Source organism: Miniopterus schreibersii, assembly GCF_964146895.1.
Source record: "Miniopterus schreibersii genome assembly, chromosome: 1".
NCBI lineage: Eukaryota > Metazoa > Chordata > Mammalia > Chiroptera > Miniopteridae > Miniopterus > Miniopterus schreibersii.
In genome coordinates this window covers 3,998,493-4,139,729 of record NC_138101.1, presented here as the reverse complement: position 1 = coordinate 4,139,729, position 141,237 = coordinate 3,998,493, and the positions used below count along the sequence as shown (strand labels likewise).

General features: G+C 53.0%; 2 protein-coding genes across 3 annotated transcripts; both read left to right on the top strand.

Moving 5' to 3' along the window:
* Positions 1-485: 485 nt before the first annotated feature.
* On the top strand, positions 486-34,078 carry WDR1 (WD repeat domain 1). The gene is made up of 15 exons (XM_081132842.1): positions 486-595; positions 1,020-1,141; positions 9,987-10,077; positions 14,329-14,476; positions 15,558-15,738; positions 23,135-23,212; positions 23,578-23,658; positions 23,952-24,185; positions 24,979-25,068; positions 25,658-25,812; positions 27,203-27,290; positions 29,184-29,294; positions 30,266-30,439; positions 32,012-32,156; positions 33,126-34,078. Exons 1-15 carry the CDS (start codon positions 580-582, stop codon positions 33,230-33,232), a joined length of 1,821 nt encoding a protein of 606 aa, XP_080988968.1. The 5' UTR covers positions 486-579; the 3' UTR covers positions 33,233-34,078.
* Positions 34,079-68,511: 34,433 nt separating this feature from the next.
* On the top strand, positions 68,512-129,669 carry SLC2A9 (solute carrier family 2 member 9). 2 transcript variants are annotated; one of them, XM_081124148.1, is made up of 13 exons: positions 68,512-68,594; positions 71,958-72,056; positions 76,915-77,013; positions 85,776-85,936; positions 91,766-91,890; positions 95,468-95,613; positions 104,668-104,800; positions 109,182-109,369; positions 112,474-112,584; positions 114,802-114,903; positions 115,540-115,615; positions 122,056-122,183; positions 127,978-129,669. In XM_081124148.1, the coding sequence occupies exons 2-13, from the start codon at positions 71,994-71,996 to the stop codon at positions 128,230-128,232; spliced, it is 1,587 nt and encodes a 528-aa protein (XP_080980274.1). In that variant the 5' UTR covers positions 68,512-68,594; positions 71,958-71,993; the 3' UTR covers positions 128,233-129,669. The 2 variants fall into 2 exon arrangements, with proteins under 2 accessions (XP_080980274.1, XP_080980273.1); XM_081124147.1 differs by lacking the exons at positions 68,512-68,594; positions 71,958-72,056 and adding an exon at positions 74,215-74,359.
* The last annotated feature ends 11,568 nt before the right edge of the window (positions 129,670-141,237 follow it).

The window sequence follows — 141,237 nt, the reverse complement described above, 5'->3', positions numbered from 1 at the left end:
AAGCGAGAGGAAAGAGAAAGACTTCCCAGCCCCCCCCCCCACTCGACGCTGGGGCTCTCGGGGCCCCCCAAACTTCAACAGAGCCCAGCGCGGACCAGCCCGCCCTTCCTTCGTTTTCCCTCAGACCAGCCAGTTCCCACACCCGCACCCACCCGCTCCCGGGAAAATTCGGACTCCGAACGCTGCCCGCGCCGCCTTTTCAAGGGGCCCTGTGGTGACGCCACTTCCGGAGGCGGGGCGTCCGGGCGGGGCCGGCGGGGGGAGGGGCGCGGGCAGGTCCGCGCAGGCTCGCCGGGGCCGCCGCGCCGAGCCGAGCGCTTGACTATATATGGTCAAAGCTGGGGGCGAGCCGCGCGCGGGGCCGCGCTTCCGGGTTCGGCGCGTCCGCAGCGGCAGCGCGCAGGGCAGGGCGCGAGCGGACCTTGGAGCCGCGGCCTCGGACCGCCCCCTCCGCGTCCGGCACGCCCGGCGCCGCCTTTCGGTCCCTTTTCCCCGGCTCGGCCTCGGCCAGGTCTGATTCGCGGCGCGGGCGGCCCCCGAGGGTCTCGGCGAGCGCGGCGCGGTAACAAGTGGGCGAGGATGCCGTACGAGATCAGTAAGTGCCGTGGCCCGGTGTCCCCCGGGGTGGGCGCCCTCGCCCCGGGCCCCCTCGGCCGCCGCCGGGGCGTGGGCGGCTCCGCGGGTCCCCGGGCGCGGGGGAGGGGTGCGGGCGCAGGCCGGCGAGCGCCCTGCCGCCCTGGGGGGCCACCCCGGCCCGGGGACGCCCCCCCAAAGTTGGAGCGGCGGGCCGGGCCCTGTGGAGCCCCCTGCGCCCCCGAAGGGCTGGCGGGGACTGTGGACCAGGAAGTCGCGCGGTCCCCTGCGCTCCTTCAAAGTGGCGGCCGCCCCTCCCGGTGGAGGCAACAGGTGACCGGCGGAGACCGGCCCTGAGCCCCCGCTCTCCTCCCCTCCGCGCTCGGCCGGGCCGGGGGCCGGGGCGGGCCCCGCTGACCTGCGCCGCTGCGTTTGTGTCTCCGCAGAGAAGGTGTTCGCCAGCCTCCCCCAGGTGGAGAGGGGCGTCTCCAAAATCATCGGCGGCGACCCCAAGGGCAATAATTTCCTTTACACTAATGGAAAATGCGTCATCCTAAGGAACATCGATGTGAGTACCCCCTGCCCCCCGCCAGGCGCGGGTCCCGTCCCCCGCGCAGCGCTGCGCTCGGGTGAATTCTGCTTCCCCTTCCTCCCCGTTCATCTCCGGCCCAGGGGCCTGGGAGGAAGAAGACACCACGCCCCCTCAGCTTTGGGACCACACCTCAGAAGCCCAGAAAGACTGCTTCAAGTTTATCTAGCGGTGGTTCTCTTTTTTTCATGGGGAAACTGAGGCTCAGATTGGTTCAGTCCATAAGTATAAGGGCTCCGGACTTGGGGGAACGCACAGGCGAATGTCTGCTGCCTGACCCTGGGGTGGTTGGTGACTTGGGTCTCTCTGAGCCCCTGTTTCCTCATCTGTAAAATGGAGATGATGAGATGAGGCTCCCCCCACTTCCCCTGGCTGCCCTGCCCACTGAGTGAGATGAGGCCTCCCTCCAGCCCAGCATGTCTGGCACACACCCAGCACTTGGTAAATGGCACTTACGTTTAATCATTATTAACACCCAGGGTCTCCCAGTGTGGCTGAGCTCCTGCTCAGACCCAGGCCTCTGCATTCCAGCGTCATCTTCCCTCTACGAACCTGAGCCCCAGTGCAAAATCAGAAAGCGGTTAATTCCCATGAGTCACTGGCACAGGCTGGCATCCTGTCCCCAGGCTGAGAATGCTTTCAGAGCCGATTCCTGGGGAAGTCCTTGCAAATTCCTGCTGCTACTCTGTGATTATTGAAATGACCCAGGATTGCACACTGAAATCCTTCTTCTCCCTGACTCGGCTTGAATGACAATGGAGGATGGAAGCTAGAAGTGCCAGCAGGACCATTTGGGGTGGGGGTGGGGTGCTCCTGAGCTGGGCTTGGGCCTTTTAAACAGTATGTAGGTGGATGATTTTGCTTGGCAATACTTCCCAGGGGTTTCAACTTAAATTCACATCGTTGTGAATGATTATGCTCCATGGGTTGGGATTGTCACTGATCAGATGTGCTTGCCTTCAAGAACCTCACAACTGGCTAAGGGAATGAAGGGCTCTGTGAGCCTCAGCTTTCTTGTCTGTAAAAGGAAAGATCTCCATGGGGTCAGAGGTGCTCCTGCCTCTGCGCCCGTCTCTGGGGAAGCTGGCCACTGCTGTTTCTCTGCTGCAAAACGGAGCTCCTTTTGGCAATTTCTGCCCAGGATTACTGGGCACCTCAAGAGAGGGGGTGGGTGGTTGTGAATATGCTTTGAAGGTGCTAACAGCTACTCTGCTAGTTTCACAGATTCCTAGAAAGCTGATCTGGTCTCCTCAGAACTGGGGGAAGCATTGCCAAGGGCTTAGATCATAATCATCCAGAGATCTCCAGAGGGAGGGCCTGAAACTCTGAGAAAAGTTGAGATGGTCCTAAATAAATACTCATAGTTTGGCAAATAAAGTGGATGAAAGCATCTCAGGAATGCAGACCATGGACCCCTTGAGTTTGCCCCTGACTGGGCACACGTGTGTCTTGGCCTCTGCATTCACCCCCAGATGCGGACCTCACGTGAAGTACCCACTGTGTCTGGTATGGTGAACAGTTCCTATACTGCAGCACCTCTTTCAACCCCACAAAGGGCCCATTGCTCTGAAACGGCGTCTGGCTCAGTAAGGTGAAGGAGGCCACAAACTGGAGCTGGTCCCAATGCAGAAGCTGTTCACCGCCACGGACAAGCACCCCCATTGCAGGAGGCATCCCCTGACTTGGGAAACCCATGCTGCTCTTTCTTCTGAAGGTCTTTATTTTTACCACTACCCCTGAGTGTACCATTCTCCCTTGAGGATGCCTTTGCTCTCACTTCCCATCCGTAAGTTTCTGCAGGGCTGGGACAGCATGGGATGCTGCTGTGCCTGCCCATATTCTGGGTGTAAATTGGGCACGTGGGCTCTTGTTTGATTGGTGGGCTGTTGGCTGTCCCGTAAAGGTGGTACGATTGTTATTAGGGCAGAGTACTCCTGTGAAAAAGACAAAGAATCCCCATCCACATGCAGGGACCAGGATGGAAGGTGGCCAGTTAAGAGTACAGGCTCATGGTGTAGAGAAAAGATGGGAAAGAGAGGTGGGGACCAGACTGTGGAATGTCTGATTGGCATCTCTCCCTTTACATGCCTGAACCACATTTGTGTTCCCCCCGTGTCCTTCCCCCAGTACAGCAATGCAGTTCTCCAGCTGTTCAGGCCTCAAACCTTAGACTTGATTCCCCCCTTCCCTTCCACACCATGTTTAATTCCTCATGGAATCCTGTTGTCACTACATTCAAGTAATTTCAGAGTCTGACAAGTTTTCACTACTTCTCTGCTTCCACCGTCATCCAAGCCACCGTCGTGTCCCCTGGATTGCAGAAACAGAAACAACCTAGGCTGAGCTCCCTGCTTGCACCCTGGCTCCTCCAGCTTGCTCTCAGCACTGCACTGGACTGGTTACATTAGACCAAGTTGGTCCTTTGCTCTCCCGCACTGTGGCTGATAGGGCCTCGCCACCCAGCTTCAGATCACACATAACACTCCATACAAAGGCTCTAAGAGCCTGTCCTCAGTGCTCAGTCTCGTAGGGAAAACGAACTCTCAGGAACTCGAGTTCTGACTGACACGGAGGAAGCAGAGGCGCCTTTCACAGGCCACTCACCACAGGAGGCTCCAAGCACCTGCAGGCTCAGGGAAGACACCCAGAGGGTCAGTGGTGCCAGTCAGGAATCGTGTGGGTGGCGAGAAGGTTCAGAATGTTCGGGGCCTGGAGAGAATTGTGGCTGGAGCACTGGGTGTGAGGGGAACACATGGATAGGCAGGACAGCTATGCAGGGCTCTGGTGGTGGGTGTCAGGCAGCCCTCCTATAGAACCCAGCACTGGTCCAGAGGGCACCGGAACCACTGAAAAGTTATGCAGCCAATTATCCAATCTGCTTCTGTATCTGAGACTTGAAACAGGGTGACCAGTTAGGAAGCTGCTCACGGATTACACACCCGCTGAGCAAGTGCTTGTCAGCTGGTACAGCCAGTCCTTGATTCCTAATGTTTCCCCCATACATTCAGCCCCCTGCCCATGGCCTCAGTGCCCAAGATTGAAATCAGTGGTTCTCAGAGGCAGTCTGTCCCTGCCCGCCCCCCCCCCAATGGATATTTGGCAATGTCTGCGGGCATTTTTGTGCTACTGGTATCTAGTGGAGTAGAAAGGGCCCTTTTTACTTGTGAAGTCTCAATGGTGTACACGCCCAGCTTTGTGGTGGTGCAGCCCTTAGACTTGGGTTTTGAGCATTGCTCACCTGGCTTGTGGCTTACCTTTGCTTTCCAGGGCCTTACCCAGAAAAGGCTGTCACTCCACCATAGACTGAATGTGAATGTCATGCACACTCTAGACCTGTCCTGTTCTCTGGGAGCACTGACTGACCAGTCCAGCACACAGGCTTGAGCACCACCTCTGACATCTGAGCTGTTTTTCAATGGGCACATTTTGTGCCCGGCAGTGGCCAAGCACTTAGTACACTTGTCTCATTCAGTTCTGTTTCCATATCTGTGAGACTGATGTTTTCACAGGGTTGGTATGCGATGTAACTGAGTTAATTAGCAAGCACCCCTAGAAGGTTACCTGGGCTATGATGGTGCATGGTCTGCCTTCGTCTTCACAATCTTCCTGTTAATACTACTGTCTTTTTAGAGGCAAGGGCTCTGGAGTCCAGGAGATGCTGGGATTTGAACCAGCGCAGCCACCCCTAGTCTTTAGTTGTGACTCAGAAGTTCCTGGGCAGGCAGAGAGATGGGAAGGAAGAAAGGGAGGTGGCAGTGTCTTGTGTCCAGTGGGCTACTGGCATGCCCAGGGTCATGCAGGAGGCCCTCCAGGTTCCTGTTCTAAGGCTTGGTTTGCTTCATTGGGAAGAGGCTGAGCTGGGAGGCAGAAAGGAAAAGGCTTTCAGGGGTGGGAGAGATTACTGCTTGGAGGAGGTGGCCTTTGCCTGGGTGTTAAAAGATATTTAGATCTCATTGGGAATTGGATAGGAGGGAAGGCATTCCAAACCAAGGACATAAAGGAAAAATGTCACAATGACATAGTGATTTGATGGAGGAGAGAAGGGGGTGAAATGGGAAATGGTCTTTGGATCATAGGTTAGGGCTATGTTGCTCTGGGTGATAGGGAGCCCGGAAGGTTGAGCAGGGCAGTGCTCACCAGGTCCCCAGTGCCAACCCAGACTAGGTGTGAGGAGGTCTTTAGGGAACGAATGGACCATACTTGGCGCATCTTGCTGTCCTTTGAGGTAGTATGTAGGGGCTTAGTCTCTGGGTTCAGACCTGGGGTCTGGAAGAAAGGTTTGTGTGTGGCTTCTTTAGAGCCAGGTACTTGGCAGTAATTTGAACTTGGCCTTAGTCATGCTTGGACAGAGGGCCCAGATTGTTAACATGTGGGTCCAGCTAGCAATGACTGCAGTGTATTTAAGTAATTCTCCCTTCTGTGCTGCATGGAATGTTTAGAAAGCCAGGGCTCTGGAAATGCAGCCCTCCTGGACTGTCACGCTCACCTTGCCTAGTCAGTCTCGGGGGCTCCCGGCTGTCTCTGGCAGATCCGGGGGACCTTCAGCAGCTGCAGAAGTGCAGACACCCCTCCTGGGCTGTAGGCTGTGTCATGTCAGACAGCTTCAGCAGCGCATGGCCCATAGGCCTTCCCACCTCCTGGTGTGCCCATCGGGTTCTCTTGGGCCAGGAGCCGAGGGAAAAGCTGCCATGCCCTGTGACCTGGGCCATCACTTGACCTGACCTGTAAAATGCTGTGGTGACCTCTGATTCCAGCCTCAGCACCCAGACTGAGGAAGTGAAAGGACTTTGGGGGCACAGGGGTGGCTCAGGTAGACACTGCCTGGGATGCAGCACATGTAAGTAACTCTCCCTTCTGTGATACATGTTGCCATTCCTCTGGCAGGGTGGGGCTTGCAAAGGTGGTGGCAGAATTTGTTCAGTGTGCTGCTCCTGGGAGGGCCCTCTGCACAGGTGGGAGGCAAGGGCAGGCTCTGAGGGCTGGGCCCTGAAACTGTCCTCCAACAGCTCAGTGGGAGCGCCCTCACCTTGCTCTTGCAGATGGGTGATAGGGCAGCCCATGGTCCTGAGACTCATCACGACTGCTCTCACACAGTGTCTTCCTGTCGTGCCTCTAGTCCAGGCTTTTAGGGAAGTGACTGAGCGTCAGGCAGGCCCTGAGCTGGGCCCCTAGTTCAGGGGGGGGACACCTTGTGGGATGGGGTGTGAGGCCAGGGCAGCTCCTGTTCCAGCCCTGAGGTGGGCCCTGGGCATGAAGGGGCCTCGGAGCATCTGGAAAAAGTGGAGGCCATGGGGTCAGGCCCTGCAGCTCCTGAAGGAAGGATTCCAAGGAGGGAATGAGGTGATTGTAGTTGGGACCCAAAGACTACATTAGAGATCTGTTCAAAAGATACCATCGTGTTCCCAGAGGGGATGGAAAGATCTAGATGGAATCTGATCGGGCTGAAAAGAAGAGGTGGGTTTGGGAGCTGTTAGAAGACTGGGCAGGGCTGGGGAGTGGGGCAGGTGTGGGGAAGCAAGCAAGGCAACAGGAGGTTTTAGTGGCTTTGTCAGCCTCTGCCCACATCTCAGGGGCACCCGCAGGGCCTCTAGTGCCAAGGCTTCCCCTGCCTGGAGTCTGCCCTCTTGACTGAGAGCTGCTGCTGCCTGTAGTGGCACAGGAAGGAAGTCCTGGAGGAAGGGGGCCCCAGCCTCTGCAGCCCTCAGGTGGACACACTGCAGCGCAGTTCTGGAGGTCCCCTGAGGAGCGGGGAGGGGCACCCCTACAGCAGAAGTGCTCCTTGGTGCTCCCAGATTTGGCTTTCTTAAATCCCTGACTCATTTTCTGTAGTTCAGAGCCCTTCCCCCAAATCAGCTACTCACCCCAAATCCTGCTTTTGTTCCCAGAGACAGCAGGAGACGGAGGAGGGGTGGGGAGAGGTGCTGCCCCCGGGAGGCTTGGAACTGGGTGCTGGGTCCAAGTACTGGTGCCATCTGGACCCCGTTGATATGGAATTAACCTGATCTGTGGCGAGACACATTGGGGACAGGGAAGGTGCCATTTCTGCCTTTGGTATCCGGCTTCCCTGTGTGTGGAGCAAGGGGGGGTGGGGGCTGGGCTGAATGGCAGTCATGTTCAGCCTGGTGACTCCTGGCCCAGTGGTATTTGGAAGAGTGATGCCTCTTCCAGCCCAGGATTCCGGTGCTGAGCCTGGCAGGGACAACCTTGCGAGTTTCACACGCCCTGTGCTTGCGGATACCCTGCCCATTTAGGGGAAGGAATTCTTAGGACAGAACCTCTTCCCAGGGTCATCCATTCCTCCTGGGAGGCCCCTGCAGAGCCCACCCTTTAAAAGGCAGTGCAGGGAGGTGACCAAGGCACCAGGCTGTGAGTGCCGGTGTGGGTGGTAGTTGCCCTCCGGTGGCTTTCTTGGGTATAAGACCTTGGTAGGCCTAGGAATGGACACCTGAACAAGGTGGTGGTGGCCTGTGCATATACCTTTGTGGCTTCTTTGTGTAGGGACTTGTCAGTGTCAGGGCGTGAGAGTGTGAGGGCTCATCTGGGCCTGGGTGGGTTGGAATAGGCAGACATTTAATGGGTACCAGGCATCTTAGTTTTATTGAGGGGTAATTTAGATGCAAGAAACATCCCTCCATTTTAAGTGTGTACAACTTGAGTTTTGTCAACTATGCATAGTCCTGTGACCATCTTCATAGTCCATAATCATAATATAGGACATTCCAGTCATTCCCCAAAACCTCTTTCCCCCCCCTTTCAGTAAGTGGGCTCCCTTCACCCCCAGCCCCTAGCAAGAACCAGGCTGCTTCCTATCACCACAGTCTCCTTTTCTAGAATTCCTTATGAAAGGAGCCGTGAGTGTGTTTGGGATTGTCCTGTTGTTGGGAGTGTTGGTGGCTGTTCCTCTTGGCTGCGTACACGGATCAGTTGTTTCTCCACCTCCTGTTGGGAGACTTCAGATGGTTTCTAGTTTCCGGCTGTTATGGATGAGGCTCTGATCGTTCATGCCCATGACTTTTTGTGGATGTGTGTGTTTCTTTCTCTTGAGTAGATGCCTGGGAGTAGATGGCTGGTGGTTTGTATGGTAAGCCTGTGTTTAACTAAAAATAACCAGCCCAGCTCTTCTCTGTTTTAAATTCCCACCAGAAATACATGAACATTCCACTGTCCCGCCCCCCGCATGCTTGGTAACATTTGGTGAAGCTGGTCTTTTAATTTTATTGGTTCCAGTAGGTACATAGTGGTATCTCATTGTGGTTTCGATTTGCGCTTCCCAGAGGACTAGTGTGAGGCCAAGTGCCTTTTCATTTGCTTTCCACCATTCTTAGGATCTTTTTTGGATATCTGCTATCTTCTGATTTCATTAGCAAATGTTTATTCCAACATGAGTTAATTTATGGGCCACATATATTAAGTTCCTGCTTCATCACATAGTAAGTGTTGAGTCTTAGGGGTGAAAGAGGGCTATGAAACCTTTAAAAAGCGTTTATTGAGCACCTGTTATTTGCCGACTGCTGTGGTGGCTAAAGAGATAAATGCGCATGGTGGTGAGGGACCGTAGTGTGTGTCATAGCTGCCTCCGGTATGTGTGGAAAGCTTTAGAAGCACAGGATTGAGGACAGGCTGTCAGGAGGCTTCATGGAGGAGGTGGCTCTTCACTTAGCTCTGATGCATAATGTTAGCAGCCAGGGAGAGGTGTTGCTGGTCAAGGGAATAGCGTTTACAGAGACTTACAGCGTTTACAGGATTGGCAGATGGCTGGTGGTTGACAGGACTAGAATTTAGGGTGTTCTCCGGCCTCTGTCTGGTGGGATGGGGGTGGGGTGTGCAGGGATCCTGTAGCTTGGAGGCTGAGCAGAGTACAGGACTTTGATCTTGCAAGGAGATGAGGCGAAGGGAGGCTACCAGGTGGGGGGGCAGTTGGGGGTCAGGTTAGTTGCACCTGCAGCAGCCGCTTCTGGAAAGCCCTCTGGAACCTGTGTCCACAGCCTGGTCTGTGGGAAGCTGCCTCTTTTCACAGAGCACTTGGTTCATAGAAAGCTGACAGCGGGTACCAGGGATTCAATGGCTAAGTCTTTATTCCCTCCTGAAAGCAAGCGCGGCTGTGGCCACAGATTGAGAGCATCTCAGCGTGTTCCAGGTTTTCCGCAGCCTCCTGGGTGTGCATGTGTCATCTACTTTCAGGAAATATGTTAAGACTTTACTGTTGAGCAGTAAAGATGCTCCCAGTCCCAGGTGCTCTCCCTGTTCCTGCTGCAGAGTCCAGCCAGCCTTTGGTCTGTGCTATGAAAGGGGGTGGAAATCTGAGTTTCCCACTCAAGGGTTTTGACGAGAGGCTCCCAGCTACGTGCCCCACTCTATTCTCATGCCTCAAAGCCAGAGGCTCTGTTTTGGGTCCAATGTTCCCCTACTCTGTGTGGCAGCGGGGACAGGGCTGGCTATGAGCATGGGAGACTAGCTCTGACTTGAAGAATACAGCTGCAGCTTGCACAAATAGGAAAAAAATTAGGATCAGATTTTTTTAATGAAACTTCTATTTCATGTGTATATTTCACAAATACGTAGGAGAGAAAATTACTTTGACTCCTATAACCGTAGACAAAAGAAGTGTTACAATGACCTAGAATTCTATATCCAGAGAGGGGAAGGTAGTAGGTATGTAGGCAGGTGGGTATACTTCTGGGATTTTCTTTATGATGCTTTTGACTTAAGCTTTGTGGGTGTGACATTCCCCGCCCTGCCTCCCCCCAGTCCATCCATTGGGAGAGCGGAAAGTAGTTTGACTGCTCCTACGTACCTTATGTTCACTCGGCTCTCCTCCCTGCAGAACCCAGCCCTTGCTGACATCTACACGGAGCATGCCCATCAAGTGGTGGTGGCCAAGTACGCGCCCAGCGGATTCTACATCGCCTCTGGAGGTACTGTGTGCATGTGGTGTGCCCAAGGCAGCCCTTGGGAGGTCGGGGGGGGGGGGGTGACGAGACATGGGGGTGGCAGGTGGAACCAGTGTGATTAGTCTCTTGGGGCTGACAAAAAAAGTATAAGCCACTGAAAAGCCCCATTCCATTACTTTTTAGTTTGCAGCCTGCCAGCTGGTTTCAACCTCCAAGTTCAGCAGAAATATTCTTGGGAGGTTGGCCAGAGGCCTTTGTGGTGGCTGTATCATGATTACTGGAGCCTGTGTGTGAGTGTGTGTGTGTGTGTGTGTTTCTGAATCACAGCTTTGTCTTGTGTCACCTTTATCTGCTACTCTTTCCTGGTACCTAGCACAATGCCGGCCTCAGCCTCTGTCAGCGTTCATCTCATTCTTGGTCTGACCCTTTGCTCTCCGGCCGGGCTCTGTGGCTCAGTGGGCGGCTGGGCACACACCTTTCCCTTCTAGGATGCTGTCTTTATTCACCTAATCTTTTGAGGTAGATCTTTTACCATTTACAGATGAGAAAGGGAGGCACAGAAGTTACAGTGACTTACCCTAACCCCACATCCCATCCATTCACACACAAGGCAGAGTGTTTATTGTCTGTCATTCCTGTGCCCAGCCCATCTCAGGCCCCAGGGAGAGCCAAGTGGATGAGCTGGTGTGGGCCTCTGCATCCCCAGAGAGCGACAGAACGAAATTGCTGAAGGAACTAACCGACCAGTAGGGAAGGGCCAGGATTCATGCACACTAGTAACTGCTTTGCATGCATTGCCCCCACTCTGGGCATGGTGCGCTCTGCATGGACCTGTTCCTGAAGGGACAACCCCTCCTTGACTGTGCAGCCTTCCTTGAGTAACTTACCTTTCTGGGCCTGAGTTTTCCCTTCTGTAAACGGGCTGCTAGTACCTACCAGGTCGGTTTGGGAAGGGTCCAGTGTGGCGATGCATGAAAAATACCAAGGAGGGCTTTTGCCTAGTAGGCACGTGACAACAAGTGTATCATCCAAACTGGGAGGCCCCAGGGTGACAGGCGTGCTGGCTGAGGGCAGTACTATCGGCCAGGGTTGTATGTGGAGGCCTGGCCTGGAGTCTGGCATGTAGTGGGCACTTAATGATTTCTGTGTTTTGACCTACTCCAACTCCATTTGTAAAACTTGCTCTGATTTATATCCTGTGATTTATTTTAGTTGTGTGAGTTTTTTTTATTCTGGCCTTGCTTGCCAGCAAAATGGCATTTATTAAAACCCCAAGATTTGGCCCTGGTGCCTTTTAAAAGTGTGTCTTCTCAGGAGAGAAATGTGGTTGGGAGGCCCCCACTGCCTGCTTGGCATAGCTTCCCCACCCTGGTGCCTTGAGCCGAGAGCCCAGCTGCTGAATCACCGGCAAGCCCAGGCCTGCCCTGTCCCAAGTCCCCAGGCCTGCCCTGTCCTCTGTCCCCAGCAGGGTGTTCAACCACACAGTAGTCGGTCGCCTCAGATGCTAATGCAGAGTCAGTGAGAATAATCCACACAGGTGAGGGGCCAGCTTGATACTTTCTTAAAAACGCCCTCATTGAATGCAGGAACCGGGGAGAGTTGGGCTGCCCTAGCTGCCCACAGGAGCAGGTGTTTTTGGGTGGAGATCACAGTTACATCGCAGCGCAGTGGTCCTTTGCTCAGAATGAAGACAAGGAAACATTAACTGCAGAGAGGAGAGCCCTGGGCTAAATTAAATTGTGTGTGTGTGTGTGTGTGTGTGTGTGAGAGAGAGAGAGAGAGAGAGAGAGAGAGAGGAGGAGCTGAGAGAGCTCTGTGCTCTCTGGCTAATGTTACCTGGTACATACTGTGCCTGCGTAGGGTGGTGGGGGGCATCTCAGGGCCTCTGGAAACCTGCTGCTCACTCCCAGAAGGGGTGCCAGCCCTCTGCTGGATCTTTAAGTCCCTGTAAGTCTGGCTGGTTCCCATCTTCTGAATGTCTGAACCCTCCAGAAGGCCTGTTTTGGGAGGAAGCCCACGCCAGGGCCCCGGGCCCCGGGCCCCAGCCCTAAACAAGGCGGCTGTATCTGCCTTCAGGGAGCCACGATGCCACATCACGTTCCTTAGTGTGGAGCCGCCTGTCTTCAGGGCAGGTCCCATTCCCTCTTCCTAGTGGTGGCTTCCTCAGGTCACTTTGATACTGGCTGGCTGTGCCCCATGCTCAGTCCCCTGGGCACCCAGGCCATAATTCCCAGGTGACCATTAGAAAGCAGCACCGCCTACTGCATGGCGCAGGCTTTCTGGAGTCGGAGCCCCAAGCCCAGAGAAGGATATTGAGCGTTGCTAGGAAGAAGCATGGAGGAGAGCAAGCTGTGGAGCCATCATGAGTAGAGGCCTGTTCTAGTCACTGTCCCCTTGCAGTGTGGTGTATCCACACATGTGTAGACGTGTGCATATCATGTATTCTGTCCCCCTTGAGGCCCCAGGCAGGTGCTTGTCTGCTCTGCCCCCAGCACTTAGCACTGGGCTTAGCACCCTGGGCACTTCATTGTTCTCTGGTGACCATGTCAGGGCTGCCCTAGTCAGACGGGCCTGAGGGCCTGGTCTCCAGCCCTGATGTGTTTTATTCACCCCTGCCGCTTCTGGAAAGAACTTGATGAGCAAGCAGGGCTGATGGAGGAGGCCACTGGTCTGGTGGGGGAGGCAGTGGGGAAAGGACTGTACTGCCTGGAATGGAGCCTGAGCTGACAGAACCCAGGGAAGTGGGAGAGCGGGGTTCACCCTGTGTAGGAGTGGGATGCCTGGGGCTTGTGCTGTGGCTGTATCCCCACGGCTCAGTGCAGCCCCTGGGCAGCCTGCTGTGTGCCCAGTGCACACAAGAGCCCTTTCCGCACACTCTGCTCCTTCCCTGACCCTGCGGGCCTGCTGCTTCCTTTCTCTTCCCGACCAGCCAGTTAGTTCAGCAAAGGGACATAAGAAGGTCCAGGCCACCTTTGGAACATCCCTTGATGACATGCCAGGCCATCATTCTAGACTTTGCCCAGAGATGACCCAGCCCCCTGGAAGCCCCCTCAGTTAGTGACATTCACATGCAAGGCAGTGTGTCTCCTGTCTGTCCCACAGCTGGACTGGATGCCAGGCTTTCTTCATAGGTGAGGGGCCTCCTGCAGAGCCTTAGCTAATTTATGGACTAGTTACTAGTTGTGACTAAAGAGAGCCTGTGGTGTACTGAGGGCTAGTCTGAGACTTTATGCCTGTTAACTCTTAACTCTTTCATCTTTGAGATAGCGCTCTCTCTGTCCCTCTTGTTTCCCCTTTGGCGGCATGGTTTTAGGTGTTTGAGGCCTGCAGAGGCACATACAGGGTAGGACCAGGGCAGGGCCACACCTGGAGCAGGGCGCTGGCTCTCTCCTCCCTCGCCCCACCTGAACAGGACAAAAGCCGTCTCATGGAACCGCTGTAGAGTTTGTGTTAGGTGCTGAAGTGGACCTGGCATCCTGGGAACATGGCACTCGCTTACTTGCTGGGAGGGTGTGTGGGTTGGTGCTTGGGACCTGGGGACAGGCTGGTGGCAGGGAGGCAAGGGGCAGCAGATGCCTGGCACCCAGTTCTGTAGTAGTACAACTTCTTCCCACACCCACCCTGTGCGTCTCACTAAAGGCTTACACCTCAGCTGTGAGTTGTGAGATTGTGATGCGCTGTAATGAGTGAGGCTGCTGACTGCCTGAGGTGCAGCCAGGAGCTTCGAGGGAGCCGGGTCTGCAAACCCCTGTGGGGGCCACCTCGCACATCGGGCATGCACAGAACTGCACAGCTGTGTACCCGGATTCTGTTAGTAACGCAGCAGCCACGAAGAAGGGGCAGGTGTCGCTAGTGTAGTCACCTTGTGTAGATGAAGAACTTCAGTTCCCCAGTGTTGAGGAAGCTAGTTGCCCAAGGCCCATGTGCCATTTAGATCCCCTACAAGGAAAGAAAGATGGCCATGAAACAAGGCTGTGTCCCAGGGCCTGGGATTTGCCTCCCTGTGTCCCTGGGTTTCCTGCTGCCTGTGCAGACATTGTAATCGGGTGATCACAGGTGAGGGGCACAGCCCCAGCAGCGGTCCTCATGGAGGCAGCAGGCTCTGGTCAGTGAGTGGTGGGGTATTGTTTACCTACAGCACACCCCTCCTCCCAGGCCAACTTGGCCAACTGCAGGAGGCCTGTGCTCCCAGGCGGTGCTGCGTGGGCATGCCCTCTGCCCACCCAGCCCTGTACCCACGGTGACTGTGGACCTGCCACCCTACTGTGTCCACAGATGTGTCTGGGAAGTTGCGGATCTGGGACACCACGCAGAAAGAGCACCTCTTGAAGTATGAGTATCAGCCTTTCGCTGGGAAGATCAAGGACATTGCTTGGACGGAAGACAGTAAGAGGATCGCAGTGGTCGGTGAAGGAAGGGAGAAGTGAGTCTGTCGCCTCAGCTCCTCTCTGCCATGTCCCCTGTTCTGCTTCTTCCTCGGATGTCCCTGCGGGGAAGGGTGCAGTGACATCAGTGTGCCAGCTGGGACAAATGTGTGTTCAGTCCCCATAGGTGCTGGGCCTCTGGCTCCTTCAGGGTGGGCTTCAGTGACATGTAACAATGAGAGAACCCCTCAGGGTTTGTCTGGGGGCCCAGGTACCTTCTCTCTGTCTTTAGATTCCTAGACCACCTTCCATCACACCCACATTCCAGGCAGCAGGAAGCAGCAAAGAGAGAAAGTGAAAGATGTAGTTTTTACAAAGCAGTATTGGGGTCCCTCCAAGTAGCTGCCCAGGGCCATACCAACTGCAAGGGAGACTGGACATTTTCCCTAGCTGGGTATGTCACTTCAGGTCCCCTCACTAAGGAAGGTGGGGCAAGTGGATACTGGATGGGTAGGCTCTTTGTGGCTGGTGCACTCGTGGGTCTAGTGACCAGAGGGGTCCATACCACAGCCCAGGTTTCCCCGTGGGGTACACGGCTGCCTTCAAGGACTTGACCTTGGCAGGCACATATCTGTCTCCCTTACTGGGCTCTTTTTAATGTGTATGTGGTAGGTATCAATTCTTTCATAGTGTTTTAGGTCGTTCTTGTTGGTCTTAGCAATTCCTTTTTCATTTGATTGCAAATATTAACCAAAACAATACATTTCATTGAATGCCAGCTAAGAGCAAGGCATCATCTCCTCTCTAGTAGGGGATGGAAAGTGGTGTATTTCCTGGTTCTGCCCAGTAAGGAAATGAATGACACCATAACACTGGTCCTCTGGCAGGCACTTTCTAAGGCACCTTCCATGTGGGAGTCTAGGCTCTGGGCCACACAAACCTGGTCTTGATGCTTTTGACCAGTACTGGATAGAGCTGAAATCACAGTGCTTTCCATGTGTGATCTGAACGAGCATGTGTGAAGCGTGGTCAGGAGCCAGGGCTGCACTGGATGTTCAGCTGCCCATGTCTCATAATGCTTCTCAGGACTGATTTTTTTTTTTTTTTTTTTTTTCCTGTGACTCTTCTCATTGGGTAAAGGTTTGGAGCTGTCTTCCTGTGGGACAGTGGCTCTTCTGTGGGCGAGATCACGGGACACAACAAAGTCATCAACAGCGTGGACATCAAGCAGAGCAGGCCCTACCGGCTGGTGACCGGCAGCGATGATAACTGCGCCGCGTTCTTTGAGGGGCCACCATTCAAGTTCAAGTTTACAATTGGCGTAAGTGGGCTTCTCTGTAATGTAGTTTTGGTTGAACTTGGTGGTTTGTATTTGAAGCCAGTGGAGTCTAAGCCTGTTAGATACTGATGGCAGAGAGGTCACAGGAGCCCACAGTTAGTGTGTTGGCAGAAAGCAGGGTTTGTGAGGGACCATCTCACGGGGGTGGGATAGCACCCCAGTCCCCAGCCCTCATAGCCGTGTAGTAGAGTGGTGTGGATGGTTCCATTTCCAGCAGGAGGGGTCCTGCACAGGGCCGGGCTTCCTTCTGTGACGCTGTGTGTATTCTGGGGTGGGGGTAGGGAGAACCTATGAGCTATGTGAGCAGGCGAGCATCCTGGTTTTGCAGGTGCCTTATTAGCAAGGGGAGTCCAGGACTGGCATCAGTCAGCCTGCTCTCTGGTTGTGTCACCTTGAAATCTGCTGAGTCACCAAAGTAGCAGAGGAGGTGAGCCTCCAGGGGCATTCGGATTTGTCTCCAGTGCCTTCTCAGGGAAAGGTGATGGGGGCAGGGACACACTTGTAAAGTGACATACGGTGAGAAGAACTAGATGCTTTGCCTGGAGATGGGTGCTCTAACTGGCCTAGTGAAGGGTCACGGGCTTTGGGATCCCAGACCCAACTCTACACGTGGTCTTGACTGGCACTAGAGCCTGACCCTCTCTAGGCCTCACTTTTCCTGTCTGCAGTGTGGATGCGGGGGACATTGGCATCCGCATTTTAACCATGAATTTGGACTGCACAGCCTCCCACAGGTCCAGAGCTGTTCCATGTCCTGCCTCGAGGGTTAAATGAGATAAATTTCCTTAAAGAGGCTCCCTGAGGACTCCTGTTGACTTTGATGACAACGCAGTGAATCATAAACATTGGGCCAGGCATAGCTGGAAAGGAAGATGAAGCTGCCACAGCAGGTCCCCAGAGGGCAGGTTGAGCACCCTGGGCAGAATTTCCACGCACAGATCTTGGGGTTCCCTGTTGGTAGTGAGATGGTCTTTGTTCTTTCGGGGCTGCTGAGCAGGGCCTGGCTGATGCTTAAGTGGCATTGCTGTGTGGGGAGTGCACTGTCCTCCCGGCATCCTACACTTCTGGCCAGCCCCTGTGACCACTGCCTAATATGGGGGAGGGAGGAGCTTTGTCGAAGACTGGTTCATGGTCAGTGTTTTCTAAGTAGGGACAGGGACTGTGGAGTGTAGGGTGAGTCATGCTGAGTCAGATAGCAGCCTCTTGCTCTGCGCTGGCTGTTGCAGTGCAGCTGTGCCCACTCCCCGAGTCTCCACATGTTCTGTTTTGTTCCTGGGTTGTGATCTGGGCTGGGGGTGGGTGGGGTTCCTTCCCCTGCCTGGAAAGAATTGGTTCCTCTTTGCAGATGTGGATTAAACCTGGCACACAGGCTCAGTGGCGAGTGGGTGGAGCCATGATTTGAGCCCACAGTCAGCTCCAGCCTTCTCCATGTGCTCATTTGGCCAGAACATTCTTTCTCTTTCTATTCTCCTTATAGCCTGAGACCATAGCCCTCACCCAGAGGCCTCATCCCAAGACTGTTGGGTTGAAAGGTTTGCCCAGCTGGCACCTATCTCCATAGGTCCTGTGTAGGGCTCTTGGAGAGATCAGAAGGGATTGTAAACAGGAGTCGGGGACACTGGGTTTCAGCCTAGCATTGCAGCCGGCTGGCTCTGCGACTTTCAGGCTGGTCATCCCTCACCCCCCATAGCCCCCCACCAGGAAGCTGGGTGGTGATAGCCTCCTCCACTGGCCTCCTGAGCTATGAGGAGAACAGGAGAGATGTTGGTGAACAGTTGCATGCCCATGCGGAAATCTTTGGGCTTCTGTTGGCACAGGTTCTAACAGACTGAATTGGCCTAGTGTAGAAGGGATGAGAGGCACTCGTGCCCCCCCCCAACATGCCTGTTAATAAGGTGTTGACTGCTTTTGGGAGGAGCCTGAGACTTCTCTGTGAGTATCTGCCATAGGCCCTCACAACCCTGGTGTAAAGCTGAGGTGAAGGACTGGGCAGTGGGCTGCCTGTCCTTGTGGGTTCAGATCCTGCCACTTTCCTCTTGACCACGTTTAAGGCCTTAGGACAAGGGTGGGCACATGAGGAGCACAGAGAGGTTGAGTTCAACTTGCTGCCTGGAAAGGAGCGAGTTGTGTTCTGAATTTAGTCCTTGCCAAAACAGAACGGGTGCTGTGTCAACCGTGGAGAAGTGAAAGCCATTTTGTAGACAAAATGAAGTGACCAGACTTACTCTAGTCGGGCTACCTGTTGGCCTGAGTGGGGTCGGGTGCTTTTCCTTCCTGTCTTTCTGTCCAGGTTCATTGGTTTGCACCAGCTCCTCCTGCTGTGCAGGGCGAGATGTAGATTCCTGGTTCCTTCAGAGCTGAGTCATGGCTCTGCTTTAGCCAGAAGCCTGGCTCCCGCTCAGCCCTCCCACCAGCCTCAGTCGTAATTTGCCTAAGTCTGAAATGGGCGTTTAAGAGGCTACAGGGATGGGATGATGGAGGGACCTTCCACCTGAATAGGCCCCAGCACCAGCTTGTCCTCTGTCCGCCCACATTTCAGGTGCAGTGGCAACCTGGGAAGTGACTTCCCAGGATCACAGGAGACAAGCATGGATGGAGTTCTTTGGGCAGCACTATTGCCACCTCCAGCACTGGCATTCTGTAGGCAAAGGTTCTCCTTTGAAGTGCAAAGGGTGGTTTGGTTGGACCTTGCCCCTCCTGCCTCCACCACGGAGATTCCCCCCCCCCCCCAAGCGCATCCTGTGAGGGACCTCACTCAGTGTCCCCACTTGTCTTACTCCATGTGGCCTTGGGTGAGTTTCTATACCTCTGTGGCCACCTGCTTCCTCCTCTGTCAGGTGTGCAAGGTGGCTGCCTGAGATGACCGAGGATGCCCCTTTTGGCACCTCTGAGAGCTGTGTCCACATCTCAGGCCCCGGGAGTTGCGGTCAGTGGGATAGTTTGTCAAATGTAATGACTGCTTAGAATAACCAGGTGTCGGGGCCTCATTTGCCCCAGGCCTGCTTGTCCAGGCTGAGGCCGTGTGATCTGGGACTGGGAACTTCCTGCCACATCTGCCTGTGTCTGAGAGCAGATGGAGCACACCAGCGGAGGGGACACTGGGTCTTCTCTAGGTCGAGGTACACGGCTCAGCAGCCAGCTGCTCCAGGACAGGCTGTCACCTGTGCGTGGTCTTACACATCACAGCCAGCTCTAAACGGGGTGACCCACTTCCTTCTGAACGTTTGGAGGCTAGTTAACTAGAAGCCTCAGTCCTGGCTGTTAGAAGCTTTGCCTTCCTCGACAGTTAAGTAAAGTTTGCGCTCTAATCTGCAGGGTTTTCTGTGGCGGTTCTTTCCTTTTGCCTGTGTCCTTACGACAGGGCAGAAAAGGCAGAAGTTGCAGTTCTTCCTGTTGGTCACATGCTCTCTCTGACCTGCCTTGGCCTCATCCTTAGCTACCGCCTGGTGTCGGCTGGTCCTGTTTTTCAAAGGGCTGTGTGTGCATTAGTGACAGTCATGCTGGGAGGTCAGCAGGGCACGGCTCTTACCCCTGGCGGGCGGAGGGCGGAGGGCGGTTGCCTTTGGCCTCAGCCCAGCTGAGGCAGGTGAAGGATGCGGTGCTGCCTCTCCAGGTGCTGAACGGGGAGACCTCACAGAGCGAGGGGGACGCCAGGTTCGGGAGAGGCAGTAGGCTGAGGGAGGGAAGGTAGCATTCCCAGGCCAGGATTGTGGAGGCACGTGCCCTCTCCGGGCGGTGGGGGAGGTGATGGTGGGCACGGGCGTGAGCCTGTTTCTCTCCAGGAGCTCAGGACAGAGGAACAAGGCAGGTGGGCGCAGGGCTTTTCAGTACAAGGGTTAGAAGGGCAGCCATAAGAAGCTTGAGTCTTGACTCCCGAGGTGCTGCCCCAGACTGGTCCTTTTTTGTACCAGCTGTGCCTCCCTGTGGAAAGGGCTATTTTTAGCCCTCCCACTTTGGTTAATGGGCTGTTCACCATCCCTGTCTTTAAATAGGCTATTTCAGGAGCACACATCAGTCGTCTGCTCTTTGGACACTTGGCTCAAATTGCAGGAAAGGCTGACGGAGGAGTTTCTAAAGCCACTGGGCGCTTGGAGTGGCGGTGGCATTTGTGTGTCTAGTCTTCACTAAACCCAGGCCAGCAGGGCGCCTCCTGGGAGCCTGCTTTGTTCCCAGGCCTGCAGGGGCCTGGTGGCAGGGAGACAGACCACAGACACATCAGTAGGTACCATGTTTCATGGGCCACGTCCCACAGTGTCAGGGGTAGCTGAGAGCTGTGACTGAGGAGACCGGGACCAGCGCTCAGGGAAGGCCTTTCACAGGACAGGCGGCATCCTAACGGGATCACCAAGGGCGCACATGGCACCAGGAGGGCAGCCCAGGGCCTTGGCGTCATCCGCTGCCCTCCAGGAGAGCATCCTGACTTTAGTGAGCCAGGTGATGGGGGATGCTTCATTCTTGCAGGGAACCAGCAAAGTTGCAGTTTATGCCGAGCTTATCAGTGGTTCAGTGCTTCTCTGGTCCACAGCCTGTTCTTATGCCCAGTGCAGAGGTCAGTGCCCACTATAGCACCCCATTGTCTCTGAGGCCTACTCCGCTGTGGTGAGCTCTTGGCACCCAGTTCTTAGGGAAGGAGTCCTGCTCCTCCTTCCCCATCTGCCAAACCCCTTGGTCAGTCACAGGGTGCTGAGTCCCCCTGACCCAGCCCCCCCCATCCATTTTACCGGAGGAAACCCAGAACATCAGGGATGGGGGACCCATAGAGTTCAGGGATGAGAGCTAGCCCCTGGTCAGGTGTCCAGGGTTTGAACCCTGGTTTTGTTATCTAAGCTTTTTTACACCTCACCCAGAAGCAGGAGCTGTGCCTGTCCTTCTTGACCTCAGGGCTGCAGAGAGGACTGGGAGGGATGAGTGGAGGGTGCTGTCCCAGACCCTCCTACCCCTGGCTTTGAACACCACTGGCCCTGAGGGAGGACAGTGTGGGCCCTGCTGTGCAGCTGGCTCCCTGACAGCCTTGAGTGGACAGCAGAATGGTGGCAGGTGGCCCGAGCAGTTAAGGATCTGACCTTAGGTGGCTCCCTGCCAGGGGCCCCTGCCTGCCAGCCAGCTCCTGCCCGGGGCCCAGAGCTGACGCAGCGGAGAGCTCTGGACAGGAAACTGGAGATTGGCTCCTCACAGCCCGGCCTCTCGGGTCTGGTGTCTCCCGTAACACAGGTGCCTGGAGGCTCTGGGGCCCCCCTCTTGGTGGTAGGATGGTGGGTGGGTGGCATTGGATGCTGGGCAGTCGGGGGGCCTGAGAGCCCAGGTTGGAACGTTAACTAATTTTCACTTTGGTTCAGTGGGCAGGTGTTACCTGCTAGAAAATTCAGTCCTCCAACTCCACGTGCCTAGGAACTGAAGGAAACAGCACACATGCTTCAGAGCAGGGGTCAGCCTTACAGACAGGAGGAGCGGACATAGGAACCAGAAAGACAAACCCACAGCTGAGCCAGAACACAGGAGGGGCCTCAGTGTCACCCTGGTGGTATGAGTGACACCCAGTTGTGCCTCAACACTGGGAGGTGGGTTGGTGGGTGGCAAAGGGCTAGCCTTCATCACGGGTGCTGGTGATGTTCCCCTGCAGGAGGCAAGCTCTTAAGTCCCAGCAAACTTCCTGTCCCACAGGGAAGCTCCCTGACTTGGAGCAGGAGGGGCCATCACTCCTCTACCAGGAGGCAGCCAGGATTGTGCCAATCAGCAGTGATTAGTAACTAGTCAGAGACCGGGTTTTCCACCTTCATCCTCTGGGGCTGGGAGGGTCTCTGTGCCTGACCCTTGCTGTAGGACCAAGTCCTGGCCTGGCCCCTGGGAGTGGATGTGACCCCTGAGGAGGTGTCCCAGTGAGATGAACTTGCGGCTGTCTCTGGTCTTAACAGTTGAGGGAGGTGGTTTAATTGGTGATGAGTGGGAAGCCTGGCTTGCTGTACCCGAGCTCTGGACCCTGTGTCTTGCCAGAAATGGTTCAGTGTGAGGGGCTGGGAGAGTCTGGCCTAAAGCCACGGCCTGAACTGCGTGTTTCCCTGGGGTGAGCACTGTCTACAAGAGGAACCCCATGCTCACTGAATCCCTGTGTTCTGCTTACCCTCCCAGTGGACTTTGCTGGGGCGTGGCTCCTTTGATCCCTGGCTCTTGGTGCCCTCCTGGGAACCGCACACCTGATTTCTCTTTCCTGGGTGGGTTCCTTCTGTAGCAGACACAGAGTACCTGAGGGTTATTACGTGATTGTTAGCCCACGTTGGTTAGACATGGGTTACTGTCCCAGACTGCCACCTGGGCAGGTTACACAATAGGAGTTGATTCCCTCAGGTCTGGAAGCCGGGAGTCTGGGATCACAGTGTCGCAAGGCAGTGCTTCTACTGGTTCCTTCCTTGTCTCTTCCAGACTCTGCTCTCACAGGTGCTCCCTGTCTCATGGGAGTGTCACCCCGGCATCTGCCTCGATCTTCACATGGTCTTCCCTCTGTGTCTGTCCAAGTCTCTCTCTTCTAATAAAGACTAATAAGGATACCTGTCACTGGAGCAGGGTCCACCCTAGTGAACTTAACTTAGCTTTATCACATTTGCAGATAAATAACATTAAGTCAGTGCTTTACCCCGGAAGGGGCTGTGGGGGGCAGGTGATGAGCATCGAGTCTGACTGTTTATTGTGCACATTGGGTGTCTGCCGGGTGGAGGCAGTTAACCCGCACCTATAGGGGCTTAGTGCGTGATTGCAGGTAGGATGAGAGAGCGGCTGGGGCCCCTGGGAGAGGGGACAAGCCGTGTGTTCACAGCTTTGGGTTTGGGGGTTTTAGTTTTAGAGGATCATTCTGACACAAACCCTTCTTGACTGAGTAAAGGGTGAGTTCATTGACTTGTTCAGGTAAGGGACTTAGCCCTTCAGGTCATTTCTCCTTGTCACTTAAATTCTTACTCCCCATGGACATCATAACCATTGTTTAATTCCTTTATAGTACCAGTCGGTTGCCAGCCGAGCACCTGCTGTATGCTGGGCTTGGGCCGGGCCAGACCTGGGGGAGGAGGCTCACTGTCGCGGCAGGAAGCTTGAATTCAGGGCTTGAGCTTGCCCCAGGGTGGGGGTCAGGGAGGTTCTGCCTGCACAGATCAGGTAACATGGTGTAGTGAAGGGAGCCTCAGTGGGGGACGGGGCCTTCCAGGTGGAGGTGGGCCTGGCTGAGGCAGAGGCTGAACCAGCCCTTGCAGAGTCAGGAGCTGGATTGGGACATGTTCAACCTTAAACATCTTCCTGTGGGCTGTGAACTCGCATTAGTATTGGTAGCTGTGTGAGGCAGGCTTTCCCAAACCTCCTGTCATCGGGTGGATAACCATTCCCTTTCCCGCAGGACCACAGTCGCTTTGTCAACTGCGTGCGATTCTCTCCTGATGGGAACAGATTTGCTACGGCCAGCGCTGACGGCCAGGTGAGGGCTCTCCCAGGCTAGGGGGCTGGGTGGATGTGGGGGCTCATCTGATTATCCTTGGTGACTGTTCAGAACAGACAGACTCAGGAAAGCAGATCTCTGTGTGTGGAACTTAGGAATCTCCCTCCTTCCCACCTCCTGGAACACAGCTCAGTCACGGGGCTGTCACCAAAGCACAGGAGACACGGCTCTCCGTCTCCTCTTAAATGGAGCAAAACTCAGATCCATTAGCACTTTTTTAGATTAATTCTCTTTTGAGTCTTGGTTGGCAACTGATAGAGCAGGGATACAAAGGAAGGGCACAGGCAGCATGCTCACTGCTGAGAGACACTCACAGATACCCCTACATTTTCCTCTGTCGAAAGATCTACATCTATGATGGAAAGACGGGCGAGAAGGTGTGCGCCCTAGGAGGGAGCAAGGCCCACGACGGAGGCATCTACGCTGTGAGTATGGACTTGGCTTTCTGACTTTGTCTGTGGTTGTCGGGCCGTATCTGTGTTCGCATTCATCCAGCAGATTTGCAGTTAGAAGCTCCATAGTCGGGTGGCGGTGTAGAGCACCAGGGTCACATCCAGCAGGTGACATGGCCTGGACATTCGTCCCATTCCTGCCCACATCCCCCACCACTCTGGCTTTGCTTCTTCCTGCTCAGAAGTGGGGCTGTGGCCAGGCTGCTCTCTGAGGCCGCTTCCCACTGAAGTTCTCTGACACATGGCACACTGTTTTGTTTGAGTAGATCAGTTGGAGTCCTGATAGCACCCATTTGCTTTCTGCTTCTGGAGACAAAACCTCTAAAATTTGGGATGTCAACGTGAACTCTGTTGTCAACACGTTTACCATGGGTTCCAACGTTCTGGACCAGCAGCTGGGCTGCTTGTGGCAGAAGGACCACCTTCTCAGCATCTCCCTGTCCGGGTACATCAATTACCTGGACAAGAACAACCCCAGCAAACCCCTGCGGGTCATCAAGGTGAGCTGGGCCGGACGGCCTGCCTGTGGAAGGCAGAGGGAGAAAGGTGCCCCAACTAGGACAAGGAAGAGACAGGGAGGCCGACGGGAGGTGGCCCAGGGCTTTGGTAGAGGGGCAGGATGCTGCTGGCTTTTGGGGATGTCAGTTTAGCAAGGTGGGAGGCGGGGGCCCTTGCCCCTCCTGTCCTGGGGTACAGCCTCCCTCAGGGGCTCTTGGGCTGTAACACCAGAGCCCCAAAACAGTAAGTAGAGCCCATCGCCACAGACATGGACAGCCATGAGAACCTTGAGGAGGACCAGGTCGCCTTAGAAGTAGGCCTGGACATCATGCAGGATTTGAACAAGGGAAAGCGTGTGGCGAGCTCCCTGGGCATGAGGGCTGGGGGCGTGGAAGGAGATGAAATCGGAAGTGATGGAGCCTGACGCATAGAGGCCTCAAGTGCCTAGCCAGGAGTCAGCAGCAGGGAGTGATCAAAGGGGTGGGAAGACGCCATCCTGGACTCTGTGTCTGTCACCCAGGAACTCTTATTCGGGTCATCTGGTCACCCGGGCCTACCTTGGTGCCTTCGTCCACTGTCAGCCATAGTGATTTTCTCATCTCAGGAAATTTGCTTCCGGACCAGGAGCCCCTCGGGCTGACCCTGGTGCCACCCACTGCAGACCCTGCCTCTGCTAGGGCACTCAATGCATTGTCTGAAGGAGCTCTGGGTTGGGCCTATTCAGCAGAGAGTAGTTGGCAGGTCGCAGAGGTGGCTGGCATGTCCTCAGTTAACCGTGCCCTGTCTCCTCCACAGGGTCACAGCAAATCCATCCAGTGCCTGACAGTGCATAAAAACGGTGGCAAGTCCTACATCTACTCTGGGAGCCACGACGGACACATTAATATCCTTTGACTCACAGAGCTGGCTCCAGCCACTGGAAGGTGAGGTGGGAGCATCTTGCGACGGTGCCAGAGCAAGGCCAGCCACCTGTCAGCAGCCACTCTGAGCAGCCATGGCCATGACCTGCTGGGTCACTTCTACTTTGTAGCCTTGAGTGCTGCTCTCCTGAATGCAACTCTTGCCTCTCCTCACAAGCAGTCGAATTGCGGAGGCTTAGGTTTAAAAGGACTTGGACCCGCTTCATAGAGCCCTCTCATTTAAAACAGGAGAACAAGCTTACATGGCTAAAGTGCCCCATCCAAGGTCACAGCCCCTGTGACAGCAGGGCTGGAACCAGACCCCAAGCCTCCCTTCTGATCAGGGTCTTTGCTCTCTCTCTGAGACAGTCCCTAGGGACATATGTGGCAGCCCTCACCACCACCACCCCTATCCCACCCCGTGTGTGTGGCCAGGGCTGGTGACCTCCCTCCCAGTGCGTGGCCCTGCCATCCTGTCCCTCGTATGCTGTCCGGGAGGAGATTGCCCGTGGGCCCCCCAGGGGGGCACACACCCCACCCAGGAGGTCCGGCTTTTCCTTAACCATACCCCACATTACTGGGATTCCGAGACCGGGGAAAACGACTCCTTCACTGGGAAGGGCCACACAAACCAAGTGTCTAGGATGACCGTGGACGAGTCTGGGCAGCTGGTGAGCTGCAGCATGGATGACACAGTACGGTACACCAACCTCACGCTGCGGGACTACAGGTGAGCTGCCTCTCGAAGGCCCTGTGCCTGTTGAGATCACCACTCGACGGTATTTTCTCTGCTTCTTGTCCTGGGCACCCATTCTCTTGCCGGGCCCTCAGCCAGGAGCTGGGTCAGTGTCCAGGCAAGTGGCAGACACATGACCAGGTGTAGACTGCCTGGAAGCCAGGGGGCACAGATCTCACCACATCCTCTCGGCTCTGTTCCATCAGTAAGGGGAGGTCTATGGCGCCAGTGAGGCCATGAGAGACGTGCCTGGCAGGTGGCAGGTGCCCCACAGGACAGACAGGCACCAGGAGACGTGAGTGAAAGGCAGTATCATGCTCATTTTGCGCTGGTGCCATCAATTGACAGTCCTGAAGCTGGGGCAGTTGCTTTAGTAGTTACTCTGCACTTTCCTGTGCAGGGCGAGGAGGAGGGAGTCCTGTGCCTGCTCTTGAGCGGACTCCCCCAGCACCCACACCCTAGACCGGCCCTTCCTCGGCCTCACTCTGTTTAGTTGTGTAGACACCACCATCCTCCTGGAGATGGCGGACTCCTGGAGGACATCTTGGTGACCTTCACACTGGGCACCCGATCATAGGGAGCCTGTGGGCTGTGGGTGTCACTTGCTTTAACAGGACTGTGTCTGGTCAGCTAAGCCTCAGGATCAGTGCAGAAGCCGCTCCAGAACCCGGGAGTTGGGGCCCCAGTTGTCCTCTTTCTGTTGCCCCACAGTGACCCCCAGCATTGTAACCATCGGGCCATGTTGCTCCCCTGAGCCTCGGTGATAAGAGAACCCAGGGCAGAGCCACGGCCTGGTTACCTTGTCACGGGCCCATTCACTGAGCCTTTGGGACCCCATGCTTGGCCCAGTTACATGAAGTTTTCCTCAGTTTATCGTTTTCAAGAAGTTTTTGTGTGTATACAGATTTTTCTAGAATGTGTTTTCATAGCATCAGCTAAAACTAAAGAGAACACAATTTTCTCACATAAAAGTAATGGGTTGTACTTTTTAGATGAGCTGCTAAGAAGTCTGGTTATTACCTGGGGTGGGGGAGCAGAGCTCAGTTCTGTCTGCACCCAGGAAACACAGGGTCTTTGGTGGACAGGTGAGGAGACGAGGAGAAGCGGTGATGGGGTGATTGGTACTTCCACATTAAATAGGAGGAATGACTTCCTTCGTTCCTCTCCTCACCCCCTCCCCAGGCCCTGCCCTGGCTGTGATCTCTAACTTTCCCCTAGAGTCTGAGTCACCCCGCCTTGGTTAGCTGACTGCTCCTTCTCTGTAGGTTGCAGCAGCGTTTCCTCCTGAACAGCCTGAGTTGCATGGGTTTGCAGTCAATGTGTTATACCCACCCGAGCCCCCTGGAGATGAAGTAACGTGCTCTGCTCTCCTTTTCTCTGACAGCGGGCAGGGGGTCGTGAAACTGGACGTCCAACCAAAGTGCGTAGCTGTCGGCCCCGGAGGATACACAGTGGTTGTGTGCATCGGGCAGGTACGGCCGCCACAGTGTTGGCAGGCAGAGCAGACAGCTGGGCGGGGTCCGTTCTCTAAATTCCATCCCATCCCATGAACGGCAGCTCGAGCACCCCTCTTTATCGGTCTCTGTTTGCACTATTGGCCTTTACCGCATTCACTCAGCAACCCTCCAAAGTCCTGTCAGTTACACGGGGGGTTATCCGCCTTTTCCAGGTGAGGAAATGGAGGCGCAGAGAAGGCAGGTTGCTTCCCAAAGTACAGCTGGGAAAGGGCAAAGCTGGGAGTTGAACCCAGGGAGCCGGTCACATCCTGCACTCGAGTGCCAGGCCACACTGTGTGTCCAATTGCCATGACGCCTACACAGCAGGCCAGTTGTATTTTCACTCATGCTCGTGTCCCAGCCCTCTAGCGTGGGCGCTCTGTGACTCCAAGCATCTTCCTCCCCCTCTCTGAGCTTCCGTTTCCTCCTCTCTGACAGCTCCCCGGGGTGGGGGGTACGAGAAAGTACATGCCTGGTTCCCTGCATCTTTGTGAGCCCGTTTCCCAGAGGAGGAGCTTTAGCTCGGGGTGATCAGTGACTTCCCCAAGGCCATCTGATGGCACCAGGCCCGAGGGGTTTGCAGTTCCAACTCCATAGCCTGGTTCTCCTTCACTATGGTTGAGGCCCCTGCACACCTTCTCTTTTGGAATTTCTGGAATGAAGTGCCCTTGCCTGAGGCCCAAGCCTGACCCACTTGATGCAGGATTCTGCTCTTGGCAACGCCATCTGCCAGCAGACCTGGGCATCCCAGGGTGTGGATTAGAGAGGGCAGGTGTGACCAGGGCCCTGCTGGCAGGAGCGACAGGCCCTGCTAAAGACAGCTGCCATTGAGCATCCACGGCCCCTCCCGTTCTGAGAACTTAATTGCTTTGGGGAGAACAGATTCTGTGTCCTAGATAACACGACTTCCTGCCAGGCAGTTATTGCAGGCGGCCTGGGTGGTCAGGGGTACAGAGGAGTAAATGGCTTGGAGCGCCTCAGCCTAGTGAGGGCGGGACTGGAAGGCGGTGACCTTTCGGGGGGGGGGGGGTGCTTCCTTGATGAGTGGGTGCTTTCCCAGCTTCTGAACACTGGGCCTTGGCAGGTGAAATCACTGGGGGGCTTCGGGCATGTGGCAGGTACTCTCTGCACACTGTTTTCTTCTCTACAGTGGGAGGCAATCCCCCAGGGACATAACACATGCAACACTCTTTCATGTGCCTGGCTCATGCTCAGTGGACATAGCTGCTGATTTTGTTTGCTTTTATTAGGAACTTACTTGAGCCCTGATTTCTATCTTCACAGGGCCTGGGCCCCACTGTGCTCTTACCCCTGGGAGGCTGAGACTCAGAGGCAGTTTGTGAGCTGTCCCCACAGGCAGTGGTGGCTGAGGGCCCAGACACCCAGGCACTGACCTCCACCTGAGGACTCAGCCCTGTCCCCATCAGGGGGAGGAACCAAGGCTGGGGTGTGTGCAGGAGAGGTGCTCAGGGAGCCTCCAGGCTGCCTCTGTGAGCCTTGTCACTTCCAAGTGCTTTTGTCCTCTTGGCGTTGGGTGACCTGGTTCAGCAACACACGTATCGAGCTCACTATGTAACTGGAGGAACTAAAGTTCACACAGCAGCCATCTTCCCAGGAAGTTGGTGCTTGTAGTGATCATGGCAATGAAGGGTGGTGATGTGACAGTCACAGCCAGTGGTCACTGTGACCCTGTGACTAGAACCTGTTACTGTCCCGTTGACTGATGAGGGAAGAAATACAATTCAGGGTTCCAGGGCTGAGGCTGGCCTTGCATAGTCCCGCCTCCCACAAGGTCGGGAAGGAACCCATACCGGGACTGAGTGATGTGTCTGGGGCCTTTTGTGGTCTGACTGTTGCCCATGTTTCCAGATCGTCCTGCTGAAGGATCAGAGGAAGTGCTTCAGCATCGACAACCCCGGCTACGAGCCCGAGGTGGTGGCCGTGCATCCCAGTGGGGACATGGTGGCTGTCGGGGCCACGGTAAGGCCCCTGCCCTTGGGTTCTGGGCTGTGAGTGTGGGACTGCCTTGGATGAAACAGGAGGGAGGTAGGACTGGGCCCCTGGGACCCAGCATGGGGCATCTCCTGCCACCCAAGTGACAGCCTCCATGGTGACCCTCAGTCCCCAAGGGCTGCCCAGCCCCTGGAGAGGCTTGTCCTGGTTCTGTGCACGTGGCACAGAGCCCCAAGAAGGGGTGCTTGGGACCTGGGGTCCCTGCTTCAGGAGTGTAGGCTCGTCCCTGCTTGGCTCCTAAGACAGCCTCAGGCAGCTGCAGGGATACCACCTACCCGGTTGCTGCCCTCTCTTTCTTGCTCCATCCCATGTGCTCGCTCTTGCCACCCTCACCAATTCATTTTAGTGTGTGTGGAATTTCTCAGTGCCAGGCCCCGGACTTGAAATCGAGGGCTCTACCCTGAAGCGGAAGGCCTGAGGTCCATCCATCCTGGTCAGGCTCCCTAAGTGCAGGCAGAACCATCAGCAGTTGCCAGGCCCCTTCTGGGGGCTCAGGCTGATGGGAGCTGGGCAGAAGTGGGCCATGGCTATTTCTGACCCAGGGTCCCCTGGGGTTTGGGGACAGGCAGTGGGCTGAGTGGCAGGCACAAGCCCTTTGAAAGAGCAGGTGTTCCTTCCCCGAGAAGAGGTGCCTGGGCTACCCCAAGGATGGGGAGTTTGCTGGACAGAGGGAGCCAGGTGTCTGACTGGGCCTGCTGGGTGCTGGGGGCAGGGTCCAGAGCACCAGAGAGCTGACGAGTGTAGGTGTTTCTCAGCCTGGCCTGAGCCCTGCACTGGAACTTCTTGGAGTATTTGTAAAATAGGCATTCTGGAGCACCCAGACATGCAGGATCTTAATCAGGGTGCCTAGGAACCCTCACTTGACTACCTCCCCGAGTCCTCATTCATGTGTGGGGAGGTGGGGGAGTGGCTCACTGCCTTTTGTCCGTCCCCTGCAGGATGGGAATGTCCGCCTGTACTCCATCCTGGGCACCACACTGAAGGCCGAGGACAAGCTCCTGGAGGCCAAGGGCCCCGTGACGGATGTGGCGTACTCCCATGACGGCGCCTTCCTCGCAGTATGCGACGCCAGCAAGGTGGTCACAGTCTTCAGCGTTGTCGATGGCTATGCGGTGAGTGACAGTCTGTCCTGTCTGTCCCCATGCTGGGCGGTGCAGGTGGCAGGTGGGGGCCATGGCCTTTCCCTCTTGTCACCAACCACATGGGTGCATAAGAGCATAGGACTTTGCTTTTAGAGGGTGAACAGCGTGGGACAGATCCCACCAGCTAGGAGCTTATGGCCTGATTGGCGAGATACAGGTCACAATTCCCAAAAAGTTGAGCTGGGTGGCAGCAGGACTGGCTGTGAAGGTGGCAGATTGGTTCAGTTGGGCATCCTTGCTAAGACACTTCCCGGCCGTGGAGACCTACTTCTCTTCTATCAAAGGGCCTGGGCTCAATTTCTTTCTTGCCTCATTGCTGTCTAAAGTCCAATTAAAGGGGAGCACTAATTGTCCCAACACTGCCTTGCACGTGGGGATGCTGGGTGGTGGGTCCAGGAGGGAGGACACAGTTGCCAAGGCCCCTGGAAGCTCATTCTTCCCCAAGCAGAACGGGGCATGGGAAGCAGTTGACGGCACTGCACATGTAAGGGTGCAATTTCCCGTGTCAACCACATAACTGCCCTAGGCAGTGTCGTTCTGTTCCACAAACGAGGGGCTGCACTTCGGAGGCATTCAGTCCCTAGCTGGGTGAGAGGTGGGCGTGGGCAACACAGGACAGAGAAGGGTCTCCATTCCCTGGGCCCTTCCTACCACCAGCCAGCACCCACCCCCCGCACTGTATCAGTTTTGAAATTGACAGCAGAGCTGAAAGAATTTGTCAGCTAGATTTTCCCATTAACATTTTACTATCCCATTACCGATTCATTTAGTGATCTAGTTTTTGGTGCATTTAAAGTAAATTCCAGGCTATCTGTACATTTTCCCATAAATACTTCAGCTTACAAATGGTTAACTAGATTTCAGTAGTGTCTTAGTTTTATCTTTTGCTGTAAAGTTTACATGTAACAAAAAGGCACAGGTGAACAAAAGAACGTGCACCCCCCTCCCAGGAGGTACCCTTCTGCCTGGTACCACACCGATTATGTTTTAAGTGGTTTTGTTTGCGTTATAACCCTTGTTAAGACACACTAAGTAATCCACAGAGGCCGGAATAGGCAGACTGGAGAAACCACCATGGTTAAGTTGGCCATTTCTGAGAATTGAGGACAAGGTGGGAACTTTCCCATCCTGTGAGAAACCCCTGGTGAGAGCTTCCAGGCTGGGATGTGCTCTGGAAGTGGCCGCAGGCAAAGCCTGGGGCTCTCCCAGGCTGCCCCGTCCCCAGTGGAGGGAGGAGAGGATGGACCTCCTGGCACCTTCTGTCTCTGCAGTTCTCTGGTCAGGCATTTCCATCTGTCTCCTCGCCAGGCTGAGAGCTCTGAAGGTGGCCAGCACGTCCAGCACTCCCCAGGGGCCTTGGGACGGTGGCTGGTGCTTGATGCTGGGCTGCATCTCTGAGTAGCAGGGTCCTCGTGGGGTTCTTACAAGGAGGCCTCCAGTTGGGAGGCGTTGCCAGGTGCTCACTGTCACCATGAGGGTTGGTGAAAAGATGCAGTCCCCTGGCCCAGGTCCTCACCTGCCACCTTTGTTCCTTGCAACTAGGAACACAATGTATTTTATGGGCACCACGCAAAGATCGTCTGCCTGGCCTGGTCCCCCGACAACGAGCACTTTGCCTCCGGTGGCATGGACATGATGGTGTACGTCTGGACCCTGAGTGACCCTGAGACCAGAGTCAAGATCCAAGGTGACTCTCAGACCCTCCTCGGTTCCCAGGCAGTTGGCCCCAGGGCTTGTGTCCCTTCTGTCCTTTCCAGGAGGCCACCTAGTGAAGGGCGTGTCTCTTTCTCTATCAAACCTCAGGCTCTCTGGCCCGTGCTGGGCTCCCAGGGGGACCAAGAGCGCCTGGTGTGTCAGCAGGTGCTCTCCATTCACAGGCCGCTAGCTCAGTCAAGCGGCCACATGACATCTCTGTTGTCTGTTCAGGCTGCTGTAACAGTCCCATATGCTGGGTGGCTTAAAAGTAACAGAAACTAGTTGCTCACGGTTCTGGAGGCTAGAAGCCCCAGGTTGGTGCCAACGTGGCCGGGTAAGGCCTCTTCCATGTTGCAAACTTGCTGTATCCCCACGGGTGTCAGGGCTCTGCGGGGCCTCTTTCATAAGAGCGCTACTCCTGTTCATGACCTAAACTACTCATACTGGCACCTTGAGCAAAATTAAGTTTTCAACTTAGAAACTGGGGGACAAACATTCAGACCATCGCCGCCTCCCTTCCCCACCCACCCCCTTCAGTCGCACGTGCTCTGTGACAGCAGTGTCCAGAGGCACAGCATGTGAGCCAACATGGACTTTAAAGTTTCCTAGCAGCTATGTTTAAAAAGAAACATGAAGTTATTTTTAATAGTCAGTTTTATTTAACCCAACATGTTACTTCCATATGAGGCAGTAGCTTACGTCACAGGCTCTGTCATCCCCTGTGACTCACACCCAGGTGGCACCGTCCTGTGTAGGGCAGTGCCTGAGTGTCCAGTGCCAGCAGAGGGAACATCCGCTTCACCTCTGTCTCCCCAGCCCTGTTCCTTCTGCCGTGAGGGGGAGGGGATTCCTTAACAGCTATCGTGTCCAGGTCCCCGGGGCCCGCACGGCCTGCTTCCTCCGCTGAGGTGTGCAGAGGAGCAGAGGCTGAGTTTCCTTAAAAGTGTGTTTCTCTTCGCAGACGCTCACCGGCTCCACCATGTGAGCAGCCTGGCCTGGCTGGACGAGCACACGCTGGTCACCACCTCCCACGACGCCTCTGTCAAAGAGTGGACAATCAGCTACTGAGGACCCGCCTCCGGACGGACCGAATCAGGGACTAGAGTCGAACCGCAGCAGAACACGGCATTTCTGTTTCTGTACCGCCCCCTCGCCCCGCCCCCTCCGCTCGGAGGGAGGGGCCCCACTCCCAGTGGCCCTCGTCTCCGCAGGGGTTCATATCTATCCACGTCCTTCTGAAAGCTTTAGACAGTGACAGTTTGCACATGAGAAATAAAGTGAGCACTTAAACAGTGTGTGGAGCGTAACTCAGACCCACCCAGCGCAGCCCGAGTGGGAACATTCCAGAGGCAGAGCCTCAAAAGCACACAGACCCGCTCCCGAGGCTCCTGCCTTGTCCAGGGAGGTTGTGTCCCGATCCCACCTGCAGGCAGAGGCTGCCCTGGGAGAGGCCAGCACACCTGCGGTTGGCAAGGCCGGCGTTGAGTTCCGTGTGGCTGGATGTCACATCCCAAGCGTGAGCCATGCTATGTGGTCGCCTCCAGAAAGCCTCGAATCAGATGGGCACATGGGACCTTGTACTTCACTGTCGGTTTTTGTGCTTGATTTTAAAAATGGAACCATGAGGGGATTTCCAAGTTTTTTTAGGTTTTTCTTTTTTTAATGTGTCTTAACTGTTGCCTGTCATTGTTTACAAGCTTGTGGGTCGAGGGCGCTGTCTCCAGGATTTTAGGGCCCTGTGAGCCAGACCGAGGTGTCCTGGTCACTGTGGCACTGTCATCCTTCAGTGTCTTCCTCTTTCTTCCCCTACTGCCCCCAAAGCAAAGATTAATTTAAAGGTTAAGGTGAAGTCACTGTAACCTGTCCTCGTTCTCGCCTTTTCAGTGCAGATTAAAAGGAAGTATTCGCACGGTGCTTTGGCGTTTTTTTGTGTGTGTCAGAACCACTGGTAAATGTTAGCTGAGCGTAGCCCGTCCCCCCGCACTTGTGAAAACACTGAGCGTTTTCCAAGATGAGACTGAGATGATTAAACATCTTTTCTCCTCACTGTGGATCGCTGATTCTGTGGTGGGGCTCCTGGGGTGAGGGCACGCGGTCGGGGGAGACACTCAGGCCCAGGGGACTGTTAGATGCACCTTCCGATGGGAGAGAGGCCCCAGGGAGGGGCTGCCACTCCAGGTCCTGTACCCAACCTGACCACCAAATCACTGTGACCTGGGCCATCTCACCTGGTCTCTGAGCCTTGGTGTCATCTATAAGCTGAAGGCATTGGGCCCTGTTCCATCGGGGCACTGAGATGTGTCTGTCATATGCACAGGGAACCTTTCCTAAGCTGACCCATGTAGAAGTAGGAGGGGGAAGCGTGTGGGCCATCGGCAGTGTCTGTGACAGCGTGCTTCCATTTCCGCATCTGTGAATGGGGATGGTGATGGTACACGTCTCAGGACTGCAGGGATTACGTGAGATGCTCGACAAACCCTAAGTCAGCTGCTGGCCCACGGTGAACACAGTGTGACCGTATCATCATAAGTGTAAAAGACAATTAGCACGTGGTAGTTACACTGAATGTAGGACAGTTATTACCCAGCTAACGGTAATAACAACAAATGGTGCCCTGTGTCCCAGGGGGAATTCGGAGAAAAACCAAGGTAGGCCTCCTGCCTCCTGGAGCAGGTGGTCCCTCAAGGTTGGGGCAGACGCTCAGAAAGCCAAATAAGACTCGGGATGTGGCAGTCCTGGAAAAGGGCCAAGGCAGGGTTTACTGTCACCCAGTGTTCTCGCTTGGACTCCTTCCCTCTGTGGAGATAAACAATTACAACCTTGCATTCTTTGACGTAAAAAGCTGTTTTTCCATTAAGCCCTAGATTTCTGGGAGTCTGTGGTTTTCTGACCGACCCCTCTGGCAGACACCAGTACTGGTAACAATTTGGACCAGACGTGCTCTGTTGCAGCATCTGTCTGTACCTCGCAGGGGGTTGGGCAGTGTCCCTGCCCTCCACACACAGGTGCCATTGGCACCCGCTGCCCCAGCTGTGACGACCAAAAATAACTCCAGACACTTCCGGTTCAGACAAGAGGGTCCCTTCTCGTTTTGAAAGAGCCAGGGAGGGTTTTGGTGCAGTAGGTACAGCACTGTGATACCTAACAGCTTAATTCTCAAAAAGCACATACGGGAGTTACCTGCTTTCACTTTGTTCATTCAGAGTCCACGCAGCATTTAGTCGCTCATATTCAACTAAATACTCATAGGTTCTGTTATGAACCAACCACCACACTCAGCTTTGGGGACGCACTCAGCCTTGAGATGAGGCAGGCTGGCCTTGTCTTGTTGCACGGGGTTTACGATGGAAGGATTTAAACAAGTGGTTCTGTTATGGCAGGGGAAGCTGTGGGAAGGAACCTGAATAATGCACATGAGACCCAGCCTGGGGTGGGTGGGTGGTGGGGATGACAGCCCACCTTGCAGGGCTCAAGACATCCTTGATGGGCCCGGCCTCCCACTCCTGCCTCCTCCCCGTGGAAGGCCTCTGGAGACACTGGTTGCTGAGGCCCCTGGTTGTCATGCTCAGCTAAGAACAGCAGAGAGCAGCCTGCGATCAGGCTGGGTGATCAGGTTGGGCGGAGGCTGAGCCAGCCTGCTGGCAGCACTTGAACCTGGAAGGGTACCTGGCTCCTGGCAGAGGGGCCAGGAAGCCCAGTGGCCAGCACAGCAGGCAGCCTCCCCAGCCTCCACCAGCAGGGAACCTGTTACCTGGCCTGACCTCAGAGAAGCGTCTGCATCTGTGTGGAAATGGCCTGCGGACTGAAGAGGACAGTGTCCTCACCACCGGCCTTCACTGTCACCCATTCTGGGCCCAGCAGGAGCTCCACTGAATCTATCTCCTGCAAGCCACCTTCAAGAGCAGGGGGAATCCGCTCTGCTGTGAGCTTGTCTAAGATGAGAGGGAGGGAGGGTGCTCCCCACCGGGGTGACCCAAGGCCCCAGCATATCTCCTTTAGCCAGCATGTTAGGTAGAGCATTTCACATTACTCTCAGTGGACGTTATTCTAGCCCAGGTTTGGGATGCAGGGGCTTGGGGAATGGGGCAGTGTCCGGCTTCTCTCCTTCTCAGCCCTTTCAAGGCTTCCCCTTTTTCAGCTGCTGCTCGGAGGCAAAGGAAGTAGATCGTGACGATCTGCTCCGAAGAGGTGCCCATGGAATATTAGCCTCTCATTCTGTCCTGTTGCCCACGTCACCTGGCCAGCGTCTCAGGTAAGTGAGCTCTGCCCCCTGGTAGCCCAAGAAAGGGCAAACTAAAGGGAATATGTTTGCTCGCAGAGTGGAGTTTCTAGCTTCGTGGTGTTTCTCAAAGTGCGGCCCCAGGCCGCCTGCACCAGACACTCCTTATAAAAATGTAGGTTCCTGCTGTGTGGCCGGGTCCACAGAGTTCAACACACCTGTGTCCCGCGACTCGTGTGTCTGAGAGAACGAAGTGCGTGTGTCCAGCAGAACATCCGATGAGAACATCTGAGCAGCACCGCTCAGGAGAGCCCCAGACTGGGGTCCGCCCAGGCGCCCGTCGACAGGACGGCGGGGCTCATCCACACTCCGCCACCCCTACAGAAACCCCGTGGGAGTCGTCTCGCGAACAGGCTGCCGAGCAGGACCTAGGCACAAAGGGGTGGTTCCCTTTGCACGAAGTTTAAGAACAGACTAAACCGATCTTTGCTGACAGAATAATGGTTACCTGGCGTGGGGAAAGGGGTTCTCGAATGGGAAGGGCCTTCGGGTGTTGGAACTGTTCCATTTCTCCTTGTACTGGGATGACGCTCTGACCCCCTGAGCTACCTGAACTGTCTATAGCTTGATCTGAAGGGTTGTCATACAAGTATATACATGCGTGAACAAATATGCAAATACAGATATATACATAGGTGTATACCTACACATTAGTGTACCATACAGTGTACCAAATATGCTGGGTATATACACATGCATTTAGCTCTATGTTAAGATTTATTAACTTTCCTATGTCTCGCACACACACCAGACTCTCAACCTGGGGCCTGAAAATCTGCACTTCACTTCCTTGATGTGTTTGGTAACATCCGAGACCAGTGTTGTAGGCTGCGTAGACTGTGAGAGAGGTGCTTTTGTCGTTTCCCCCACCCTCAAATCATGCCAGACCCCATTCCCCACCTGGGTTGAAATATTACAAGATTTTCATAAGTCCATCACTGGGAACAAGATTGGCGTGAGATTTCTCACCCATGAACACGATTGTCACACCCAAGACAGAAGCCACACTCTCATGGAAATACAGACAGGCAATTCTTTCCTGCTGGTCTTTAAAAAATGAAAATGAAAACCAACTGCCTTCTTCTAAATCTTACTGGAGAAATACCTATTTTAAACTTATAATCAGTCTGTAGGTGATTTTCGATTCTGTCCCCTTCGCTCCATGGGCTCCGTAATCCCCACCACATTCAGCATAATTAACAAAAGGAGGAGGCAGGTGACATTCCTCAAGTGTCCGGAATACACAGGGCTATTGTGTGTGTCTGATCTCACTGGATCCTTAACACAAATCTGTGAGCAGAACTGAGTCTCAAAATGACTCAGCAACTTCCCAGAGGTCCCAGCAAATAGGTGAGGTCACTGGGATTGGACCCCAATCTGTGCCACTGCATAAAACATTGCTGTGGGTGGGAAGAGTCTACTACAGGACTGCGGGCTTGTTGTCTGTCTTACAGCCACAGAACTTATTGTTGTCATTAAAAACCGTAGCAAACATCCCTTAACGGTCTGCCTTTACCCAACAAGTGGATTAATTTATTTAAGCACTCCCCTGATATTTACCGCTTCCGTCTTTGCCGGTGCAAATGTCTCGCTGAACATGTTTTAAATCCACCCTTGCATTTAGGATTGTTATTTAGGATAAATTATTATAAGTGGGTAGCTAGAACAAATGTACATTTTTAAGATGTAGAGAGTTTTGCCAAACTGCTCTCCAAAAACATCCTACTCATTCGCCTTCCCCTCTGGGCAAGTGTGTCTCTGCACCCTCGCCAACACTGGGTGTCATGACTCAAAAACAAATTCTGCCAGTATGGCACCCCAATACAATCTGCATTAGTGAGGGGATCATTTTTCATGTATTTATTATTTTCGCTTTTTCTTATATGAATTTCTTAGTCTTTGGAGTGTCGTGTGAGCCCTCGATCTATATCTCAGCAAGCTGACATTGCTTCATGTTTCCTGGTTAGTCTTTGTCTTCTCATTTTGTTTCGTTTGCCTTCTGATAAAATGAGCTCAGTCTTTAGGTAGTCAAATCTATCAGTAAATTTCTCCACGACTTTTCACTGCTTTTAGGCTTAGAAGTCAGAGGAATATTCCGCTACATCTTCCTGTATGTGGTTTCGCTTTCTACCTACACATCAATTAATCAGGGGTGTGTGTGTGTGTGTGTGTGTGTGTGTGCAAGATAGTATGTGTGTAAGATTGTAAGATAGTGTGTGTGTAAGATAGTGTGTGTAAGATAGCGTATGTATAAGATAGTGTGTGTGTAAGATTGTAAGATAGTGTGTGTGTAAGATGTGTGTGTGTAAGATAGTGTGTGTGTGTAAGATTGTGTGTGTGCAAGATTGTGTGTGCGTACACAAGCAGGCCCATTCTTGAGCGCAGACGGAAGCATGGTGTGAGGGGAGGCTCCAACCTCCTATCTTTTCATCGCCTGTTTACTGAAAATTCAAAAAAAGTCACTGTTCACGATGTGGCCTTTAATTTCCATTAGACACTGGGCGCAGTCGGCTCTGTTTCGGGCATCCGCGTTCTGTTTCCTCCCTCAGTCCCTTCTTGCAGCAGGATTCACCGCTTTATTACTCTGGCTTTACCTTATCTTCTAATATCTCATTGGAAAACCCACTTCATGTTTTTTCTTTTTCAAGACTTTCTATCTTATGCTCTACATATTCTTCAAGGCCAAGTGCGAAGTCACTTCGTGAAGTTAAAGCCGTTGGCCACTTCCTTATTATTATTACAGAGTTAGGTGCGCGCTTGCTCTTGGTGGCTCCAGACCAAACGTGCTGCTGCGTGGTGCTCCCGTGGACCACAAAGGAAAGCGCAGGAGGCGCCGAACAGAAGCAGGACAGCGCTTGCTTCTGCGGAGGGGGCAGGAGATGTGGTTGGGAAAGGCCCACGGGGGATCCTACGGCGCTGGCAATCTTCGGTGGCTTCATTTGGGTGGTGGCGTATTAGTTATCTATTTTTTGGTAAATAACGATATTACCAACAATTTAGCAGCTTAAAAAATATGTGGACTGTCTCAGGTTTCTGGGCAGCTTGGCTGCGTCCCGTGCACAGCTAAAGTCAAGGTGTGGGTTGAGGCTGGAGCTCATCTGAGGCCCGACTCGGGAGGGATCTGCCCCAAGACCATGTGGCTGTCGGCAGCACTCACACCCTGCGGCCTGCTGGACTGGGGGCGCCCGCAGGTCCTGGACGCGCGCCCTCCATAGGCAGCCACGGCACGCGCATCACGGGCTGCAGCCTTATGCCCGGTAAGCATGCACGGGCCATCACGTGCGTCCCTCGCCGTTGCCATGTCCTCTGTGTCTAGAAGCAGGTCACAGGTCCCACCCACATGCAAGGGGAGGGTCGCACAGCACATGAAAGCCACATCCTGGGATGGAGCCACCTTAAGAGTTTGTCTGCTGTGTCCTGGCTGTTGCGGCTCAGTTAGTTGAAGCATCATTCTGTGCACCAAAGGGTTGTGGGTTCGATTTCTAGTCAGGGCACATACCTAGGTTGCAGATTCAATCCCCGGTCAGGGCACATACTGGAGGCAACCAATCGATGTTTCTCTCTCACACTGATCTCTCTCTTTCTCTCCTTTTTTTTGCCCTCTAAAAATCAATGAAAACAAAACAAAACATATTCTCAGGTGAGGGTTGGGGAAAAAAGATTTTTTCTGCCTAGGTAGTTATACAGGTGTTTATTCAATCATTTGTTAAATTATATATATATATATATATATATATATATATATACACACACACACACACACACACACACATACACACACACATATATATGTGTGTATGTGTGTGAGTATATATATATATAAAGGTTATATATAATGTAAAGATTATATAAATTATAATTATAAAGATTATATATAAATTGTATAATAAGTAATAGATTATATATAATTATATAATACATATGCAAATATATTTTTGTAAAATATATAAGTATATTTTTATACTTATATAATTTTGTAAAAATATAAGCATATAATATTGTTTAATATGTAATTGTAATATATAATAAATACATAAACATATTTTATAAAATGGAATAGTTATAAAATATAGAATACTAATCTATATTATATGTTTATATATTTTATAGATTTTTTAAACCTATGGTGTGTTTGACAGTTTAAAATGTTTTAAACCGTGAATCCATTTTTTTGGTAAATGGGTTTGGAAACGGACGCGCCCAGGCACAGCAGAGCAGGAAGAACCTTACCGCCCCGGGTGGCAGAGTAAAGTGCGCCCTGCGGCTGCTCGGGGTCCCCAGAAGGGCAGACGCTTTACTCCTCAGCTACTGGCAGTGCCGTGAACCCAGAAGTCCCTCGATGCATTACACTCTGAGATCTTTGAAATTGTTTCAAAATTACCTCAATGCCTAATTGTGATTTGAAAAAAGGAGGGAATTATTTTACCTGTAACTAATGTGCAGAGAACGGACGTTTTCACACTGTCCGCCATGCGCACAGACCATCCCCCCAAGGCCCCTGCCTTCTTCAACCCCCTTAGCACAGCCTGCGGGCACCTTCCTCCGCGCCCCACCTCTCTTGCTAAATCTGTTCCTAGGTGTTGGGTGAGTTTCCTCCTGCTGTGAATGAGCCCTTTATTTTCAAATATGATTTCCACTGGTGGTTGCTTTATTCCAGGAGCGTGACTGGTTTTTGGATATGCACCAAGTCTTCACTAAACTCCCACACTGATTCTGAAAAGGTTATTTTTATTTTCTGAGGTTTCCTAGGTACACAATGGTGACATCTGGAAACGGGCATTTTTGGCTTCCTGTTTCCCAGTGGCCATGACTCTCTGCAACTTACGTCTCCTGGAAGCAAGGTACTTAAAAAGCTTTAACCATGCCCGGCCGGGCGTGGCTCAGCGGTTGAGCATCGACCTAAGATCCAGGCGATCAGGGTTCGATTCCCAGTCAGGGCACATGCCTGGGTTGGGGGCTCGATCCCCAGTTGGGGGCGTGCAGGAGGCAGCTGATCAATGATTCTCTCAGCATTGATGTTTCTCTCTCTCTCTTTCTCTCCCTCTCCTTTCCTCTCTCTGAAATCAATAAAGATATATTTTTAAAAATTTTAAAAAAAGCTTTAACCCTGACTGTCGGGAAATACGAGACTGTTAGTGTCTGCCTTGTGCAAGTCACCTAACCTCCCTGAGTCTCCATTTCCTTATGTGCAGCCTGGGACTACCATAGAATCCTCCTTGTTGGGTCACTGTGAACATTAAATTATGCTGCTTTTAGCACAGTGCCGGTCTCCAAGCTCTATCAGTATTAGATAAAGCATGTTTATTTTTTTATCTTCGCCCAAGGATATTTTTCCATTGCTTTTAGATAGAGTGGAAGGGGAAGGAGAGGGAGAGAGAAGGAAACATCGATGTGAGAGAGACACATTGAGTGGCTGCCTCCCACACTCGCCCCAACTGGGCCAGGGATCGAGCCTGCAATCAAGGTACAAGGTACGTGCCCTTGACTGGGCATTGAACCTGTGACCCTTGGTCCAAGGGCTGATATTCTAACCACTGAGAAAAACCAGCCAGGGCAGGCATAATTATTATTAGAGTTTAACAGGAACTTAAAACAACAGGGCAGGGACACCAGGTTGCTAACACCAAGTGGGTGGTAGGAGCAAGCACACAGTGACATGTGACATATGTTGTGCCACCTCCCTCCTGGGGGCTATTAGGTGCTTTCCAAGCATTTTCTTCTCCTCCTCTCTCCCAGCCTGAGGGAGGTATAATGGCCATCCCAACATCCAATAACCCACTTGAAGGGAAGAGAGATTCAAGCCCAGTCCCCCTCACTGTAAAGCCCGTGCCCATCTCTGCTGGTCTGTCCTGGGCAGGATGAGACATTTATTCAGCCCAGAGGCTCTCACCTCTGGCTGCAGGTGAGGACCACCTGCAAACCCCTAACAACCCATCACTGCCTGATCCCCACCTCACACCAAATGGATCTGACTCTCCAAGGACAGCTCTGACATTTGTATCTTTTCAAGATTCCCCAGGTGACTGTTATGACCAGGGATGAAAGCCACTGGTGGCCCCCATGTGGCATCTATAGCATTGACATTTCAGACAGTAATCATGGAAACCGGGCCCACGTCCCTCTCTTTGTCATAAATTAATTCATCATCACTGCCTGTAACGATTTGTTTTATGTGTCAGCCTGGCTGGGCCACGACTTGCCTAGATATTTGGTAAAACATTATTCTGGATATTTTGGCAAAGGTGTTTTTTGGATGAAAATCAATATTGAAATCTGTGGATTCTGAATAAAGCAAATTACCCTCCATAATGTGGGTGGGCCTCATCCAATCAGTTGATGTTCTGAATAGAAAAATGACTAACTTTCCCTGATCAAGAAGGAATTTCTCAGCAGACAGCCTGTGGACTCAGACTGCAACTCTGCCCTGGGTCTTAGGCCTATTGGCCTGCCCTGCAGATTTTGGACTTGTAATCTCCATGAATTGTACAAGCCAATTCATTAAAATAAATATATTTTTATACATGCACGCATCCTATTAATTCTGCTTTTCTGGAGAACCCTGACTAATACACTGCCATGATCAAAACTGGCCTCTTGGGGGTAGAATAAGATGGTGGCCCAAGTAACAGCTGCACCTGCCGCCTCCTGCAACCACATCAAAATTACAACTAAATACAGAACCACCATCACTCAGAGCCTCCTGAGATCTGGCTGCACAGAAGCCCCACAACCAGGGATCTGAAGAAGCACCGAGACCGAGAGGAGGGGCGGAGATGCAGGCGGATCGGGGCTGCATCTAGGAGACGCGGCCCCAGGCCCACACCCGGTGCCACTGTTGAAACCCAGGAGGGAATCTCAGGGTGGAGGTTTCCCAGAGGAGGGAGGGGTCCCAGCCCCACAGCAGGCCCCCAGCCCAGGGCTCCAGGACTGGGAGGAGACGTCTCCACAGCTTCGGACTGTGAAACCAGCGGCTGAGGGTCGTGGGGGCTGCGGGAACCCCAGCAGCTCCTCTAAAGGGCCCGCACACGGACTCACTTGGACGCTCCCTCTGAGCCCAGCGCCGGGCCGCAGCCTGAAAGGACCCGGGACACTCGGGGAGGAACTAACCTGCCTGAGATACGGGCGAGAGGCGGAGGGCGGCTTCCTCCCAGGGAGAAGGGCTGGCAGAGGCCATTGCTACTTTGGCAAGTCCTCCCCACACACAGCCGGCAGGCAGCCGCCATGTTTGAATCGCCAGCACCTGACTCACACCTTTGACCCCGCCCCGTGATTCCCGGAGGCCCCACCCCCCCCCCCACCTGCAGGCTCATCCGGGCCATTTCCAGGGGCTTTTCTGTGCAAGTGGCCTCTCCAGCCTCATGCTGAGGACTTTCCTAAAATCTCTCAAACAAGCAGTAGCGGGCCCCATACGGCTTGATAAGTGGCCCCATGCCTGGCACTAGTGGCAGCCTGCACCGGCTCATAGCTTGGCCTCTCCTGAGCACCTCCAAGCCCAGCACAAGTAGCAGCCAACTACAGTTTGCTGTGTAGCTCATGCTGGGTGGCCCTGGGCAAGGCACTGGCACAGGCTGACTTTGCATCTCCTGGGAGGCCCCAGAGACAGTGCACCGGGTGGTCAGACTTGACCATGCTGGATTACAACCCTACCACATCCACAAGTGACACACTCAAGGGGTGCACTTGGTGAACACCAAAGCTCCACTGAGGTAAATCCTGCTCCATAGGAGTGTCTCCAGCACAGCAGCTCTTTGGCTGTAGTTGCAGCTGGTCCTCACAGCCAATTGGCAGGGAGGTCAATTCCTCCCAGTGATGCCAACAGCAACCAAGGCTCAACTACAACAGGACAGTGCACACAGCCCACACCTAGAAGCTCTAGGGGAGCACCTAGAAGGTCCAGCTCAGGTGACGGGGGAGACTGAGCCACTGCACCCTACAGGACACCTATTACACAAAGCCACTCTACAAATTCCAGGAGACACAGCAGCTCTACCTAATACATAGAAACAAACACCTGGAAGCAGCCAAAATGTGGAGGCAAAGAAACATGTCACAAAGGAAAGAACAGAAGAAATCTCTAGAAGAGGAACTAAATGAAATAGACCCAAGCAAGCTAACAGATACAGAGTTCAGAATTTTGTTTATAAGGGTGTTTAAGCTGACTGTTAGGGAAATAACTGAGAAAATTGATAACATAATAAAGTACCAATTTGAAATGAAGGCTACACAAACTAAAATGAAGAATAATTTACAGGGAATCAACAGTAGAGTAGAGGACGCTGAGAATCCAATCAACAATTTGGAATATGAGGAAACAAAAAACACCCAACCAGAAGAGCAAAAAGAAAAAGGAATCCAGAAATATGAAGATAGTATAAGGAGCCTCTGGGACAACTTCAAGAGGCCCAACATTCGAATTATTGGGGTGACAGAAGGGGAAGAAAGAGAGCAAGAAATGGAAAACCTATTTGAAAAAATAATGACAGAAAACTTCCCCTACCTGGGGAAAGAAATAGACTTACAAGTCCAGGAAGCATAGAGGGTCCCAAACAAGAGGAACCCAAAGAGGCCCACAGCAAGACACATCATCATTAAAATGCCAAATGTTACAGACAGAGAGAGAATCTTAAAAGCAGCAAGAGAAAAGCAGTTAGTTACCCACAAGGGAGCACCCATATGACTATCAGCTGATTTCTCCACAGAAACCTTGCAGGCCAGAAGGGAGTGGCAAGAAATATTCAAAGTGATGAAAAACATGGAACTACAACCAAGATTACTCTACCCAGCAAATCTATCATTTAGAATTGAAGGTCAGATAAAGAGCTTCACTGATAAGAAAAAGCTAAAGGAGTTAATCACCACCAGACCAGCACTACAGGAAAAGTTGAAGGGTCTTCTTTAAGAAGAAGCTAATGAACAAAAGAATCTGATGAACTAAATAGATCCAGAAACATTGATGCATGTAACAGACAATCATATTTCAGAGGAAAGAGGGAAGAGAGGTGGAGGGTGGGAAGAGATTAATCAAAGAAGTTATATGCATATATGCATAACCCATGGACACAGTCAATGATGGGGTGAAGGCCTGGGGAAGGGGTGGGAGCAAATTGGAGGGGTCAATTGGGGGGGGGGATGGGACACCTGCAATACTCTCAACAATAAAGATAAATTTAAAAAAATAAAATAAATTTTTTTAAAAACCTGGCCTCTTGTTGACCATGTTCAACTGGCGAGTGAGTGGCTAGAAGCACAGGATTCTCAGTCCCAGGCAGTTCAGTACAGATCACTTGGCCTAACTGAAATAGAGTCGCAGAGATGGAAACACGATTTCCTGAAGCTATTCCATAAACAGGGACAAGACTCAGTGGGATTAAGACAGTGGTTCCCACCTGGGGTGATTTTGCCCCTTGGGGACATTTGGAGAGTTTGGAGACATTCTCGGTTGTCATGATGGGTTGAGGGAGGGGTGGTTCCCTGCAACAGGAACACCCAGCCAAAAATGTAACTATGCCGAGGTTGAGAAATCCTCGGTTTGGATGGGGAAACACTTGATCGGTAAGGAAATTAACTTCTTACCCCATGGAGGGAGGAGGGTTGTGCTCGAATCAGGAAGGAGCCTGAAAGGGCAACGGGAATCTGACCGACAGACTGGAAAAACAGGCCGGGGTTGGGACGGGGGCGGGAACACTGCTTAAAAGACCAGGGAGCTTCGGGAAGTTCTTAAGAGGCCTGCCCTGGAGGTAGGACCAGGAATATAGCCTGTGAGAGCGTCATGGGGCCTTATGTGGCTTGAATTAGGCTCCTCACACGGAGCGTCCTGGCTCCACGTCAGCGGGGGACCAGAGGTGGTGAGTAGCTGTCGTGTGTTTTGTGGCTGCAGCTGTTATTTTTAATTTGGGAAGCAATCTGATAAACTTGTGGGGGTGAGGGGTGCTCCTTGGGGGAGCTAGGAGGACAGAGGCCTGGCCCTCTCTCTGCCATCAGTGATCTTCAGTACTGTCAGTGGGGAGTGGGTGTGGGGAACTCTGGTGCAAACTCTCTCATAGTTCTGCTTCTGGGGACACGAGCAGAACATGCTCTCCCGAAGGCCCTGAGGGGACAGGGGCCATGTATGAGAACACCTGCTGTGTGGCAGGGTTGCTGGAGGTGTCTGGGTCTCCATCCTTGTGTAATGCTCTCTACGGGCCATCAGGGTTCCTCTCCTCCCTGTCCAGTGACACTAGCATTCTCTCCCCATTTGACAATGGAATAAATGGACAGTTGTGGGGTTAAGTAGCTTGGTCAAGGTCCTAGTGCTTCTAAACGGCAAGGCTGAGAGTCAGTCCAGCTCCGGTCTGCCAGACACCTGCGTCAGCGTATTTGCCCACGAGACCACCCCCTTCATAATGAGCAACAAGGAGGGGGGAGCTGGAGAAAATCCTTTGCCATCACTATTGACGATCCTTCCATCCTGTATCCCTCCTCCTTCCTCTCTAAAGAAAAGCAACAGAAGAGATGGGTGCTACAGAAAAAGGTCAGCGGGCACGGGCTCAGGACTCAGTTTGAGCTTCTAGAATTCTGACTTTAGTTCAGGTGCTTACCCGGCCCCACCATGATATGCTGCCGGTAACAAAACTTCTTAGAAGAAAAACAGCAGCTGACATGGTAATGCCAGGCACCGGTCCAAGGACATTACTTGTGTTAGTCAATCCTCGGGGCAACCCAGGGAAGCAGGGAGGATGTTTACTGTCTCCACTTCCTGGACTAAGAAAACCAGAGAGGTGAAGTGACCTGCCCACGGTCATTCAGCTGAAATTGGAGCCCCGGCGGCGTGAGTCTGGGCTCCACAGGTCCAGCTGTGAGAACTATGCGAGGCTGTGTGGAGAGGCCACTGGCTGGTTCGACTCCTGCTCTGCCCACCGCTGGCCATGTTTTGGGTGGATCACTGAACCACTCTTGGCCTCCGTTTTCTCACTGCAAAATGTAGATAAAAACTACATCTCCCTCCTGGGGTTTTGTGAGGTGTAACATCTGCACAGTCATCAATGTCATTGCCATTAAAATTTCATAATCGCCAAATCGCACATCTGCCCCTCTAGGGATCAATGCTGAATGCCCAGAGCGAACCTGGGATGCTGTGTTTGGTGCTTGGCCCCTTTGGGATGGCCAGGGGATCCCTGAGGAGGGGATGTTGGCTGGGGATTGGGAGGGGGGGAGCTGCGTTTTAAGAGGAAAGAGGAGGGTAGGCGAAGACCCTGGGCCTTGGCAGGGGGACATGATGAGCTCAGCCAACTCACCAGGGGCCTGGAAAACCCAGCCAGGGACAGGTAGAGGAAATGGGAGGATCCGGATGCTTGAATGGGGGAAGGGAAGACACGGGAGAAACCGGACTTTGGAACCGGACAGATCTGAGTTCAAATCTCACCTCATCTACTCCCTGCAGTGTGACCTTGACACAGTCCCCAAGCTTTCCTTGCTCAGACATGGGTTCTCGGTGTCCTTGCAGGGCAGTCAAGGGCTCTGTGAGATGGGCTCAGGAGTGCCCTTTGCAGGGTGCCCAGCACAGAGCTGTCGCTCAAGAAGCCATGACCTCCTTTCCCACTGAGGCCCAGGAGCCCAGGGGTGTGGGTTCCGCTGGCCTTGGGACACACTTCCCCTTGTGGTCACAGGCAATGGGCCCCATTTACCTGCCTCAGTTTCCCTATCCTTTACAAAGACAGAAACGAGAACTAGAGATGCATGCTTGGCAAAGGCTCCCAAATATGATCATTAAAAAAAAAAGTAATAAAATCATATTCTTTTTAAACTTGACTTTTCTAAGATCAGAATAGGTTTCTTTAATGAAATGGTAAAAATAAGAATCAGAAGAAAATGACACCAGATGAAAGAGGCGAAGACGCTAACATTTTATTTCTTCATTCCCCCGTGCAGACAGCAGGAACCCGACGCGGCAGGAGAGCCTGCAGCTGGCCTTATACATAGAACCCTGGTCTCCGGAGCCCTTGCCACCTTTTCTCTCCAAGAGGTACCAGTCCTCCATTTTCTCACATGAGTGTTTAAATGGGGGGATGAGAGGAGAAAGGGAAAGGGGTGACCTGAAGCACCTTGGGGAGGAAGGCGGCCTGGGACAGGGCCACGTTGTGGTGAAAGGTGGTCAGGCCTTAGCCAGACGGGCGATGAGGTGAGTTCCCTGCATGTCAGCCCCGGGGCTTCAGGGCAGACTTGCAGGGAAGCCCGGACTTCGTCCCCTGGCCGAGGCCTGGGCTCTGCTCCCCGCTCAGGTTTGCAGGATGACTGCGCAGTCGGCGACCTCTAGCAGCCCTTTGAGCAGACCTGGCATAGAGGTCGTCTCAGCGCGGGCTCCTCCCCTGGGGGCGCCTCTCCTTCCTGTGCCCCCGGCACTGCGCTTATTTTGATGTGTTTAACTTCGTCAGCCCGTGTTTTGGAAACACGGGTGAAGTGCTCGATTCTCGTGGCACGGCCGGGAATCGAGCCCCATTCATGTCTGAGCTCCACGTGAGAACCGCCCCGGGCGGGGGGTCCGCCTGCCGTCAGCGGCGCCTCTGGCACGATCACCAAGCTTTATGGAGAGCTTCCTATGGGCCGGACACCGTGCTGGCCGCTGGGGCACTTCAGTGAGCAAGACACAGTCCCTGCCTGGGGGAGACAGCGAGCACCACGCCGACAGACAGAACGGTTGTGAGGAGTGACACATACCAGGAAGGATGCAAACAAGGAGTGGGTGGGACTAAAGCAGAGTACAAAGTGTCCTCTAAGTGCCACAGGGAGCCACCGAGTGCTGGTTCCACAGGAGAGGTGCAGAGAGCTGGGGGGCAGCCAGCCAGAGGACAGAGGGAGCTGGGGGACCGTCTGGACCTAGAATCAGTAAGTGTCACTGATGCATCAATGAGGTTGAAAAGGAGGCAGAAGGAACCCAGCATGCTGCTCAGGTTTCTAGCTAACTGAGGAAACTGGTGGGGCTACTTGCTCAGATACGGGGCAGTTGTGGGGCTGGGGTGGGGAAAAACTTGGGGGAGAAACTCAAGTGTCTGTGAGTCATTAGCTGATAAGAGCAGGTGCTGCTGAACATTCGGGCCTGGAGCTCAGGGGGGCTTCTGGATCAACAGGTGCATTCTGGAGCTGTGAGCCCACGGATGCTGTGACCTGCAAGGTGCATGTGACCTGGTAGGAAACTGTTTGCAATGAACTGCACTGTCACATGACAAAGCCAAGGTTGATATTAGGTACAAAACACCCAGAGAGCAGAGGGAGAACCACTTATTCTGTGAAGGTAGGCGGTGTGAGGAAGGAACATTTAAACTGAGTCCGGGGGGATGAGCTGACATTCTCCCAGTGGGAGAAGGCATCTAGGCAGAGGGACATCCAGGGAAAGACTTGTAATAGACAGAGAGCGACAGGGAAACGAGTGTGTGTGGCATGAGTGGAGAGCCAGGCGACCCGGTGCTAGAGTTAGGCAGGACCAGTTCATAAAGGAGCCTGGTGCACCATGGGTGTGCCTGCACCTCAGGCCACAGAGGGAAGGAAGCTCGGGCCATGGGAGATTTCCTCCAGCCCCTCCCTTTCAGGCCACCCCCAGTGGCTGCCCTGCAGGAGCAGGCCATTTCTGTCTGGCACCCGTACCCCGCTGATGCACCCATGAACCGAGCTCGGATCACTTTTCCTCCCTGAGGGAGGCACTCGTCTCCCTCCCACTCAAGCCACAAAGGCAGGATGGCTCGGAGTCACTTTCACCACTGGGAGAGACATAATAATGCCTGTGATGAGGCCAGCAGCCACGAAATACTGTACGTCACAGTTTTGCTTAAAATGTGTTCAGGTGGCTCCTAACTAACACAGTGCAGTCAATCCCAGGGAGAGAGCATAGCAACCCCAGGCCACTCTCTTGTCTCTGGGGGGCAGCTTGGTGTGGGGAAGATGGAGGGCAATCAGTGCCAGTTCTGGCTGTGTGACCCCAGGCAAGTCACCTGACTTCTCTGAGTCCCGTTTGCTCATCCCTAACCGGGGAATGGCTTGCGGCTGCACTACAGGAACACATGAGACCCCGAAGACAGCACCTGCACAGAGAGGTGCGAAAAGGCCGCTCTTCCCCCTGGGGCGTGAGCCAGCGTCCAGGAAAGCTGTTAATTAATGGCAGAGTGAGGTGTGTGGCTTCCCTTTCAGTTTCCTCCAGTGGCATTGGCTTACTTAAGAATTCATTTTGGAGAGTCATGCAAATGAAACAATTACCATTAAATCCTGATCAATATTAGTTCTCCCAAATAAAAGCTGACTGCCAAGTACTCTTTCAACACCGGTTGGCCAGGTTCCTCTTTGGGCCTGGCCCCAGGCACTGGAATTGAGCATTCTGGGCTCCAGAGGGGAAAGAGAACTCTGCCCGAAACTGCCCCCTGCAGGCTGCTAGGAAAAATAGGGTGGGAGGCAAATCCTAAAACTGGGTAGAAATTGGTCAGGTGGCAAGAGCGGGCTCAGGGCACGCATGGGGGACACCCACGCAGAGGAAGACGTGAGTGAGGAAGGACACACTCTCTGTGCCTGGAGTGGGCTGTCTGCAGGACATATGCCAGTAATGAGGCAGGGGCAGGGCAAGACCATGAGGGCTCCGAGTGTCACGGGGTGGGGGCTGGGGAGCCGAGAATGAGAGGGCACAGCGATGCACAGTGATAAGATATTTTCATACACCCCCCGCATGCTGACACTCGGGTCAGGCAGTGTGGAAGGGTGTTTGTGTAGCTCTTCTCTCTTCCAATGAAGGAGGAAGAGACGCTGAGTAGATGAGATCGGCACTTTCTACACTTTTTTCCTACCTTGCAGGTGAGGAGCACAGTCCTCCCTTGATTCTGGCCCTGTTCTAGCAGCACAGCCCTAGTATTGCCTTAACGGCCGAGCTTCCTTGGTCATAGCTCCAGGGATTTAATACTCCCCTTATATGCTTTCTTAGCACTTTGTGTCTCCTTTAAAGCGTTCATCACTAGCCTGGTAGTTATAGCCAGGCGGGTCTCCCCGATGAGACTGTAATCTCTGTGTGATAAGGGACTGGTTCCTTTTTGTTTTATAATCTTCATTTATCCATTCACCAGGTCGTGCATTCAATCAGCCAACATTTATTGAGTGCTTCCTCCGTGCGCGATACCGTGATAAGTCACTGGGCAGATAGAGGGCCTCAATAAACGCCTCCTTTTTTTCAGTTGAGATGTAATTGACATGGACTACTATGTCCGTCTTAGGCACACAGCATACTGGTTTGACACATATGTCCCTTAGTTAGATTCATCACCTCACAGGCACAAGGTATATTTTCTTGTGAGAACTTGTAAGAGAGGCTCCATGATCCCTGTTAATTTTTTTTTAAATAAGCCTCATTTATTTATTTATTTATTTATTTATTTATTTATTTATTTATTTAGATCCTCACTGAAGATATCTTTTCCATTGCTTCCCAGAGAGAGTGGAAGGGGAGAGAGAGGGAGACAGAGAGGGAGAGAGAGAAACATTGATGTGAGAGAGACACATCAATTGGTTGCCTCCCCCGTGCACCCTGACAGGAGCCAGGGATCGAGCCTGCAACTGAGGTGTGTGCCCTTGGCTGCAATCGAACCCAGGACCCTTCAGTTCACGGACTGACTCTCTAACCACTGAGCCAAACTGGCTAGGGCTGAAGTTACCTTTTCAATGTTACAGACAAGGAAACTAAATCTCAGATGGAAGGAAACTTGTCAGGGTCACACACCTTGTAAGCAGTGGGACTCAAGCTTTTGCTAGCTCTCATTTCCATCCTCATAATTGTTATGCTGTGTTTTTTTCTTTATTACCAACATTGTGAACATGGAAAGGGTTGGGTTCATTGTGAGGTCTGGTTGAACAACAACAGCTCACATTTATCCACATGCTGTCCTTGTGGACTGTGTGAGGCAGTCACGCAGCCGACCTTCCCAAGGATCCCTAAGTCCCTCCCAAGGGCCCCCTGAGCTGGGGTTTCCTGCTTTTATTCCCATTTCACAGATGCAGATGCCCAAGTTCAGAAAGATGCAATAATGGCTTAGGGCCCAGCAGCCAGGAGTGACGGGGACTGGGACGCCTGCGGCTGACCCAGGGCTGTGCTCCTGACAGCTCCATTCCCCAGGAGGGCGGGGCTGAGTGGGCCCAGGGCCAAGGTAGGCAGTGGGGGGGCGGTGAGCCTCGGCCGTGGGAAGGAGGGCTGAAGTCTGAAGTGAGTCACTGGAGGGAGGTGGCACATGGTACCTGAGGGCTCAAAGACCAGGCATCTCGGTGCCACAGCAGAAAAAGCCCAGCCCAAGTGCCTGGGATGCTGCTTGGCACGCCACCTCCCTGCTGCCAGGCCTTGGACCTCAGATATCTGCCGGCCAGCAGTGCTCCTCAGGGTGTGGGGCCCAGGTACAAACCAGATGATTGATAAAAGCAGGCAAAAGGTCCTGCACAGGGCACGAGGGTTTTACACTCAGCTTCACTTATAGGACAGAATACTCTATGCAGAAGGCTTCTGGGAAGGTATTGAGGGTTTCTTGGAAATGGCGAGGCCCAGGTTGGGTTCTGAGAGATGAGGGTGTTGGGAGCAGCAGAATGGAGGGAGGAGGAACGCAGTCTGGGGCTGGGGGACAGGGGATTGGGTTTCTTGGCAGAGCCTGGCTGGTGCAGAACAGCAGGGCTGGGGGAGAAGGTGGGAAGACACAACCTTAGCTCTTTGCAGTAATGTCATCCAGGATAACACACTCAAGTCAGCTATAAGAAGCCACTGAGAGCAGACATTTGATGTTCACAGGACACAGGACAAAAAAGGGACATTGAGCAAGACATTCAGAGGCTCTCTGGCACTTGGGAAGGAGGGACAGAGGAGATGGGGTACCCACAAGTGCCAGACTACACACATCTTATTTCACTGTAGTGCTCCACCTGCAAAGAGAGATTCAGATCTTTCCCAAAAAGAAACCATGGTTCGGCATGGCTCCATAACCTGCCTGGGGTCACAGAGCAAGGTCATCAGAATTGGAGGCCTGCCTGGCGTGTCTCTGAAGCTAAAGTCCCTGTGCTACCCACTGCACCACACTGTCTTTCCTCAGGGACTTCCTGGAGAGGTTGAAGGAACATAGCCATGGTGGCCTCTCCAGCGTGGTCCGAGGGCAGGGCGGGCTAACAGGTGACAGCAGCTGAGCCGGGTGTCCTGTCCCCATGCGCCAGGCACGTGTGCCGGACTCAGTGATGTCATCCCATGTGAACTTTGGAATCATCTCACGAGATGGTCCCTGTTCCCAGCCTCACCCTGGTTGAAGCCGCCATCATCTCTTGTATGGGCCAGACTGGGTCTTCCTGCTTCCGCTTGGTCACCACCCTCCATCTCTCCCAACACTAACAACCCAGCTCAAGAGGCCTTGGTGAAGAGCCAACTTCGTCCCCCTGCCCAAATTTGGAAACCTTCAATGCTTCCCATGGCTCTCAGGATTCCACCCCGCAGCCCTAGCCTGGCACCCAAGGCCTCAGCCACGCTGGTGTCTCCGATCCTCACACACAAGCCCCTTCCCACCTCGGCCTTTCTGCTCCCTCCTCCTGGGCGGACACCCATGCCCAGCCCACACCCACAGACGCCACGTTGACTCTCACTGTCCGTAGGTGAGAATCTGCTGGTATTGCCTCTCAGACCACCTTACACCACTTTCTAGAGTTTTCCATAATTGCACCTAAACATCTATTCAAGGGCACAGTTGTCTAATGCTTGATGCTCCCTCGGGCGTCCTGCGGTGCCCACCCAGAGGGTGCTTTGGGGTCCCCTGTGAGGAGCCTACCTGCAAAACCTGAGCAGAGAGGCCACCTCACTGGCTGTGGAGAACACAGCCCCTCTCGTTGCTCGGTGCTGGTTAGAAAATGTGAAGCTGATTCGGTCGGATCAATAAGCAAAGCGTGCAGCTTCCACGCAGTGAGGCTCGGCCGGGAGCCGGGAGCCCCAGGAACCACGGAATGAGGACAAGTCTGAGCATTGGGATGCTGATTAAATTTGGCTTCTCTGATCTCAGTGGAACTTCATTCCCTTTTCCTAATCTGAGGAGAAACCAGGAGCTAATGACAGGGGCGAGCGTGGTGAAACCAGACGGCTTGCAGAGGGATGTGCTCCCCGAATGAAGGCCCTTGATCCTGACAACAGCCCGCTAGAAATTCTCTTCTCAGCAGGAGTTACAAACTGGTGCACATATGGAGTCCTGTCACCCCTCCACCCAACCCCACTGGAAGGACGGCCACCCTGACATGGGGCGGAGTAGCTGGAGTTGAATTCTCTGCAAGTAACTTCCGAATTCTTAAAGGATCAGCCTTTGAGGGCCTCTAAGCCTCAGCTTCCAAATCTATAAAACAGGCATGATAGTGACCTCTGGCTTCGGGTTGCTGTGGTGGGTCAGAAGGTCACATGTGAAGTGGCCTGGGGGGTGGGGGTCTAGTACATAGGACAGACTCAGTGAGAGGAATTCTATCTCTTTCTAGATGTGGACCCGAAACACTGGAAGGGCCTCTCATCCTGTCCAGGGGTTCTCAAAGTATGGCACCCAGGCCGCTGTTTGGTTGTATGTAGATGAGTGTGCTTGCTTTAGTTTTTAAAAAATATATATTTTATTGATTTCAGGGAGAGGGAGAGAAACATCAATGATGAGAGAGAAACATCGATCGGCTGCCTCCTGCATGCCCCCTGCTAGGGATCAAGCCTGAAACCCAGGCATGTGCCCTGACTGGGAATCAAACTCTGATCTCCTGGTTCACAGGTCAATGCTCAACCACTGAGCCACACCGGCTGGGGTTATTTTAGTTTTTATGACTATGTTTTAATGTCTATTTGATTTCATACATATCATTGCTTAAGGCTGTGGTCCTCACCCATGGCCACACCTTAAAAATTGTCCAGGAGCTTCTAAAATGCTGCAGCCCAGGGAGGGGCTAGGCTTTGGGATTTTTATACAACACTCTCCAGGGAGCCATTAATCAACAGCCAGATTGAGAACCACTGGCTTAGGGCAAAGCTGGGTAAAATATATAAGCAACTCTAAGTAATTTATATAAGTAATGTATCATTCGGTGGCGAGCTAAGGCTAAAGCCTGATGGTTTGTTTGAAGCTGCAAATCAGGTTGGTCAGGGGTGGGGTGGGGGTGACTTGTGTTAGATTTCAGATGCCCTGACCCATCCCAGATCTATTCCATCAGAATCCCAAGGGGTGGGCCTGGAAAACCCCTGTTCCATGGGCCAGCCTAGCCCTGGCCTTATGGAGGGCGTTTACGAGCCACTCACTTGTAAAGGTCAAGACCATGCTCAGCAGGAAGGGGGCACTCCCCGGTCAGCCCGAAGGTGAGACAGGGAGGATGCTGGCCAGCCTGTGCCAGTCACTCGCACTTTGACACCTGGGAGGTGCTGAGCCAACAGTCACCCAGGCAGCGAGGGGCACAGAGGCTGCGTCCTGGGGGCGCTGGGGCCCTTTGGGGAAGCGCTGTGCTCTGTGCAGAAGGTGCAGCTTCTCTGAGCATGTGCAGCCCGGTTCCCTGGGACGAGAGGGAGACAGAGAGGCAGGGCAAATGCCCAGTCCGGGTGCGTGAGGCGAGGGTGCGTGTGGCAGCTTTGTTCTCGGCTGGTAACTCGCAGGAAGCTTCATGCTCAGACAGACTGCAAGGCGGTGGGTAACTCCCACATCCAGCCCCTCCAGTATGTGCTGCCCTGAAGCCACTGGTGTGAGCAGCTGGGGAGTCCCACAGCTACTTACTCCCCACTGTGCCCGCAGCCTGGTCACAACAGGTGCTTGGTGACTGCAGAGAGCTTGAAGGAAGAGAAATCCCTCTGCACCCGAGGGACACCCCTGGCAGCCCTGGCAAAAGTCTATACGTACAGGCAGAAGGGCCTGGCAGCCGGTCAGCCACCCCACCCCCTGAGTGTCTGTATCCATCTCACAAACGGATTCTTTCAGGGTGATTAGGGAGATGAAAAGCGGTTTATTTGAGGGTCTAGCGTGGGATAGGCCCCTAATATAACAAGTGGCTGCTTATTATCGGACACACTTCATCCAGATTGATTCCCATCTTTGCTCCTGTACCAACCCCAGCGTAGCTACAGCCCCGGCGAATGCATCACCGTGGCTCTCTCTCCTCAATGCCTTTAAAACGGTCCCCGTGAGTCGATCCATCCAGTGTACTCTGGCTTGAGGCTTCTCCAGGAGGTGATGGTCTTCTGTGGCTAGAAGGAGAGGAGGTAACGGGGGCCAGGGGGTGAGCTCTGCTCCTTCTGGCATCTCTTCTCAGGGTCCCATCCAGTGGAACCCCGCTTGGCTGGCACAGTGGTGGCTTTTGACTTTTTTCAGCCACTCAGCCTTGGAGGTGATACTGGCCAAGCCTCTGTCACAGGTCGTTGTTGAGAATGGATGAGATCGTGTGAACTTAGAAGTAACCAGAATGAATGGTATTTTTAATCGAATATGGCTGTTTATTTACTTAAATACTGATGGATGGGTAGATGGACGGATTGATTGATAGACTAGCTTTGAGAACTACAGGTGGAAGAGCCTCACGGTCATGGGAGAGGTGAGAAGAGGCCTGGACCAAGAACTAGGACACCTGGCTCAGCAGTGACTCATTTATGACTCAGTGTGACCAGGAGTTACCTCTCTGCCCTTCAGTCTCCTCATTGCAAGTATGAAGCGTGGCTTGGTCCACGCCACAAAATTCTCAGGGGAATTTTCCCTGATAATAAATGTGAAGGTGTTTTGTAAGTTGCAAAGCTCAACCAAAATGATACTTGTTCCAATTATTGTTTAATTTGTATGACTTGCTGATTTTCCACAGCAGCCTGTGAAGCGGGCTTGGGGAGTGACGTCTGCAAGCCCAGGAGGCCTGGAAGACACGCTCCTGCATCACTGGCCCTGGCGCCGCTGGCCAGGGTCCTTTCTGGGCTCCGCCGCATTCTTGTAACGGTGACTCTGAGTGTGGGCAGTTCCCGGGGAAGGAGTCAGGAGTCCAGGCGCTCAGGGAAACACCAAGTCCTCCGTGCGAACCGTCTCTAACCCAAGGGTTACAGTTACGTGCCGTCCTGCGTGTCGTGGTTCTTAGTCATGACTTATTCATGATTTCTTACAACATTAGTCCTGCTTTATTGGGTTTCCTTTCATGTCTGTGCCCTGGAATCTCCCTGGAATTAGGCGCCCACAGCAATTACACAGGAGTGGCCAAAGTAGGTTACCAGTTGTTCATATGGAGACTATTACAATAAATAATAAAACACAAGAATAAACTCTGTTTCCTATACTCATGACTGTAAACCTACTTTTGCCCCAGCCTGTGCGTCAGTGGGAGTAACAGACGAGCCTGGGACACTGCTGTGGGTTGCATTGTCTTCCCAGCAAGAGACAGTGACATCCTAACCCCCACTATCTCAGAGCGCGACCTTATTTGGAAATAGGGTTGTTGCAGATGCAATTAGTTAAGATAACTTCACAGTGGCCAGATAGGTGTGCCTAGTGCACTGCGACTGATCAGTTTATAAGAAACAGATGCTCGGGCCACGTGAGGGTTGGAGTGATGCAGCTGCAAGCCCAGGAGTGCCAAGGGTGGCCAGCAAGTCGCCGGAAGCCAAGAGAAAGGCACGGGCCAGGCCTGCACCTGCAGCCTTTAAGAGAGCATGGCACAGAGGGACTCCTCCGCTTGCTCCTCTGTCCCCAGCAGCTGTTTCTACAGGAAGGAAAGAGGCACAGTGCCCTGCGGGGTCTCCAGTGAGCAGCACTTGGATTCACTGTTTCGTTTTTTCCCCCCAGTCCCCTTGCCCTGACCCAAGCTTTGTCAGACCCAGAAGAGTAACTGCCCACCTTGGAAGGCTAAGATGCTGTGGGTGTCCCCACTGAGAAGAGTTTTCACATGTCCCCAGAAATGACGGCTGGCTGGCTGGAGGTGGGACAAGCGAGGGAGTCCTGAAGAGCAGGTGCTCAGGCCAGTGCTCCTGCTCAGGGAGGACGGTCCCCTCAGCATTCCCTGTCCTTGGTGCGAGGGTGTGAGTCCCCGGACTTTCCTGGAGCAGGGCAAGAGTCTCTGCTGCCTTAGGGCGAGCATAAACCTGAACTCTCTCTGCGTAACCTCAGGGGGAAGGTGGGGCTGGCAGCTGGGGCTCCAAGGTCAAGAAGATCTCAGCCCAGCCGGAGTGGCTCAGTAGTTGAACATGGATCTAGGATCCAGGAGATCGAGGTTCGAGTCCCAGTCAGGGCACAGGCCTGGGTTGTGGGCTCGATCCCCAGCAGGGGTGTTCAGGAGGCAGCTGATCAGTGACTCTCTCATCATTGATGTTTCTCTCTCTCTCTCCCTCTCCCTTCCTCTCTCTAAAATCAATAAAGATTTTTTTTTTTTAAAGAGGGCTTCAGAGACTTCAGCCATCTGGCTGCGGGGAAGTTTCTGTCATCTTGACCCTCAAGGTTTGAGCCAGTACAGGCAACAGACTTAGAATTCTGCTGCCCTGGCCGGTTTTGCTCAGTGGTTAGAGTGTTCGCCTGTGGACTGCAGGGTCCCAGGTTTGATTCTGGCCAAGGGCACGTACCTCGGTTGCAGGCTTCATCCCTGGCCCTGGTCGGGGTGCGTGCAGAAGGCAACCAGTCGATTTGTCTGTCTCACATCGATGTTTCGCTCTCTCCCTTCCACTCTCTCTGAAAAACAATGGGGAAAAAATATCCTCCAGTGAGGATTAAAAAAACAAAAACAAAAAAACTCTCTTGAGCACAGAATCCAAAGGGATCCATGGATTCTGCTCACTTTTTTATTTTATTTTTTTAAATTTATCCTTATTGTTGAGAGTATTACAGGTGTCCCATCCCCCCCAATTGACCCCCTCCACTTTGCTCCACCCCTTCCCCAGGCCTTCACCCCATCATTGACTGTGTCCATGGGTTATGCATATATACATATAACTTCTTTGGTTAATCTCTTCCCATCCTCCACCCCCTTTCCCTCTTTCCTCTGAAATATGACCATCTGTTGCATGCATCAATGTTTCTGGATCTATTTAGTTCATCAGATTCTTTTGTTCATTAGCTTCTTCTTAAAGAAGACCCTTCAACTTTTCCTGTAGTGCTGGTCTGGTGGTGATGAACTCCTTTAGCTTTTTCTTATCTGTGAAGCTCTTTATCTGACCTTCAATTCTAAATGATAGATTTGCTGGGTAGAGTAATCTTGGTTGTAGTTCCATGCTTTTCATCACTTTGAATATTTCTTGCCACTCCCTTCTGGCCTGCAAGGTTTCTGTGGAGAAATCAGCTGATAGTCATATGGGTGCTCCCTTGTGGGTAACTAACTGCTTTTCTCTTGCTGCTTTTAAGATTCTCTCTTTGTCTGTAACCTTTGGCATTTTAATGATGATGTGTCTTGCTGTGGGCCTCTTTGGGTTCCTCTTGTTTGGGACCCTCTGTGCTTCCTGGACTTGTAAGTCTATTTCTTTCCCCAGGTAGGGGAAGTTTTCTGTCATTATTTTTTCAAATAGGTTTTCCATTTCTTGCTCTCTTTCTTCCCCTTCTGTCACCCCAATAATTCGAATGTTGGGCCTCTTGAATTTGTCCCAGAGGCTCCTTATACTATCTTCATATTTCTGGATTCCTTTTTCTTTTTGCTCTTCTGGTTGGGTGTTTTTTGTTTCCTCATGTTCCAAATTGCTGATTGGATTCTCAGCGTTCTCTACTCTACTGTTGATTCCCTGTAAATTATTCTTCATTTCAGTTTGTGTAGCCTTCATTTCAAATTGGTACTTTATTATGTTATCAATTTTCTCAGTTATTTCCCTAATAGTATACTTAAGCATCCTTATAAACAAAATTCTGAACTCTGTGTCTGTTAGCTTGCTTGGTTCTATTTTATTTAGTTTCTTTTCTGGAGATTTCTTCTGTTCTTTCCTTTGTGACATGTTTCTTTCCCTTCACATTTTGGCTACTTCCAGGTGTTTGTTTCTATGTATTAGGTAGAGCTGCTGTGTCTCCTGGAATTTGTAGAGTGGCTTTGTGTAATAGGTGTCCTGTAGGGTGCAATGGCTCAGTCTCCCCAGTCACCTGAGCTGGGCCTTCTAGGTGCTCCCCTATGTGGGCTGTGTGCACTGCCCTGTTGTAGTTGAGCCTTGGTTGCTGTTGGCGTCACTGAGAGGAATTGACCTCCCTGCCCATTGGCTGTGAGGACCAGCTGCAACTACAGCCAAAGAGCTGCTGTGCTGGAGACACCCCTATGGAGCAGGATTTACTTTAGTGGGGCTTTGGTGTTCACCAAGTGTGCCCCTTGAGTGTTTCACTCGTGGATGTGGTAGGGTTGTACCACAGTGTGGTCGAGTCTGACCACCAGGTGCACTGTCTCCCTGGAGGTGCAAAGTCAGCCTGTGCCAGTGCTTTGCCCAGGGCCACCCAGCATGAGCTACAATGCAAACCGTAGTTGGCTGCTACTTGTGCTGGGCTTGAAGGTGCCCAGGAGAGGCCAAGCTATGAGCCGGTGAAGGCTGCCGCTAGTGCCAGGCCTGGGGCCACTTATCAAGCCGTATGGGGCAGCTGCTGCTTGTTTGAGAGATTTTAGGAAAGTCCTCAGCATGAGGCTGGAGAGGCCACTTGCACAGAAAAGCCACCAGAAATGGCCTGGATGAGCCTGCACGTGGGGTGGGGAGGGGCCTCCGGGAATCACAGGGCGGGGCCAAAGGTGTGAGTCAGGTGCTGGCGATTCAAACATGGCGGCTGCCTGCCGGCTGTGTGCGGGGAGGACTCGCCAAAGTAGCAATGGCCTCTGCCAGCTCTTCTGCCTGGGAGGAAGCCGCCCCTCCAGCTCTTACCCGGATTCCAGGCAGGTTAGTTCCTCCCCGGGTGTCCCAGGTTTCCTTCCAGCTGCTGCTCAGCGCTGGGCTCAGAGGGAGCGTGTCTGAGTGAGTCTGTGCGCGAGCCCTTTACGAGGAAAGCCTGGGGCTCTGGCAGCCTCCGCGACCCTCAGCGACAGTAGCCACTGGTTTCATAGCCCGAAGCTGTGGGGACGTCTCTTCCCAGCCCTGGAGCCCTGGGCTGGAGCCCTGCTGTGGGGATGGGACCCCTCACTCCTCCGGGAAACCTCCACTGCCGAGATGCCCTCCCGGGTTTAACCCATGGCACCAGGTGTGGGCCCGAGGTGCGTCTCGGTTTCACCGGCGTCTCCGTCCCTCCTACCGGTCTCGGTGCTGCTTCAGCTCCCTGGTTGTGGGGCTTCTGTGCAGCCAGATCTCAGGAGGCCCTGAGTGATGGTGGTTCTGGATTTTAGCTGTAATTTTGATGCGGTTGACGGAGGCGGCGGGTGCAGCTGTTACCTACCCGCCTTCTTGTTTCTCCCCCAGAAAGCTGCTCATTTTTTTTAATGCTTTCATAATGGTGTAGGTGGTGCTTCCACTGGTGGTGGTAGTGGTGGTGATGGGGGTATGAGGGGCAGGGGCAGAGGCAGAGGCAGGGAGAAGAGGTAAGAGGCCATGGCACCAACTCAGACTCGGGCGGAAGAGCCGCTTTTTATGAAAAGTGATCAGATTCTGGATGGAGCTCAGGGTCAAGGTGGGGTGTGGACATTAGGTAGAATGGCGATGCCATTTACCTGGAAGGGAAGGGTCCTAGACGAGAAGATTTAGGGGGAGGGGAAAGGGGTCTGATGACGTGGGAGTCGTCAGCATACAGATGGAATCAGAGACCCTGGGCAGTGAGCCGGAGAAAAGGGACAGAGGGGTGAGGGTGGGGCAGTGCAGAGGGAGAGAACCAGGCAGGAGCTCAGTGAAGGAGCTCCAGGGAGCCTGTCCAGGTCTAAGGAAGAGCCAAGCTGGCCAGTGTCTGGTCCACAGCATTTCCTTCGACATCTGAACCATGTGCTGAGTCTCCCTGGGAATCACAAGGTCATCAAGACCCGCTCAGGGTGGCCAAAGGCTCCTATGTTCGTGTTAGTCAACTCTGGTCAAGCCGCACAAGCAACTGGGAGGAACCCTAAATGAGCAGCTAATTATAAATGTTTATCTTGGACCCGCTCAATTTCATGAATGATTGACTTGCAGTGCTATAAATAGGTCAGATTCGCAAGTCTCTGCCAGGCATTTCATGTTATTTCCACAAATTATTATTCATCTTCCCACAGGGACGTGTTCTTCCGCGTGTGACCCAGGTAAGGGAGCTGAGCTGAGAGGTTAACGGAGCTGCTCAAGGTCGCCCACTGGTTGGTGGCCGAGTCAGGGACTGAGCCAGGTCCCTGTGGGGGCCAAAGCCGGGTCCTTTCCGCTCAAACCAAACTGAAATGCAAGGAGGAGGGTCTGAATCAGAACATCCCACTCCACGTTTTAAAAAACAGGTGGAGATTTTGAATTTGTTTCATAATGATAACTAAACCAAGGCATTGGTCTGTCATGTCCCACCTGTGAAGTTAAAGCAACAGACTGAGGACTCTGGTCAGACCCTGATGGGTGCCTGCTGAGCTTGAGATCGGTGGAGAGTCTCTTTAATCTCCACCCACTTTTCAAAGTTCTCCGTCCTAATTTCTACATAGCATAGAACGTGCTTTTGCCATTTTTTTTTGGAAAATGTTTTAGGCAGCAAGATAAGACTGCTTGCTTTCTTTATTTCATTTTTATGAGTGTAGTAGTTATACGCTGACTTATTTAAAATTAAAGGGGGAAAACAGAACTGCTCATCCCTGCGGCTCCCATGACTGGAAACTCATCCAACATTCCTGCTTTTTTAAATGACTGAAGTTCTAAGGGAGTCTCCAGGGCTGCGTTGAGTTCACTGACTTCCCTCATCCAAAAGGATTTATTTTGTGTTTCTGCCCAAGTTGCCAAGCCCACATCAGGACTGACCCAGGGCAAAGTTGCCTGGTCCCATGAGCTTTCTGGTTGACCTTCCAGACAAAGGACCTGAATGTGGAGAGGTCCAAATGCAGCACCTACAGGGAGCTAAATGGACCAATTGAATTCCTGGTTACCAACAAGTCAAACCCACCCTGATGGTCTTGGGTAAAAAACCAGTTCAGTTGGTGGAAGCTTATGAGTGAATCAGTGGAGAGACTATGCGTCCAGGTGCTGAAAACATGCAGAGAGCATGGGAATCAAGCAGCAGGAGAGCAGCCGGGTTAGGAGGTCCCTGACCCACCGCTGCGGGACACATGGTGCCATTGCCACCAGACTCTCACTGGCTGCCACCTCTGCACAGAGAATGCTTCCTCAGTGGCCCCTGCCTCTCTGTGTCTGACTCAGGGTCCAATGTTGGTGGAACCGCCCACCTTATTACCAAGGACCTTCATGACCCGCTTAAGTCACACAGCTGGTTGGCAGCACAGCCAGGATTGGAACCCAGGTTTGGGGTGCCGGAGCCTTGTCCCATGAATGAGCAAGGAGGAAGGTCCGAATCTGGGCCAAGAGAGTGGCAAGTTGGGATCTGATTCTAGGAAAGTCTCTGGAGGCTTTAAGCAGGGTGAGTGGGCCATGTGGTCCGATGTTTGCCATAGGAAGTCGCTCTAGATGCCACTGGATGGAACCATCTGGGGAATGGGAATGAGCAGAGACAGCTGTCAGAAGGCTGTGGCAGGCAGTCCCCCAGGTGACAGATGATGTCATCTGCCCCAGATGGAACTGAGAACAGAATCAGTGAGAGTTTTGATGTCTTGGACAGGCGTTAGGAGGGAATCCAGAGGAAGGAAGGCATCTTGGATATTTGGGCTGAGAAACTGGGGGGGTAGGTGGGGCTGGAACACATACATCGGAAGTTCAGTTCACGACCCACTGTGTTTGAGATGCATCTTAGCCACGTGAGGGCACTGACTGGAGGGTGGACATATGCGCCTGGGCCTTGGGGGAGAGGTCTGACCAGAGGGACAGATTTGGGACTCAGTAGCATAGAGTAGGCCACTCCTGAGAAGAGCTTGGGTAAAACAGAGAGGAGGGCTTTGGGCTGAGCCCTGGGACCCTCCACCATGGAGGTTGGTAGGCGAGGGGAGCAGCTGAGTGGACTAAGGAGGAGTAGCCAGGGAGAAGGAGGGAGGGAAGACCGGGCCAGTGTGTTGGCTGCAAACGACACTTCTAGCAGGACCCAGAGGAAGAGGAGTGGTCAGCTTCATCAAAGCTGCTGGGAGGTTATAGGAAACTGACTATTGATTCTGGATCACAGATGCCCTGAAAAGAGCAACGTGAGTGGGCCGGAGCTGAGGAGAGGGGGGAAGGTGCAAAGTGGAGGCAGTGGATTCTCTTTGGAAGAGTTTTGCTGCAACAAAGAGCATGGAAACCGGGTGACTGCAGGAGGCCATGGGGTGAGCGTAAGTGTAGTTTTAAATTGAGGTGAAATTCAGTTGCCATCAGATTCACAATTTTACTTGATTTATTAATTAACCGTTTTAAAGTGGACAATTCGGTGGCGTTTAGCCCACCCACAGTGCTGTGCAGCCACCACCTCTGTCGTCCACCCCAAAGCAAACCCCTATTTATTATTAAATAGAGGCTCCCCGTTTGCACCCTCCCCCCACCCCTGGCAACTGCTCACCTGCTGTCTGCCTTTATAGTTTTAACTATTCTGCACATGTCATGTATATGGAATGATAAAATAGGTGACCTTCTGGTCAGGCTTTCTTTCACTTAGCGTAATGGTATCAAGGTCCTTCCACATTGTACCATGTATCAGATGGTCATTCCTTTATATGGCTGAGGAACATTCAGTTGTGTGGATAAACCATCTGCTCATTAGCTGGCGGGCATCTGGCTGTGCCCACCTTTCGGCTGCTGTGAACAGCACTGCTGTGAGCATTCGTGCACAGGTTTTTGTTCTGAACACCTGTTTTCAGATCTCCCGGGTACACACCTAGGCCTGGAATTCCAGGACCGCATGGCAACTCTGTGTTTAATTGTTCACAGCCCACAAAACTCTTTCCCACGGTGGCTAAACCAGTTTACTTCCCCACCGGCAACGTACAAGGGCTCCAGCCTCTCCCCATCCCTGCCTTTTTAGTTGCTTTTCTTTTAAACTGGTGATATTAAGACGTAGCCTGGAATAGACGTGGAGAGGCGGGTGATGCTGAAGATAACTGGGATAGTTGCTCCAGGGAAATCCTCGAGAAGGTGGGAGGGATGAGCCCTCACTCCCACAGGTGGGAAGTTCTCCAAAGTGGGAAGTCTGGAAGCCGGGCTGCCAAAAACAAAAAAGAGAAATGTCTCTGAGAGGCTCGCTCTGATGGGCGCGTCCCCTCTGGGGAGAAGCTTCCCCACAGAGCAGCAGGGAGTGGGGGCAGGGGGGCCTGGGCCCGCAGGGTGGGTGGTCTTACTTTATTTAATTTATTATTATTTATTTATCTATTTTTTATCATCACTCAAGGATATTTTTCATTACTTTTCAGAGAGAGTGGAAGGGAGAGAGAGAGAGAAACATCGATGTGAGAGAGAGACACACCAATTGGTTGCCTCCTGAACACACCCTGACGCAGGGCCAGGGACTGAGCCTGCCACCGGGTTATGTGCCCTTGGCTGGAATCGAACCCAGACGGACTGACACTAACTACTGAGCCAAACTGGCTAGGGCAGTGTTTTTACTTTAAACCTCAATTCTCATTCACAAGCCTTGGTGCTTTGGACAAGTGGGGTGACTTCTAGAGCCCAGGTATGCTCAGCCATAGAATGGAGACGACAGAACTTCAGTAGCTGCTTCTAGGAGTAAGCAAGGCTGTTTATAACCAGTGCCTGGCACACAGTAGGTGCTTACTGAATGTAGGCCCCTTACATTGGCTCCTCCTTCCCACTAGACTCTGAATTACCCAATAGAAGTCACAGGTTTACCCTTCTCAGTACCTAGCACTACGTTGGCCACACAGTAGGTGCTCCATAAATTTTTGAAAAAGAGTAAATAAAGCTACAAGAATTAAAAATAATCCAAAGAGGGATCTCCCGATAATAGGAGCCATAGTGAACATTTAGGGGGTGTCTGCTTCACGGCAGGCCATTCCAAGGGCAGTGTCTCATTCGATCTGCACGTGACCCTGAGGCAGTCCTCCCTGACCCCAGGGTGGCATGGCTGGGGAGCAGCAGGCCGGAGCCGAGGTCTGACACTGAACCCTAGGCTCTCTGTCACCCTCTTACACTGTCCCTCTGGACGCTGCCAGACCAACGGTTGAATAGTCCTGGCGTCAGAGAGTGACTCACTGCGGCTGCAAATGCAACCAAGTTCAAGCTTGTCCTCCTTGCCGCAAGGGCCAGGAGGCGAGTGGCAGGTGCTGGGATGAGCGAAGTGCTTTTTTCGGAAAGCCAGCAAGCCGAGAAGAGGGTGGATTCGCGCCACCCTAGGAAAGGACAGAACTCAGGCTCCCTTTATGCAGAGGGGAGTAGGACGCCGGAGGCGCTGAGGTCAGGAGGTGACCGACAATCTGAGACATCTAGGTGCCAGCAAGGGAGAGGAGGCGAACTTTGTTCTGGGCCAACAAATTCCAGTGGCTGTGGTTCTGGTCCCCGTGTTCCCGGAAAATCGTGGGCAAACACTCATTGTTTCGGTGCAGGCTACCTTATCTCCACCGCACAGGGAGGCAGCTCTGAATAAGGGGCTGCCTTTTGTTTTGTTGTGGGGTTGGGTGTTTTTTTAATAAAACTTGAGCAGCAAGCAGCATTCCTCTAATGTTTATTACATCTGCGTTCAAGGCTGAGCCGCTGAGCAGAAGCTAGTCCCCTAAAGGTGACGGAAACCAGGCAGGCTGGAACAGGACGCGGTCGGAGAGGCCAGGCGGTTCACTGTGGTATAGCGAGGCGTCAAGAGCAAGGTTGCGCCCTGGCCGGTGTGGCTCAGTGGTTAGAGCGTTGGCCCGCACACCAAAGGATCGCAGGTTTGATTGTCGGTCAAGGGCAAGTACCTCGGTTGCAGGTTCAATCCCCGGCCCTGTTGGGGCGCGTGCAGGAGACGACCAATTGACACATCTCTCTCACATCGATGTTTCTCTCACTCTCCACCTTCCCCCCTCCACTCTTTCTGAAAAGCAATGGAAAAAATATCTTTGAGTGAGGGTTGACAAAAAAATTAAGAAAAAAAAAGATCGAGGTTGGGTGGCTGCTTGGGGAATGGAGGGTGGGCACCAGCTGGGTGTTTTGGGAGGTTTGAGAAGACAGGAGAGCAGTACCGCTGCTGGGAGGCAGCCTCCATCTGGGGGTGTCTGCAACGCCTTCAGCACAGCTGAGATCCCCGGGCACGGAAAGGTCATCACACTGGTGTGCAGCTTGTGGGACCTCAGAGGTTGGTTGATAAGGACCTCTCGGGCAGATGTCTCCCAGGATCAGGTGATTTCTTCCTGTTCACCCGGCCCACCGCTTTGTCACCATCAACCTTGGGAAGGTTGTCCGGATGCTCTCAATCGGTGCCCGGGGAATCAGACGGACTTGTCCATGTTCCCCACACAGCCCTGTCTCCCTGGGCCTGAGCATGTGCAGAAGCCACACGGCACCCCTCTCCCATGGTGGGAGGGATGCCCGGGCACCCATCTTTCTGTGCTCCATCCCAGAACCACCCTTCACTTCCCACGCCCTTCTCTCTCTCTGGTCGGGTGCCCTTGGCCAAGCTTGGACTTGCTCCGGCTGCACAGACGCCCTCTTGGGTCCCTACCATCCTCTCCGCCACTCCAGCCTCTGTTTCTCCCAGGGTCCTGGAGGGAGAGTGGGCTTAGCATGTGCATTTTTCCATGGATGTCCTCCTGCATCCACAGAGGAGCAAGCTAACCCCCAGACCAGTCCTCTGGGTTTCGGACTTGACCAGCCTGCATTCATTTGTGTCCTGCTTTATATGTCCTGCGTGTCATCTCACCTGACCCTCACCACAGCCCGGGCATGTTGGTCCTATGCGGGTCATATCCTCACATCAGCAAGAAAGGATCCGACACCCACAAAGGTCAACTCATTCGTCATCAGGGCCTTTGCCGGGACACCTCTGCCTTCGACCCCCGGTCCGGACCTTGCCGACCCAAACTTGGGCACGTTTGTTAATCATTTATCGCCTGTCAAGATAGGCATCATACCTTGTTTACAGCAACAGTCACTCTGGATGCATGCCATGTAATCATTAACATTTCACAATTTCCCAGGTCTGTATCTGATTTTACTGGGAGCTATTCTATCTGCAAAGTGCATTGTTTGCTCTTTAGACTGGGGCAGGCGAGGGAAGCTCCCGGGCGCAGGTAAGCTGCACTCACAGACTTGGGCTGGCTCTGGGGATGGTCTCAGGAATGACTGAAACTCCCACAGAACAGTGGGACAAGGGGCTTGGAAACTGAGGGAATTGGAAATCAACTTGGTGAAGGCGAAGCGAGGAAATGCACATGAAGTGCTTAGCGTTGTGTCCAACCGATGCTAATATGGAAATGACATTGATCCTGGGCAGTGCCGGCTATTTTCCAAGGGCTGGTGGCCGGGGCTGGTAAGCTCCCTCCTACCCTCTTCCTCCCTCCCTCCCTCCCTTCCTTCCCCTCCTCTCTCTGTCTCTTTTTCTTTCTTTTAAAGCTGCTGTTTTCCATGTTCCTTTTCAGTCTCTCGTTTGGGGATTAGCTATAGCTCCATGCCAAAGTCAGCAGAGAATTAATCCTGAACACTCACAGAAAGAGGTCACCGTGTTCATCAGAGTCGGGGCCCAGGGTGCGTGTGGCATTTCCTGTTCAGAGGTGTCAGCCAGCGGCGTTGTGCCCACTGGGCATTGCCCAGGGCAGCAGCTCCCGGCACTTCAGGGAGGTGGCCTCCAGCTGGCATGTGCCAGGTCTGGGAGAACCGGGCCCTTGGCTGTCCTCAACCTTCTGCAGGGTGTTGGTGAGTCAGGACCTGTTCTTGGCATTCATCCTCTTACCCAACACAGGCCAGTAAGTTAGGGTCTGACTTTAAGCTGTGGGGGCTCAGACCTGGGCTCTGGGACAAGTCGGGTGGGTAAAGACACTTCCAGGCTCACTTGCTTTATTTCTTGTTTTGTTTTGTTTTAATCCCTACCTGAGGATATTTTTTTTCATTGCTTTTCAGAGAGAGTGGAAGGGGGAGAGAGAGAGAAAGAGAGATGTGAGAGAGACACATTGACTGCTTCCCTCCCACATGCGCCCAGACCGGGGCCAGGGATCGAACCTGCAACGGAAGTACATGCCTTGACCAAAGTTGAACCCAGGACCCTTCAGTCCTCGGGCTGATGCTCTAACCACTGAGCAAACCCGGCCAGGGCTCGCCTGCTTTATTTCTAACACAGCAGGCCATGGGTCAGGTGCACAGTGTCTGTGAGGGTTTAATTACTGGGAGAAGCAGCAACAGAGGTAGCGGAGGCAGTTTCCTAGGTGCTTAACCCCACCTGCGGCCTGGAGGCTCTCTGAACTGCTGGATGGTGGCAGGCGCCGCCCAGGGGGCTCGGACGTGGGTGCTCACCAGTGAGCATGGCAGCATTTTTACCTTTCAGGGCTGGCAGGGCCACACCCCGGGCCCCAGCGCAGTATTAAGAGTCGTCCAGCGGGCATGTTAGCATAGTCACTGAGGATCAAAAGGACAGAAAATGCGCATTTTTAGACCCCCATTCAAGGAGCGTGTATTTATTTTGTTATGTTATTTATTTATTATCCTATTTAAACCTTAGAGAATTATTATTCTGAGGCGGTTTCGGGTGCTCCGGGTTAAACACCAGATGGTTCCCCTCCCCTTTCTTCATTCTACAAGACCCTTATCTGTGCTCCGCAGGGGCCACTGGCCGGCGTCCGGCGAGGACAATAGTTGGTGATCACTTAGCATTTGGCATGAGCCTCACATACATGAACTCGTTTAATCCTCGCCAGAGCCCCGTGAGGCCTGAAGACGAAGGCCCAGTGAGCTGGAGCGTCCGGTGTGCGCTGGCATGAGGCGGGCGGCGCCTCTCGGGGCCTCGAGGTCACCCTCAGGCGTCGCAGCAGCAGCCGGCCCCCCGCGTTCTCGCCCGCGGCTCCAGGGACGGCTCCAGAGCCGCTCCTCTGCCAGAGGCCCATTCTTCCAGGATTCTGCTGTTTAAGTCTCTTTGGCTTCTCAAACATAAGGGCTCCATTCTTCAAAAAACATTTTTGTAATTTAAAGAAATTTTACAAGCTTTTTCTAGTCGTAGAAGTAGTGTTTTGTGTGGTGTGTTTTTTTCAGTGTAGGAAATTGGAAAATGGTAGAAAAACAATAAGAAAACAATGAGCTAAAATATCACAGCCAAGTGGTAACAGCGGCTTTGAGGCAGTTTCTTTTCTAGGCACGTAAACCTGTGACCTGTCCTCTGCTCGTCTGCAGCCCGGGCGCCCGCTCTTGTCACGTCCTGTGCTGGGACATGCCGCTCACCACCTGTGGGTCCCATGAGCAGCCTGCACCCTCTTCCTGTCTCCCCTAGAATGGAAGCGCCCTGAGGGCGAGGCAAGGGCTGTCTTGCTCCAGACTGCATCGCCATCACCTCCACACGAGGGGCTTAATAAATACATGTGGCCCGGACAGCATGGCTCAGTGGTTGAGCATTGACCTATGAACCAGGAGGTCACAGTTCGATTTCCGATCAGGGCACATGCCTGGGTTACGGGCCTGATCCCCCGTAGGGGGTGTGCAGGAGGCAGCCGATCAATGACTCTCATCATTTATGTTTCTAACTCTCCCTCCCTCTCCTTTCCTCTCTCTGAAATCAATAAAAACATATTTTTAAATAAAAAAATACATGTTTAATAAATAATTGAAGCTATAAATATTTTGTTTTAAATTTAATTTGAAATTTAAAAATGCATGGACATAGTTTAAGTATATATGTTGTTTAAGAGTGACTGTTAAGAACACTTATTTTTAATGGTGACTAATGTATATTCTTTTATGGATCTTTCCCGTTCTTGTCAAGTAAGAATAGTTATGAGCATTTTCCCATGATAGTAAATGTTCTTGAACGTGAGGTTTTAAGCGCTATGTGTGTTTCATCCTATGGATGTGCCATCATTTATTTAAGCTTTCCTCTTACATGTTTTTTTCCTGTTGTGGATGCTATTTTTTCTAACATGAAAAAATGCTTCCATGACAATTCCTGGCTTAAATCTTGGTGCACATTTTTTTGCCGTTTTAGGATAAGTTTCTATAAATGGAGTAGTTGGGCAGCAGGACCTAAATGCTTTCATGGCTCTAGAAAACATATTCCCAAACTCCAGGGGAGCGGTACGATTTTTACTTCTGTTGTGCCGGTGATTCGGGTGACAATTTTGGTAACTGTTTCCAGTTTGACAGGGGAGGCGGGCACTTTGTTTTAATGTTCCCAACTTTTCTTTTCACATCTCGGGGACAGGAAGTCTAGTGTTTACAAGATGTGCCCACCGTGGGAATGACTGAGCGGGAATGTTCCGGGAGGGACCTGTATTCTAAAGCAAAGCAGCCAGCGTGGGAAACACAGGCGTAGTCAACCATCTCACAGATGGAGAAACTGAGGCCAGAGAGGAGCCGGGGTGCCCAGGTCTCCAGGGGAGCAGGACCCCCACGAGCCCAGGGCCACCTGTCTCTGCCAGCAAGAGTCTAATGGCTTCTTCGTTTTTCCTCTCTCTCAGAAACAAAAAGCCCAGTCCCACATCTGAAAAGAAACCATGAAGCTCAGTGAGAAGGACCCACCCGCTAACAAAGAAAGCGCTTTGGAGAAAAAGAAATTGGTCAGTCCTGGTTTCCTTACCTCTCTTACGTGAATATTCCGGTGACTCTGGGGCTGTCCCTCCTGCCCCCTCCCTCCTCCCGGGGGCCAGGCAGCTTGCGGTGGGGTCAGGCCGGGAGCGCAGGGGCTGGAGGCAGGGCTCTGCGGGAAGGAGCCGTGTGAACGTAAAGTGTACGCACCGAGGCACAGGCCGCTGGTGGCTCGTACTTGGGTTGATAATACTGTCTGCTGGTGTCCTTCCGGATTTGGAGGGGGCAGGTATCTCCGTGCCAGAGGTCATTTCTCTAGAGGGGACATTGATGTTGAAAGTGATGATGTCATCCTCGAGGGTACGGATCCTCCACCCCACCCCAGGCCCAGGCCAACTGCCCCCTCCTCCAGGAAGTCCTCGGCACTTAGAAAGCCTCTTTCCCTCCTTGGGACCCTTGGGCCTTGTCTTTATACCAGATGCAAAGACCAATAGCCAATCGGCACCCTCCCTGTGCTGGCCTTTACATGGGGCTCTCTTGCGGCTCTCTTGGCCACACTGGGGTAAGGCAGATTCTACAGGAGAGGAAACGGGGCTCAGACAGGGCTGGAGCCACTTGTCCAAGGTTATGTAGCTGGTCCAAGGAGGAGCCAGTTTCAGACCTCCACCCGTTTGGGCCTGGTCTCCTGTGACGGGTGTGGAAGCAGCCAGGACTCAGAATATGTGCACATTTATATAAAACCTCATTTAGCAGGGCAAAGATCAACACAAGGATACTTGCTAAATTGCCAGGGAAGTGTGAACTCGACAGGCTGGGCACCATTATCCTCACCTCCCAGGTGTGAAAGGGAGGTCCAGGGAGGCCAGGCCACCTGCCTCCGGTCACCCAGACTCCTGTTAAAGAGACACTCCTCTCGGCTGAGTCATGGCTCCACGGTGCAGGTTCTTGGTGTGAGGCACTGGGCTCCCTCCAGCGCCCCGCCCACACCACTCCAGATGACTTCACTCCCATCATACCCTGGACCTTGGCTCAGTGCCCTCTATGCCACCCTCTTCGTGGCCAGCATACTCCCCAGGCTGTCATCCAGGAGCCACCTCTTCCAGGAAGTCTTCCAGGAAGTCTTCCGTGTTCCAGCCCCAGGTTGGGTCAGTGCCGCCTCCATGTTTCCCCTGGGAATCCTCAGCCATCTCGTGACATGTTGTAACCAAGTGTGTCCGTGTCAGTGTCCTGCCCTGGACCACAGCTCCGCTTGGGGTGGGGGGCGGGTAGTGGGCTGCAAATCAGTTCCAGGAAGAGCGGCTCTCCAAGAGTCCACCTGCGGGATTACTACGCAGAAGGGCCATTGCGCTGTTTCCTGTGCTCAGTGAACAACTAGCCTGATGACTGAGGCCTGGCTTGTCCCTCTGGAAGTCCTGGTTCCCCGCCGGGCAGCTATTTCACTGCTCTTGTGCGTCGGGCCCAGGCAACCTGCCCGAGACACAATTAAAGCTGCTTCTCTGACATTGGGAATTAATTCCCACGCCGTCCTTGTGTGCACCAGGGATCTTCTCGCATGAGTGCTTCCTCTGAGCCGTTCGGGGGCAGGGAAGCAGGAGGCATCTCGGAAGCCAGTGCTGAATGAGCAAGGCCCACAGCCTCCTCATTTGCTCCAGAGCTGCAGGGCAGCCTGAGTCCATCCCCAGCACGGGCTTCATGGTTTCTATCTGAGCCTCGGAATAGCTGTGCAGGACAGTCAGGGCCCGATCAGTCTCCCGTTTTGCACTTGCAAATGTGGCAGCTCAGAGGCGCAAAGCAACTTGCCTAAGGACACACAGTAAAATAGTGGCAATGCTAATAGCATCGAAAGAGAAAAAAAGGAGTGGGGTCAGGGTTGGCACCCCACCAGGCTTCTCCTGCCAAGTCAGTGGCCTTTTCTATGGGTCCCCACCCCTGGGGAGCGGCCCTGGGCTTATGCTAGGCTCTCTCTCCCCGCCCTGCGCACTGGCCTTGGTAGGAAGGAAAAGTTTCCAAAGGCAGAATCCACAGCCGGGGAGATTCTGAGAAGGCAGGTTTCCTTCGGTACCCCAGTTGCCGTTCTGCCTGGGGAGCTGGGGGAAAATCCTTGTCTGCTTCCTGTTCAAACAAGAGAAAATTACCACACTTCCGGCGCGGGGCCCGCCCCTCCGGTGGACTCTGCCTCCTCTCCTCGGGATGCCCTGGCCGGCGGGGCGGCGGGACGCGGGCCATGGACTCCGGGCAGCTCAGCATGGCTCCCCTCATGCGGGGCCCCAGCCCCCCGGGCCCCCCCAAGAGCGCCTGGCCGAGGACCGGGAAGCCAGGTGGGAGGAGAAAGCAGGTAAATGTGCCGCGGGCCCTGTCCCACCACGGGGGGCTCAGAGCCCCAGAGCCCAGTGTGGGCAGCAGCGCCGCCCTGCCCCAGGGCCACAGGGCTTTGCCTCCCGGGCCCTGCGACTTTGGCCAAGGTTCTCGAGCTCTGTGGCCGCAGTGTCTTGGGGCTGAGAGCACCTCCTGGCAGTGGCTGTGCTCACGTAATGAGACCGCACTGGGGGGTGGCCCTCTTTTCCTTCCCTGTCTCCACAGCGGGCACCCTCTGCCCCTGGGGTTGGTGGTGAGTGGTGGTGGGCACAGGAGGGCCACACAGGGGCAGGGGGCTCCGGGGATGGCTCCCACCTGTCCTTCTCCACCCTCGGATGGGTACAGGCCAGCAAGAGTGATGGTCCAGGGGACAAGGCAGGCCCGGGGAGGCAAGGTGTCCCGCACAGCCGGGGGGGGGGGCGGTCAGGAGGAGTGACGTCAGAGCTGAGACCCAGAGGATGTGTTAAAGACAACAGGCGATGGAGAATGCTGTTTGTCCACAGCGTGATTGTTTCCTCAGTGACTCCCCTTAAGTTCAAGCTGCTCTTACTGCAGAAAGATAGTCTTCCCTCGGTATCCACGGGGGACTGGTCTCAGGACCCCCTCTAACACCCACACCCAAGACCTTTATGTAAATGACGTAGCATTTTCACATAACCTGTGTACGTCCTCCCATGTACTTTAAATCATCTCTAGCTTACTTATAATACCTAATACAGTGCACATGCTCTGCACATAGTTGTTACACTGTATTGTTTAGACGTCTGTAACTGTTCAGTACACATAACCGTGGGACAGGTGACTAGCAAGTACCCATCAGCAACAACGTAACTTTCGTGGGGACAGTATTTTCAGTTCGTGGTTGGTTGAATCCACAGATGTGGAACCCACAGATACGGAGGGCTGACTGTATTCCATCCTGAGGTCTATAAACCCTCCACTCGCCCTCCATTCACTCATCAGAGCCGCTTCTGCAGCAGGCTCAGTGCCTGGAAGCAGAGAGCAAGAAGCGAGACCTCCATCCTTAGAAAGTAAGACCCCCCCACTGGCCAGCCTCTCCTGCTGACACTCATGGGCACCTGACGCAGGACAGGTGAGGACCTTGCCCGCTTTAACTCCTTTCCTCAGCATGACATCTTAGGAGGTGGGTTTGATATCATCCCCATGTTACAGATGCGGACACTGAGTCACAGAGCAGCTGTGTCATTGGTCAAAGGTTACACTGTCCTAAGAGCTGGGGGTCAGATGGAGTAGAATCAGAGACCAATGGAAAACGAAGAAGGGGAGCTTTCAGGGAGGACACCTGGGCAATTAGACAGGCAGTCTCTAGAAGGGAGGACTTCAGGTGGGTGTAGCCACACAGGCCAGGTCAAGAGAGACCTTGGCATGTCACTTGGGCAACAGCCATTCTGTATAACTGGGTCGAATGCCATGGGGAGAGGAACAAAGAGCAAACACCCTTTCTGAACACTCACTACATACACACCACACTCTAACCCTCCTTGTCCAGCAACACATCGGCCCCTCAACTGTCTGTGCAGCCAGTTGTTGTCTAGACCCCATTTCACAGCTGGGCAAGCTGAGCCCCAGGAAGGTCCAGAAACTGGCTCAGGTCCCACAGCAGAGGAGTGGAGCTAAGTGGCCTGGAGCCATGCTAGAGGAGGCACCAAGGTGGGCAGAGCAGGGGTTGGCTACCAGGTCCCACTGCCCATTTCCAAAGAGCACTTGACCAATACAGTTCCTTGAACTCTGGACCTTAGCAGTCTTGTTTATGGCTGTGTCCCCAGAGCTTTGTCAGTAGCTGGTACTCAGAACACACACACATGCATACACATTGAATGATGGCAGAGAATGTGCTTTCCAAGGACTCATGGGTCCCCATCTGGTGAGTGGCCCACACTCCCCTGGCCAGCCTAGGATGGCAGCCCTTCCTGTCTCCAGCTCCTGCCAACTAGCCAGCTTTTGCCAAGGGGCCCAGATGTTTCTGCTCCATGGTTCTGTCGTGGCTGTGGCCGTGGCTGTTCTTGTATGGAGCCACAGGGCAGGATTACATGGAGACAAATGCCTGGATCTCTAGGCCAAGTCCTGTAACTCTCTACAGGTCCTTGTCCCAAGGTGCTCCTACTGGCCTGTAAGATTGGCCCCTCTGCCTGGAACAGGGTGTGCATGGGTGTGCGTGTGTCTGTGTGGCTGTCAGGAGCCTCGGGGCCCTAGACACTGTACCCAGATGAAGAGGCAGGAGGGGGTAACTACATGGGGGCTGGAGCCAGACCACCTGGGACAGGTCTGTGCCTCTGTTTCCTCACCTGTAAAATCAGGATAAAATAGCACTGATCTGTGGGATCCATGACATAATTCCCGGAAAGTGCTTAGAACAACGCCTGGCCCATAGGTCTTAGTAAGGGCCAGCCGCGACTGCTGACAGCTTTGGCTTTGCTCTGTGCTCCTCTCTGGGTCAGAAACTGGCCAAATTCAGCTAAAATTAGAGTGTGCAGCCGAGGGCCTGGTCTGACGTGCTGTCCCCTCCTTCCCCAGGACTGGTCCTGCTCGCTCATCGTGGCCTCTCTCATGGGCGCCTTCGGCTCCTCCTTCCTGTACGGGTACAGCCTCTCCGTGGTGAATGCCCCCGCTCCGGTGAGTGACCAAGGCCACGGGATGCGCCCAGCAGGGGGCGCTGTGGAGACGCAGAAACCCGCCAGTGTCCCCCCTGGCGCCCTGTGGTACAGGATTTTGCAAACCTTTGCAGGCAGGTTCTGTGCCAGACTCCTGGACCCAGGGGGCGGGGGCCAGGAGCGGGGCAGAGAGGACACCAGCCCCTGCCTTTGGAGGGGAGGTAGAAGATACAGAAACAGACGATGGTGATGGGGGGGGCATGTCAGTTCCTGGAGGCTGGAGTGTGGTGTCCTAGGATAGCATAGGAGAGGAGAGGGGCCTCTGGAGGTGCCAGGGGCAGATCCTGAGGATCTTCTTCCAGGGCCAGGAGCACGGAGTCTGAGGAGCCACAGAAAGGCCTTTGGCATAAACCTTTCCCTGACCTGTTCTGTGTTCATGACCTTCAATCTGAGCTTGAGGTCACTGGAGACTCTGGTGGTTAAGATCCATCGCTAGCCTGTTTTCTCTGGAATCGGGTCATTAGGTGCAATTCCTCCAGGCCCCCCAACGCCGCCCTGCTGGTTTGCAGGTGAAGGTGTGGTTCTCACCTACCTGGGCTGTTAGGTGTAGGTGCTACCCATTCCCAGGGGTGCTGGCTCCTACTGGACCTGCCTCCACCCTGGGGTCAGGTGGACGGGGTGTGAGGGAAGATTCCCTGGCGGAGGAGATGCCTCACTGTGTCTTGAGGGTGGAGCGAAGGCACAGAGGCCAGAGATGGGAAACATTTGCAGGAAAGCTGCAGGTATGATGCGGAGAGCACTGGGCAAGAGCTGAGGCCGGCAGGAGCCAGGAGCCAGGAGCCAGGCTGTGGACATCCTGGTTTTTTCTTTTCCTTTTTTTTTTTTTTACTGTGAATTTTGTGTAAGTTCATTTGAAAAGTTGACTCTGACGCTAAAAACAGTTGGAAAACCAGGGGAGCAATGGTTCTCCTGTCTTGCAGCTGTCAGTGGCTCTGATGTTGTCACTGTGATGTCTCCCTGAGATAGGCATATGATTGGTCCCTATTTGTCTGTAAAAGAGGCCTGGGAATTTGTACTCTTGCTTCATCGTGAAAGCTCAGCTGACGCTCCAACAGAGGGTGGAGAACCTTTGTTTTCCTGGCCTGAGGAGCAGGCATGTAACACTCGAACCGACTGGAATGACGTGGGTGGAAAAACAACAGGCTCAGCAAGGGCCACGGGAACACGAGCAAGGGGCAACTGTGTCATTGTTTCCAATTCTTTTAAATTAATAAACTTTATTTCCCAGAGCAGTTTTAGGTTCACAGCAAAACTGAGCAGAAAGTACAGATTTCCGCACACCCTTGAGCCCCCACCTCACACACACACACACACACACACACACACACACACACACACACACGGCCTCCCCCACTGTCCCGATCCCCCACCGGGCGGTGCATTTGTTGCAGTGGGTGGACCTATCTTGATACATCAAAGTCCATAGTTCACTTTAAGGTTCCTGCCTGGCAGGCCTACATTCTATGGGTTTTGACAAATGTGTAACGACACGTATCCACCACCGTAATACCTTACAAAACAGATTGGGTTTCTTTTTACTTTTAAGGCTCTGTCTAAATATACTTTTTCCCAAAAGATTATTCATATATGTTGTTTTATATCCTTTTTTGGCTTCATATTTACATTGTCAGCATTTTCCCATGTTGTTGAAAATTCTCCGTCCCAGGATTTCTAAGCGCTGTGTCTGGCTGCGCCAGGTGGCTGTCCCGCCTCCCTAACACGGCCTCGTAGGCGGCCGTCAATTTTCTCAGGTATGAGATGCGGCTACACTATGAGGTGTTGCTACATTGTTTCAGTTGGGAGCCTGTGTCATTGTTTGGTTTGGTTTGGTTGGAATCTGAGCTGGCAGAGCTGTAGGCTGATTGGGGATGGGGGGTCCTCTCCAAGCCTGAGTGTTGGCATCTTGGTGATCCAGACTGTGGGTGCCCCCCCTTCCTGCCTCAGCCCCAGGGCCCCCAGCTCAGTGGAGCTGGGAAGCCTGCATCTTTGATTCAGAATCCTCTCATTTCACAAAGTTCCTCTGGGAAAGATGCCTTTGTTGGGCCTCATGGGGCAAGGACCACGCCCCTGTCAGAGCTCCGGGAGGCCCTGCATAGCAGGCCGGGGGCAGAGGTGGCTGCCGTCAGACACAGGGAACAGAGGATCGGCCGGCCAGCCACTCGGAGGGAGCGTGCTGGTGTGAACACACCCAGACAAGTCGAACTAGAAACGTGCTGTTTCTGACCCACAGGAGAAAGACGCTGGGATTTATTGAGCACCTGCTATGTGCTGGACATCATGCCAAGGACCACACACCCTCATTTAACTCTTCTGGCAGCCCCACCTGCAAGCTAAGGTCGCTATTCCTGTTTTACACATAAGTTATTCCAGGTGCTGGACACCGTCACCCTGCACGTGGGTTGGGTGAGATGCCCTTTGAGCAACTCTGCTGCCTCCAGGCTGATTCTGAGTGGCCGTGAGCAACGTGAACAGAATGAACATATGCGCCCAGGGGCCACACAGGAGGAGAGGGACATGCTGTCCCCTGCGTGGATGCACGGTCCCCTGTGAACACAGCTCTGCCATCTTCCAGAAGAGTGTTCCAGCAGGAGGGAGGCTCTGGGTGAATGTTTCATTGTTTTTTAACCCTCACCTGAGGATATTTTTTCCATTGCTTTTCAGGGAGAGCGTGGGGGAGGAGGGAGAGGGAGAGAGAAACATCAGTGAGAGAGAGATACGTCGATTGGTTGCCTCCTGCACACGCCCTACCTGGCCTAGAATGGAGCCTGCAACCAAAGTATGTGCCCTTGACCGGAAATCGAACCCAAAACCCTTCAGTCCGCGGGCGGACACTCTAACCACTGAGCCAAACAGGCTAGGGTGGATTAATGGTTTTTTTAAGTAAGAAAGCTACTTGGGAGCATACACTCTGTCTGCTCCTGCCTGGAGCCAAAAAGCAAATGAAAATCTCCATGTTCTGTATCACTAAACCCGAGGTCGGGGAGCCTCCCTCAGCGCAGAGGTGGTGGAGGGCAAGGACCAGGGGGCTCAGAGAGTCTCATCCACGTGACTGTCACCCGCAATTGGTGCCTCTTCTCCCAGCATTTTCAGTTTTCATTCTGAGAGCCAGCAGTGGGAGCCACTTGTTCTCAGCTGTCTAGAAATCTAGAAGCTTCCTTCCCACCAGGCAGTTAGCCAAGGTCCCGGGGGACCCCTGCAGTGGGGAGAACACGAAGCACCACAAACCTGCAAACTGAGGAGCAAGTCAGACAGGAGCTGGACGTGTTCCTAAGGACCTGGGACGTGTGTCGGGTCTGGGACCCCCAGGTTCCATGCCACGCCCGCGGGCTCACGGGGCCCGGCACCGGGCACGCTCACAGCTGTGATCCACTTCAGCGAAAGGACACGAAGCAGACGAAGCACAGGGAAGAGGCGCGTGGGGTGAAGCCCGCAGGAAACAGGGCTCCAGCTTCTCGCGTCCTGTCCCAGCAGAGGCGCACAGGCACACTGAAGGCCCCGGCGCTGAGCTGTGACAACAGGTGTGATGCGTCCATCGGGAAAGCTCGTCGGAGACTCAGCGTCCAGGGTTTTTACTGGGGGCTCGGCAGGTCCTCAGTTCCCGACTTGCAGTGGGGAGCAGGTGATCTGCCTGTGCCAACCTGTGCACAGGGCAGCCCCAGAGCCCATTCTGGGAATGGTGGGAACCCTCCCAACATCCACGTTCCCCGGAGCCAGCCCAGGGCCCACCCTCAAGCCCGCCTTTCAGTGTAGAGCAGCCTCAGGCCAAGTGTTTCTGCAGAGGAGGCTTAGCTCTGCTGCTCAGGTGGCATTAGGTGGCATTGCTGGGCTCATGGAATGTTGTCCCTGTGTGCTCGTTACCTCCAAGAGCCTGGTCTGGCCGTGGGCACCTCTGTCAGGACGCCCGTGCCGTTCTCCTAGCTGCGCTGGCCGGTGGGGTGGCCTGTTTACAACCCCGCAGGCCCGTGCGGGGTTACATGGTGTGTGCACTCTGGCCCATCCGCCAGCAGGTTCTGTTTATGTGCACTTTTATAGCATTCCTGAGAGTGATTGTAGATGGAGTTGTCACCGGCTCTGGGTGACTCAGTGAGGAACACGAATGTCATAAAACCACTACAGAGCAATTTCCCTCCCATTGTCCGGCAATTTCCTGTCATCATTTGCAGGTGTCCTAAGCCAGTCTGCCTGGTTATAGATTGCATAGTTCCGTGTGTTGCCAGAGGCCTGGTCCCTGAGTGATCGGCTGGGGAGGCTGTGGTGAATTATTCATGGATGCATAGGCCTGAGAAATAAACAGTCTAGGACCCTTTTTGACAGATAGGGACCTACCAATATCAGTCCTCACATTAAATCCCTGTGGAAACTCCTTCAGGGAGGAAAGGATTTCACAGATGAGGAACCTGAGGCACAGAGAGGTTAAGTAACTTACTTGAGATCACCCAGCAGAGAAGTGGCAGAGATGAGAGTCAAATAAAGTGGATTCCCAAGGCCCTTAACCATGGAGAACCCTGCCCTCGGAGGCAGAGCGACTTGCTGGAGGTCACAGAAGGACTCGGGGGTAGATGCAAGTCTTGAGCCCAAGACTCTTGACTCTTGGCTCAGTCTCCTGTCCTTTAACCATGTAGCCTCTTACTCATTTCTTTACAATTAGAGCTCTAGTCAATACTAATCATAATAAAATATTCTTTGATAAATTCATTAAAAAACTCTGTTAGCCTCATCATCTGACTGGTCCACTGCCTCCGGTCTAAACTTCCTTACGCAGCCTCCACCCTGCACCTACCTTGATCTGACCCACCAATCAGAACTCGTTTCCACGCGCAAACTTTCCAGTCCCTCCCCAGTGCCCACGGGATTAGGCGAGGAGCCCTTGGGCTGGCAGTTAAGGCCAGTTATGGCCAACCCCTGCCTCGTTTCCCAACCGTTCTCCGGCTGCTGGGCCACCCTCCAACTCACCGAGTCATTCACGGCTCCTCCACGTCAGCGCGTGGCTCCCAGCTCTGTGCCTCTGAGGATTCTGACGACTGCCATCAGCCTGAGCCCGCCCCACTGCCCTTCTTGCTCACCTGATCTGGCCACACGGCTGGGCTGCCACAGCCTTTCTCGCCTTCCTGCCACCGCAGCACCTTCAGCCCGTGTTACAATCGCATGTTCACCCTGCTGTCGTCTCCACTGGCTCTCAGGCTCCTGAAGGCAGGGGCTGCACAACTGGTGTCTAGAAGACAGGATGGGCCCCTGGGCCTGGGTGGCAAGGAAGCAGGTTTGCTGAGCCAGAGAGAGAGACCTGAGCATTGGCCTTTGTAAAATCTGGGAAAGTAAAACATGGATCCGTGAGTGAGGCGGCCCAGAGGAGACCTAGAGATTAGCTAGGACAGTGGCCTTAACCAAGCAGGCCTTTGACTATGCTGTTTTGCTCGCTGCCCTTTTGTGACAACATTGATGAGACGCTGTAGGAACTTAACTCTTGCTTTTATCAATTAGGCTCTGGTAAAATTGGTTTCATTTTATGTCATTTTGCTGTAGTCGTAGAAGCTAAGAATGGTGCTAAGTGAGGACTTGCTGTGTAAATAAGATGTATGGGTTACTTGATTTTATTATTATATGGTGACTGACCCACAGCAGAAATTCAGTTTAAAACACAATTAGAGAACCTGTTATGAGCCACGCACTCCAAGTCAGTGTCTGCATATATTAGGTCCACAAATCTCAAACTCAGTGAATGTTCCTGCAGATAGTTAGCTGAACGACCTTCACCTCCTGGCTTCCGTGCTCATGTAACCTCCAGGCGCCTTTCGCTGAGGCTTTTGCAGGATTCACACTCTCAAAGACGGCCATCTAATCACCCAAGTCATCACTTTGAAGTCAGCTTTCGGGGACTCTGGAGAAAGGTGCTCCCGCAGGCGCCTCTTCCAGCCCACCCCCCTCTCTAAAGAGACCCCCACAGCCACACCCAGCAGCGAGCCAAAGAAAGCCACCCCTTTCCCCCCAGGCTCCTGAGCACCTGGGAAGAAAAAGAGCAAACTCCCTTCCAAGCAGCATCCTTTCAGTTTCTGCATGTTACTCCCAGGAAACCGGCCGCGGCGGCAAGTGTGTCACAAGAGGCTGCAGAGTGGGGATCAGCGAGGCAGCTGCACTTGCTTGAATCGGTGCGGGATTGCTGTGGGGCCAAGGTCACATCCCAGGATGACCTTCTATGCGTAGGGTCTCCTGCTGATTGGGTGGCAGGAGGGGTGCCTGTGAGGTCCTGAGGACTTGTCCAGCTTCTCTGAAGAGTCTCCACCCTGTAAATACTTGCTATAGCCCGCGGGGCCTCCTGCACCCCTGCCTTCCTGCGGCCCCTCCATCCCCTTAACGTGGAAATTGTCACAGTTTCTCCTGCGACACCCGGTGCTCCTTGAGGGCTGTTGCTGCTGCTCTCGCCAGGGCCACAGAGGGAGGGTCCAGCCCATAACGAGGGATAACTGATGCTCAGTGTTAAATCAATAAGTGCGCGTGTCCTCAGCCGCTTAACTCCTTCCCCTCAGCTGTGAAATGAAGAGCCCACCTGTGGTCGTTGCGTCCAGGCCTGAAGCGCGTGGATCTCACACAAACCCTCTCCCCACATCAGCCATGTGACTGTGGGCAAGTGACGTAGCTCTTGGTTCCCTCGGCTGTAAACAAAGGTTTCTACCGCTAGGGTTGCCATGAGGATCAAATGGGATAATTTATATGTTTTGGCAGACTTTCAATAGTTGTGAGAGACAGCAATTTTGTCTGAGTGGAGCCAAAATAGAAGTTGTTGAAGAAATAATGACCTGCTCGCAGGATCAGAGGGAGGGCTGGCTGGCCAGGTTCCGGAGCTCTGCAGCCTCGGATGGCACCCCAAAGCATGGCCAGAGCTGGTCCTGCGGGGCCCCCGTAGCCACCCCTGCCATCTACTGCACCCAGCATAGGACTCTCAACTCCCCCGCGGGCCACTGCCACCCCGAAGCCAATCCTGCTGTGGACAATTCCCGGCCCCATTTCTTAGCCTCAGGTGCCTCATGCAAAGTCCGGGCCTCTGATTGGCTGAGCCTTGGTCACATGTCCATTTCCAGCTGCAGGGGATGCTGGGAAGGCAGGTGTCTGGCATTTCCAACCTCGGTAGTGATGAGTGGGCTCCGTTTCCCACGGGGCTCACGAGGCGGGAAAGTGTCCCAGATGGGAAGGGGGCTTCTGACTCTAGGAAGCGAAAAGGATGCCAGAGGCCAGTAGAGTCCATGAAAACTAAGGGTCAATGTCAATGTTAATGTCCAGCCGCTGACAGGGCACAGTCCCCACTCAGAGAGGCTGCAGGGAGCACCGTGGTGAGTGGGAGACAGTCCCTGTCACGGTGGCCCCTGGGAGAGGGGATGGTCATTGCAATGCTACCACGGACATTCGGGTAGATGTACCCTAGGGCAGGTGGGAAAGAGGCTTTCAGAGGAATTTTCTATAAATGGATTTTGTGGGTTGTAGTTTAGAGTGTCTTCAGTTTTACTAGATGATGCCAAACTGTCTTCCGAGACGGGTGTACAAACTGAACCCCACCGTAAGTGCAGGAGAGCACACACCGCGGATGGGTCTCTGCTGGGTCTTACAGGCCTGCTCATTTCAGGCCCGGGGGCTGTGCGCTCTGCCTGAGGCCTGGGCAGCCCTGCCCCGCTCTCTTGTTTGACCCTCACGGCAGCCCTGAGACATCAGTGTTATCATTCTCATTTTGCAGATGAGGAAACCGAGGTCCAGCTGGCTTAAATTATCAGCAAATTGTGACACTGGGATTCATGTCTAGGTCTATGCAACCTGAATCTACAATTTTCCCAGTATCATATGCTGGCTATGGAGAGATCTGTGGGCCCACACTGGGTAGCAGTGGGCAACTATGAGCATCTCGGGGCTATAACCCGCTTGGGGAATGTAGTGCCAGGACCTCAGTTTTTGGTTCACATCAGTCACCCAGTCCCCATCCCAGACCCACTGCATCAGAACTGATAGTGATGGGGGTCTAGTGGGCATGAAGTGGTACCTCGCTGGTTTTACTTTGCATTGTTGACGAATGATGTTGGGCATCGTGCCATTAGCTTACTGGTCACTTGAATTTTCTCTGCAGTCTGTTCGAGCCTTTTGCTCATTTTTAAATTGGGCTGTTTGTCTTCTCAATGACTTGTTAGAGCTCTTCATAGACTGTGGATACAAGTTCTTTGTAATATGTACATTGCAACTGTGTTATCTCGGCCCCTGGCTTGTCTTTTCATTTTTTCAAGGTGTCCTTTGAAAAACAGAGCACTTTAATTTTGATGAAATGCAAATGAGCGCTTTGTTTTTCTCTTATGGTTAGTGTTTTTGTGCCTTATATCTTTGCCCACCCCAAGGGGGCAGAGCATTTTTAACACATTGCCCAGGTGACCCTCCTGGGCACCAATGTTGGAGAAGCCCAAGTACCATGGTCACTGTAGGTGTGTAGTTCTGAGCCTGACTCCCAGGTTTGCCACTTACTAAGCAAGTCTCACTTTGTCTCTTGGATCCTCAGTTTCTCTGTCTGCAAAATGAGGTAAAAAATCGTGTCCATGCACACACTTTGTTAGGAGGGTTCAGTGAGATAAAGCATACACAGAACCTGGCGAAGCCCTGGCCCGGAGACCGTGCTCTGCGCCCCCCGTTTGTTTGCACACCAGCTGGCTTCCCGCAGCCGAGGGAGCAGGAGTAACACAGTCTGTTGTTTGTTTCCAGTACATCAAGGCCTTTTACAATGAGACGTGGGAAAGGAGGCACGGACACCCCATAGACCCGGACACTCTGACTCTGCTCTGGTCGGTCACCGTGTCCATATTCGCCATCGGTGGACTCGTGGGGACGTTAATGGTGAAGCTGATCGGAAAGTGTCTTGGGAGGTCAGTGGGGACTGTCTCTGTTCGGGGATCCCCCCCTAAGGTTCACGATATGTCTGTCTTAGGCAGGATCCCAGCAGACAACAAAATGCCGCTTAGCTCAAGTGGAGAGATTTGAATGTCGGAAGGTCAAGGGGTGGAAATGGGTCACCGAAGGCCAAGGGGAAGTGAAGCCACGGACAAGGGGCTGCCTGCCCCGTGGAGCTGAGGGTGTGGAGAGGCTGGGCTAGGCCGGAGCTCTACTGTACAAACAGGGAGGAACCCAGAAGACACCCTGGCTTCTCTCCTCTACCCCCCAAATCTACTGCTGGTACCTCTCATTGTTCAAACCCAAGTGGAAGCCAGAAAACCCAGGAGATTTATGAGTTAGGTCCAGAGAACCAGGGTGCAGGGCTCAGAGCAGGGCTGGAGGGAGGAGATGGATCCGGGAGCCAACAGCAAATAGCACAGTGTCTTTGCGATTGCTTCATATACGCAGATATAGCGCTGCTTTTTAAAAAATCAGGTGCGTATGCCCAGCCGGCGTGGCTCAGTGGTTGAGCGTTGACCCATGAACCAAGAGGTCACCGGTTCAATTCCCAGTCAGGGCACATGCCCTGGTCGTGGGCTCGATCCCCAGTCGGGGGAGTGCAGGAGGCAGCCGATGGATTTTCCTCTCTCATCATTGATGTTTCTATCTCTCCTTCTCCCTTCCTCTCTCTCTAAGATCAATAAGAACATATTTTTTTAAAACCAGCTGCTTAACCAGCCTTCCGTAAGAAGGCTCTGAACCCAAGCGGATGGCGTAGGGAAAGGGTCCCTGGAATCGGGCTCAGGGTGCCGTGGGCCAGAAAGTCCTGACTCCCCGACGTGCCAGGTGTGTGACGTGGGACTTGGCCACCTCCCCTCTCAGCCAGCACTGTTCCCACGTGTACAGTGAAGGCGATGGCAGTGGCCTCAGTGGCGTGGCAGCAATAAATGCAAAAGGAAAGCAAAAGAGGAAACGTACTGAGAGACACTCAATTTCCAGGTGACAGATTCCGCTGGTGCAGAGAGATTAGATCAAAGGTGTGGTGGTCAGCTGTCAGCTCCTCTTTCCATCATGATGGGGGCGAAAGCTGAACTGGGTGAAGTCTCAGCTGGAATCGCAGCTCTGGGGGAGGCGAGGCAGCAGAAACTGGACAGGTGCCACTTGTTCACCTCCTGCTACGTGCCGTGCTCGACACGCGGCGCTCCCTACGACCTGCTGTGTTATAGTCTCCATTCGGCAGGTGATGAATCGAGGCCTGAGAGGCCCAGCAGGTGTCCCAGGCTCCAAAGAACGCACCTGAGCCGAAATTCAGACCGGCGTCTGTTTGACCACAACCCGCGCTCTTGCTGTCACATGGTGCCCATTGCGATGCTCCTTGAGGCCTCATCATTTGTCCCCCATGGGGGCCGTCGGCAGGAATAGGAGGCTGAGCTCCACATGCAAGGCTGGGGTGGGGGCCGACGGAAGGCGCTGGGAGAGAAGGTAGGCTGGAGCTGAGCATTCGGGGTCAGGGGGCGCGGTCACCGGCATGCGGCCAATCCAGCCAGCGCACGTGAAACTCGTCCGTGGTTCAGGGGAGCCCAAGGGGCCAGGGACCATCTCTGGATAGGAGCCACCCCATTATCTGGTCTCAGGACTGCAGGCTCCTTGTCTCCTGGACTCTCTGGCTTGGAGAATTCTGGCCATAGAGAATAGCTTCTGCGTCCCAGTCCCTCATTTGGGGCCATTTGTCTTCGGCTTGCGTGGCTCTAGTGACAGACCCTCCTTCCCTCGTGAGATGGACGATGGCCATGCTGGTGCACAGACGGACCCTGGCCGCAGGCTCAGCTTCACATCTGGACTCTGCGGCCAAGGATGCGTGCCTCAAAGTCTCTCGGCTCCGTGAAGTTCACGGTAAAGTGAAGACTGAGTGATGGGCTATGTCCGAGCCTTGTCGTGTGGAAGCAAAGTGTCCATCTCGCAGAGTCAGCACCGAGCTTAAGTTCGCTGTCATCCCTGTTCCTGTCTTATTAGCTCTTCCGAAGACCGTCTTCCCATCTCTCGGCAGAGCCAGTGTGAATGTTCTTTGAACTGCACTCAAATGGACCTCCTTACACATCCCTGCATCTGGGTCTTCCCTTGGGAGCAGAGCAAACGGAAACACACAGGCTTTGAGATCAGATCCTGGGTCTGCTTCCAGGGCAGGCCAGCGATCCATGTCACCCACTCAGCAAACACTTCTGAGCATCCGTGGGAGCCAGGCCCCGATCCTGGCACTTGGGTCTCAGAGACCGAGGCGCTGCCCAGGGCTGGGGCTGTGGCCGTGGCCAGGGAGGCAGGCCCTGAACGATTCATTATGAACATCGCCCTGACTCTGGGAAGAGCTATAAATGGGCCGAAGAGGCAGGTGCCACTCTCCTTAACTTTTAAATCTGTAAATCTCAGGTAAACAGACCCCCCTGAAGGAACCTCTATGAGGGTCAAATGAGAGGGTATTTATAAAATGTCCCATGTCACTCAGAAGGCTGTGACAGGAACCCAAATCAAACTGGCTTAGGCCCAGATTTCAAATTGGCTCCCATAACTGAAATATAATGCAGTTGAATCCAGCAGCTCATATGATATCATAAGGAAATCTATTTTTCCCGTCTCTAGGCTCTGCCTCGCTCTGTGTTGGCCGCACACACAGGCGGTCTTTCCCCGTGTCAGGGCGAGACGGCCCCGTCAGCTCAGGCAGGCATTGTTCCTGCTGGCACCTTGGCACAAACACAGTCCTAGTGAACGTCCCAGCCTGAATCTCATTTACGTGAGGCGCATGCCCTCGGGGCTTCTCAACCGGTGGCAATTTTGCCCCATCAGGGGACACGTGATGGTGTTTGGAGACATTTCTGGTTGTCGCCACCAGGGGGGTGCTCCTGGTATCTGGTAGAGGCCAGGGATGCTGCTAAACACCCTGCCATGCGCAGGACCCCACGAGGAATTTCCAGCTCCACGTGTTAATAGCATCCAGGTTGGATTCCTGACGAATAACATTCTGATGTACCTTAAATGACTGTAGCACGTGCCCATTCCTAGAGGGCCATCTGGTGGAGACGTGACCATCTGGGGACCACCGGCCCCACACTGAGAGTTTCCGGGAGGATGTTTGAGGACTCCCGCAGAAGCAGAAGGGTGGATATGAAACACCAGCAGCCAGCACCCTGTATATCACGCCGGGCAAATGGCAGGTTCTCAGAAGCATCGCTTTCCCCCCTCTTTTTCTATTTCCGTCTTTTAAAATGTGCATTTACTTTATAGCAGCGGAACGAATCTTAGCTCCCCAGGTGCCTGCTGGAGAAGCATGCGCCGTCAGCCAGGCGCCGTAACAAAGGAACGGAGACTGAGTCAGGGGCTGGGAAGACACTAAGTGTCAGCCGGAAAGATCGGAGCAGACCCACCACGAGGGAGACCTGGAAAGCGAGAGAAAGGAGGTGGCTGGCAACTATGTCCAACGCTGCCGAGAAGCGAGAAGTGGAGAAGAGGCCTGGGCTCCCGTGGGTGGATTTGGCAACACGGAGGTCGCCGGCTGTCAGGACAACAGCCATTTCAAGGGCACAGTGGGGGAGACGATCATCGGAATGGGTGTAAGAGCGAAGTGGAGATGAAGAAATGGAGACAGTGAGTCAGATGCTGTTTTCCAGGAGTTCTGCACAGGGAGCAGAGACCACGGCACTGTAGATGGAGGAAGGTGGGGGACCAGGAGCATTTTTACATGTTTTCTTTTAAGACGTTAATGAGATGTTCCAGCAGAGAGAGAAAAATTGACAGTCAGAAGCAAGAGGTAAAACTTGCTGGAGCACTAGCTTTGAGCAGGTGACAGGGGGTGGGCAACTAGTAGGTCACTGAGGGGTTGCCCTCGGAGGGGCGAGGGGAGAGTCCGTCGTGGCAACGAGGGGAGGCGGAGTGTCTGGGCTCAGATGCAGGTGGGTCTGTGCACGCGGGAGGAACACGTGAAGGGTCCCTTTGGGTTGCTTCTGCTCTCGGGGTGGAATAGAAAGTAGGCCATCCACTGAGAAAGACGACTTGGGGATCTGAAGGGAGACACGAATTAGTTCTCTAGGAGCGCGGGAGACCGAACAATCCGGGCAACTTCAGAATGGCCGCTGAGGGCTCTAAAGGCCACTCGAGACTCTTAGGCATAAATTTCAAGTGACACCAGTCAACAGAGCGGTGTTTTCTCCAGCCAAGCTGTGCTTTGTGGTGCGTGTGTGAGGTCGGCCCATATCTAACTAAGGCTGGGATTTTGCCAAGAACACGTAATGAAGGGGGGTGGGTCAGTGGGTCGAGGAGTTGAGAGTGCGTGACTGTTTAGAATAACGGTCCTTGTGACTCAAGCTGGGTGGGCAGGAATGGAAGAACATGAGGAGGGTGACAAATGGTGGAAACAGGGTACCATCCCGGTTTATAGGCTTGGGGCCTGCACAGGCTAAAAAATTGTTGGAAGGGTAGGTGGAGGGAGCCAGTATTTCCAGAGGTTTCCCATTTCACTAGGGCTTTCTGAAAAGTAAAAAGTTCCCTTTTCCCTTCTGTCTTCCAGCCACTCAGAGGCAACCAGTGTCATCAGCTTTTTTTATATCTTTTCCTAGGTTTGTGCCTATCTACAGACACACCTTTATCACACAGACTGTTTCACATTCTACACAAAGTTCTGTACCTTGCTCTTTGCACTTAACAGGGTATCTTGGAAGTCTTTCCACATAAGAATATACAAAAGTATCTCTGATTTAATGTTTACATTGAGCCACTTGATAGACACACCATAATTTATTTAAACAATTCCTTGTTAATGGATACTTGGGTTGTTTCGGTCATTTGCTGTTATAGAGGATGTTACAATGAGCAGTCTTTGACCCATCATGGCTGAGTTGCCTAAGTCATTAACTCTGGGATTTTCCAAGAAGATGCAGGAAGGGGGGAAAAATTAATGGAAAGTTTGAGATAAGTCAAACATAGTTAAAAGAGCTCTGGCCTGGAGAGAGCTAACTCCAAAAAGCAGTAACAAAGTTCCCTTGCAAATCCCAAGCTTCTTACAATTTATAAAACAATTTAATATCTGTTAACTTGAGTCTTTAAGGAAAAAATTATTCTACGAGAGGCTAGGATGTTTCCCCAGCTCCTTGACTCACTAGTTGTATGACCTCAAACAAGTTTCTAACCTGCCCGTGTCCTGGTGAACTTCTCTATAAAACAGGAATAAAAACATTCTCTAGCTGACAGAGTCACTTTGAGCAGTAGATGAGCTACTCCTGTAAAGAGCTTATAATGAGGTCTGTCACAGAGCAGGAGTTCGCTGCATGTGAGCCATGATGACCACTTTGCAGGTGGGGAAGGAAAACACAGCAGTAAGGTTCAAGGTCACCCAGCTCAGAGAGAAAGAGCTGGTGCAGGAAGCGGGGCCTAGGCCTCCACACAAGTCATGCTCTAAACCTCAGGTCTAGGGGTGTGTCCGTAAAAGAGTGGTGACAGTCCTGGCCCTGAGCGATTCGTGGTCATAACAACCCCAGCGGTGAACCCAGAGGGAGCGAGTGCCTTGCTCAGCATAACGCAGCCAAAGGTGGCCGTGAGGGGCCAGTGGGGACCCCGCTCCTGGGGTGGACAGGCCAGTGACAGCCTCGTGGTCAGGCCTCCTCATCGAACCCATCCTTTTCTTTATTTTTTCTTTATTTTTTATTGAACTTATTGGCGGTGACGCTGGTTAATAAAATCATATAGGTTTCAGGTGTGCAATTCTATAATACACCACCTGTATGTTGTGCTGTGTGCTCACCACCCCAAGTGAAGCCTGAACCCCTCTTTTCTCCCAGGAAGTGCACGTTGCTGGTCAACAACGTGTTTGCGATTTCTGCGGCGCTGCTCATGGCCTGTTCGCTCCAGGCGGGAGCCTTCGAAATGCTCATCGTGGGCCGCTTCGTCATGGGCGTGGACGGAGGTGAGGCTGGGCCCGGCCCGAGGGGGCAGCGACACACTCCCGGGGGGTGTTTCCCATGAGGACACTGAGGCGCAGTAAACTGGTGAAGGGCGAGGGCTGTGGGTTCAGACCGCCTGGGCTCTGCCACTTCCCCAGGTTAAGTTCGTCACCTGTCTGCCTGAATCAGTTAGGTTTTACTGCATAAAAATAAAAAACAGCCCGAGACAACGGCCTGAAGCAATAACCATTTTGCTGAGCTCGCAGCTCTGTGGGGTGGCGAGGCAGCTCTGGTCCGGGCAGAATTGTCCCGTGTTTGTGGGACACTGTTGCTCACACTCCCCCCGGGGTGCGAGTCCACGTCTGCTGCGTTAGGAGGTCTCTAGTGGATACGCGATGAATGTGTCTAAGTGACCAGGGGATGGAAAAGGAGTCACAGCACGATGACATCCAGACCACATAAGAACTCTTACAAACCAATAAGAAAAAGACAGAAAAGCCGTTACAAAAACGGCTAAGAGGTTGAACAGGCATGGACACAGGTGGTCAACGGAGACATAAGGAAATGCATGTTAAAACCACAATGGCTGAAATTAAAAAGGTTGATAATGCCAAAGACTGGTGAATATGCGAGCAAAGGATGTTTCCTATCTCTCCCCTAAAGGCAAATTGGTGTTAAAGTTGGGGAAATTGGCTTTACCTACTAACACTGAACATGCATACATAGTGACTACAATGTATATAACAGCTTACGGACGTGGTGGTGAAAGTCTTGTACAAGAATGTTTATGGGTCACTATTAGCATCGCCCCCAAACTGGAAAGCATTGAAATTTCTATCAAAACTACAGGAGATAGCATGGCCAGTGTGTCTCAGCAGCTGGGCATCAACCTATGATCCAGGAGATCGGGGTTCAATTCCCGGTCAGGGCACATGCCCTGGTTGTGGGCTCGACCCCTAGAAAGGGGCGTGCAGGAGGCAGCTGATTAATGATTCTCTCATCATTGATGTGTCTGTCTCTCTCCCCTTTCCTCTCTCTGAAATCAATAAAGATAGATATTTTTTTAAAATAGAGTAGGTATATTTACACATTGGAATACTACACAGCAATGAAAATGAAGAAATTACAGCTCCATGCTACAACACTGATGTATTTCATACACATAGTTCAGTAAAAGAGGTGAGACACATCCTCTGTGTGCCCTAAATCTCTGGTGACAGCGGTCAGGCTGGTGGTGACCTTTGGAGAGGAGGGGAAGACAGTGATTCTAAGGAAATACAGGGTGGTGCCTTCTGGGGTGCTGGTATTGTAGGGTGATTGTTGACTTGCAGGGTTACACAGGTGTGTACACTCTGTGATGATTCATCACACTGCACACATATTACTGGGGCAATTTAAAAATGTATGTCATACTCCAATTCTCCAAAGTTAAATCTATATTCAGTGAAATGCGTAGCTTTGGACTGGACTCAAATTGTCCTGCACCCCTATAGAAAAATGCAGATTTCCAGTTGTCTCTAGAGTATTTCTTTCCACGGCTCTGATGGTCCCTGGAGAATGTTCTCCGTGTCCCTTCTGCTTTTCATGCACTGAAACCTGCTGCTGAAATTGGACCGTAGGGGAGCCTGGAAGTCAGCTCGCTCTGTGTGAGGGAGGGCACCCCCAGCTGCTCCTTAAATGCTCAACCACGTGCCCCGGGGACGGGGAAGGGTGTGAGGGCTCTGGAGTCATACAGGCTGGTAGATGGGAATTGTGCTGATGTTTGAGATGAGTCAGAGGTACTCTGCCCTCTGCTCAGCTCTTGGCGTCTGCAGCCCCCCTCAGACCAGGCACTGGGGCCTGTTCCTTAGGCCACAGTTAAAACCGAGTGCGAGCTTGCAGGGGGTCTGCAACCCCGACCCCCACCCTCGCCCTCCCTGTAGCCTGCATGAAATAAATAGTAGAGGCGAGATAGTGCCTCAGGGACCCGTTCAATGCCTACTGATCGAGCCCCTGGCCTGGCACAGTGTTCTCATGGACTTTCACTGTGGCTGGAAGTGGGGAAACAGACATTGTACAATAAATACCCAGCAGGGTACTTGTAGAAAGTGCTGGGTACAAAGAGGAACATAGGACCGATGGAGAGATAAAGCTGACGGGAAGGGGCAGATTTCAGCAGGTGGTCAGGGAGGCCTCAGCGAGGAGGGGTGCAGTTCCCCGGGGCTGTTATAACAAAGCACCACGAACGGGTGGCTTCGAACAGCAGGAATTATTCTCTCGGAGCCCTGGAGGCCAGAGTCTAAAACCCAGGTCTCGGCAGGGTTGGTTCCTTCTAGGGTGGGAGGCAGGGCCTGTTCCATGCTCTCTCCAGCTTCTGGTGGCGGCCAGCAGTCCTGGCGTTCCCGGCTTGCTGCAGCATCACTCCAGCCTCTGCCTTGTCTCACATGTCCTTCTTCCTCGGGGTTTGCACATGGCCTCCTTGAGAGGACACCAGTGGTTGGATTTAAGGCCACCTTGACTTGCTTACCTCTGCAACGATTCGGTTTCCTAATATTTAGAATGGGGATAATAATAGTACATTTGCGTATAACTTTCTGAACCATCACCATCACCACCGTGAGCACCGTCACCACTATCACTCCTACTATCACCATCACCACCACCACCACCACCATCATCATCATCATCACCACTGTCATCACCATCATCACCATCATCACCATCACCACCACCACCACCATCACCACCATCATCACCACCGTCATCACCATCATCACCATCACCACCATCACCATCATCACCACCATCACCATCATCACCACCATCACCATCATCATCACCATCATCACTATCACCACCATCATCCTCACCATCACCATCACCATCACCACCACCACCACCACCACCACCATCACCATCATCACCACCATCACCATCATCATCACCATCACCATCATCACTATCACCACCATCATCCTCACCATCACCATCACCACCACTATCACCACCACCACCACCCTCCTCACCACCACCACCACCATCACTCCCACTATCACCACCACCACCATCATCACCATCATCACCATCATCACCATCACCAGTCACCATCATCACCACCATCACCATCATCATCACCACCATCACCATCACCACCACCATCACCACCACTATCACCACCACCACCACCCTCCTCACCACCACCACCACCATCATCACCATCACCATCATCACCATCATCACCACCACCACCATCATCACCATCATCACCATCATCACCATCACCATCATCACCATCATCACCATCACCATCATCACCATCATCACCATCATCACCATCACCATCATCACCATCACCATCACCATCACCCTCACCAGCATCACCAGCATAGGTACAACCACTGTCACCATCAGCAGCCATTTTCTTCCATGAAACCCGCCTCCAGCGGAACCTGTGGATTAGTGAGTCAGTGCAGGGTAAAGCACTGGCACTGTGTGCGGAGTGCAGGGAATGGCTCTGCGGCCGCCGTGCTGTTTCTGTCCCGGGAAAGCAGGGGGAGGTGCTGTGACCGGAGCCCTCCCGGAGGCGGCGGCTCTCTCACGCCTGCCCTGCTTCCTTCACAGGCATCGCCCTCAGCGCGCTCCCCATGTACGTGAGCGAGATCTCACCCAAGGAGATCCGGGGCTCCCTGGGACAGGTGACCGCCATCTTCATCTGTATCGGCGTCTTCATCGGGCAGCTGCTGGGCCTGCCCGAGCTGCTGGGCAAGGTAAGTGAGGCTCCCCAGCCAACCACATCTGTCCTCATTCTATGTCACCATCTCAGCTCCTTATGTCCCTTGCGGAACAAAGGGTAGTCAAAGCAGAGCCCTTCCTCCAAAAGCTCGTCCCCGCGCCTTGGAATTCCTGAGCACCTGAGCCTTGCACTTATTGTTAGAGGAAAGTTATTGCTGAGGACCTTTGATTGGGTGTGATTTTTTTTTAGGACATAACAAACTCGAAGCTTACAGAATGTTCCGATTCACCTGGCCCACAGCTATTGCTGACAGCTGAATTAGTTCATGGAGGCCTTTGCAAACCTTTGTAAACCTCTCTAGTTTTTAATGGCACCGTGCCATCCGCATCGCCCCGCAGCTGGCTGTGTCCACCGAGTGTATGCTGGGCATCTTCCCAGGATGCTTGACTTAGCTCTGCCTCACTCGGCAGCCTCTCTTTCCTCACAAACATGCGCTTGCACAGCCTTCTGTTTGGGGCTTTCTGTTCTGGAAGGAGAAAAGCCTGACTTTGGATCCCCGTCCAACAATTTCCTTGCTGTGCGGCCTTGGCAAGGAGGAGCGCCTCACCTGTCCCGGGTTCAGGTGGGGAGGGCGGGATGGAGGAAGGCTTCCTAGAAGAGGTGGCCTGGAAATGGAGCCCTGAAGTGCGAGCAGTTAGGCGGGTGGTGGCGGGGTTTGGAGGACATTGCAGAGAAAGGGAACAACTGAAGAAAAGGCCTTGAGATGGGGAGCAGCCCTGTAAAAGAATCGCACGTGGCTTAGGGGCTGAGGGAAGAGCACGAGTGGGGAGAGGGAGGGGAGGCCCCTGTTCAGGGAGCTGCACTTGACATTGTCCCCAGGGAATAGGGAGCCCCGGGTGGCACTAACGCAGGGGAGTGAGCGGGCCAGGTCTGAGCTAAAAGGCAGCTTTGGGGGTGGGAGTGGACCAGGGTGGGGAGGGGGAAAAAGGGGCATGTGATAAGGAGTGGGGAGGGACTGAGGCAGTGGCCCTGGGGATGGGAGGGTGAGTCCAGGACTTGCTGCCTGATATCAGACAAGGAGACCAGCTGGGATGCTTCTCAGGGATGCAGAGGCTTTTCCTTCCCCTTCATAAGGAGGCCCAGAGGGAGGGGGGATGAAGCCCGAGTGACAGCTGAACATCGAGTGTGCTGGAGCCGAGCGCAGCTGGTCCACGCGCCCTGTGGCCGAGTCCCAGGAGGCGGCCGCAGGGAAATACGTTTTACTAGGCCCGGTGGCCATTTCAGCGCACGCATCGCCGGAGCGAATGGAACACGCTGGCTCCTCCGGCCACTCGCGTCCTCACAGCCAGTGCGCGAGCCGCGCACATCGACAGCGGTGGAGGGGGGAGAGGAGAGAGGTGAGGCGTAGAACTAACTAGTAAAGAAGGAACTAACTAGTTCTGGAGCAGAAACCAGAACCCAGTCTGCTTTGAGACCCGAGGCCGGGGCGCAGGTGCATCTTACACGGCCAGGAGCTGACCGTGCCGGCTTCTGGGAGCATGGGGACGACACTGACACCGAGTGTCTGGAGTGTGGGGTCATCCTCATGCCAGCTGGGTGTCCTGGGATTCAGCTCCATCTGACACCCTCCACCTGGACACGGTGTCAGATCCACAGGTGAGGGGCTCAGTTCCACAACACTGTCCCCAGTTCAGACACCAATGGCAAGTCCAGGTTTCATCTGGGCTTCTGACCAACTGGCTATAAACCAGAGGTTCCCACAGCCTCCTTCCCGGGTTGGATTCATTTGCTAGAGCAGCTCACCAAAGTCAGGATACCAGCTTACTTACTGGATCACCAGTTTATTATAAAACCACATAACTCAAGAAAGGCATCTAGCAGAGATGCATAGGGCAGGGTGCGGAGGAAGGGTGCCACACTCCCACGCGCCCTCCAGGTGCCACTCTCCCTGCATCTCCATGTGTCCCCAACCAGGATGCTCTCCAAACCCTGTCCTCTGGGGTTTTATGGAGCTTTCATTACATAGGCATGGTTTATTAAATTATGGCCCGGAGGTCGGGCGTGAGGCTGTTAAGTCCCAACCCACAAATCACCCAGTTGGTTCCCTTGGCCCATCCTCAGGGGCTTTCCAAAAGTCATCTCGTTAACTAAACTCAGGTGTGCTTGAAGGGGGCTGTTATAAATATTGATACCTTCATCTCTCCTGTCGCTTAGGAAATTCCCTGGGTTTCAGGAGTTCTGGGCCAGAAATGGAAGAGCAGATATGTATTTCTCATAAATCACGATGTTACAGTGAAAGCCTAGTCAGGGGGGCCCAGGGCCCTTTGGCCTGAGCCTGACTCACCCTGGAGCCAGCTCCTGCCTCGTTCAGGGAAAGTTTATAAGCCGAGGAACCAAGCCTGGTGGCCACATGGTGGCAGGGTGGGTAATGGGAGCTGGATGGCATTTATCCTTCGTAGATTTTTTGGAATGTTTTGCTAACTGTTTTTATTGTGTCAAAATATACATGACACAAGTTTACCATTTTAACCAGCTGAGAGTGTACAATTCCATAGCATTAAGTGTAATATTTTTATTTATTTATTTATTTATTTATTTATTTATTTATTTATTTATTTATAAAATATATCTTTATTGATTTCAGAGAGAGGAAAGGAGAGGGAGAGAGAGAGATAGAAACATCAATGATGAGAGAGTCATTGATCGAGCCCACAACCCGGGCATGTGCCCTGATCAGGAATTGAACCCCGATCGCCTGGATCCTAGGTCGAAGCTCAACCGCTGAGCCATGTCCGGCCGGGCAAGTGTAATATTTTTATATTTCGGCAAATTCATGTCACCTCAGAGGCACCTGCTTCTGATCACTTATTACCTACCCTTTTGGAATATTATGACTACAATTTATTTTTCACTTTTGCAAAAAAAAACCAGAAACAGCTCACACGTCACCTTCGTGGTTGTCACCTGCGTGACGATTTCTAGAGTCCATGCGAGCGTGCTGGAGATGTCTCCTTACCACAGTGAGGTTCTACGCTAGAGACACTCTTTTGCCTTGTGTTTTTAAAGCTATTTTAAAATTCTAAAAGTAAACGTTATGTGTGTGAGAGAGACAATAAATAATGTAACAATTACAGCCTCAGCTCCCTAAACATAAAGATGTAATCTAAAGTCAATGAAGAGCACAGCTGGCCTCCGGGGGTGGAAAGTAAGTCAACGTCTGCTTCAGTAGACGGAAAGCGTTTTCTTTCTTGAGAGGGTTTCCAGTCGCTCATCGCTTATCAAGGCCTCTTTGTAAACCAATACAGCGTCACTTCTGCTGTTTGGATTCTGTCTGAACTGCTTCGGGGTGGCTTTTAAATAACGGAAATGTAGCCCTCAGGGTTCCGGAGACTGGAAGTCAGAGGTCAGGGTGCCAGCGTGGTCAGGTTCTGGCGAGGGCCCCCTCTTTCTGACTTACGGACAGCCACCTTCTCACTGTGTCCGCTCATGGGGCAGAGAAAGATCCCCTCTCTCGTGTCTCTTCTCATAAAGTCACTGATCCCATTCATGAGGGCCCCACCCTCATGACCTAATCACCTTCCAAAGGCTGCACCTCCTAATTCCATGACCTCGAGGGTGAGGATTTTAACATATAAATTGGAGGGGCAGAGATATTCAGTCGGTACAGGTCCCAGGCCCTTCTTGCGCCTCTGTCTTCTCCATTCGCTCCTTCAGCACGTTTGCTGATCACTGATTTGGATGTTGGAGCTGCAGCCTTGAGCAGCGAAGACGGGATTGGATGGCCAGCCATGCCCGGGAGATGGCACGCAGCCAGCGCAGAGGTGCCAGGGGCTCGGATTAGGTTGAGGCAGTGGGCGCGGGGACGGGCAGGTGAGGCTGCGTAGCGAGCGGTGGGACGCGGTGCCTGCGGGAGGAGAGGTCAAGGAGGCCTCCCGGTGTTGGGCAGGCTGTCCAGGTAGAATGGCCCCCGGATGCTAAGATGGGTCCCTGCTGGAGGAGCAGCTTTGCAGACGGTAAAAGGACAAGGTCACTGACAGGCACCGCCCAAGTCACAGAGCAGCTGGAGAGCAGGACTCGGGGACCTGGCTTCTCAGGCGCGGGTGCGCTCTCCCTGCAACAGCAGGGCTCACAAGCATGACACTGGCGGAGGGGCACAGTGCCCGTGCCCGCCTTCTGACCCAAACCAGCTGAGAGGTGTGCCACTGACTCCCGGAGTCTGTCTTTTCCCATGAGATTGGATTTTTTTGAGAGGGTACATGAGTCTGGCTTTCAGATTCGTGCCCCAGGCTCTGGTCCAGGAAAGAACATCAAATGGGAAATTTTCACTCGTCTCTTTGGGTATTTGTGACATTCTGGTCACATGAGATCCACAGTTATTCCACTGTCAGAATTTCATTTTCTCTGTATTAATCTTATTTCTGATTTATCTTCAAAGACAGAGACAACCGAGCTTGTAAAAAAAAATTAAAGAAAGAAAAACTGAGCTTGTAAGAAAATTAAAGAGAGGAAAACCACTTCCATGAGGCCCTGGCTTTGAAATGCGGAGGCTTCGGGAAGTGGTGAGAAAGCTTCAGAAGGGGCCGCCAGAGGCAGGAGAGGGGAAATAAATGCAGCAATTAATGCTGGTGCCACAAATTTAATCAAAGACACGTTGTAAATGTTGTGGAGGTTGACGTTTTATGTGACATTTTATGCTTCCGAAGGATGTTTTTAGAGACATATAATTAGCTGTTTCTCCTGCAATGCTAAAGAAGAGAGGAACATAGATGAAAACTGTAGGCAGACGTTTTTCCTTTGAACACAGGTTTGCCAACATTCCTGAAATTTTAATATGCCGCCTTCTCAGTGTTACTGTTTTCTAAATAATGTGTCCTTTTGGTGCCACGTTTAGAACGATTGGTTTAGAACAACATTTTCCATTTCCGAGTAGATGCGGCTTTCCTGTGGTCATTCATTGACAGTTTTTTGTCGTATAGAGAGAAAGTGAGCCCTCCGTTCTCCTTTGGGGAACACCCTAAGGTCACTCGTGGCAGGCCTGTAGGGACAGCAGGACATTATAGCATACAGACCCTGCGTTACGAAAACCAGTGTTAATCCACAAAATACAAAGGGTCTTATGCCAGAAAAATGTCCCACAAGATTAGAAAAGGGTGAGAAATGTGATCCTAGAATAGAGACATGAAGGGAAGGGCCCGGCGCAGCCCCAGCCGCAGCTCAGTGCGGTGTGGTGGGCGAGCGGTCCCTGGGCCAGGCTGCCCGGTCTGGGCCCCTCTTCCAAGGGCACCTATTTCCTGGGCTTGGAGAAGGGAATGTATGTCAGGGGCTTGGAGCAGTGCCTGAAGCTGGTGCACCATTGAAACAGCTAGTATCTCATTTAATTCGTGCAGCCGTACTTGGAAATAAGTATTATTAATTTTTTTAATGTGTTTTTTATTGATTTCACAGAGAGGAAGGGAGAGGGAGAGAGAGATAGAAACATCAATGATAAGAGAGAATCATTGGTCGGCTGCCTTCTGCATGCCCCCCACTGGGGATCGAACCCGCAACCTGGGCATGTGCCCTGACCGGGAATCTAACCGTGACCTCGTGGTTCATAGGTCAATACTCAACCGCTGAGCCACGCCGGCCAGGCAGTATTATTACTTTCTAAGTCACAGATTAAAAGCTCAGTCTTGGGAGGCTTAGCAGTTACCCCAGTGACCACGGCAAGAAGACAACGGAGCCTGACCTTCCTGGCTCCAAAGCCTGTCACCTCCTTGCAGAAGGACCAAAGTCCTGACTTGTTCATGGGGAGCATGGGAAGGTGTCCGGAAAGCTTAGCGCCCAGGCGCAGTGGGTCAGTCAGGGAGTCATTTTCCGTCTCACGTTTTTCTCACGTGGACCGAGCCCCTGAGTGCAAGAAAACTCTTATTTTCTGAGCTTTTGGTCCGGAACTCTCTGGACTTCACTCAAGTCCGAGAAGAGACTAATGCTTGACCTTCCTAAGAATCTAGGAAGAATCTAGGCTTGCATTTAGTGTGAGTTCTCCACTAAATGCAAGCAAGGTGCACGAGGGCAGGGATCCCTGTCTGCTTTGTTCACTACTGGACAGAACCTAGAACAGTGCCAGGCACACAACACGCACTCAATAATTGTCAAATGACTAAATACATCAGGAAGGAGTAAATAAACTGGGCCAAATAAGGGCTTGGACTCCCACCCACTGCGGACACTAGACGGAGCCTGATCACAGGCTGGGCCTGGGTGCAGCACCCCCAAGCACCCCAGACTTTGTGCTCTCAGCCCTGGGCAGTGGATCCCGGTAAAGCGGGAGTGCTGGGACAGACTGCTTTGGTTACAGACGGACAGGGTCTGGGCCACGCTGCCTGGGCTGAATCCTGGCTGGGGCCCTGGGCAAGCTCTCCAACCTCCTATGGGACTCAGTTTGCTCATGTGCAAAAGGGGGGTAATGATGACAATGACGTTCTGTAGGACCTTGAGCACTTTGTTAATCTCTCTGTGCCTCAATGTTCTCATCTGTGGAGTGGGGAGATATAGATAGCATGATATAGATAGCATATGAACAAGGTCTGGGCCACGCTGCCTGGGCTGAATCCTGGCTGGGGCCCTGGGCAAGCTCTCCAACCTCCTATGGGACTCAGTTTGCTCATGTGCAAAAGGGGGGTAATGATGACAATGACGTTCTGTAGGACCTTGAGCACTTTGTTAATCTCTCTGTGCCTCAATGTTCTCATCTGTGGAGTGGGGAGATATAGATAGCATCTAACTCACAGGGTCGTTGCATGGATCCCATGAGTTAACATGTGGAACAGGCTCAGTGGAGCTTGGTTCACAGAGATGGGGACTGTGGGCCCTTGGAGCCCACTTCTGATGGTGCACGGCTCTGTCTCTGCCTGGCCTTTGCTGAGCTGTCCGCCTTCCAGACCTCACTCCCAGGCAATACCAGCCTGGCTGCCAGGGCCCCAGGAGACACAGGGCAGGACCTCAGGACAAAGCCACCTCCAGAACCAGCCATCTGTCCCTCAGAGAGGAGCTCAGGAAGTTCTCTCCCCCGACTTGGGAGGCAGCTGAATGAGTCATCCTCCCCTGAGGCTGTCTCAAGACAACAGTAAAGTTCAGGTGAACTTCAAAGACTTTCCGTAAAATTCAGATGACATGACTTCAAGAGCTATTAAGTTTATTCTGGCGTCCCTTCAACCTTCCTCGCTGGCGGACCAGATACCAGCTGAGCTGGCCCAGGGCCTGCTGTGCCCGAGCCCGGCGCAGGCATCGCCGCCAGCATTCCCCATCAGACCAGAAGCCCATGAGGACAGGAGCCTTGGGGGGCTCTGATGTAGGCCCCTCCTTTTAGCTATGAGGAGCTCGAGGGCAGGAGAGGTGACTCCCCCAAAGTCACAGCACTGTGTGCTCGGTGGCCTGAATCTTGCCCACTCCATACACATCAGAGCCGGTGAGTATGGGGTTTGTGTTCTCAGAAGCAAAGGAGCATTAGGGAGCATCTCAAGGTCATAGACCCTGCAGTTGGATCCATGATGATACAGAGAGAAGACCTCTGACCTCAGTTCCTGGGAAAGACCAGCAGATGGATGACTACTTCGTTCGACACAGAACGAAGGAAGTCTCTGAGACGGGGCATTGTCTAGGGAAGCTGGGGGGGTGGGGGGAGCTCCCTCTAAAAGAGGTGCAGAAAAGAGGTGCTGCATGAACCATGTCCAGCACACACCTTGCCTGGAGTGAAGCTAAACAGAGCCGAGGTTTCGGGAGTGAGTCCTATGTGAGAGGTATCGTCCTAAGAATTGTATGTGTCACTTTGTTGAATTCTCACAACTCAGCGAGCAGTGCACATTTATACCCATTTTACTCTCAAAGATACCGAGGCACAGAGAGGTTAAGTAATCTCCCCAAGGTCCCAGAGCCGGTAAGTAGTAGAGGTGGGACTCACACCCAGGCATTGGTCCAGGGTCCTCGCTTTGCAGCACTCTCCCAGGGCCTCCGTTCCCAAGAATGTCAGTAGGCCAAGCCTAGGACACCGTGGTTCCCAAGGATGTCAGTAGGCCGAGCCTAGGACACCGTGGTTCCCAAGGATGTCAGTAGGCCGAGCCTAGGACACCGTGGGGAAGCTCTGCCTCCAGGGAAACGGCCGTGAGAGCCGTGCTCCAGGTCCTGTGGACACGCTCGCAGGACTCCTCCTGGAGGCAGCCAAGCCTTTGCCTGAGTGCGTCGCCCTCTCTCCTCCACTGTCCCCTTTGACTTTCTCAGGAAATGAAACGTGTCAGGACTTTGGCACCGAGCACTTTGCTTTCAGCCTTTCTTCCCCCGTCGGAACTGCCTGGCGGTGGCATTCTCTTCTTTCAGGGGCACTGGGAGAGAGCTTGTTTGTAAACCTGGGTAAGAAATAAATCAATCGGGCATAATGCCGCTGTCATCAGCATACTAACCGCTCCAGGCTGCACCGGGCTGCGTGATAGGTGCGGGGTGCTGCTGGAAGTGACTGGCGGGCTCTTGAGAATCACCTCTCACAGCGCCTGCTGGCCTTTCAGAGCCACTGGGAAGTGGAGAGATCCGCCCTCGGGGGAGCTGTGCCCCCCACCCTGCCGCCCTCAGTCAGTTCACTGACAGGAGCAAGAGGGTAGGATGTCACCAGCCTCGGAGGCATCGGGTGGTGGCACCAGCATGAGCAATGGTTTTTCTGTGCGCCTACTGTGCGCCAAGGCCCACAGTCAAAGTGTGACCTGATCCCGCTCTCACAGCAGCCTGACAGGTGTCTGGGGCTGTCCCCATTCCACAGTAAAGAGATGGAGATGCCGAGGGACCTTGAGAATGGGTCGCGGCCACACACCCACGAAGGAGCAGAGCACCTTCAGGCTCCCCACGCTGCCCAGGAGGCTTGGGGTCCATCAGCCCCGGGCCCCCCGAGCTCCTTCTCAGAGCTACCCTGCGGGTCACCAGAGTTCCAGACACACTGGGCCTGTGCGGAACAGGGTCCGATCCCTCCCTCGGCCTGTTGGTGGCGGTCACGCTGGCGCAGAGCTGGAGCTGTGTCATGCCTGGGAGTCACGTCCATTCACTGCCCCTCTCGCCCCTTCAGGAGAGCACCTGGCCATACCTGTTTGGGGTGATCACCATCCCCGCCGTGGTCCAGCTGGTGAGTCTGCCCTTCTTCCCCGAGAGCCCCCGCTACCTGCTGTTTGAGAAGCACGACCAGGCGGGAGCCGAGAAAGGTAGGGCCCTTGGCCTTCCCCCGGGTCCAGCGTCCCCACGGGGTCGCGCTGCAGGGTGTATGGGGCCCTGGTGCCCCGGGACACCCTAAGTCATTTCACCTCCCCAGCAGCCTGCCTTGGGCGGCCCAGGAGGGGACACGGGGTCACGCTGAGAGCCTGAAAGGGCCAGGGCAGGGCAGGATAGGACCCAGGTCGGCTCCCGTCTGGGCTGCGGTGTCTCCATCACGTGCCCCAGCCATGGAGATGGCGGGAGCGCAGGTTTCTTGGTGGCTTAGGTCTAGGGGGCCCTCCCTGTGTTCCTTCTCTCTTCTTTTTTGTTGTTTGTTTTTGGGGGGTTCGTTTGGTTTTTGTTACTCCTCACAGGATTTTTTTTTACTTAGAGGGGAAGGAGGGGAGACGAGAGAGAGAGAAACATGGATGTGAGAGAGGCGCATCGACTGGTTGCCTCCCGCAAGCACCCCAACCGGGGCCAGGAATCGGAAATCGAGCCCACGCCCCTTGGGTCCATGGCTAATGCTCTACCGCTGAGCCGCACTGGCCGGGGCCCTTGTCTCTTCTTTACTGCCCAGTTCTCCTGCCCTAACGGTCACTCACGAGGAAAGGGAGTGTGCAAGCACTGGGTGAGCTCCAGCCTCACAGTAGCACAGGGCTGGGGCCCTGAGCCAGGGAGGCAGGACCCACCTGCCAGAGAGAAGCAGGAGGCCCCGTGGCTGTGAGTCACCTTAGGTCGCCCTCCTGATTCCCTGAGGCGAGGTGGGGGCAGGTGCAAGCCCAGCTCCTCAGTCACAGGCTTTTCTGCAGAGCCCCCAGCGGCAAAGTCACTGCCTAGAGGCAGACAACGTAGCAGGAACTCCCGCGTTCCCGGTCATTCAGTTTTACAAAACGAGACACACTTGACAGTGTCGCGGGTAAGCATGAGGGGCCGCAATAACCAGCGCCGCCTGCAGTTCCCGCCCTGCCGCCTGACCCTGAGCAAGTCTTTTAACCTTCCTGAGCCTCGGACCCTCACCTGTCTGTCTATCTATCATCTATCTATCATCTATCCATCTATCATCTATCTATCTATCTATCTATCTATCTATCTATCTATCTATCTATCTATCCATCCATCTATCATCTATCTATCCATCTATCATCTATCTATCTATCCATCTATCATCTATCTATCTATCTATCTATCCATCTATCATCTATCTATCTATCCATCCATCTATCATCTATCTATCCATCTATCATCTATCTATCTATCCATCTATCATCTATCTATCTATCTATCCATCTATCATCTATCTATCCATCTATCATCTGTCATGCATCTATCATCTATCATCTATCTATCTATCTATCTATCTATCTATCTATCTATCTATCTATCATCTATCTATCTATCATCTGTCTATCCATCCAGTATAATTTACTGCCATTACTACCAAGAACTCTGTCTTTTTTAAAATCTTGACCCTGTCCCTCTAATCTAAACTTCACCACTGTCCATATCCAAGAAAAAAGTTGAGACTTAAAGTCTTGTTTAATATAATGGCATAAAGAAATATTAATACTTGCCTATATTTGTCTCGCAGTGGGTGGTTCGGACACCTGTTCTCGTTTGCAGCATTTCTACAATGTGAAAGCAGAGAACATTATCATTACCTTCATTGTTTAAATATAGAAACTGAGGCTTCCAGGGGTGAAGCGACCTGCCCAGGGTGTGGTGACACGGTTTGGGTTTCTAGAGGCCTTTGAAACTATGATGGAAACAACAGATCTTTCTTAGTAGAGGGGCCCGGATACACCCAATCTGCAAAGCTTGGGGGTAGGGTGCAACTTGAGCCCTATTTCTCCCAGAAACCCACAGGGGACCCAGTAAGTGACAGAAGGACTGGAACAGGAGGGTGACCTTCCTCCCACCACCCTCAGTGGGCAGTGCCTGGGGACTTCCCATGAGGCCCGTGAGGAGGCAACTGTCTAGAAGTCAGGCTTCAGGGAAGGAGGCTGATGGTCAGATGGCGGCAGGTCTGCAGTAGAAAGACTGGCTGAGGAGGGAGGGGACGGGTCCCCAAAGCAGCCTGGCTGTGGGTGTTGGGAGAGGGCGGCCCCTCGGCGCTCTCTCCTGGTGGGGCGGGTGCCCCTTGACCCTCGGCCCCAGAGGGGCGGACCTCCTGGGAAACACATCAGTCAATACAGTTGAAGGGGGCTGCGCGTGTCAGTAAATGCCAGGCAGGAAGGTTTGAAAGATGTATTTCATAGCACGGCAGGGAGTGAGGGAGAGGGCGAGCTGCAAAAAATGGTAAATATTAGATGTGCTCTCTAGAAAAAGAACAAAGATGATGGCCTTAGGTTGAAAGAGAATATTAAAATTTGCTTCTGTGCTAATAAAAGGGCTAATTTCACCCCAGGCATCCAGCAAACAATGGATATTTACTGTGCCGGGCGTCCTGCAGGGGGTGAGAAGCCTGGAGCACGGGGTGGGGGTCCAGCCCTTGGGGGGAGGCCAGCTCCAGGGAGATGGACACGCCCCTGAGCAGCTCGTCCGTGCTGAGGACTATGTCATTCTAAGCACTTCACCTATATTATCAGACGGTTAAACCCTCACAACAACTGTGGGAAATAGATCGCATTGTTATTTCCACTGTAAGACAAAAAGACAGGATGGGGTAGCCCGACAACATCAGAGCGGAGCGAAGAGCTGCGCTGGATTTGAACTCTGACCGTGGCGCTCTGGAACCTCTGAGCATAAACAAACCTCATTCCACTGCCTTGCACCATGTTTGGCGCTTGTCCAGTCTGTTGGTAACCTGGGAGAAAGGGGCCCTATAGCAGTTAGCTGTTAACAGAACAAGGCCACATAATAAACCATTTGACAAAAAAATAGGTATGATTTTACTCAGTCACACCGGACGGCTATTGTTGGGCTGGCTGTTGTCATTTTTTATTTGACAATCTAAGGGAAGAGGGGTCAGTGCCCTTGATTAAATAGTCAGATACTGCATGTGCTAAAATTCTTGCAGCACACAGGTTGCAAATCACCGGGTTAGTGCTTGATGTGGAAACAATACTCATTTGGCGACTTCTCCCCTTTATCTTTAATAATAAATGCCAGGAAAGGTGTTAGTTAGCTCCCAGCCTACAGAAGAGACTTCCTGAAGCAGTTTTTAGTACACTCTGGAAATAACACCCGGAGGCTTCATGGGCTTGCTTCTTGGCGAATCTGAAGTTTAATGGCTTTTTTTCCTACTTAAGAAGAGCAGTTTCTCATGCCCTGTGGCTCAGAGCAGTGTTTTTAAGGATGACGCCCACGGCGACTGCAAGGGACTGTCCCCGGGATCCGTCACCATAGCCACCTTCCCCAGTAGGAAGATGACTATTCAAACCTGCCCTTTAAAAGTCTCTCGCGTGGTCTGATTGTTATGACCTCGGGGGGCTAATCAGCCAGCCCACCTTCCTGCACCCACCATGGAGGTTTGCGCAGTGAACCTGGTAAAAAATGACAGGCTCGCCAAGGCGGGAAATCTGCAGCGTTTGGCATGGGAAAGGCATAAATCACATGGGCTGGTCTGACTCCTGGGAGGATTAGTTCTTTGAGATTATTTTCCAAGGTTTCTGTGCCTCAGGGGTTTACATGGAAGGGGACTTTGGGGCCCTCCTTTCGAAGATAGAATTGACTCCCAGGCATCCCGGCCCAGTGGCGATCTGACCTCCGGCCGGACACATCCAGTGAGGACGAGCACGCGGGCCACCTGGAGGTGCTCGATGCTATTTACTGAAAGAGCGCCTCCTGTGTGTGAATTCAGTGTGTGTTAAATAAGTCATGCAGTTATTACAGCAGCCACATGAGACAGGAATGATCGCAAACTGTTCATCCACCCCGTGGTGGGGATGGGACTTGAACCTTGGGCACGCTCAGCTTTGCTGTGGGGCAATCAGGAAATCCTGGTTCTCTCCCGACTCTTCTCCTGGCCGACGAGGTGACCTTGGGCAAGTCACTGCATGCTCTGGGCCTTTTTTCTTACTTTTTGTTGTTGTTCATCTTCACCCAAGGATATTTGTTCCATTTTTTTTTTAGAGAGTGGACTGGAGGGGGAGGGGGAGGAGAGAGAGAGAAACATGGACGAGAGAATCATCGATGGGCTGCCTCCCGCACGCCCCCTCCTGGGAATCGAAGCAGCACCCTTTCTGTTCATGGGACGATGCTCCGCCAGCTGAGCCACACGAGCAGGGTTTGCTTCTCTATTTTTCTATTTTTAAACTCATGGTCTCCGAGCCCTGCCAGCTCTGTCGCTGACAAGGTGTGCGTCTGGGCGATAGGGCCATCCCTGCGGGGCCCAGCGTTAGACACAGTCAACCCGTTCTCTGCTGAAGCCCCTCTTGTCCCTGTGTGCAGCCTTCCGGACATTCCTGGGCAAGGAGGACGTGTCCCGAGAGGTGGAGGAGGTCCTGGCAGAGAGCCGCGTGCAGAGGAACATCCAGCTGGTGTCCGCGCTGGAGCTGCTGAGGACTCCCTCCGTCCGCTGGCAGGTCATCACTGTGATCGTCACCATGGCCTGCTACCAGCTCTGCGGTCTCAACGCGGTGAGCGTCCCGCACCATTGAGGACCCGGAGGGAGACGGGGGTGGGGTGGGGTCAGGGCTTGGGCCCTGGGTGCCCGGGTTCCAGTCCCAGCTCTGCCACCTCCGCCAGCCCTGTGCCATTGAGAAACCGCATACTCCGATCCCCAGTTTCCTCATCTGTAAAATGGGACAACATAATACTGAAAGAATCCACGCAAAGTGTTCAGCGCAGCAGCTGGCAGATTTATCCCTTAATAAATGCTGCCTGTCATTATCATTACTGATCCCTAGAATGCTTAAAGTCATATTTCTTCATCAAATGGCAATTAGGAGGTCATCAGGAGAGATATTGAGGTGATTTAAGTAAAGGTGCTGTGGCCAGGCTGGCTTCAGTGGGCGACTTCAGCCTGAGAAAATCTCAAGGCTTAATCAGTCAGGCTCCTCGGCTGGCCTGACGCAGGCAGGGAAGTGGGAAGAGGCGGCCTCCCCTGGAGTTCCCCAAGCCCCTGAGGAGCTCAGCCACCCCTTCTCTCCCGCAGGCTCCAAGATTAGACAGGGAGGCTGGCTTCAGATCATTATCATTATCGTTTCTTCTGGAAACAGTGGGTGGTAAGCTCCCCACTCAGGAAGGTGTGCAAGTCGGCCGGCCGACCACTTGGCAGGGGTGTGTGGAGGAGACTGCACTGAGGCACCCAGTGCCCTCTGAGGTCACTCACGTGGCTCAGGAGGAGTGTGGCTGGGCTCAGAGGGGACCTTCCAAAGAGCCCAGGTGAAATAGCTCTCCTGCGTTTGCACAAAATGAGTGTGACCTTGGACCAGCCCTGCTGTTGCCTCCTCTTTGCAAGGTCAAGGTCACGCTCCAGGGTCTCAAAGCCCCCCCCCCAACCCCTGTCCTGAGACAGCAGAGAGAGAATATATCTGTTTCTTAAAGCTCAGATTTGGAGGCCTAACAGCCACATACGGAATCTGTATTTAATGAGACATTTTGGTTGAGAACCATGACATTTCTAAGCGGAATTCTCTCCTCCGCTGGGGTGTAATTTCTGATTTGCATACCCTTTATAACTATAAATTCCCCTAGGGTGTGTCTGTAGGCCCCGAGGCATGAGCCTATGGTGGGGAAAGCATCTTGTCTGCTCCCCGAGTCAGCAGGGGTGAGGCCCCGCTTCAAACTGGGCGCCCTTCGTGTTGCTCGCCTTTCCTGGGTTCTTTTATTGTGAGAGCTGCCCTCTTGGAAAATGTCCGAGTGTTCAGTACAGTGTCGTCAACCACAGGCACAGTGCTGTGCAGAGGCGGGGAGAACTTATTCATATGCTGCTACGGAAACTACCCATGGAACAGAAGCTCCCGTTGCCCTCTGCCCCCAATGACCTCCCTTCCGCGAGTCTCATAGGCTTCATATACATACGTACATATTTTGTGTACTTCATATAAGTGGGATCAGGCAGTGTCTGTCCTTCTGCGGCTGGTTGTTTCACTTAGGGTGACATCCTGCAGGTTCATCCATGTTGTCACATGTGGCAGCATTTCTTGCCGTTTTGAGGCCCATGATTTCCCATTGTGTGCGGGGACTGCATTTTTACCCATTCACCCCCTGATGAGCATTTAGGTTATTTCCACATCTTGGCTATTGTGAATGATGTTTTATTGAACATGAGAGTCCTAATATCTCTTTGAGAGCCTGCTTTGAACTCTTTTGGATAAATACCCAGAAGTGGGATTGCTGGGTCATACGGTAGCTCTAGTTTTAATTTTTTTAGGGTCCTTTGTACCGTTTTTCGTAGTGGTTGCACCAATTTCCATTCCTACCACCACGATGCAAGGGTTTCAATTTCCCCGCACCCTCACCAACGTTTGTTTTTCGTTTTTTAAAAGTAATTGCCATCCTCCCAGGTGTGAGGTACTATCTTGAGGTTCTGATTTGTATTTTCTTGATGATTAGTCATGTTGAGCATCTTTTCATATACGTGTTGGCCACTTGCATGTCTTTTTTGGAAAAAATGTCTATTCAAGTCCTTTGCCTATTTTTCAGTTGGGTTATTTGGGTTTGTTTTTTTGTTTTATTTGTTAAACTCCTGCCAGGCTAGGAGTAACACAGGTGTCAGAACTGCCTTTGTATGAGGACAAGCCTGCTGTCTGGGGGTGAAAGGCCCCCAGAGACCCTCAGCAATGGAACCAATGGATTGGGGTAAAGAGTAGGGCAGGCGGGTAAGCTCTTCTTATCGGACCCAGAAGCCAGGTCTCCAAACTTGGAATCAGTGATTTCTCATGTCCTGTGAGTGTCTTGTTAAGGTCAGGTTTGGCCTCACGTGATCTAAATAATGTAGGTTTTCTGCCTCCCATGAAGGACGTCGGGGGGGCTGGCGCAGCAGCCCCAAGACCACACATATTGGTTTGCCCAGGAGAGTTCTGATTGATGCCTGCAGTCCTGGAATGATTATTAACACTCTCAAATGTGTTCAGGTTTGACTAGTAAATTATAGAATCGCCCTAGTCAGTAAGGACACAGCCTCCTTTTAGCTTCCTTACTCCAGCGTCTGAACAGGTGGCTCCATCCCAGGGCCAAAGCTTTAGTTATTCGGGTTGAACTCTGCACAACTTTCTGGAGTGTCATTCACATTGTACCTGTTGTAGATTTATTATGACAGTTTTCCAGTGGATTGGTAGTCAAGTGTCGTGTGGAACAGGGACCTTTCTAATCCCCACAAAGTTTCCACAGGGGCTAGCAGCAGCGCTGTCCTGAGGTCACCTCGTGATCCAAGAGAGCTGCTGGAGCTCCAGCTGTCACACTCATCATCCCGACAGCAGAAAGGAGGAAGGGCATAAAATGGGATCACACCTCCTTGATGAGACTTCCTTAGTGCCACTAACATTTCTGTTTATAGGGCATTGCCACACTGTGCTGAGCGCGTGTCGCTCCTGGTAACGCAGGAGTTCTGTTAGTAATGAAGGTGGGGAAATGTGGGAGAAGGGAGCAGACAAGTGGCCGGCCACACCATGTACCTCCACCTTGTGACTCTGGATTTAGATGCGAATCTGGGAGACCACCACGTGCCTGATTTTAATTCAGGAAACAGATGCCCCTCACTGACCCAACTCCCTCCCCTTTCTTCCCTGCATTGTAGATTTGGTTCTACACCAACAGTATCTTTGGAAAAGCTGGGATCCCTCCGGAAAAGATCCCCTACATCACCCTGAGCACCGGCGGCATTGAGACTTTGGCTTCCATCTTCTCCGTAAGCAAACTGAGGGCTATTCCCGAGAACAACGCAGGAGATTGAGCAGGGCTGCAGGGACCCCAGCTCCCCACTAACAGAGCGTGTTCTTTGTCACTCCAAAGGTGTCTGAATCTTAGGAGGTTATCATGTAGTTCATCACTGACGTTTCACCCATCTAGGGAATAGTCTTTTTTTTAAAAAAATGTTTATCTATTTTTTTTCGAGAGAGAGAGAGGCAGGGAGAGGGATAGGAAGATAGAAATGATGAGAGAGAAGCGCCGACCGGCTGCCTCCCGCACGCCCCCTCCTGGGGATCGAGCCCACAACCCAGGCATGTGCCCTGACCAGGAATGAACTGTGACCTCCTGGTTCATGGGTCGACGCTCAACCACTGAGCCGCACCGGCTGGGCTAGAGAATCTTCTTCTCTATTTTGTTCCCCTATTGCCTTCCTTTAAACAACTAAAAACTTCCTCCTTTGAACTCTCACCTTGTCACGAATGACAGAGCTGCTGCGCCCCCTCTGAAGAGGGACATATCCGCTGGGAACCCAGGCCAGCGTCCCTGTGAGCCTAAGGCCTGTGACTATAACCTCAGCAATGTCTAGGCCACAAGCTCCCATCTTCCCAGCCCAGAGAGGCAGGTGGCTGCAAGGCAAAGGGAAAGAGAAAGGACACTCCAGCCAGTCGTGTAACACAGAGGGTGGCTTTAATAATGAGCCACAGCCTCCAAGACATTATTAACCCCCAAGGTGCAAAATAAACATGTGTGGGGGGCAGAATCCAGCAGAAACTGCCCGGATCTCGCAGTGAGGCTGCACCGATTGGCCTGCGGCTCTGCACCTTCCTGGCCCTGCGATGCTGGGCAAAGCACTCGCGGTGCCCCATGGGGCTCCTCTCCAAAGGGAAGGGCAGAGGGTTCGAGTCACAGTGACGTTGTTCTTGATGTCACTTCATGGTTCTTGACGGAGTCGTTGGTTCCTCTGCACTCTGGCCCCCTGGTTCGTGCAGGCAAGAGCGACGCCCCTGCGAAAGGGGGGCTTCCAGCCACACTTCTGGCTCCGTCTCAACAGGACACTTAATTTTGCTCCTTGCTCTTAACGGGGCATTTTAACAAGATGCTTTTAAAAACGGGTTCCATGAAAGTGTTGAGACTGGCGTTTGGTCTCCTTCTCCAAACATTCACAGTCTTTTTATTAGAGGGGAAGTCCTTCAATATTCCACAGTCTGGAAGTTTTATAAAATTCTTGTCTTGGGTTACGAATACAGCCACCACCACCACCCCGCCCCAGTCATTATCGTTAATTTTTTACATTGATCAGCAGAACAGCACAGTCTGGAAAGAAAATGATGGGAAACTACAGGGTCTGTGTTGGCACCTGACGTAGTCTAGAGTGTGTGTTGAACACAGTCTCTCATTTAACACACACGTGCCCTCCAGACAGCCTTGCTGGCAGGCGTTCAGCCCTCCTTGTACAGGCAGGGGCCCGGGGCTCTGGGAAGGGAAGTCCCATGCCAGAGGTCACCCATCTGGAAAGTGGGAGACCCAGGATATAAGACCCAGGGCGGCCTGTCTCTGTAACTTGGCTACAATCACTGTTCTTCAGGGTCATGGGCATTTGAAGGAGTTCAGTGAAGAGCCCTGCCCTGGCCCAACAGAAAGGCAGATACAGGGGCTGCGAATGGAGATCAGTGACAGTCCCACAGCCGCAGGAAGTGGGCTGGGGCACGGCTTCCAGGGCTGCAGTCACCTGGACTTGCTGGGATCACCCCAGAGTGAAACTGAGGCCCAGGCAGAGCAGAAAACTGCAGGACCTTCTCTGCCCACGCCCGCCCCTGGGCCCCCGCCTTGGGAGTCATCCCTCTAAAATCTACACCATGGGCGATAGAGGAGTAGAGAGAGCATGACTCCAAAGGGGGTGAGGGCTACGACAACCCCTCCTTTCAGCCCCTCTTCCAGACTTCCCAGCAGATAAGCCCATGCCCCTAACTAGGGAGACTCAGAGGAAAGGTGACTGAGTGAGCGCATGGCAGGTGCTCAAGAACTGTGGCTTTCTTCTTTCCTCCTCTCCCATAAAGATTGTTGCCTGTCAGGTGTGGCTGTGGAGAAAGTCACCGGCCTGTCCCAGGTCAAAGCCACCCTTTAACCACGACCCCGTGCAGGTTCCCAGCCCCGCGCCCCCCTTCCTTGCTGCTGGAAGGAGAGTGGTAATGGGCTCTCTCTGACCCTGACCTAGGGCTTGGTCATCGAGCACCTGGGGCGGAGACCCCTCCTCATTGGCGGCTTTGGGCTGATGACCCTCTTCTTTGGGATCCTCACCGTCACGCTGACACTGCAGGTGAGAGCACATGCCTGTCGCCCCCTGAGGAAGTCAGCTTGGAGCTGGCTTCCGGCTTCAGTGCCAGGGCCTTTGGCCTGGGAAGGTGGCACTGTCTGCAGACACCTCTTGCAATGTGGCTTCCCCGGGGGTGTGAAGCTGCTGAGGAGGAGGGTTTTGTGATTGGTCCCTGGCCTGGGAGACGAAAGACCTGATGAGCTGTGCGATCTTGGGTGAGATGAATCCCTTCACTGAGCCTCTGTTTACCCATCTATGGAATAGAAGAGATTGCACCAGATGAGTCCTAAGACGTCCGGCTCTGAAGGAGGCACTTGCACAGTTGTCACATCATTGGCTGGTGGTAGCAGCAGGGGCTCTAGGGTCAGACTGCCTGGGTGGGAATCCCGGCTGTCCCACTTTCTTGCCACAAAACTTTTCGCAAGCCAGTCAACCTCGCTGCTCCTGGTGTCTATAAAACAGGCAGCTGGAATGGCATAGGGGTTGTCATTATCACCATTTTCCAGACGCTGAAACTGGGGCTCAGAGGTATAAAGCAACCTGTCTGAGGCACGTAGATGGATGAAGGAGGAGCTGGGGTGGGAACCCAGGTCCTCACCTCCCCTGACTCCTCATCTGCCCCTTGCTGCTCTTGCACAGGACCAGGCCCCCTGGATCCCTTACCTGAGCATCGTCTGCATCCTGGCCATCATTGCGTCCTTCTGCAGCGGCCCAGGTGAGGCACTCCCCTCCCCCTCCACCAGGTGGCCCAGGGCCCCACAGCACCACCACGGTGGGGCTTTTCACTGGAAGTCGGGGGCTCGGGGAGGGGGCCCATTCCTGATTGGGAATGGAGGGGGAAGAGAGAGTTCCCAGCCATTTGAGTTCAGTGACTGCCTTCATTTCCATCCCACAGATGGTGGGCAATATGCTGCCCAAAGACACATTAGTGATAACATACAACAACCCAGCAACAATTCATAGCTGTGGGAGCTGTGAGCCAGACACACGAGTTTGGTGAAGCGGCCCAAATGACATGCCTATAATGCCTGACCATCCCCTCTGTCTTCTTCCTCTTATTAATAACTAGCTAATTACAATGGTATCAAAGATGCAGGGAAAGCAATTCCAGATAACCATGGCCTTGCAGGCTGAAATAACTGGACTTTGTCCTCATGGAGGTCAGCCACCTCTAAAGAATTTTAGGCTGGAACGTGACATCAGACCGGTGTTTAAAAAGTCCATAGTGTAGGGAGTAAATTGGAGGTAAAACATGGAAGATGGGAGAGGTTTAGCAAGTGTGAATTCAAGGAGATAGTTAAGGCTTTTGTATTAGTTAGCTATCACTGCGTAACAAATAACCCCCAAACCTAGCGGATTAAACAATGACCATATATTATTGCTCCCAAGTCTATGGATCAACATGGTAGTGTTGTGGGCTCTGCTGATCTCAACTCATGTCTGCATTTGGCTGGGTGCCAGCTAGGCCAAGGTGGCCTCAACCACTGATATGTCATCGAGCGGGGTGACCTAGCCGCATATTTTCCACCACTCATCAGGCTAGCCTGGGCTTGTTTACATGATGGTGACAAAGCTGCAAGAGAAGAAGTGTGCAAAACCTCCTGAAGCTCAGGCCTGAAACTCAAGGCCACTTTTGCTTCATTCTTTTGGCCAAAACAAATCACAAGTCCAGCCCAGACTGAAGGGGGTGGAGAAAGAGACTTTACTTCTTATGTGAGGGGCTGCAAAGAACTGTGGCTATTTTACAGTCTCCCCAGAAGTTATAACCATAGAGTAGGCAAAGGGGTGACAATTATGGACTCTCATTTTAGAGAGGAATATATGTCATGCATTCATTTATTCACTCACCTCACAAATAACTATTGAGTGCAGGTATCCATATAATTACATGGATCAGGCATCCTTCTATGCCTAGGGATACAATGGTGCACACACACACACACATGCACACATACACCCCACACAGTCTCTGTCCTCAGGGGAGCCATCTTAAGTAACAGTTGGGGTCAGGGTTCCCAGTGGGAACATATGGCACACTCCAGCTGGGATAATTTGAGGGGTGTTTGATAATCAGACAAATTACAATGGGAAGGCAGGCTAGAGGGAAATGTCAAGAGACCCTCATTGTTTTGACGGTCTCAACATATGACGCTAACTTCCCCCAGTCCATCCCTTCACCTATTGGCTGTGCAGAAAGCAAAACAATTTACTGCAAGTTAATTCATCCAAAGTCAACAATACTGAATGGTCAGGTTGCTGAAACAGATCATAGAGAAAAACAATTTGCTGAATTTGTCTTCTTTCTTTTGACTATCTATCAAGAATGTACAGAATTTTGTTCAGAAAAGAATGGTTGTAACGGCTTTTATAAATTTCTGTGTTGTCCGTTTTATCTGCAGAAGTGAAGGATTTTGAAGAATTTTCCTCTTTTAGTTCTGTCTGGGTTCCCTGTGGTCTTAGCAGAGGCTGCTGGGGGCCGGGAGGCATAGCTGAGTGGCATAAAGTGTGTTCACATCCACAATAGACTAGCGTCGTCCTCCCTCTCCAAATTCACCTGGTTCCAGAGATTCACATAACCAGCAACAGGGTTGGGATGGCAAGGATATGTCAACACACTTATCTTACTTTATTTGATTCCTGTGTTTAGGGAACGGAGTCTTGGGAGCAAAGGCTCCGGGAGCCAGGGGACCTTGCACATCCACAGGTTGGGCGTCTCTGAGTCATGAGTTTCCCTCTGAATGCATTTGTCATCTTTGGCTTTGGGTGAATTGATCTTCAGCTGACCGCATGACCTTCATGGGTCACTTCTCTGAGCCCTAATTCCCAGCCCGAACAAGGGGTCACCCCACCCCACTGCCCCAGGTAACCCCCAGGAAGGTTGTGGGGCTCAAGAGAGATGGCCTATGGATGGTCTTGGAACCTCATGGCAAGTATGTCAAGATCTGCAGCAAGTCCTTGTCCCATTCTGGGTCTCAGTGTCCCCATCAGTGAAATGAGAGGCTGGGCCAGACTAGGAGTTCTGATTCCAGCCGGGTGGCTGCACTTCAGAAGCCCCCTTCTGTGGTCACACACACCCCGTGCCACTGTGTCCCACCCAGGCTGCTGCGGAGGCAACAGCAATGGTGTTTTAACACATTTTCTGGGTGGTTCCTAAGCAGCCAGTCCAGCCCAGACCACTTTCCTGTCTGTGGGAGCTCCCAGACTTAGCGGCCAGCTCCGTGACTGCCCAGACGCCTGAGGCAGGTGAGCTTCCAGGCGGGGCGCCGACCGCTCGCTGCCCCGCACAGGCCCTCAGGTCGCAGTAATGATGGCAGTGGCGATAGGGTGAGCAGTTTTGTATCTAGCTGGCACTTCAGGTTCTGTGCTGGGTACTCCACCCAAGCTCTGTCCCTTGTCCCTCACAGGATCCCCTCTAGGCAGAGTGGCATGTTCCCAGTTTACAGGGGAGGGAGGTGAGGCTCCAGGAGGCCACACCGGGCAGAGGGCCCTGAAGTCAATGGGATGGCAGTGTTTGTGCTCTAAGCTACGGTGGGCTGTGCATAGTGTCCCCCCAAGGTTCATGTCTACCTGGAACCTCAGAATGTGACCTCGTTTAGAAACAAGGTCTTCACAGACGTAGTCGCAGTGATTGAAAATAAAGGTCCTGGATCAGGAAGCCTCCCAGCTCTCATCACCACTCAGGACAGGGAAGGGGCAAAAGAGTGTGGCTTTTTTCTTTCTGAAAGATTTTTATCTGTTTTGTTCATTCCTGTATTTCTAGCATCTGTGAGGTCCTGCTCTGTGCCCAGCTGTGACCCAGATGTTGGGAGCCCCCCCCACAGAGCTTATGCTCTTAGAGAGGGAGTTAGGCATGGCCACAAGTTATATAAATATAAAGCCAGGTCATTGTAAGTCCCATGGGGAGAGGGGACCAACATAAGGAGATGAAGAGAGACAGGACAGAACAGTAGGGGGCGCACTTTAACTGAGATTGTAAGGAAAAGGCCTCCTGGTGCAGGTGATGCTTGAACAAAGATCTACACCAAGTCAGGCACAGCCTCAGCCACCAAGGGGACCCTCCCAGGCAGAGGGAAGAGCTGAGCCCAGAACCCACCTAGCACAGTCTATGACAGGCTGCCCACTAGAAATATAATTCAAGTCACATGCAGAATTCTAGATGTTCTGGTAGGTAGCCACATTCAAAAAGTAAAAAAGAGGCAGGCAAAATTCCTTTTAATAAGATACTGTGTTCAGTCCTATATCCAAAACGACCATTTTTGCATGTAATCATTATACTAGGTGTGTTCATGGGTACTTTAAATTTCTTTTTTATAGGACATCCTTGGAATCGGTGTACAGGTTACACTTAGCACACATCTTGGCTCAGACTGGCTGTGTTTTAGGAGCTCCACAAGCACCTGTGACGAGGGACAGGGGCGTGGGTGAGGTTCTAGGACGAGCGGGGAGGCATGTGGCTGGTGGGAGACAAGCAGGGCAGAAGGGAGCTCAAGTCAGAGAGTGGGGAGGAAGCCCACCCTGCAACCGTTGTGAGTGTAGCTGTTCAGCCCAGGGGCAGTGGGAAGCCGTCGATGGGTTACTCCGAGTACTGTCCTAACCTGACTTCTATTTCAAATGATAGCGTTGGCTGCTGTGTGGATAACAGACTGGAGCCTGTGTGCCCCAGATGTCCTCGGAGAGCTGCTCTGAGATGAGTCTTTAAATAAAATAATAATAATAATAACAGTAGTAGTAATAATACAACAGTAATAAGTAGCCACTTTAACATCCATCATCCTGTTGGGTCAGTGCACCAGTTTCACAGATAAGGAAACTGGGGCTCAGAGAGTAAGTAATTGGCCCCACATATCACAGTTAGTATCAGAGCAAGGGCTGGGCCGAGTCCCTCCCACCCTCCTGAAAGCCCTGGCTGGAGGCAGGGGGCCCCAGGCGAGGCTCTCAGCAGGCCCTGCCTCAGTCTCTGAGTCACATCTTCATTGTGGAGCCACATGCTCTGAAATGCTCTGTTTGCTGAGATGGCAAAGCACGGGCCCTGGGACCAGATTCCTGCAAACCAGCATCACTGCAGGGACCCGAGGCTGGCAGATCTCCAAAGACCGTCAGATGGGGATCCAGCAGTCACTCCCCTCTTTTACGTTCAGGAAAGAGTAGGGAACTCGCCCCTGCCACATGGCACCCAGGGAGAGGCCTGGGCGTGGGTCAGAGCAGGGGGCCACTCCTGTTCCTGTGACATCCCCGGAAAGTCACTTAACTTTCCCCAGCTGCTACCTGGGACCAACAGCCTCCACCTTGTTATCCACCGGGGCCTGTTGAGCAGCACTCACCGTGCCTGGCACAGAAGGTGCTGGGTGAGCTCTAACTTCCTTCCTTATTAAGGCAGATTTCAATATAGGACGCACCTTGCTGGAGAAAATTCTAGAACAGGGCTTCTCACCCTCAGCACTCCTGGTGGTAATTGGGGCCAGATAATCCTGTACATTGTACAATGTTGAACAGCATCCCCGGGCTCTCCCCACGAGCTGCCAGTGGCATCTCCTTTTAGAGTGAGAACCAAAAATGCCTCCTGACAGAAGCACTCCTGGTGGAGAACCATTCTCATACTTGCTGGCTTGGTTTTGTTTCTTAATTGATTTGAGAGAGAGAAAGAGACAGACAGACAGACAGACAGGCAGGCATTGGTTTGTTGGTCCACTTATTTATACACCATTGGTTGCTTCTTATATGTGCCCTGGCCGGGCATCAAACCTGTATCCTAGTTGTATCGAGACGATGCTCTACCCAACTGAGCTACCCGGCCAGGGTCCAACTTGGTGTTTTGAAAATAAGCATAAGCTCAAGACCCAAACCTACTTGGCTCCATCTCTTACTGTGTACTTTGGGGCACGTCTCTCTCTCTTTCTCCCCACCCCCCGTCTCCCTCACTTCCTCACCTCTTTCCTCATATCTAAATAACAGTTCATTTTATCAAGTGTCCACTCTGTGTCACGTATTAAGTCCTGTGACTCTCACCAAAAGCCTGTGTGATTGGTCTCCGTTTTACAGATGGAGAAACCGAGACACGAAAGGAGAAGGTGCTCACCCCGGGCCCCACAGCCAGCGCCAGGCGAGCCGCTTTCAAGCCTGGCCTGACCTGAGCTGCGCGCCCAGCTGGGTGTGATGCTGACGCTTCCAGGCGCGGCAGCCTGGGCACCCGTGACCTACGGGCTGCTCTCAGCACATTTCTCCGTGTGACACGGCAACCTGGGCACCCGTGACCTACGGGCTGCTCTCAGCACATTTCTCCGTGTGACACGGCAACCTGGGCACCCGTGACCTACGGGCTGCTCTCAGCCCATTTCTCCGTGTGACACGGCAACCTGGGCACCCGTGACCTACGGGCTGCTCTCAGCCCATTTCTGGTGACCACTGCTCTTACGCACCTTGGCAGGTAGCTTAAAGATGTGGAGAGTCCACTTTCTTTGTAGGAAACAGCACATCAAATCTTTTCAAAATCAGATTTTGAGTGTTTCGTTCAAGTAAGAAATATTGATGGAGTGCCTACTATGTGCCAAAGATGCCAGGCAGACGGGGGTTGGGGGCTGCCTGCCCGGGGGAGGGGGCTCACAGTCAGTTGGCGGTGTGGGCCCGTCTGCTCCGAGTCATTTTTGATGTGTGGAGTCCAAGGCTTACGGCAGCAGAGTGGGGTGATAAGGTGAAAGCTCTGGAGAGGCACAGGCTCGAGTTGGTCCTGGCTGTGACGTTGGTTGACCTCGAGGATGAGTGTGGTCATGTGAAATGTTCGCACTGGAAGCCCGGTTGGGGCGCATGCAGGAGGCAACCAACCGATGCGTCTCTCACATTGACGTTTCTCTCCATCCCCCCTCCTACTCTCGACCTAAAGAAGGAAAAACTGACACATGTAGTCTTGAGCTGGGGCGGGCAGCTTGGTTCAGAGGGCATTTGGGGAGCCGAGAGGGTGACGAAGCCCTTGGTGGGATGAGGCAGGTCAAGGACACTTTTATGCCGCTAGGAGTCCCAGGCTGCGCCTCCAGCGCCCCCTCCGAGGCCGTCGCTCGCGGGGGCAGAGTGGCTCTCCCCAGGGCGCCTCCCCTGCCGTGTGGGGTGAAGCTGCACGGCCTCCTTCTGGGGTGATTAATTCTGCCCCCTACCTGGCTGCAGGCGGCATCCCCTTCGTCCTGACCGGCGAGTTCTTCCAGCAGTCCCAGCGGCCGGCGGCCTTCATCGTGGCGGGCACCGTCAACTGGCTCTCCAACTTCGCCGTGGGGCTCCTCTTCCCGTTCATCCAGGTACGGCTGACCGGGGTCCCTTCCCGCGGGTCCCCTCTGAGTGAGGGGCAAGTCACAGAGCAGAGGCTGGGCCTCTCTCCTCAGGAAACTCACGCTGTTGGCCTATGGAAGGGAGAAGTGTGCTTTGGCCAAAACCCTTAGATTTTCCCTTAGATTGCCAAATAAAAAAAATGACAACAGCCGACACAATAGCGGTCGGTAGGAATTAATCAAAATTATACCTGTTTTATTTTAAGATCGGCAAAAAATATATTTTTGGTGCGCCACAGAATTTTAGCAGTTAGTTTACATGTGCCATGAGATGAAAAAGGTTGAAAATCACAGGTTTATAACAATAGAAATGTATTCTTTCCTACCTCTGGAAGCTAGAAGTACAAAACCAAGGCGTGGGCAGGGTTGGCTCCTTCTGGAGGCTGAGGGAAGGACCCGTCCACGCCCTTCTCGCTGGTTGGAGGTGTTCAGCTTTCCTTGGCTTGTAGCTGCATCGCTCTAATCTCTGCCTCCATCATCCACACCCCCTGTGTATGTTTCTCTGTCCCTTTTTTTAAAAGATATGCTTTTATTGATTTTTAGAGGAGATGGGTAGAGAGATGGAGACATTGATGAGAGAGAAACATCATGGATCCGCTGCCTCCTGCACGACCCCTACTGGGCATGGAGCCTGGAACCCGGGCATGTGCCCTGCCCAGGAACTGAACCCGCAGCCTCTTGGTGCAAGGATCACGCTCAACCAACCGAGCCTCACTGGCCAGGGCTCTCTGTCTCTTTTCATAAGGACACTAGTGATTGGCTCTCAGGCCCAGCACAGTCCAGCATGACCTCATGTTAACTTGATCCCATCTGCAAAGACTGTTCCCACACAGTGCCACAGTCACAGGCGCCAGGGGTTGGGACTGCAGCACTCACAGACACCCGTGGGGAGGGTCACAATTCAAACCACACCTCCCTGTCTAGGGTGACCAACTCATCCCAGCTTGCCCAGGACTGTCTCTGTAAGTCCTACATCCCATAAAAACCCCTTGGTCCAGGGGAAACTAGGACAGTGGTTACTCAGTCCCTCCTCACTTCCGAAGAAGCCACGCGCCCTCGAGTGCCCCTCAGGCTCCGCATCTGGGGACCCCAGCCTGCTTGGTAAATGGCAACTTCTGTGTTAGTTTATTGCTCGTATTGTCCTCCTTTGCCAGGCACTGTGTTAGGCACAAATGACACACAGGAGAGCCTGCATAGGCTCGGGTCCGCCGGCCTAACTCTGTCTGACGTCGCTTGCTCTTTGAGCCGTAATGTTCATGCCTAGAAGACAAGACAGTTGCCCCCCATCTTGCAGCAGGGCTCTCAAAAGAATTAGAGGCGAGTCCAGGCCTGAGCTCAGTGTCTGCCAGGGACACTCAGGCACGGGTGCTATCTTGATGGTCGTTGGTCCCGTAAAGGTTGTTTCCTGCGCGGGCTCCTAAGGGCCCACAGGAGGCGGAGACAGGCCAGCAAGTAACTCAGGCTGTCAACGTAAGAAAACATTCAAGCCTGTGAAGAACTTTTTGTGAGTTTATTTGGGCCAAACTGTCGACACATATGCTGGGGGGCCAAAATCTCAACAGGTTGAAATAATGCTCCAGAGAATGGCAGTTTTGCACTTTATTTTATATATTACAGAGGAGAGGTGGGAGAGAGCGACGTGGGGAGCGGAGGGGGTCCTCTGGGATTGGATAAAAAGTAAAATGAAAGACATATATTTCTCTTACAGAGGTGGGTACTGGATGGTTAACAGTCAACAGTTAACAAGGTAACAGCCCGGCCGGGCGGGGCTCAGCGCTTGAGCGTCGACCTAGGATCCAGGAGATGGGGGTTCGATTCCCGGTCAGGGCACATGCCCGGGTTGCAGGCTAGGCAGCCGATCAGTGACTCTCTCATCATTGATGTTTCTCTCTCTCTCTCTCCCTCTCCTTTCCTCTCTCTGGAATCAATAAAGATATGTTTAAAAAAAACAACAACAACATAATAACAATGAGAGGATTGTGGTCCCGGTGCACTGAGGGCCGGGAGAAAGGGGAAATTACTTTGTTTTGCAAAGGCATGTTAATCAGGTGTGTTATCTCAGATGCAAAAGAGGACAGACCGGCCTAGTTAAGGTGAAAATTCACCTTTGTTAGGGGAAAATACTGCCTTAGGACATGACTACTTACCATACTCTGCTCTTAGTTAAGAAGAGTTTTAATTTCAGACCATTCTTGAGGTCACTTTAGGTCTTTGAGTTTGCAATGCCACCATGCAGGCCTGCCCTGAGCTTGTCAGGTTTAGCATGTGGCCCCTTTCTGTCCGCATCTGTAAGAGAAGGTTAAGAAGCCCTACGTCCCAGCTGCTGTGGGGGACACTGTAGGACCCTGGGAACCCGTCACTTCCCCGCCCCACCCCCAGCAGGGAGCGAGTGGTGATAAATTGTGGAGGAGAGGGCCTGAGCTCCCAGGCAGGCAGACCGCCCTGGGAGTCCCGTCTCCCATTAGTGCTCCTGCCCCACCACCACCGAAGCCTTGGGCATGTCTCAGAACCTCTCCAATCCTCTATTTCGTCTTTTGAAAATGGAAATAAAGCGGCTCTATCACAGGGTGGCCCTGGGGAACAGATGAGATAATGTCTGTAATATCGCCGGCCCCCAGGAGGGGGTTAATAAGAACGTGTCTCTTCCCAGATTAAACCCAATCACACACTGGCAGTCACGCCAGGTCATGAAATTATCTGGGGCAGACACCGCTGCATGTCCTTGGGCGGCCAGCAGCAGGGGGAGGCCAGCTCCGAGCCATTCGGCTCCTTCCATCCATGCAGCTCCCTCAGCCCTTCTGCAGGGCTCGCCCCACTTTCTGGTGGAGCCTCTGGGCTTGGAGCGGCCGAGGGTTTTCCTTCCCTGTTGATTCTATGGCCAGGTCTCTCTTGTCTTCTCTCCCGTCCTGACTCTCTAAGCTGTGAGCACAGTGTGATGAGCAGGGGCTCTGCCAGATTTGAATCAGCTTTGCCTCTCAGCCCCGAAACACTGGCCTGGTAACTTCAGCCTCTCAGTCTTCCCATCTGTAAAATGGCACCATTGGATGGTGCGAACATAAAATCAGTCAATGTCAGGTAGACAGTGCTGTAGGCTCACTCGCCTCATTTCCCAGCTCAGGCCTCATTGCAGCCCTGCCACGTCCTAGAGTGTGACCCCAGGCAAGAACTGTGACCTTCCTTAACCTTGATTTTCTCACCTGTAAAGAGGGACCAAGTAGGCCTGTTTCCCTGAGGCAGCGAATGAGCGCTCATGAGAAAGACTGCAGCCCACGGGGGGCATGAAGGACACTCAGTCCGCTGAGCTCCTCCTCTGCTCTCACTAGTTAAGCCGCCTCCTGCCAACACCGCTACTCAGAGCAGGTGCCTGCAGGGCCAGCTCTGGGGTTCAGGTGAGGCAGTGAGCATGTGTCTGCTGCAGCTCGGTCCCACCGTGAGGGTGGTCACCACAGGAGGAGACCCAGCAGGGCTTTCCATCCGGGTGCTGAAGGGGTGGAGCCTGTGCCCAGCAGGTGGACCCTCTCACCTGGCTCTCCCGTAACTTGGCCTGAGAGGGGTAGTTTCTTTTCCCAGGATGACTGCAAGAGCCTCCTGGTTTTTTACTCAATTCTATAAAATTATGAGGAAAATCCTAGTGATGCCCATGGGGTCTCTTGGGAAAAGAAGCCAGGTGGAGCTGGAGCAGAGAAAGGGAGAGGGAGAGGGAGGTCAGGGCACATGGCCAACGGCCTTAGAGGACATGGGAAGGACTTGGGCTTCACTTAGTATGACTTAGGGGGTCACGGTGGGTTTTGAGCAGAAGAGTGAGAGGCTCTTCCCTTCGCTTAACAGGATGGCTCTGGCTTCTTTCTTAAGAATCATCTTAAAGGGGACAAAGGGAGAAGCAGCGAATCGGCTGAGAAGCTATTGTAACAATCCCAGCAAGCGGGTGGTGGCTTGGACCAAAATGACAGCAGTAGAAGTGGTGACGGGTGCTCAGGTTCAGGATATACTTTAAGGTAGAGCCAACATGATTTCCTGGTGAGTCAGATGCGGGGGTGAGAGATGAAGAGGGGCCAGGCCTGCCTCTAAGTGCTTGGGTGGCCTAAGCCAATGGAAGGACGGAGGTGCCATCGACCCGAACGGGGGCAGGTTGAGCGGCTCCTTCTGGGGCTTGATATATCAGACACCCCATTTGGCATGCAAGTGGAGATGTCGAGACCAAGCTGGCTGTATCTCATCTCATCTTCAAAACAACATGTGGTCTTCATCGCCCTGTTGGAAATGAGGGCGCCCCAAGCAGTGGGTTACAGTTCTGCCTTAAATGCCACGTTTCAAGTGTTGACACAACTTGTAAATAGTGGAGCCAGGATCGGAATCCTCCCCAAGTGATTACAGAGCCCACCCTCTCCTTCTCCACTGCCCATGGAATCTTTGTGGACAGGAAAAGGTACCCACCTTCGCAGCTGAGCTCTCCCAGGCCTGGACCATGTCCTACACCCAGAACCACTCTATGTACTTTAAAGGGAGCATCTCAGGCAATCCTCCCAGCCACCCTGCAAGAACCATTATTATCCTCATTTTACAACTGTGGAAACTGAGGCACAAAGAGCCTCAGATTCAGGAAAAGGTAGATCTGGGATGTGATCCAAAGATCGAGCTCTTGAACCATATGTCATCCTCCAAAAACAAATGTCAACTCAAAGAATAGCATGGAATTTACTAAAATCAAAACATTGCTTCTTGTAAAGTACCATTCGAAGACAGTGTCACCTTATCTTTGAATCAGCAGATGTTTATTACATGAGAAAATCACAGCCCCGACAGCTGGAACCCATAAAATATTTTATTTAACAAACATTTATTGAGCAACTACACGAGCCGGGCACTGCAGGGCACGGGAGCTACCAAGGCGACTGCGGCATCGAGAAGCTCAAGGCCTGGCGCATCCGGCAGGGCATCTTCGCCAAGCATCAGGTGCTACAGTCAGGATGCATGAAACAGGGGACTGCTTTCAGCGGTTCTCTTTTCTCTGGTCTCTCTTATTTGTACAAGGCTCTATCGGTATCAATCCGTGAGTTACCTCTTCTGCATGTTAGGAAAAAACCAATGTTATCTGAGCCTTGTCAACGGCTCCCTATTTTTCACATGAACTGTGGAATTTCACTTCCTTTTGACATCACACCTTTCTCGTGTGTATATTGGGGGGAGGAAGGGTGTGCTTAATGGTAACTATGAACGTAAGATAAAGTTAGGCGGTATTACGCTGGGCTTTCATAATGATTAAGTTTAAATGCCTGCTTTTCTAAAAAAATAAAGACCGCTGCTCCCTCGTCTTTACTGGGGCTTGGAGCTGATTCGTTCGTGCCTCATGGGAGACGTCTCGTGTAGACGATTGTAAGGGACATTTGCCTACAGAGCCAGCTTCACAAGGACACGTGGAGCTGTATTCAGGAGTGTAGGTTTATAAATGGGGACCTGTGAAAAACAGTGTGGCCCGGCCAGCGTGACTCAGGGCACCAGGAGGTCACTGGTGTGATGCCCCGGCAGGGCACAGGCCCGGGTTGCAGGCTCGGTCCCCAGTAGGGGGCGTGCAGGAGGCGGCCGAAGGATGTTTCTCTCTCTCCCTCCCTCTCCCTTCCTCTTTCTCTAAAAAAAATCAATAAAAACATTTATTTTAAAAAGCTTATTTCTTTAAAAAAAAACAAAACCCAACAGTGTGTTGAGAGGTGGCTTCCCGGCCAGCGGGGTGAGTACGATCTGATGGTTTGTCTCTGCCTCTCCACAGAAACACCTGGGCACCTACTGCTTCCTGGTCTTCGCCGCGGTCTGCTGTGCGGGGGCTCTCTACTTATACTTCGTCCTGCCCGAGACCAAGAACAGAACCCACGCCGAAATCAGCCAGGCCTTTGCCAAAAGGAACAAGGCCTACCCACCAGCGGAGAAAACGGACTCGGCCGTCACTGACGACAAGACCGTCGAAAGGCCTGAACCGGACGCCTCACCCACGCTGGACAATTGCGTCAAAAATGGCACTGTCTAACCCTGGCCGGCGTGGCTCAGTGGTTAGAGCATTGGCCCATGCACTGAAGGGTCCTGGGTTCAATTACCAGTCAAGGGCACATACTTGGGTTGCAGGTTCAATCCCCAGTGCATGTGGGAGGCAACCAATCGATGTGTCTCTCTCACATCGATGTTTCTGTCTCTCTCCCCTTTCCTACCTCTGTTCGACTCTCTCTAAAAACCAATAGCAGGGAAAATATCCTCAGGTGAAAATTAACAAAAAAAGGAATTGGATGGTCTCACCATTTCAGAAAACCGAAGATCCCCCTACAAGTTGAACATTATGAAGTATTTAAAAATAAACCTTTGCTAATCTAACATTTCAACCATTTGGGCTTTATTTGTGGCCGAGTCCCCCAAACTCTTCTGGAAGCTGGAAGGAACCACCGTACGTCTTAGCAGACCCAGTGTTCTTCTGTGTGGATCCATGGCCTGCCTTCTTCCTGTCTTAGCCCATAGTTCCAAGATGAAACGGGGGAAAGAGCCCTCGAAAGCTTTCTCGAAGGAAAGCAGTGCAGTCTGACACAGGACTTGATGGACTGAGAGGCACTGACTGTGGTTCGAGTCCCAGCTCGACCGTAAGCAGCCGTGAGCTTCCCGCAGTCTGGATCCTGAGTCCTCAACGAACCCCTGGCTTCGGCCCTGGGTGAAGGTGTTCAGAATTCAGGTGAAAGACTCTTCATACTGCCTAATAAATGCCTGGTTCCCATCTTTGGCTCTGCCGTGTGGAGCTCAGGGGAACCTGGTACCAACCCACCACCCTCTGCTCTCTCTCATGGGGCTCAAGACCTCCCGCCCTGAAGCACCGTCACCTCAGAGCACTAGATGCGTCACAGAGAACAGAAAGAAGATCAATCTGTGGGAGATCCAGAAAGGCAGAGGCAAGAAGTAACCTTCAGCCTTGGCCGGCATGGCTTCTTTGGCTGGGTGTCATTCCCATGTGCCAAGAGGTCTGCACTTTGATTCCTGGTCAGGGCACATGCCTGGGTTGTGGGCTCAGTCCCCAGTAGGGGGCGAGCAAGAGGCAGCTGGTCGATGTTCCTCCCTCCCTCCCTCTCTCTCTCTTCTCCCCTCCCCCCTCGCTATCATAAAATCAATAAAAACTTTAAAAAAAAAAAAAAAAAGAAGTAACTTTTCAATAGGTGGGGCAGGCCCTGCAAATTGAACTCTTTTCAATGGAAAACAAACATGTTAAGAATGATTCTGAAGCTGGTCATAGGCTTGGTGGGAAAGAACATTGTGATCGATTAGTGACGTCTACTACACCTGTGCTTCATGTCTGCCAATCCTAGAAGAGATTTCTCTCGAAGACAGTGTATTAGTCAGGGTTCTCCAGCAGAACAGAAATATATACGCAGACACGTCTCGAAGATGCTGCAGGTTCGGCTCCAGACCACCACAATAAAGCGACTATGGCAATAAAATGAGTCAGTTGAGTTTTTTGGTTCCCCAGTGAATATAAAAGTTATTTTTACACTCTACTGAGTCTATTAAGTGTGCAATAGCATTATGTCTAATAAAATATGTACATCCCTTAATTAAAAACTATTTATTGCTAAAAACGCCAACCATCATCTGAGCCTGCGGTGAGCCCCCCTCTTTTTGCTGGTGGAGGGTCTTGCCTCAGTGTTGATGGCTGTGACTGGTCGGGGGGCGGTGGCTGAAGGTTGGTGTCTCTGGCAGTTTCTTAGACAACAGTGAAGTTTGCCGCCTCAACAGACTCTTCCTTTCACGAGCCATCTCTCCATAGAGTGCGATGCCATTTGATAGCGTCTTATCCGCAGTAGAAGTCTTGGAAGTCTTTGGAAGTCAAACCCTGCGGCTGCCTTATCAACTAAACGTATGAAATATTCCAAATCCTCTGCCGTCGTTTCAACGATCTTCACGGCATCTTCCCCAGGAAAAAAGGTGTCGATAGATGTAGGGCTGCCGCAAGCCTTCAGTTTCTGAAAAGCGCAATCTTTCTGGAGCACAATAAAACCAGGTAGCCTGTATGTGACGCAACACTGTCCCAACCCAGACCAGCCGTCACTCCCATTACTCGTTGTCTAGAACTCCCCTTTCCCCCCTTTCCTCGGGATCCCCAGGGTGCTGACTCTTGGGTCCCACACATGCAACCCCTTTTATTTTCCTGGTACATCCTTGGCACCAGAAAAATTGCCTTTATTGGAGGAAGGAGCAAATGAAAGAACGGGACAGGCACACTGGCCACCCACCTAGACCATGAAGTTGAAGGGCACCCCCTCGGGGTGCAGGGCAGCGAGCGAGGGTGCTGGGGCCGGACCTCCTGGAGCAAAGGAGCCAGAAGAGCCCCGGCCTGCCTGGCCATGGCCTTTGCTTAGGAGTCAAAACCTCTCTTATCTGGGGCTTTTCGTGCTCATGACTAAACCTAAGCTCAGTGGAGTAGGAGGAACCCCAGATAACAGGAAAGAGCCCAAGGCAAAGGAGGATATAGGAAGCCAGTCGGATTCCTTAGATGCTGCTTGGCAAGCTGTGTCCTGGGGCCCAGGCGCACCCAGTCAAACGCGGGGACTCCTGTCCGTGGGTTCTCGGGGCGCAGCAGCGGCGCCTCGGAGCTGTCTGTGGTGCTGACCTGCGTTTTCTGCCCAACACTCATCTTCCTTCTCAAGTTTGCAAAACGCCTCCACATCGTTGCCCATGGTGCTGGAGAAAACTTGTGAAGTAAACATCACTGGATTCCTTTCCTTTGATTCAGACCCTGCGCTTCCAGCTCTAAGTCCCGCCACGTTTCATGTTCCTATCACCACTCCACAGGGCCTCAGAAATTTGGCCCGGCCCTGTCCCCAGAGCAACCACCCTGCAATGCATCCCCACCTACGGACCACACCCGTACACTGAGCCCTTCCACTGCGACAACCTGCCACCCGCTGACCTATGGTGGACTGAAGAATTAATGGCCCTTGTGTCATCCCCTATCTCATCGAATCCGGACTTAGCCAGGCCACGTTCTTTGGCCACTGAGACACCAGGAAACGTGGCACGGTCAGAAGCTCAATGAGCGCTGGTGCTCCGGGCTTTCCCTCTTAGATGCTAATGTCATCGTGTGAGGAAGCCCCCGCCGGCCTCCTTGGGAATGAAAGACCCCGCAGAGGCTGAGCCCAGCTCCCGGTGGCCTCCGGCTAAGTGCAGCTGTGGGAGTGGGTCCGTGAGAGTGCAGCAGGAGACGCCCCCAACCAACCAGAGTCACGAGAAATAATGAATTGTTGCTTCACGCTGCCAAGCCTGGGCATGGTTTGTTCAACCAGGTACAGAGCTGACGCAGACCTGTTACGCACGGCTTCGTTTTCTCACTCGGTGAGTTACGCAGCGCTGCTGAGAGACGATGCCCCGGACGAGAGCAGAATCAGCGTTCTCGAGTGGAGTCTAGTTCATTCTTCCCACCAACTTCCATTGAGCACCTACTATGCACCCATCCTAGGTAATGGGGATACAGAAATGGATGAAACCAAGCTCTCCCTTCAATAGGCTGAGAGGACGTCTGGAGAGACCAACCACTGATGGTCAGCACAAGTCTGGTGGCCCCTCTGTCTTTCTCTTCTCTCCACTTGGATGACTTGTCATCGTTAAGACTATGCTGAGGTGCCCCCGCCCCCAGGACACTCTCTGTGACCCTCCCAGGGTGCCCTGGGTTCTCCCCTTTTGAGTCCCACAGAAGCCCATGTTCACCTTTCCAGAGGACTCGTCACTGCAGTGGAATTGTGGGGCTCTTTCTCTGCTTGAATGTCTTCCCTGCTAGACTCCGAGATCCTACGAGAAAATGACTGATTCATCTCAGGCCCCCGTGTCTGGTAAATGCTCACTATGTGTTCACTCAGCAACTAAACGCCATGTGACAGATACGAGGGGGCTGCAGTGGGACCCTCGGGAGAGAATGCCTGTGGCTTTGGGTGGCCAGGATAGAGGCTTCCGAGAGGTCGCATGGGAGCTGCATCTCAGATGGGGATTCGGGTTTCACCCGCCCGAGGAGGGGGGTGGGAATTGGAGACAAAAGGGTCAATGCCGAGGGGGTGGCGAATTCAGAGACTAGCAAACTGTCGATGTGGCTGTGGGGGGAAGAGCCGGAGGTCAGGCTGGCCAGTGGTTGGGGTCTAGACTGTGAAAAACCCTGAGTGTGGCACCAACACCCTTCCTGAACATGCCCGGGACCGAGCCCGCCCCGCCCCTTCCGTGACAGCTGCTCACGGGTCTGTGCAGAAAGCGCCCCATCCTGATGCCACGTCTTACGTGAATAAGTGAGGGGACGCTGGGGGGTCAGACCGTCATCACCCGTCTTCTCGTTTCGATTCCACTGAACGTCCACTAGCTGGTTGTGAGGCTGCGTAGGGTGGAGGGGGCTTGGCAGCTGCTCAGGGTTCCAGGCATTTGCTGTGATTTCTACTAAGATGTGACTGTGATTATCTTTGATCAGAATCACTTCCCCTGCAAATCTGAACAGCCAGTCAAGTAAATTTCCTCTCATTAAATCACAGCACTTGGAGGCCGCAGTCTGTCTCAACCGAGAACTAGGGCTTGGAAGTAATAAGTGCCGAGGAAAAAGAGCCTGGGTGCCCAGCAGGCACCGTGGGTGCGGAGTCCTGGGCAGGGCCAGAAGCCCGCGGGAGCCCAGAGCCCGCAGCTCCCGGCCACGTGCCTCCGCTCGCACTCGGCGGGTGGAGACGGCTGCAATCCCGTAAGATCTAGAAACAGCAAAGAACATCTAATAGGAGGTATTTTCAGTGATGGGAGCAGAGGCGTCAGAAACAGGCTTATAGTTTGATCCCATGAGTGAAAATAAATATTTTTCTGCTGGAACTGTCTTAGGCGTTCTCACACCTATGACCCCCTTTGGTTTCCACATCAAGACCACAGGGCAGGCGTGCACACGCTCACAATGACTATTTCTTCTTCTTCTTGGGATTCAGCACGGTGCTAACTAAATCGCCTGGATTGGAGAGTGGGGACACTGGGCATGTCCTGTCACCTGCTACGTCCCCAGCAGTTACCAGAGTGTCTTACACACCGTAAGTACTAAACAGAGAGCTACTGAATGAATAAATTAATTGTAAGACAAAATTGTTGTTGTTAATCTCACCCGAGGATATTTTTCCATTGATTTTAGATAGTGTGGGAGGGAGGGAGGGAGGGAGGGACAGGGAGAGAGAGAGAAACATCGATATGAGACACATCAATTGGCTGCCTCCTGCACGTGCCCCTATTGGGTGGGGACTGAACCTGCAACCCAGCTGTGTGCCATTGACCAGGAATTGAGCACGTGACCCTTTGGTGTATGGGCTCTAACCACTGAACACACCGGTCAGGGCAGTAAGACAATTTTTTGAAACCAGGGAACTTTGATAGAGGAACTAAGTTTAAAGAGATTAGAAATCACCAGGCCAGTGCAACTTGGCTGAAACCCAATGGCATAGAGCACACCCAGCGAATGGATGTGTATTGGTTAGTACGCTTTCCACTGCAGGTGACAAAATCCTAACTCATACTAGCTTAAAAATTTTAAAGGAAGCTTTTCACTTGCTTAACTGGGAAGTCTAGTGAGGCAGCCACCTTCAGTCTTGGCTGGATGCAGGAGCTCAGATGTGTCATTCATGACCCCACTCCATCTCCGCCATCTCTCAGGCCTGCTGGTCCCTGCTGGGCTTTCTCTGCCTGAGTGTCTCCAGATGGCAGCCCCTCGTGGTACCAGCCAGGCGCCTGCTCAGTTGGCCGCCCACTGGGGGGAAATCTCTGTCTCAATGTAGTAATTATCTATTGCTGTGGAACAAAACACCCCAAAATTTAGTAGCTTAAAAGAACAGCCATTTTTCTGTTCACAGTTCTGTGGGTGAGCAAACTGGGCAGTTCTCTGGGGGCACGTGGTGTCCCCTGGATTCCACCCGGCATCTGTGTTCAGGTGGTGTCAGCTGGGGGCCAGGTGGCCTCAGATGGCCTCATTCACATGTCAGGGACCTAACCTGGATTGCTAGAGCAGCTGGGATGGGTGGGCCCCTCTCCACATGGTCTCTCTCTGCATGAAGTGTTTCATTCTCAGGGAGGGTCCAGCTGGCTGGCTCACAGAGCAGAGGCATCCCAAGAGGGTGAGAACAGAATCTGCAAAGCCCCAGAAGCTGAGGCTCGGAACTCACACAGCATCCTTCACCTGATCAGTCCAAGTCACAGGGCCAGCCCAGACCCAAGGGGAGGCGAAACAGATTCCACCTCCTTACGGGACGCATCTAAAGTCACATGGCAAAGGGGCATGTGGGATGGGAGGGGTTACTGGGCCAGCCTTGCAGACAACCTACCAGCTGCAATGTCCAGGGATCAATTTCAAAGACTGATTTACCCACCCAGGTCTTTTCCTCTCTCTCTAAAATCAATCAATAAAATTTTAAAAAAAATAAAAGAACACCTTTTATTTAAAAAAAGAAATAATAAATATTTGGTCCTGGAGTGAGTAAGCCTTGCCGACACTTGTCTCCTGCTGAGAGAGCCCATCATCACGGAAGCAGGAGCAGGACCGCGTTTCACAGAGCGGGCGGCCTCCCCCGTGAGCAGCTGCAGAGAAGCCAAGACCTCCCAGCCCCGCAGCCCAGGCAGCCCCTCAGCCAGGCTGCCGTGCTCACTGTCAGAATGAACCCCGAGTTAGGTGAGGAGTGACCATGACGACGCATTGTTTGGCAGGCACGCACTCTCCGTCCATTCTCCTAAGGCGGCCTCCCCACCTCGGATCCCCACTGCTCACCGCCCTGACCACACGGTGACAGCGACACCCAGCCTGCTGTAGATGCCACCCGCCAGCACCTGCCACACAGCCTCTGGGCCCACCACTGGCTCCGCTGCTGCGGGGAGAGACAGTTCCCGAGCGCACTGATGGCTTCTCACCTCAAGGGCTGTCTGGTCTCTCACATCTTCCACCTCGGCTTTCTCGGAAGCCCTGGAAGCTGGCTCAGGCCTGTCGCCTAGGAGTCCAGGAGAGTGAATGCCCACGGGAACGACTCCCAACAACAGTGGCTGGGCATGGCTGTCCCTGGGTTACCATGTTGACATAAAGTCTACACAGCTTCCTACAGTGTCTCCTGCGGGGCCGAGCCCACAGTGGTACCTAGCTCAACAGCACCCTGAGCCGGCTTTTTCTCTAAGTGAAAGCTGTCCTTGAGGAGCTGTAGCTATAAGAAACCACACCAAAGTCTTATTTCGCTCAGGAGTCTACCGCTCAGGGGGAGGTTCCTCTGGGCTGATCTTGGCTGGGTTTGCTCTGCATCTGCCATCAGATGGCAGACTGGCTGCGAGAGGTTGGTCTAGGATGGCCTCACTCACATGCCAGGTGGCTGGCTGTCAGCTGGAGCAATAGGGGTAACCGAGCCATGTGTCTTATTTATGCAGAAGCAGAATTTCCACAAGCAGCAAGCAGGCAAAGCCCAGCTGGCACGCGCCTTCCAAGCCTCTGTCTGTGTCGCGTTGGCTGATGCAGGACCGTGAGAATGGGCCTCGCAGACCTCCTGTTGTAGGGGGTGTAACCGACTATCAGTTTGCTAGGGCTGCTGTAACAAAATACCACCAGCTGGCTGGCGTCAACAGCAGAAATGTGTTGCCTGGCAGTTCTGGAGGCTGGAAGTCCAAGATCGAGGTGTCGTCGGCAGGGCTGGTTCATTTTAAGCCTCTCTCCTTGGCTGTAGATGGCCATTTTCTCCCTGCATTTCCTCAGGTCTTCCCTCTCTTCGTGTCTGTCTCCAAATTCCCCCTTTTCATAAGGACACCGGTCATATCGAATTGGGATCCACCCTAATGGCCTCATTTTAATTTTACTAACCCTGTGAAGACCCTTCTCCCACATTCTGTGGGTACTGGGACTTCAACAGGTGGATTTGAGGGGACCACTCAACCCTGCGCAGCGGCAAGGAGGGATCACAGAAGCTGCATTTGCAGAGCCACCTACCTAAGACCGAGAACACGCCAAAGAGTGGGCGACGTGAGATCAGGGTAAGTTCTCTCTCCCTCAACTCCACCTTGCCGCTTCTGCTGGTATTTTCCATCCGTCTAGAGCAGGGGTAGGGAACCTTTTTTCTGCCAAAGGCTGTTTGGATATTTATAACATTCGCAGGCCATACAAAATTATCAACTTAAAAATTAGCTATGTAAAAATCTCCTAGATCTATCGAATTTTGAGTTCCACCTGCAGTTGCCTTGGCAGGGCCAGACCAAGTGATTTCGAGACCAAATGATTTCAAGACCAAATGATTTTGAGGGCCGGACATCCCCCCCCACCCCAAGTCTAGAGGAACAAGGACTCCTGTGTGATCCTGCTGATCCTGTTTCCATGAAAAATCAGAATGAGCCCCACTGTTCTCCAGCAACGGCCTTAAGCTCGTTAAAGAGATGTGGGTGACGAGCCGAGGGCGGCAATCCCGGCACTGACTCCTGCTGCGCTGTTATTGTAGCACCAACACAGGCCGCTGCGTACACACTTTCTATCCCTAATCATCACAGAGTCCACACTCGTCTCCCCACTTCCCGGAAAGGACAATTCAGGCCCCAAAACACCAGGCAGCCAGCTCAAGGTCACACATGTTACACGTGATTAAACCTAAATTAGAACTGGGGACTCGGGGTAGCCTTTTTCATAACTATCTGACTATCAGACTTGAACAATTAATCCAACTTCTTTTGTTGTTGCTAATCTTCACCGGAGGATATTTTTTCCATTGATTTTTTTAGAGAGGGAGGGAGGGAAGGAGGGAGAAACATCGATGTGAGAGAGACACATGGATTGGTTGCCTCCCGCACTCACCCTGACCGGGGCCAGGGATGGAACCTGCAACCCAGGTACGTGCCCTTGATGGAGAATCAAGCCCATAGACCCTTTGGTGCGCAGGCGGACCTCTAACCACTGGGCAACACCAGCCAGGGCAATCTAACTTCTTGATCCTCAAGTTCTCCATCTGTAACATGAGACAGTTAGACTAGAAAATCTCTAAGACCCCCTTTATCTTTGGGGCTTCTTGTCTCATAGGATAAGAGTAAAGAGATTGCTTTGCCTTCAGCACTTTCTAATTCACAAGTCCATTCACTAAGTCTGAGTGCTGCAGCCAGAGCTTCAGGTGACAGGGAGAGAGGGGGGAACACCCCCTGGGGGAGGGAGGGGAACACCTTCTCTACATAACGATTCCCACTATGATTTGGTTATAAACAACCCACAAGGAAAATTAGGCTTCTGGGCAGGCCCTGAATGTGGCGGGTGTGGGGATACCTGACTGTGACCGTGGCCGCCCGTGACTGTGCAGAGGCTCCAGACTGATCGGGAAGCCGCCACCTCTGACCCGCCTGGGTAGGCGCTTTGCATAGTGGAGTATTTGGGTGAACGCTAAAGCCAGCAGGTAGGACACAGTAAACATCAAGGTCGCTTCTCAGAAGAGAAAAGACAAGGGCATCCCACGGCCGCAGTTTACTGCGGCACCCAAGGGAGTTACTCCCCTGTGCCTGCAGCCTGGGCCACTGGTGCCTAGGTGCACAAGCCCACCCGGGGTTAAAATCCCTCCGAAGGATCGGAGAGGGGATGGAGACCAATGTAAACCTCAGCTTCCCTCCCTCCCGGGGGCTCAGCAGCCTCTGGTGACCCCCAACTCATTCCTTCACTCATTCCAAGCACATCAGCCCCTGCTCAGGGCCTGCCTTCTTCGCGTTTGATTCTTGTGAGCACGTTGCCGTGTTTCATGGGAAATGGTGGAGATGGGCGAAGGCTCTCAAAAGAGAGAGCTGAGCGTGTCTAGCACCTGGGGAGCTCATCCAGGATCCAAAGGCGAAGGGGAGACAAGGCAGAGCGGGGCCCCCCAGCTCAAGTGCACGTCTATATAATTAAAAAGAAAGGTGAGGGAAAAGAGAGCCGGCGTATATAGAATTTTTAATTGCTGTTTCTTCTGGCCAAAAATACTTTGACGTGATGGGAAGAGGTGGTGAGGGAGGCCCGAGGGAAGATGCACGCAGTGCAGGCTGGAGGCTGGAGGGAATTTGGACTCTCTGAGCTGAGTGTCACGGCAGGAAGCATCTCTCCAAAGAAGTGTGCAAATTCAGGCAACCAACCAGCAGGGGCAACGCGCCTCTGAGTGAGTTATCGTGACTTCCCTCTGGGGTCTCATATTTGTTACTATTTGATTTATGGCACTAGACTCTGAACTGCTCTGGCAAAGAAAGCTTGGGAATAGTCCTGGCCAGCGTGGCTCAGTGGCTAGAGCATCTGCCCTCGCACTGAAGGGTCTCGGGTTCGATTCCTGGTCAAGGGCACACACCTGGGTTGCAGGTTCAATCCCCCGCCTGAAGTGGGGCGTGAGCAGGAGGCAACCAATAGACGTGTCTCTCTCACATCGATGCTCCTCTCTCTCTCTCTCTCCCTCCCTCCCACTCTCTCTAAAAATCAATGGAAAAATATCCTCAGGCAAGGATTAATAACAACAACAAGCGAGAGCTTGGGACTAGGGGAACCCACCTCATTCTGCTAAACGGCCAAGTGTCGCGGGAGGGAGGCTGCAGGGGGTGTTTGGGAGGCGCGATCCCAGCGTAAAGGAGGCCCGCGGAGCCCACACGGAGAGGACGACTCCTGCTGTGCGCAGCGCAGGCTGAACAGACCCAGCAAGCGGGGCGCCGGTGCCGCAGGCGCAGTGCACTCTGCTGGAGCATCTTACATAAGGTCGCCATCACGCGCACGCAGGACGGTCGGGTCATGGACGGGACACCGAGACCTACCAGCCCTCACCCGACACACCTGACAGTGCCAGGACGTCCCGGTCACACTGAAGGGACAGCCTGCGGCACAGTTAGCATAAGCGGTGTGCGGGGTCAGGAGCCAGGCAGCAGATGCTCAGCTGTGATTACCTGCCTATCGGGACAATCTGGGATAACCCCTCCATCGCCAGAGCCTTAACTTAATCGCATCTTTTGCCACATAAGGTAATGCTCGCAGGTCCTGGGAACTGGGGTGTGAACATCTTTGGGGCCCACTGTCTAGCCTGCCATGGAACCAAGGCTATGTTGGCAGTCATGCCCCCCCCACCATGCTTTTTACTCTCAATCCTAAAACGCAGCAGCCTCCCTGTCACTTTCCCCATCACGAAATAAATCTGGCCGCAGGGACATCTCCCATCTCCCTAATTCTTCCTCTTCTGGTCCGTCCTCTAAGTACCCTGCTTGGTTTATCTGCCTGAAGTCCACGGTCCTGCCGGGTGAGCCTCAGTGGCTCTGTTGGCCGCGGTGCAAATGAAACCAGGTGTTAGATGGGTGGGGTCAGCAGGACCTGGGGTCAGCAACCTCCGTACAGTGCTTGGTTCTGGCTAAGACAGGATTCAGAGGCAAGACCCTAACTGAACATTTGTTTAGAAAAATCACAGAGGTAGAAGAAGTAGTTCGTAGAAGAAATGGGCTTAGGAAATAGGTTATAGGGGCAGAGGAAGGGCCCTCAGAGCTTAGAAGTGAGGAAGGTCAAGGTGATGCATGGGGGGATGGGGAGGGAGAGGGGGAAGGAGGAGGGTAGAGGGGGAGAGGGAGAGGGAGAGGGGTGGGCTGTGCTCCCTGAGGGTGAGGGAGAGCAGGATGGGTCCTTCTTCCTAAGGGTTTTCAGGGTGGAGATTTTAGGGGAGGCCCCAGGGGAAGATCTCAGCAGAAGCTTCAGCAGCTTTCCAGGTGTGTCCTTTCAGGTCTCGGTCTCCACTGACTGATTGGTCGGCACTGGAGCCGGGGGCCATTCATTAGTCAGTGCAGCTGGGCCTGAGGCAGCCACAGCATCACTTGTGTCTGGTTTTGCTGCTTTTCTGGGCCTGGAGCTGAAATACTACTGGGTCCTGGATGTTATCTCGGGAGGAAAGGTCAGGGGGTCCAAACTGCACGAGCAGCGATATGCTAGGGGAGGAAAGGTCACCCTGGGGACGAGGTCCCACCCTACAATTGTCTGTTGCTAGGCACCCAGGGCTTTCCGCCCTGGTGACCTTCTGCACCTAGCCCACTGCCCTTGCTCTGCTCCTGTCTAGCTGCCCACCACAGCTCCCCCATCCCCAGACCTCCTGGGCTGGCATTCAAGCCCACACGATTCAGCTTCCACTGCCTTCCTAGACTGACTTCCTTCAGACACCTCACACTCCAGCAGAGGAAAATAACATGACTCAGGACAAGAGACAAGGAATGCAGCTGCAGGATAAGGCTGGGTCAACGCCTCAGACTTCCCGTGGGGTGCCCTGGAGACCACAGATGACACACATTCCACCGAGGTATCTGGTCAACCCCACTCATGTTCCTTTCCACTTTGTGCCTCTGAATGAACCAGGGCCCCTGTGTTTGTGAGAGGCAGTTAGGCAGACATGAGCAGAGCAAGGACGATGGCCCAGGTCACCCAGGTGACAGAAGGTCTCCAGGGTGGAAAGCCCCAGGTACCTAGCAAAGGACAAATGTAGGGTGGGACCTGGCCCCCAGGGCGACCTATCCTTCCCTAGCATATCGCTGGTCATACAGCTTGGATCCCCTGACCTTTCCTCCCTACAGTTAACATCTAGGCTTCAGTTGTACTTCAGGTCCAGGCCCAGAAAAGCAACAAAACCAGCCACAGCTGCCCTCGGGTCCAGCTGCCTTGGATAATGAAGGCCCCCCCCTCCGCCCCTGCCCTGGGGCCAACCAATCACTGGAGACAGAGATCCTGAAAGGACACACCTGGCAAGCTGCTGAATATTCTATTGAGATCTTTCCCTGGGGCCGCCCGGAAAATCTCCACCCTTAAGACCCTTAGGACTGAGGCCCTAGAGCGAGCTCCCTCCTGGGAGCACACCTGTGCCTCTCCCTTCCCCTCCTCCCCCCTCTCCTCCCAGGCACGTTACCATCCCTTCCTCACTCCCAAGCTCCAAGGTCCCTTCCCTTCCCTCTATAACCTGTTTCCTAAACCCATTTCTTCTAAAGATTATTTCTTCTACCTCTGGATTTTGACAAATAAATGTTTTCTTATAGTTGGGAGTCT

What these genes read in the sequence shown, in the direction of transcription:
- WDR1 (XM_081132842.1), top strand. An exon ending in ATTCTACATCGCCTCTGGAG is followed by an intron (nt 10,078 to 14,328) that starts GTACTGTGTGCA and finishes CTGTGTCCACAG; the next exon opens with ATGTGTCTGGGAAGTTGCGG. An exon ending in CTCACGCTGCGGGACTACAG is followed by an intron (nt 25,813 to 27,202) that starts GTGAGCTGCCTC and finishes TTTCTCTGACAG; the next exon opens with CGGGCAGGGGGTCGTGAAAC.
- SLC2A9 (XM_081124147.1), top strand. Translation starts at nt 74,249, where the DNA reads ATGGACTCCGGGCAGCTCAGCATGGCTCCCCTCATGCGGGGCCCCAGC. An exon ending in CCGTCACGCTGACACTGCAG is followed by an intron (nt 114,904 to 115,539) that starts GTGAGAGCACAT and finishes GCTCTTGCACAG; the next exon opens with GACCAGGCCCCCTGGATCCC. An exon ending in GTCCTTCTGCAGCGGCCCAG is followed by an intron (nt 115,616 to 122,055) that starts GTGAGGCACTCC and finishes ACCTGGCTGCAG; the next exon opens with GCGGCATCCCCTTCGTCCTG.